Source organism: Dysidea avara, chromosome 1 (assembly GCF_963678975.1).
Source record: "Dysidea avara chromosome 1, odDysAvar1.4, whole genome shotgun sequence".
NCBI lineage: Eukaryota > Metazoa > Porifera > Demospongiae > Dictyoceratida > Dysideidae > Dysidea > Dysidea avara.
In genome coordinates this window covers 48238656-48369475 of record NC_089272.1, presented here as the reverse complement: position 1 = coordinate 48369475, position 130820 = coordinate 48238656, and the positions used below count along the sequence as shown (strand labels likewise).

At 37.6% G+C, this 130820-nt stretch overlaps 7 protein-coding genes and 3 long non-coding RNA genes across 25 annotated transcripts; 8 read left to right on the top strand and 2 right to left on the bottom strand.

Moving 5' to 3' along the window:
- Nucleotides 1-16127: 16127 nt before the first annotated feature.
- Nucleotides 16128-17967, top strand: LOC136266575 (E3 ubiquitin-protein ligase TRIM71-like). Its single transcript, XM_066061581.1, has 2 exons — nucleotides 16128-16702; nucleotides 17033-17967. The coding sequence occupies exons 1-2, from the start codon at nucleotides 16299-16301 to the stop codon at nucleotides 17880-17882; spliced, it is 1254 nt and encodes a 417-aa protein (XP_065917653.1). The 5' UTR covers nucleotides 16128-16298; the 3' UTR covers nucleotides 17883-17967.
- Nucleotides 17968-21820: 3853 nt separating this feature from the next.
- Nucleotides 21821-29541, top strand: LOC136266438 (uncharacterized). Of its 3 annotated transcripts, none has more exons than XM_066061459.1 (6): nucleotides 21821-22600; nucleotides 25410-25479; nucleotides 25559-25855; nucleotides 25985-26190; nucleotides 26844-26920; nucleotides 27892-28433. In XM_066061459.1, the coding sequence occupies exons 2-4, from the start codon at nucleotides 25413-25415 to the stop codon at nucleotides 26116-26118; spliced, it is 498 nt and encodes a 165-aa protein (XP_065917531.1). In that variant the 5' UTR covers nucleotides 21821-22600; nucleotides 25410-25412; the 3' UTR covers nucleotides 26119-26190; nucleotides 26844-26920; nucleotides 27892-28433. The 3 variants fall into 3 exon arrangements, 2 of the variants coding, with proteins under 2 accessions (XP_065917531.1, XP_065917538.1); XM_066061466.1 differs by lacking the exon at nucleotides 21821-22600 and adding an exon at nucleotides 23713-24054; XR_010706133.1 differs by lacking the exons at nucleotides 21821-22600; nucleotides 25410-25479; nucleotides 25559-25855; nucleotides 25985-26190; nucleotides 26844-26920 and adding exons at nucleotides 26946-27642; nucleotides 29083-29541 and having other exon boundaries at nucleotides 27892-28584.
- Nucleotides 29542-29687: 146 nt separating this feature from the next.
- On the top strand, nucleotides 29688-41102 carry LOC136266475 (uncharacterized). Of its 6 annotated transcripts, none has more exons than XR_010706136.1 (9): nucleotides 29688-29883; nucleotides 34200-34238; nucleotides 34302-34331; nucleotides 35121-35159; nucleotides 35303-35341; nucleotides 36540-36581; nucleotides 38397-38513; nucleotides 39668-39780; nucleotides 40888-41102. XR_010706136.1 is itself a non-coding variant. In XM_066061499.1 (9 exons), the coding sequence occupies exons 3-8, from the start codon at nucleotides 34200-34202 to the stop codon at nucleotides 38511-38513; spliced, it is 306 nt and encodes a 101-aa protein (XP_065917571.1). In that variant the 5' UTR covers nucleotides 29688-29883; nucleotides 33426-33522; the 3' UTR covers nucleotides 39668-40143. The 6 variants fall into 6 exon arrangements, 4 of the variants coding, with proteins under 4 accessions (XP_065917571.1, XP_065917582.1, XP_065917565.1 ...); XR_010706134.1 differs by lacking the exon at nucleotides 40888-41102 and adding an exon at nucleotides 39826-40143; XM_066061499.1 differs by lacking the exon at nucleotides 40888-41102 and adding an exon at nucleotides 33426-33522 and having other exon boundaries at nucleotides 39668-40143.
- A 23108-nt stretch (nucleotides 41103-64210) lies between these two features.
- On the top strand, nucleotides 64211-68414 carry LOC136266388 (tripartite motif-containing protein 2-like). Its single transcript, XM_066061402.1, has 5 exons — nucleotides 64211-64842; nucleotides 65442-65986; nucleotides 66317-67366; nucleotides 67416-67646; nucleotides 67697-68414. Exons 1-3 carry the CDS (start codon nucleotides 64330-64332, stop codon nucleotides 67170-67172), a joined length of 1914 nt encoding a protein of 637 aa, XP_065917474.1. The 5' UTR covers nucleotides 64211-64329; the 3' UTR covers nucleotides 67173-67366; nucleotides 67416-67646; nucleotides 67697-68414.
- A 3772-nt stretch (nucleotides 68415-72186) lies between these two features.
- On the top strand, nucleotides 72187-79176 carry LOC136266275 (uncharacterized). 6 transcript variants are annotated; one of them, XR_010706023.1, is made up of 6 exons: nucleotides 72187-72242; nucleotides 72306-72365; nucleotides 76896-76991; nucleotides 77936-77996; nucleotides 78904-78960; nucleotides 79013-79176. It is a non-coding gene; the product is annotated as an uncharacterized lncRNA (long non-coding RNA). The 6 variants fall into 6 exon arrangements; XR_010706021.1 differs by adding an exon at nucleotides 73598-73645 and having other exon boundaries at nucleotides 72227-72365; XR_010706026.1 differs by lacking the exon at nucleotides 76896-76991 and having other exon boundaries at nucleotides 72194-72242.
- A 1884-nt stretch (nucleotides 79177-81060) lies between these two features.
- Nucleotides 81061-89962, bottom strand: LOC136266263 (uncharacterized). Of its 3 annotated transcripts, XR_010706011.1 has the most exons (6): nucleotides 89711-89962; nucleotides 88730-88823; nucleotides 88124-88172; nucleotides 87644-87686; nucleotides 81271-81340; nucleotides 81061-81214 (listed from the first exon to the last, which is right to left on the bottom strand). It is a non-coding gene; the product is annotated as an uncharacterized lncRNA (long non-coding RNA). The 3 variants fall into 3 exon arrangements; XR_010706014.1 differs by lacking the exon at nucleotides 88730-88823; XR_010706009.1 differs by lacking the exons at nucleotides 87644-87686; nucleotides 88124-88172; nucleotides 88730-88823.
- A 69-nt stretch (nucleotides 89963-90031) lies between these two features.
- On the top strand, nucleotides 90032-98459 carry LOC136266422 (uncharacterized). The gene is made up of 7 exons (XM_066061444.1): nucleotides 90032-90611; nucleotides 95206-95275; nucleotides 95355-95651; nucleotides 95785-96066; nucleotides 96657-96733; nucleotides 97128-97371; nucleotides 97869-98459. Exons 2-7 carry the CDS (start codon nucleotides 95209-95211, stop codon nucleotides 97901-97903), a joined length of 1002 nt encoding a protein of 333 aa, XP_065917516.1. The 5' UTR covers nucleotides 90032-90611; nucleotides 95206-95208; the 3' UTR covers nucleotides 97904-98459.
- On the top strand, nucleotides 98343-109735 carry LOC136266459 (uncharacterized). Of its 2 annotated transcripts, XM_066061483.1 has the most exons (11): nucleotides 98343-98470; nucleotides 102136-102232; nucleotides 102905-102944; nucleotides 103008-103038; nucleotides 103191-103229; nucleotides 103366-103523; nucleotides 104159-104209; nucleotides 105572-105613; nucleotides 108015-108131; nucleotides 109314-109426; nucleotides 109479-109735. In XM_066061483.1, the coding sequence occupies exons 6-9, from the start codon at nucleotides 103398-103400 to the stop codon at nucleotides 108129-108131; spliced, it is 336 nt and encodes a 111-aa protein (XP_065917555.1). In that variant the 5' UTR covers nucleotides 98343-98470; nucleotides 102136-102232; nucleotides 102905-102944; nucleotides 103008-103038; nucleotides 103191-103229; nucleotides 103366-103397; the 3' UTR covers nucleotides 109314-109426; nucleotides 109479-109735. The 2 variants fall into 2 exon arrangements, with proteins under 2 accessions (XP_065917555.1, XP_065917549.1); XM_066061477.1 differs by having other exon boundaries at nucleotides 103008-103229.
- Nucleotides 109736-111982: 2247 nt separating this feature from the next.
- LOC136266570 (uncharacterized) lies at nucleotides 111983-121204 on the bottom strand. Its single transcript, XR_010706171.1, has 4 exons — nucleotides 120892-121204; nucleotides 120523-120635; nucleotides 116663-116923; nucleotides 111983-112156 (listed from the first exon to the last, which is right to left on the bottom strand). It is a non-coding gene; the product is annotated as an uncharacterized lncRNA (long non-coding RNA).
- Nucleotides 121205-123483: 2279 nt separating this feature from the next.
- On the top strand, nucleotides 123484-128827 carry LOC136247167 (tripartite motif-containing protein 2-like). The gene is made up of 3 exons (XM_066038808.1): nucleotides 123484-124005; nucleotides 127112-127656; nucleotides 127978-128827. Exons 1-3 carry the CDS (start codon nucleotides 123484-123486, stop codon nucleotides 128825-128827), a joined length of 1917 nt encoding a protein of 638 aa, XP_065894880.1.
- The last annotated feature ends 1993 nt before the right edge of the window (nucleotides 128828-130820 follow it).

Sequence of the window (130820 nt, the reverse complement as noted above, 5' to 3'; positions counted from 1 at the left end):
GTTTTAGACTCTATAGTGATGTCATACCCATCTACTCGCGATTATTGAAGGAGACAGAAGTTAGTAAAGGAGACAAGAGTTCATGGAAAATTGCTCAGGTGAATAATTGTTGGTTGATTTAAGCACTTGTTAATAGAGACTTGTTTACCGTTTAGATATAGTGCAACCGGGCATGTACTTCCAAAGTTAAATTTCATATTTTTGGTTATAACTTGAGACATACACCACACATCTTAATTCTGTTGTTTGCACATGGTTATACTCATGTATCTGTACATATTTGTACAAAAGTCACCATGGCAACAACCACAATTATCTCGCAAATGGTATATTTATGGTTTTTGGTTTTTCGTATCTAGTTTTATATACTTTTGAGTTTTTCAATAATTTTCTAGTAGATGAAAGGTCTCATCAAGCCCTACAGTTTGTAGAGCCAGATTTGTAAAAAAAATGTTTTAAAAGTAAGTTATGGTGATTTTTGTGATTTTCATAGGGTTTCGAAAAAATGTATCTAGTTTCACATACTTCAAAATTTTTACATATACTCATTATTTTCTGAAAGGAGATAGACATGCCTAAAATTCGTAGTTGGGGTTTTATAAATTTCTTTTTAGTTTTTGTTTTATGACATCAAGAAGTCAGATTACTGATTTTTCTGTGAAATTTGTTGAAAACCACAATTTATAAAAGTACGCTCTGAGACACTGCAAATATGCATAACCACATAAAAGCAAAAAAATATGAAATATTAATGAGCAAAGTAACACATGAAAGGATAAAAACATTACAGAATGTATCTAGTGGCATATAGAAATAAATGTGTGGGCGATGAAGTAAAATAAGTTTGGAGGTTTATGCCCGGTAGCACTATAAGGATTTCGCAGAATGAGTGGAGTTACACCATATTTGGTAAGCGTACCCACAAAGCATGGTATATCAGTTATATACCACAGTTTGCTGTGGTATATACCACAGCACGGCGCTTTTGATCTCAACCACAGGTGTGATATATTTGGCTATAAATTATGTTCCATTGTCATGTTAAGAAGCACAGAGGGTCATGGTGTATGAAGCCATGTATGTGCAATACATTATTTCTATTGGGTGATACCTGTACTTTTAACATTGAAATATTGGTTCATTTGAAGTGTTTAAAACAGGTTATTTTACCACATTTTGAAAGATTTTTTGATTTCACCTGTAAATTTGAGGTACATTTATGCTATTTAAGCAAAAACAAAAGATTTTGGATGCACTTGTATGGTTTCCCGAGTAGCCAGAAATGGGCTTATAACCTAGTTTAAAAGTTTCAAAACATGCCCTAAGGCAATGATTTTGATGTGGCACCATATCTCAAATGATTTAGTATACTTTACTTGATTTCCACATAAAATTTGGTACTTTTATCACAAAGTGAATGATTTCATCAAAATTTGTTGCTAGCTGCTCTACTAAAACAAATGCATATATCATACAGTTCTAACCATCATACAGTATGGTAGTATTATACAGTATATAGGAGATATAGGTTTGCCACAAAATGTTAACAAGAAACTAGCCTTGTAATACTTCTATGAGAGTATTACTGATCCCAAATGAACCTCATTGTTGGCTGGTTTTGTACTGTGATTATTGAAACTCATAAGATAATAATACGTAAATTATTCAATGAATCAAGTGGTGTACAGTTCATGTCCTACCTCCTCTGGGAGCAATGACCCACAATGTACTACACCACCAAATCACATACGTATAAGACAACGTTGAAACCGGGTCACTACTGCTGACCCGGATGACCCACTGACCCGGATGTGACCCGGATTAATTAAAGCTGAGACGTGTTTCGGCTAGTCTCGGGCGAACGAATGAGTCTACATTTTGAGCATTTGATTCGTGTTGAGTAAATATTGCAACTTCAGCCTAGCTGTAGGTGGAAGACCAAAAAAAAAAAAAAAAAGGGTCTTCACCTACTGACAATAGCTACCCCTCACCATAGATACCCTCAATTTCGTGCTACATACTGCACTTACTAACAAATAGGCGTGGCTGAGTATATGTTGGTAATGCGATAAGTGGGCGTGGCTCACGAAAGAGCTACGCGATAGCGTTTATAAGTTCCACGTCGTCAAATGAACAATTTCGTTTCTCACGTGATCCAATCCGGGTCAGACCCGGATAAATTGTAAACCAGGTCAGACCCGGATGACCCGGAGAAAATGTGACCCGGATGACCCGACCCGGTTTCAACGCTGGTATAAGACAGCCAGTTGTTTTGATTAACAATGTGTTGAATAGCAGGACGCAGAGCAGATCAGTGATAATCGGCAATGTGGAAAATGATTGTGGGTTCACATTTTGTGCAAGATGATGACACGATGACGTTGTACTCAACCCACGATCAATCTATCTACTAGTAGGGACCCGCCGATTATGCTGGCATAATTTTGAGCATAATAGGTACCTAAAAGCATTGAGCATAATGCCAGCATAATAGGTTAAATATTTGTACGATAGTGTAAATTCTTGCTGGAAAAATGACAATTGCAAAAAAATCGATATACTCTAATAGAGCAGTCAGTAACTCTAATAGAATAATCATCAAACTGACTGTTCTATTAGAGTATATCGATCTTTTCTCTTACATGCTGGCATGCAGCAAGAATTTATTATTTGCGTTCCAGCCACTCATTTTTTTCTTTCTATACAGTGTTAAACTAGTAGCAAAGCATATGAACTAAGGCATGAACATAGAGCATAATCGAGCATAATAGGTAAATATTGAGCATTAATTTAAGCATAATAGGTGAATTTTTGAGCAGTGCAGCATAGCATAAGAGATAAAATTATGAGCATAATCGGCGGGTCCCTATCTACTAGTCCCACACCATTTTCTAAGTCATTTAGAGGCTGCCCACTCAGAAAAATACCTTGGCTTCACCTTGGATTTTTAAAATCACAAAGATCCTCATGGTAGGTCTCTAACTGTTACATATGGTCCAGTGACTTGAATAGTACACAATCTCTACACACCAATAAGCTGAACACTGTATAGCCATGAACTTTAAAGAACAAAGGTTCTGCTTTACAAGCACACCCTCCCAAGGTATAAACAATATTTAGAACGTAGAGCTGCGTAATTAAAGCCAGCCAATAGTGTCCTGATGATCAAATTAAATTTATGCAGTTCATGATCATGTGATCTTAACATAGTGCCTCGGTTACGCAAATGTCCAATCTTTAAAATCTCCCACATAAGTTCCTTACACTATATTATAGTTAAAGCACTGTTGCACGTGTGTATGGAAAATACAGCATGAAGGGACGTGTCGAGAGTCTAATACAGCAAGATGCGAAGCCAAGTGCTGCATTTACCTCAAGGCACCCCCGAGTGCTGTATTTTCATATACACAGTATTTTCATACACACAGTATTTTCATACACACAGTATTTTCATACACACAGTATTTTCATACACACAAACATACGCGGTGCTTTAACTGTCATAGCTATTGTACTTCCTGGTCATCTGGCTCAGACCAATTTTCTCTAGTACTCAAACCGTGGCGATTTTCGGTGATCAGGATATCAATAAGTGTTGAACTAATCTATTTCTAGTCGTAGAACGAACTAATAGGATTGGTTTGGCTAGTTTTAGCGATTTACAATGTCACACACATGATCAATCATGCTGTCTTAGTAAAGTCATGTTTAAAAAGCTTCGTGATCAGACGATCAGTAAGTGTTTATACAATCTATTCCTAGCTGTAGAACAAACTCATAGGATTAGTATGGCTGGTTTTAGCGATTTTCAGTGTGTTGGTTACTTAAATAAATTCTCCGCATAACTGTGCTGTATTTGCCCAATTAGCTGCATAACTGTACTGTATGACTCATACAGTACAGTTATGCAGTTGATTAGTACTGTATGGACAATACAATACGCGGCATTGCTTTGATACTCCCACACAAAGTACAATATACACCAATAAGTGATATACACAACTACATACAGTAGGTCCTATATAAACACTGTATTCTATGACCTTATATGTACTTACTTCTACACAACTACCACTTCAGAGAGTATAGGGTTTCCTACCTCATCCTATTAAAATACCATCCTCAACCACAGCTTACACAACTACATCACATATTACCTTATGATAATATTATTATTATTATTATTATAGGGGTTTTTTTGTTACGCTTTTGTTCTGCAGTTTCATTTTATTAGGCAGCACAGTAGCCAATCATCTCAAGTTACATGATCACTTAAAAGCATTAAGAAGGAAGACGGAGGATGGTATGAACAGAATTAATTGCTTCTAGCAAGTACTGCAGTAGTGACATCAACTAGTGTAACTGACTATAGAAACTGAACAAAATAAATAGTCGGGGGGGACATGATGTCATAGCGCAAACAATTTTTGCATAATGTAATTGAATTTCAATGATAACTGCATGATGAAAACTAATGTACTAGCTACTTGCATCATTGTAGACACCGAAGTCGACTGCATTTACTACTAGTGACTAAGAACACATGGAACAATAACACAGGTACCTGAAAATAAGATCAGATTATATTCTAAATAATGCTCTATTGTAAAGTTCATCATAAAATTGCTAGAGCTCAATGAAGCTCAAAAGGGTTTGGATAATCAAAAGTTTGGGTAATTAAGGTCTCACTGTCCACAGCTGATGTCTTTCTAAACAAACTCTCTGAATTAAGGACACAAGAAAAAAGTCCATAAGGAAGACAACAAATTTGGTCTGGTCAATACACTTCCTGCATCTGAAAGAAGAAAACAGCGAAAAGTGGTAAAAACCCAAAAGGCACATCCCACTGGTGAGTTTATTATTGTGACGTAAAATGGTGGCCATGCACTGCTTCATTTGGCCTCTAGGCTTGCGACTGTGGTGAGTGAGTGAGTGAGTGAGTGGGTGGGTGGGTGAGTGAGTGAGCGAGCGAGTGAGGGAGTGAGTGAGTGAGTGAGTGAGTGAGTGAGTGAGTGAGTGAGTGAGTGAGTGAGTGAGTGAGTGAGTGAGTGAGTGAGTGAGTGAGTGAGTGAGTGAGTGAAACAAAATTTCAAATTTGGGCGATTTAAAAAAAAAATTCTATATCCAGTCACTGTTAGGTGTTTTCTTGTATTTAATACTGTATTTCATGTTAGACCAATGAAACTTGATTAGCAATTTCGCATCATCGCCCGCATGCTTTTGATACACCTGCATGGAATTTCATTATTGGTATTTCAGATCGAAATACTATTATAGAGCAGTCACTTTTACTCTAATAGAGCAATCAGCTATACTCTAATGGGAAAATCACTTGTTATACTTTAGCTATTTAATGCAAGAGTAATCAATGTAGATCTCACTGTTTTTTTTTTGGCAAAAATCTTCATGTTTGGATGTGTGTTGTGCTTTTGGAAAATAATGAATAATAACCACCTGCCTGCATCAAATTTTCAAAAATCTGAGCAAGAAACAGGTAATCAAGTTTCATTGGCCTTAGATGGACTAATATTACTCCGTAAAGGTGACTTTCGTGGCATAAGATGTCTCTTGAAAACGGCATTTTAGGCACACGCATCATTTTTGGGGGATCTCTACTTACAGGAATATCCTCCCACAGACCACAAAATGACCTCATAATAATAGTGCATGACTTTAACCTTTTATTGTGGTTTTGTTTGTTAATTTGTTGTAGTGATACTTTAATTAATGCATTGCCCAACCACAGCCACAACAGCCATAATAGTTATGGCAAAATCAATTATAAATACCTGTAGCATAACTTTATAAGAGCTCTGTATAGCGTCTGTCAAAAGTGTTAGTAGATCTGTAATGATCACGCCCTAAAGTGAAGGGGAACAGGGATAACTGGTCCCTCACTCATGATTGTGGGAAAGATGACATCACACACTTTTTGATGGTCGATAATAACATTGTAGCAAAATATTCCAAGTGATATTGGTACTATTAACAAGAGAAACAGTAAGGAGACAGATCATAAAGGTTAGAGTGGCGTACTGCTACTTTTGTACAGCACATATGTACATGTGCACTTGCTCAAACATCTAAAAACCACACTTGAAGATAATTTCTTCAAATGTCAACAGGTAAGCAATGTTTATTGTGCTTAAACTCACAGAAGTCGACAAAGCCATTCTTCACTACTGGTACACATAAACACTACTAGACTGATAAGTTTACTGTAAAATTTTACATGTGGGTTTTCCTAGGCTGATATTGTACTTCAAAGTTATACAATGGCTTTGTGGTTGTCATTGTGTAAACAATTACTAGATAATAGAATCCCTTGTTTATAGTGAGTAATTTGATATTTGATTGTTCATGGGGCTCACATAATGTGGCATGTGTAACTGTTGTATAATGCCCTACACAACACAAGACATTATTGTCATGGTATTATCACAACTCGACTAACACACATCCACTAACCTGAAGGAGTTAAGGTGGTTACATTAGTAGTAACAACAGTTGCTGGTCCAGCATTGTTAATAGCCAACACTGTCACTTCATATTGAGTATCATTATCAAGATCAATGAAACTGATAGTATTACTAGTAGTGGTTCTCTCCTCCACCAGTTCTGTTGTCCCATCAGATAAGGTCACATTGTATGTCACATCACCACATGAGGTATGGCTGAATGTGTCCCATGATATTACCAGTGAGGTCAGTCTCCTTTCTAACTAGTAAATTGAGGGACCTGTGAGGAGTGATACAGTATGTGAATTAGTTCAGAACGGACAAGAAGCACAACAAAGCCACACTGTCTACAATTGTGCCACTCTGCAAAAAGCTAATACCACCTTTTTTTGCATAGCTATCATATATGAACTTTTCATCTATAGCTAGAGGTGTCAAGTTTCAGTGCCTGCAAAAAAACACTTGTTTTTTATAGGTGGTTAACAGTGATTACAAGTGCACAAAATGAGCAATTGGAATCAGTGGAAACGGAAACCGTAAACAGAAAATGGTAATAATCAAGTTATTATAACTAAAGTACAACCCTTACTTAGTGGCCACCTCTTAAAGACCACCTTTTTATATAGAGCTGAGCGACAGCACAACTATTATAATTGTTGTGTGAGTATTACAGTTGTTATCTTTGTTGTTCATGCTCATGCTACTGGTCTTTTACAGTTTACTGAACTTCAACATTATCATCTTTGCTTTTGTTATCCATATACGTATTTGCCCAAGCACAGACATGGATAAGCAATCGTGATAGCACGATAGTGTACCATTAAGATCACGATTGTTACTATATATACCTATCACAATAATCCACTATCACTCAACTCTAATTATATAGACCATTTCTGTACAAAGACCACTTTGTCATAAAGTAGTAAACTTCACTTTGCATGGACAAACTTTCTCACTATTTTGCATGGCACCTTTTGGATGTCACAAGTGTATCACATGATAAAACATTGTCATGAATTTTAATTGACAATGCTTTTACAAAAAGTACCACCCAAATCAATCGCATAGCACCAAAACTTTTTTTTTTTGGGGGGGGGGGGGGGGGGGGGGCTAAAAGGAGCATGCTGAGTGCACCAAAGCACACTGTTGTAATCACTATAACCATTAACAAGACTCCAGCTTCCATACAAGGGTCTGCTCAAATATTTTGAGCCCTCAACTTTTTCACCTTCCTCTACTTGTGTATTATATACACACTACATGGTCCAGTAACTTGAATAGTACACAAACTGTACACAACAATAGTACACAAACTGTACACAACAATAGTACACAAACTGTACACAACAATAGTACACAAACTCTATACAACAATAGTACACAAACTCTACACAACAATAGTACACAAACTCTACACAACAATAGTACACAAACTCTACACAACAATAGTACACAAACTCTACACAACAACAGGTTCTACTTTAAGGACATACTCTCCCAAGGCACAAGCACTATCTACAAAGTAGATCTGAAGTCAATTATCAATAGTGACCTTATCATGTCCATGAAATCTTAACACAGTGTTTCAATGTGTTCAATCTTCAAAATCTCACACATTTAACAAGTTCCATACACTACACACCAATAAGTGATACAACTACATACAGTATAAACACTATTATTCTATGACCTTATATGTACATGCCAATAAGTGATACAACTACATACAGTATAAACACTATTATTCTATGACCTTATATGTACATAACTACCACTTCAGAGAGTATAGGGTTTCTTACATCATCCCATTAACATACCATCCTCAACCACAACTAATCACACATTATCTTATAATATTATTATGGGGTTTGTTCAACCTTTATCATGTGGTTTTGTTACCCCTTTTAATAGGCGAGTTAGTATTGGTACAATATACCAATTATCTCAAGTCACACGATTATTTAAATGTACAAAAGAAGGAAGGTGGATGGTGCTATAGAGCGGTAACACTTGACATCACAGTCGTTACATAATCACTTCTGCAGGGCAGAAAAAGTATGCATGCCATTGGGGCACGAGTTTACTTTGCCTGAGGTTTGTTGAGACTGTCTTTCTAAATAAAACCACGGTGTCAGGAACAAGGAAGAGAGTAGTATAACAGATATTTAAGTAGTGCAAGTTAGTTTGATCCGTGCTGGGCGAGTTATGGCTGATAACTGACAAAAAATGCGTAGGCACAAGGATTTTGACACTTCTGAAAAGTGCGATAGAAGAGTCCCACAATGTTTATATCGACACATTGACATACAATGGTTCATAGTTGTTTATTCTTTCTTACTGAAGTGTTGTTTAGTGACAATGGCTTTTTCGAGTTGAGCCCAAAACAGCCGTTTTATCCTTTGAACCCAGGTAAAACCAACCCGATGCCCAAGTGATGGTTTTCATCATGCTTCCCAACTTTTGTTCTATGTCCTGAGTAAGTTTCATGCCGAATGAAGCACCAGAAACCGAGTTGTAGCCTCTTGAAGGTGCCCCCCCATTGAATTTGCCCCACTTCTTACCCCGTGGAAGTTACGATTACGCATTTTAACGTAATTTTGAGTTATCACTCTATGCTACAGTAGTGACATCAACTAGTGTAACTGACTACAGAAACTGAACAAAATAAACAGTTGTTAAAGCTTAGGATCAGTTGATGTCATTTGTACCTGTAAGAGTAGTTGAGTGGCTGATGTTAATGCCAGAACAAATTGTGTGTAGACTAGTTTTGATGATATAATGAGTTGTACTAAGCATTTTTACAAAACAAGCATATTATATAATTCCCTTGTAGCCCAGCTATATGTGAAGTACAATCTGAATATCTAACAAATACCCACTTAACCCCTAGGGTTTGTATTGTGTCTATTGGGGCTTAGTAGAAACCTACCTCAAGTCAACCTTCACATCTGAATAAGTCACTTCTGGTACTGGTCTGTAAGTGTCTTGTCATCAAAACCTGCCAACTCCACATAGTTGTTGTTGTGGTGTTTCTGTGAGTGAAATACAAGAACAATATATCAAAGTTCTCTAGTAGAACAGTCAGTGATTGTTCTATTGTTGTAACAGTGATCTAGATACTCAAATAGAAAGTCTCTCTATTAACTTGTGCTATAAAATGCAATTTTACAAAAAGCCATACAAATACATGTGTATAAGTGCTGCTGTTATGGTTAAACATTCTTACCCAGGTCTTCTAAAAACAGTAGCTGTTACACTTTAGGTATGAAGAGCTGCATGTGGTAGCTAATTGTCTGGGTGGTGTAATAGAGGCAGGTATCCAGGTAGAGATGTGCTTTTTAACAGTAACTCTGTTGTCCGTACTAAAAATCATATCAGAACACACTAGCTTTTTGTCACATCAGTAGTTTATCAGCATCACCGAATAAAGAAATTTAAAATATATACACAGTGAATGTAGAATCAGTGTCGGCTCTTTAAGGTACAGATAAATTGGATATTGTTACAACTATTAGCTAATATGCCAGTTATAACTAGCCATGACCATTTCATTATAGTATCATGATACAGTATCGTATCGAACAGTTTATTGATGGTGATATGTGATACACAAAATGCACTATATCACAGAACACTGATATCTTTAGCTGGAGAAATAACCTTGAAAGACTTCTACACAGTTACTATAGGTTTCTTGTGCAGCTTATCACTACAAAACATGTTCTCAATACTATATTGATGTCTATATGAAGATGAGCATGTGTATTATGTGTTTTGTCCAGTGTCTAAACATGACAGCTATTCCACCTGTCATCTCTGCCTACAATAATGTACAGATACAGTTCTACACATCAAGACCAAGTCTCAAGGTTTATCTGTTTCCTAAGTAGTCCACCCCTTCAAATAGAGTAAGGGTCTGGTGACCATAGTATATGGTACTTGTGTGACCAGAATGTAAATGTGTGCACAAAGCAATGGCGGATCCAGGATGGGGAATGTGGGACAAACGCCCCCCTCTCACTTTGTGGAGGAGCCATACATGTACTTCTGATTAAAATACTAAACTTTATGTCAGGGCAAGAATGATCAATTTATAATTAATGAAAATATGTAGTATTTATTACAAATTTAACTGAAACCGAAGTGAACCAAAGTCAAACTAGTTGTGAAATTGTCCCTCAGCACCTACATGCGTACCAAGTGCCTCTAAAATAACTATCACGTTGCTGCTGTTTAAGAGATTCATAGCCTTTTACACAGCTTTTAAGACCTCGCAATCATCTGCAAAAGCTAAAATGTCAAAAATCAACAGTGAGACACTATTAGAGGTGATTATTTGCTGCTTCAGAAAATGCAGCAACTAACAAGAGAATCTGGCTCTCCCTGCAATCACCTACAACTTAGCCTGTTTGTGCCCTCCCCTTGCCAGCTCCTGGATCCGCCTCTGCAAAGTAATAATAGTATTACTTGTTTAGTTTGTAACTTGGCAAAGAAAGCACAAAAGTTTATACTTCTTAACAAAAGTCTTTACTGTGTGTGCATCTCAGAGTCTCACTTGGGGATTATCCACTGCTTTCTAATTTGGTCATCATGGTTATTGTGTTATTAATGGCACAACTACATGGTTTATGTCACATGATTATTTAAACTGGATAATGTGATTTGATTGGCTCTGATAGTAGCACAAGTACCATATACTATGGTCACCAGACCCTTCCGCTATAATACAAAGAGGTGGGTGTTACCAGACTATTTCCTAGGTTGGTAGGCTGTAAATGACTGCCATAAGTGTACTACATTATGGTGGTGTATAGGGTCAGGGTTGTACAAAGGACAGGTTTAATCATACTGTAAGTAAACAAAACAAACACAGTCTCACATACAGTAGCAATGAGCACAGATACTAGTCTCGCATGGCCAGACCGTTTTTTCTCTGCACAGCATTTATCGATTGGAATTACAAGCACCTACTCCGAAAAAGGGTCTGGAATGGCAAGGGGGTGTCACTCAGGCTCTTGCTGTGTAGGTTGATCTGCGACCACGGTCAAACTCTAAGTCAATGGTCGAGGCCACAAAATAGCTCTTACAGTGGGTCAAGGGTCAAGACGATACAGAAGGTTCAAAACCCACAATCAAAAGTATACATAGCTATTATCAAGCTAAACATGTCACTCACAGTATAATAAAACCATGCAAAAGAATAATACATATTTTAATGTAGTATTATATACACACCCATAAAGTAAATAGCTTCATGTGCCAAGTTATTTTACAACAAAAATAAAAATAGCTAAATCTTTTCTTGCAATAACCAAATTCGCTCCGCGCTTTACTGATACGGAAGGCCAGCAATACATCGACACCATTTCCTTCCACTCATGTGGCCAAACTCATGATTTTAAAAGTTAACATATACATTGTTCCAAGAAATTAAACGAGTCGGTCGGGCCGAGAAACATGAAATTAAGTTGAAGTGGCCTAAGCTATAGTATCTATGTATTTACTGAGATTTTTGCACAACACACAACAAATAAATAAATACCAAAGGTGTAGCCGGGTGTGGTGGATTCACTAAGTGGTTTTGCACAGCATATAATATACACAAATAAAATAAATAAATACCATACAGTCTCGCAATGAGTACAGATACACATTAAAAACTTACACACAAACTGTCATTCCGTTATCAGTACTCCATTAAACACGACCTGGTGACCAACAACAGTTGCTGCGACCATAGATGACCGGACTTCTTTAACTTCAATTTTTCTTATGCGCGCCTAGTAGCTGCTTATTCAAAGGGTGTGCCGTGCGTTTCGTCAAAATGGCTTCTGCTCTCCTTCCTTCCGTGTCTTCTGTGGCTAAGTGTCAAGTGTTGATGGAACATTTTGATAATCCAGACCAACTTCAAGATGCTATTAACTGTAGCGAAGAATGCGCCGCTTTATTGCAGTATCCCTCCACCACGCCCGTTTCTAAATATTGTCCTGATCATCCACGAAGAAAACTTGACGTGTTCTGCAGACAATGTGGAACTGAGTTATGTAGAGATTGTGTCTCCCATGGTCACTCAACACACCAGCGTACTAGCATTACAAGTGTGACTGATGAAGAAACCAGGAGACTGGGAGAAGCTATGGGTCACATGACAGATTTACTGGAAGAGACGAAACGAGCAGTGTCCGTTGTGAAGGAAATGAGACAACGTGTTAGGAGCAGAAAGGAGCACAACATGGAGAGGACAAGGGAGGTGTTTAATGCTCTTAGAAAAATCATCGATGAACGAGAAGAACAAGTCATAACAGATATTACCAAAGGAGCAGACAAGAGGGAGAACACACTAAAGGTATTATTTTGTAGTTAATCTGCCACACAAAGTTAGTATCAGTAACATAATACAGCAGTTCTAATAGATATTGTGTGACAACAAATACCAGCAAAATCACGTGCACAAGATTTCGACCAATCAAATCAATTCATTTTTATGTTTAAACTATAATATCAAGATACAAGGTAGTGTGTCGTGTGGCCCAAGAAGTCGGCGCACCGCACCATGAATATATTAACAGGAAGAAAAAAAATGCAATTTTCACACCTATGTAGCTCTGTGATCCCTTATCCGATTGGAACCAAATTTGCTAGAGATGTGCCGCCCAGTTAGGGGAGTCTACATACCAAATTTGAAGAAAATTGCTCCAGCCATTTCCGAGATACGAGCGAACAAAATTTCGTTTTAATTTCTTCGTTATCTTCATTTTGCAAAATTCGCCATAAAACACGAATGCGTGCTCGGATTGGGCTGACATTTGGCACACTTAAAGGGCTCATTAAGGCGGATCTCCATACCAACTTTGGTAGGAATCCGATGCACATTCACGGAGTTATGACCGATTATTTGCGTAAAATGAGGTCGAAGGTCTGTCACACCTACAGGGTAAACCCCTTGGAGGAATCAGTTGAAAATTGATATGTAGATGGAGCAACCATCGTAGGAGTGCCTTTTTGTGGTTTGAAAGGAATCGGGATAAAGACCATGGAGATATGACACAAAACCCAACCTGTGTCAAAATTACGCGATCGATTTTTATGAATAAAAAAACTATTAGTTTTCGTGTCTACCAGGCAAACCGCTTAGAGCAACAAGCTGAAAATCAGTATGTAACTGGAATAATCATCATAGAAAGTTGTTGCAGTAGTACAGAAGAATCGAAGTACAAATCACTGAGTTATGATTCGAAAGGCAACTACGTGCAGCAAATGCGAGATCGAGATACTCTAATAGAACAGTCACCCTAATAAAGCATTCAGCTGCATTTATAATTTACTCAGTTATATTACATTGCAAGTTATTCTGTAGGGAATTCAGCTACAAACAAATTGCCCTGTAGAGAGATCAGCTAGAAAGTTACCTTGTAGAGAGTTCAGTTACAAAGAAACAATCATGCAAAGAGTTTAGCTGCAAACAAATCACCCAGTAGAAAGTTCCGCTATGAACAGATCACACTGTAGAGAGTTCAGTTAGAAACAAGTCATCCTGTAGAGAGATCAGCTAGAAGAAGTTACCTTGTAGAGAGTTCAGTTACAAAGAAACAGTCATGCAAAGAGTTTAGCTGCAAACAAATCACCCAGTAGAAAGTTCCGCTATGAACAGATCACACTGTAGAGAGTTCAATTAGAAACAAGTCATCCTGTAGATAGATCAGCTAGAAGAAGTCACCTTGTAGAGAGTTCAGCTACTAAGAAACCACCATGTAAGAGAGCTCAGCTGCAAACAAATCACCTGTAGGGAGTTCAGCTAGGAACAAGCCACACTGTACAGAGATCAGCTAGAAACAAATCATCCTGTAGAGAGTTCAGCTAGAAGAAGTTACATTGTAGAGAGTTCAGCTACAAAGAAACTACCATGTAGAGAGTTTAGCTGCAAACAAATCGCCCTGTAGAGAATTCAGCTACAAACAAATTACCCTGTAGAAAGATCAGCTAGAAGAAGTTACCTTGTAGAGAGTTCAGCTACAAACTAATCACCCTGTAGAGAGTTCAGCTAGAAACAAGTCACCCTGTAGAGAGATCAGCTAGAAACAAGCCACCCGTAGAGAGTTCAGCTAGAAGAAGTTACATTGTAGAGAGTTCAGCTACAAAGAAACTACCATGTAGAGAGTTCAGCTACAAACTAATCACCCTGTAGAGAGTTCAGCTAGAAACAAGTCACCCTGTAGAGAGATCAGCTAGAAACAAGCCACCCGTAGAGAGTTCAGCTAGAAGAAGTTACATTGTAGAGAGTTCAGCTACAAAGAAACTACCATGTAGAGAGTTCAGCTACAAACAAATCAACCTGTAGCAAGATCAGTTAGAAGAAGTTACCTTGTAGAGAGTTCAGCTACAAACAAATAACCCTGTAGAGAGTTCAGCTACAAACAAGTCACCCTGTAGAGAGATCAGCTAGAAACAAGCCACCCGTAGAGAGTTCAGCTAGAAGAAGTTACATTGTAGATAGTTCAGCTACAAAGAAACTACTATGTAGAGAGTTCAGCTGCAAACAAATTGCCCTGTAGAGAATTCAGCTACAAACAAATCACCCTGTAGAAAGATCAGCTAGAAGAAGTTACCTTGTAGAGAGTTCAGCTACAAACAAATCACCCTGTAGAGAGTTCAGCTAGAAACAAGCCACCCGTAGAGAGTTCAGCTAGAAGAAGTTACATTGTAGAGAGTTCAGCAGTTCAGCTGCAAACAAATCACCCTGTAGAGAGTTCAGCTAGAAACAAGCCACCCGTAGAGAGTTCAGCTAGAAGAAGTTACATTGTAGAGAGTTCAGCAGTTCAGCTACAAACAAATCACCCTGTAGAGAGTTCAGCTAGAAACAAGTCATCCGGTAGAGAGATCAGCTAGAAGGATCACCTTGCAGAGGGGTCAGCTACAAAGAAATCACCCTGCTTCATCTTCTCTTCTTCCTGTAGTAAAGAATAAATGATAGGTTAAAAGCCCTAAAGCCGGCCATAGGCCGGCTTTGGTGTATACAAATACAAAAAGAAGTGAAATCTAATCCAAAACAGCCAAGCTGTAAAAAAAGTGCAGCCCTGAGAAAGGCCATGGTGAAAAAAGATGTGAAATCCAAGGTGGCGGCCAAGAAATGGCTGTGATGGTAGGTTAATGGTAAAAATTTTAATAACAACAATTCAGGTGAATTTTGTGCCAATTGACCAAGCAGCACCAAATTCACCTGAATTGTCGTTATTAAAATTTTTACCATTAACCTACCATCACAGCCATTTCTTGGCCGCCACCTTGGATTTCACATCTTTTTTCACCATAGCCTTTTTCTCAGGGCTGCACTCTTTTTTACAGCTTGGCTGTTTTGGATTAGATATTAATTACTGCAAATAACATGTGTTGTTGTCATGCAAGGTCTTTTAATTATAAGTTTATTTATAACCCCATACAGGTTTACATACCAAACCAATTCACATGATTTTGTGTAATAGGTGAGCCCCTCCCACCTACCATTTAGCATTCTCTATTAGAGAAATTAAAAGCAAACACATTATCTGTTTTACTGACTTAAAGGTTTGAAACTGGCTTGAAATTGACAGTCAAAGCTAAACCAACAATGCTAACATCAGTAATATTATGCTACAAAGTAGTTCTTCCTGGGATTGGTAGTGGTAATGATGTGTCTCGTTGTTCTTGTTTTAATATTAGCTACAGCTGGAGAGGTTGTTGTTACTATGGACACAACTACAGAATTGTCTGGAGCTATTGAAGAAGACAAGAGAGAACAAAGTGACTACCACTGAACTGGTTAGGAGGAGGAAGATACTGGAGCGACGACAAGATCACCTGATGTTAATGAAGAAGAGATCAAGACTGGAACCAGTAATGAAGGAACAAAGAGAAGTTGAGTATGAAGAAGTGGAACGTCTTTGTGAGGAGGTGACCAAGTTGGGAGGATTTCTACCTCTGGACCCCAGCAAGTGTGAAATGACCTTCCCTACAGCAATGACAATAATGACCAAAGAGACGTCACTAATGGTAACACTTAGAGATGTCAATGGTGACATTGTTGATGATAAGAATAGTGAGGTAAATGTATCCGTGACCACCAAAACTGGAGAAGCCATAGTAGTGGGACCAGTCAAGGATGTTAGTGGTGGAAACTACACAGTATCCTTCACTCCCAGGACACCTGGAGATCACATGATATCAATTGTAATTGATGGACAACACATCCCAGGCAGTCCTCACAAGTGAGGAATAGTGTGTGTTCTATTAGAGTGTTTTGTGGATAACATGTGAGGTGTGATTGTATTATACTTATTCAGTTAGTGTATACTAATGTTACACAATGACTATACATATTAACACTACTACACAGTCAGTCTATACAGTCACACTACTATACAATAGCTATACATGTATTATTTTCCCATACAATGTGTCATACATACAAAACATACAAGTGATTATCATTCAAACTTTCCACTATAATGTTATCTCATTTCCTGTACATACAGGAAGTGATGTCACCAGTATTATTAATGTACAGTAGATCATGTGATACTGTCATGTTACTGTAGGATATCAGTTGTACTGAGAGACTACAGCAAGATGAGAGAAGGACACTGCCAAGTGATGACTCATTATGGAGGGAGCAAGTTTGGTAAACTCCTTGATGTTGCTATAGGAGTTAATAATGAAGTCATCATTATTGATGATACTAACAAGTGTGTAATTGTGCTGGACTGTAACTTTGCCTTACTAGCAGTGATTGGACAAGGAAGTGGTGACAACAGATTAATCTATCCTTATGGTGTAGCAGTCAGTAAGGATGACATCATAGCTATTGGTGACTGTAGTAGTCATCAAGTGAAGAAGTATTCCCTACAAGGAGAACTCTTATCAATAATTGGTAACAATAGAGGGAAGAAGAATGGCCAGTTTAATTTTCCTAGGGGACTAGTCTTCAGTAGTAATAAAATGTTGTATGTTGTAGATGGGTGGAATCACAGGGTCCAGGTATTCCAACAAGATGATAAATTTGAATTTACATTTGGCAGTAAAGGGTCCAACCCTGGACAATTTCAGAATCCTGTTAGAATAGCAATTGATACTGACAATAGAGTATTAGTTAGTGACCTTTATGGTAATCATATTAGTCTCTTCAGTCATACTGGCAGTTTTATTAGTAGGATAACATGTGATAGACCATGGGCCATTACTGTTAGCCCTGATGGTCACATCATAGCTAGTTATGGTGATAGGAATAAAATTGGTGTATGGAGCCCCACCCATCAAATGATAGAACATTTTGGAAAGAAGGGACCTCAACAAGGAGAATTTGATACTATCAATGGTATAGCCATGAACAGTAGTGGGAGTATTTATGTTGTGGAGTGTCACAACAAGAGACTACAAGTTATCAGTTAAATTGTTATTTTGTGTGTTTGTATGATGTAATCTATTATTACCATGGTTACTAATTGTTTACACAATATGATAATATTCTACGTAACTGTACATATTAGTGTGTGTGGGGTGATGGTGTGGTTGTTTTGTGTTGTTACTATGTAGCCATGACAACCACACAACCACTGTTACCAGTAAGTGTTGGTGATGAAGAGCTGGTATATAAGTGTCTTTTCTATACAGGTGGAGAAAGTAGATGTGTACAATGAAGATCATCTGAAATGATGTCATTGGGGACTTTTAGCCAATCAGATTGTACTGTGTGTACAGAATAAAGTAATCAAAATGTGACAATGTATGAACTATAAATCACCAGTTTCCTGATCATGTGATCCACCCAGTGTAGTGACGTCTACATGAGGGATTTGTTGTGGTTGTCAAGTGATTAAATCAGACAGTTCACCTTAATAAGGTATGTGTACTACCTTATTTGGATGTGTAATTTAAATGTGTTTAATCCAGGAGGTGTTACAACATGTTCTCCTATTTACCAACGGACTACTCACACCCACACCACACCTCCACACTAGGGTATAGGGTCTGGTGATATTGGTTAGGATTTTTTGGATCATCTGTCAATTTATTAGTTCTCCATTACCACATGTAGTTGATGATGTAATCCTAAGGCATTCTGATTGGCTTAATGTATTTTAAACACATCAGTGTCCAATACTGACCAATATCACCAGATTCTACTCTCCTGTAGAGGTGGGTGTGGTCACTAATGTACTGATTGGACAAATGTATTTCTGTGTATTTGAGAATTGAATGAATCATTTTCTTTCATGTACATAGTTACTATACGGAAACAGCCTTTATGGGATTTGTGACTTATGAATAGTCTATAAACTAGTTAACTGAGGGATAGTACATTACTGATGCTGCATATGATACAACAAAAAAATTATCTAAGTTTCCTACCAAAATTTTGTACCATATATGGTAGTAATGAGGTTTACTATACAAAAATAGATTTTTCTGTCGTTACCACTTTGTAGCACTGTTAACTTCAAAATTTCTTGGCTTCCAAAGCTGAAATTTCAGTTGACCATATATTCCTTTAGGTAAAGAAAAATGTAATTTGTAAATCCACTAACATGTGGGGTTCTTGCAGATTTGGTCACATAATATTATTAACTCTTGATACTATTCTGAATGAAAATCATACTCTGAGCAGTCTGGTAAATATCAACTACTCTAATAGAACAGTCACTTAGCTGCAGTACTAGTGGAAACCTTTCAAGTGTTGTATAATTATGTACAATATTTACTTAGTCATTATTATACTTGTTAATATACATGGTGGCTACACAATCATTGCCATTATTAATGTCACACAGACAAAAATGATTTGTAACAGTTTACCCTAAACTAATGGGGACCAAGAGTCAAGTCACACTAACTTGTTATTACAATCTTTCCCAAAGTATAGTCCATTAAATACACTTCCTGTTGACATGTGACCACAAGTTTGTCTACACTGACCATGGCCTTTTTTACTGATCCAATCATCCAATTAGAGCACACCATCATTTTTAATGCTACAACAAGACAAGGATAAGTGCAACAAAAATAATAACACATTAAACAGTTGTTCAAAATTATTAATAGCTAAGCAACTGGAGGCTTCTTGTTTATATCGTAAATAAAAAAAATAAATGTAAACAAACATCCATACATGTATAGACACTGAATACACAAACAACAACAAGACACATAGTGGAGTGGACTGCTCCAAAGAAAGCTGGCACACCACATCATTGTGTTTTTAACTGGGAAAACAAATACACAATTATTTTTTCATGTGTAAGTAACTTCACGGTCACTTCTCAAAATGGGACAATTTGAGTGGAATTTCCTACCAAGTGGGCAGGCCAGGCCACATACCAAACTTATGCAAAGAAATAAGCTTAAGCAAGAGTACATAATATACCTAAATATATATATTATGTACTCTTGGCTTAAGCCATCAACAAAGTTCATTTTCTCTCAATCCTTATAATCACCATTTAATCCAAAGACCACACAAAACTGAATAATTTATTTACGTAGCTAGGTCGGCATACAAAAAAATTTACTGAAACTTGCCAAAGTTAAAAAATGGCCACTCATTTTCCCACTTTAAGTCTACAGTATACACTGTACTACTGTACTTACCTCAAGTCAACCTTCACATGTGAATAAGTCACTTCTGGTACTGGTACTGACATGACTGTAAGTGTCTTGTCATCAAAACCTTCCAACTCCACATAGTTGCCCTTGTTGTGTTTCTGTTAGTGAAATATAACAGAATGTACATAAAGAAGTAGTGTTTAACTTTGCACATGGAATTGCAAATACCTCTAATGTCTACCATAGGGTCATATAATAATTATGTGACCGGATTTTCAAAAAAGGGGATCTTTCACACACACCCAATTCCATGAACTTCAGATACCATAACTTAATACATATACCTGAACCATCCATTAAGTGATGTATATGTTGGATGTTCTCACTTGCTTTTTGTAAGTTGTAAATCCGGTAGAGCGAAACTAATTACCACTCATTAATCAATACTGAGCAGTTTTAGGAATGTACAAGTGATGCATGATTAATGGTGACAGTATAAAGGTGTCAAGAGTATACATGTGTAGTTTGGCTCCACTGGCTATAGATGGTGCATTTTTATGGCTTTACCCTTAGGTGTAATTTTGATTGGTCATAAATATTGTGTCAAAGCAAACGCTTTTTGCGCTATACCATGTAGGGGGAACTTGGCGGGGGTAAATTTTGGCCAGTAGCAAGCTAAATTGAATTTGGAAATATAAACTTTGGCAAATTCAACCTCAGTGTTTAGCTATAAAGATGCTAATCTGAGGTGCTACAAGTACTTGACAGATTAAATGTTGGTGAATTTGTAGCAAATCACTAAAGTTTCCCTCTCTGACTATACAATATACAGAAACCACAGAAGTACAAACATTAGCACCCATAATCTCTACAGCACATTATGTAAAGAAAGAAAGCCCTTGAATTGCCTTATCCACCTGTACTGTTGTTGAAACATCATTTGATTAAGGCATAGTGCGCACTCCATACAACAGTCTGTTAAAGAAATTAATTACGCAAGTGGAAAACCCCCAAAAGTACATCCCTGTTATCCTCAACCAAATCTGCTAAACTCAGTGTCATTTTATGTGTTGAAGTGTACTGATTAAGAATTCACCTGTACTGAGTCTTAACTGGCAACTTAGAGAGAAGTACACCAAAAAAACTTGTTTTCCCAACATTTATTTACACACCTAATGATGCGTAATTCACCAGAACAAGGCTCAATTCTGTTTGTCTCAGAACAAAATCTAATACACCACAGGACTCGCCTGACATCAAGGAATCTGATATACCAACTTCTGTAAACTAATTACCCCCCTCCATATAAAATAGGTGTCTATGAAGGTTCCTCTTACTCATAGGGGCTTGTACTAATTACATGTGCACATTGCATTTTGAGAATTTCACTTATGGTGTCACATTGAATTAAAGCTCAAGTGATAGTCATGACAGTTTTGAATAATCAGGCCATACCCCAATTTTATCATATGTTTCTTTTCCTCTAAAATAAATCAAAACATGAAGCTAAATTATTTGACTTATATGACTGCTTTATTAGAGTATTTACCAATTACTACTAGTAGTATTGCATATTACATGATCACATTAAGATTATATTAATTTGTCATGGCCTTGCGTATGTGAGTTGATTTTCTTTGGGACAAAGCTAGTCCCTTGGGTAACATCACCAGTGCTGCCTGCCCAGTATCAAATCTTACTAAAGGTCAATCTGTGTGGGCACAGATTCAAGAAAGTTAACTGCATATGCCGAAAACATAGAATATATATAATACGCGCAGGCGCTTAGAGACTTGCCTTGATGCGTAGTCTTAAGTGTCATCTTTGACTTCTAGTTACTTCAATGAATTGGTCCTCTCCCTAGGATAATATACATCGCCGTCGTTCTTCGTAGATTGGCTTGCTGATTGATAATATAAGCACTCGTGGCATTTATAAACTTAATTTCTTAATTTGAGAAGCGCCACTGGGAAAACTTGGTAAAGGATCTCAACCTCTCAAGGATCATGGACGGAGGCTCGGACAGCGGTAGAGGGTCAAACATCTAGTATGGCTGAGTAACAAAGCAGCAGTATGATGTGTACAGTACTAAATGACTGTAGTTGGTCCCACATGAGCGGAGATTACGTCTGTGCTGGGCACGTAGTGCTGACATGTGCAAAGGATTTTCTAGCGCAAACAAAAACCATGATCGCCACCACCACCACCACACCTACTGATTTAATAAGGTAAATGCGGGTATTTCCGGACAGCGCACAATTCCGGACACTTTGGCACCTTTACCAAGCTAGCCCAGGAACGAAACAACGGATTGCCTTGAAATTTCTGGTGTGAATAGCTATTCTTATAGGGATTATAAAAATCGAAAAGTGTGTTCTAGTTGATTCATTCTTGGGTGCTATACACGAAGTGTCCGGAATTGTGCGCTGTCCGGAAATACCCGCACTTACCTTAGTTCCCGCGTAACACAAGGCGCAATCTGACGAGAAGAAGAGCAGTGCAGTCTTTCGATAGAGCCAGAAACTACAAGAGCGGCGACAGGAATTCAGCCTTGAAAGAAACTAGAGGTACGCTAGTTTAAAAGAAAAGGTTTAGTAGTCGTACAAATTGGTACATTAACTTCTTTTAGTAATCGTCGCTCATGCCCTTTTGAAGCGTTGTGACTTGCTGCATTTGTCTTGAAGGATAAGCGATACGTCACATCGTATTGTACATAATGGAGTATGGTCTCGCTTAGCAGACCACCTTTTCTTCTTTTGTTATTGGGTAGGGTCTAGTGAACGCAGTATAACAGTTTTGTTGTGGCAACCCCCAGATTTTGAAATGTATTGCGCAGCTGAGAAAGGCTCATTATGCACACGATGGCTTCACAGTAGGTTTGGAAGCCAACGTGTGTGATTCTCATCAATCAACACTATACTGCATTCATCAGACCCCATTTCCCCACCTGATGACAACAGTAGAAAAGATGGTCTGAGACTGTATAAGAACAGAAAGTTGCCTACACCTGCATTTGTGGCTATGCTGGAAGTGACCACTATAATTACAATTAGGTAGTCTTGTCTAGAAGTGATTACTAAGGGTATACGTTAGTTTTCTGCTTGAGTTTGTTTCAGATCTCTGACCATGTTATTTTCCTCACCATTGCTTCATTCATGAAGGGTTGAGAAAGATTGACCATCTTTTACAGCAAGTAGGTAATTGCTTAACCATGTGTAAGCATGTGTTGCCTTTGAGGGTTCTTTCCTTGGCTTTTATTTATAAACTTTATAGCAGAGGACAGTCTGTTGTTGAAGTTCAATTGAATATAACATTGTTTCATTAGGTGCCTCCCACCCACATGTAACTAGCTGTAGTTAAGCTACGGAGACACCTGCTGCAGCATATTGATGGTGGCCATGTTCAGTAGCATGCTCATCTTACTGTGGTGTGAATTAAAAAGTCCACAGGTACAGGATGACAACAGCTGCAGTGGAGCCATGTATTTTGGACGTCTCTGTATTAGAGACACATCTTGATTCTTTATCACTGTAGTAAGCTGTGATCAGATGAATATAGCCAACCTAGAAGCTTGAGATTATTAACAAAGTGACATATTCATATTGAAAAATTCCATGTAAGAAGAGATAGAAATAACTCTCAGGCTTTACCTTACTACCCAACAAAGGTATCAGTATTTATTCATGCTTTATCATAATGTGTTGCTTTGTCTGAAGTTTACAGAAACATTACATACAGTTGTTATGGAGACTTTTTGGTAACTAAGTAACATGTGTAGGTGATAAAGGGTGTGTTTCACTTGCTTTCTGAACACAAGGGAACCAGTTTGTGTTTGATGTTGGTAGTGATGAAGGTGGTACCCTTCCACCGTGGGACTAAGGTGTTCTGATTTCAGGGATCTGAATGTGTGTACTTTAAATAATAATGGATCATGGATAAGTATTCAACTATCAAAGTGTCCTTGTTTTAGGGTAGTCCCTTTTATATCAGTCCAGTTGCTATATCTGAATTCTCAACTTTGGTATGACATCATCAGGATTATCATATATACATACCATCTGTAAACATGTTGTGAGATATATAGATGATGTTTGAAGTAACAAGTGTCTGGTGTGGTCTCAGTTTCAATTACTCTTTGTGTTGATAGATCAAAGGATGTTTGTTGCTTAAGTATGTGTGTGTGACCTTTTACATCTCACAAAAGAATTGAAAGATATTCTAACCTAAGCAATCCTAGCTGTTTGTTCTGCAAATTAACATAGACTGTCTACACACTTTACTAGAGATGGCTGAAGGTAAAGAGGTTTGATTTGTAGAGATGAACAAAATGACTACATGACACTACCTTGCAACACTAGACACTGTTTACTCAATTGTACAAAAGTTCTCTCATACCAATACAGCAGTGTTACACTACCACAATGCTTCATCGCATGCTGTCTTTAAGCTCTCTAACTCACCCACTCATACATATGTGCTTTATTCAACCTTATTACAGTGTTATTATTGTAGGTCAATCCTATAAAAAAAGTGTTTGTGGCTAATTCCATGAAAATATTTTCAGCTGGAAATATTTTCACCATATGTTATATACAGAAGTTTCATAGACTGTCTGACTCATTGTTAACCACCTCACATTAGTAAACAATAGTTTCCAGCATGTTTGCCTCATGGCTCCACTGTCATTTCTCTACCAGACAATGATATAGTCTGGTATAAATAACAGCATAGTGTATTGATAATAATATTGAACAAAAAATATATCATCTATGAATTATAAGAATTATGTGTGCTAATTATTAATGTGGTTTTTCTCTGAAACTCTTAGACAACCTCATTAAAACAACTTGTCTCAACAGGGCCTCCTGCTTGAAACGTTTTTACATATTACCTTCCCTATACATGTTTATTATAACATGTCAGTTACATGTGTGTTTGCTTTTGTTGTCCATGTTGGACTGTGAACATCAGTATAGCAGATTATTGTTGTGAGGTCCAATTTTTTGTGAAGCTGTTAAAATAGCCTCCAGCATAAATTTCTGTAATTATGAAATCTATGAGACATGAACAATTTCTCTGTAACTACAGATCTCTTGGACACTATAACATGGTAAAGCTATGAAAACTTAAGAATCTATAGATGGTTCTGCTCATTATTTTTTTTAGAAATTCAGTTTGCTAGCAGTAATTTTTGTAAGTTAAAACTTTGATTCACAAAAATAATAATAATAATTGGACCTGCTGTACACATGCATGTTGACGTTGATAGCTTGTACTTGTAGTATATTCACATTTTGAGCAGTCTCAAAGAGGAAGACCTCTAGTAAAAGGCCTAATACTCCTAAAGTGTCTTATTGTGTGTTTTATCATTTTCAGAAAATGGAGACACATTATCTACTTGTTTTGTTGTTATTGTTGATCACACTACACAACTCTGAACGACAAGGTGAATAATACACATTGTATTTTGTTATTAGAGGGTTTCACTCTAATTCATTCACTGTACTCCAATACATGTATTACAGGTCTTATTATCCACCCACCTCAAGATGTTACAATATGTGCTAGAGATGATGTTAATATCACTTGTGGACATAACTATACTGCATCGTTGACTCCTCTGTGGAGAATAAATGGACAAGCAATTTCTGGTAGTAAAATTGGGACTAACAACACATTTGAGATGCCAGTGGTAGCTGATAATATTGATACAGTATTGACAGTGTATTCTGCAAATGAAATATTGAATCAAACTAAATTTCAGTGTGAATTTACATTCCTACCTCCTGTACAGAGTTTAGTTGGCATTCTAACAGTCATGGGTAAGTTAGTAACTGAATACAATTCAACAAACAATGATTTCTCATTTTATTATGTTGTTGTTCACATGCCTGGTTTAAAGTCTATCTGAACATTTTGTTTATACACTTTAACTGCTTCACTCCTCACAGGTCCCCCAACCCTACCAGTTATCAACGTATTAGAAAGGAGACTGACCTCACTGATAATATCATGGGACACATTCAGCCATACCTCATGTGGTGATGTGCCACTGATCTTGATAATGATACTCAATATGAAGTGACAGTGTTGGCTATTAACAATGCTGGACCAGCAACTGTTGTTACTACTAATGTAACCACCTTAACTCTTTCAGGTTAGTGGAGTGCTTGTATATGTAGAGGTGTTTGTTGGGAAATGAAAGCACAACTGAGTGGCTCATTTATCGGTGTTGGGATTGTTTTGGACTTCTGAAACTTCTCATTTAATATCCTTTCTCCATAAGACATAGTGCAGTCCTCGTGGAGGTTACTACGCTGTAGTCCGTCAGGAGGGGATGACTTGCTTGCATTAGTTGGCCCTAGTATCTGAGTTGTGTACAGGTACCCCAGTACTGGGTAGCAGTAGCAGTGCTTCACACAGCTGCTGGAAGGTTTGCTATGCTTATGTAGACTATTGCGTAATCTTTGAAACAAGAAACACTTTGAAAATTTGTTGCATTTTGTAACAGGATTACATATTTGGGGAATTTTACATTGAAATGATCTTCATAATCCTCTGTTGACTGTGATGTGTCAATGCTATGAAATATGGTATTGAAGCCTCCACAAACAATGATTAGAAGGAGGCTACATGTTGTAACTGTCATATTACCAACAGATGCATACAGGATGTTTCTGCTAGCCACAATAATTGTTTGGCTGGCTATCAGTCCTCTGTATGTATCATTTATGTGTAGACTTCATTTTTCACTTAACTTTACATATAATGTATGGTATTGTTGTGTGTTATGTGTTTGTTAATCTTTAGTACCTTCTCCTCCGAGTGATTTGGCAGTCAGCTTGAAGTTTGTTGATTACAGGCCTATTGTTACCATATCTTGGAATGTGAGTGCGTGCGTGTGTCTGTGTGTACATGTGTGTGTAGTTATAGATCACTGGTCTGGTAACAAGGCCACTCTGCTAAGTGAAGTTGCTGAACATGAAACTTTACTCAAATTGTTTACATGTGGACCAAGCCAACCTGTTATATATTAGAAACAGTTTATCCAGCTGTACTAATAAACACCTGTTAACTGTAACTGTCAGCTGTCCATGTTTTTGGTGTGCATGCATGTTTAGGAGATGTGCAATATTTCGAGCTGGGATAGCATAGTGAGGATAGAGTTGATAGTGTTTTATCCTTAACCCTTAAACGCGCAAAGGCCATTATAGTGGCCCTCACGCATGGCAGTAAACAAAGCGCTGTAACTTCCGAACCATTGTCCCTATGGCTACGCAACTGCCATCATTTAATTTGTGATGTAATAGCAAATGAAATCATATGTAGGGTTTTACCCTACACTGAAACACAGGGCCAAAACTCGCCATGAAACTAACTTTTTACGAAATGAACACGTAAAACTGTTTACATACCTTTGGAAAAAGACTAGTATCTCCTTCCCAGTTCATTCTATTGTTCTGCAATAAACGCCGATCGATTCGCCATTCAATTATGCCTCAGGCCATATATGGGTCACGTGACTCAGCCAATTACAAATATGGCTGCCACCAGAAGGAATACGAAATCGCGAAAAGTCAAGACGCTGTTCTTCATCGCTTCATAACAAGTGAGCGCCTATTGTTACAGTGGTTATTTAAACTTCCCCTGATAGCCTATTGAATAAACTTTCTGTTTATATAAGGTGTTAGGCTAATTCAGTTTAGCAAACTCTCACCACTTTCAATATAAAACCTATTTTGGTAAACACGCATTTCTCAAAACCTGCGTGCGCGTTTAAGGGTTAACCTTTTTCTTGTTGTACATTTTGAACACCGAATACAATGTGTGTACATTACTGAATCTTATATGTCTATAGGCATCATCATTGTCACATAACATGACTGAGGTGGAGGCTTTAAATGTCTCTTTGACTGGTGAAGATGATATAACAACAACCTTTACATTGACTGAACGTCGCCGTTTTCATACGGCTATTCAGATTTTTAAATCTTTACATCGAATTTCTCCTCCTTATTTACATGATATATTTCAGTTTTCGAAGGATGTTACTGGTCATCTTAGTCGTAATGTTAAACGTTTATTTGTTCCTAGAGTGTTTACCAACTATGGCAAACGAACTTTTTTCTACCAAGGAACTGTTTTATGGAACAACCTTAAGTCCACTGTTACTGGGGCTGCCACTTTGTCGTCATTTCGTAATTATTATCTTAATTCTTAATTCCTGTGTAATTTTGTCTATGTATCCTTAGTTGTGTACGTATGTTTGTTTGTTTTTTTTTTGTATATTATTAGTTATTGTATGTGTCTATTGTATGTTTGTTCAGGGCTCCACTGAAAATCAGTTTTACTGAGTGGACTCCCTGTTTAAAAATTACAATTACAATTACAACCTTTGAAGTATCACCTAATACTACTACCTTCCAAATGTCACATAATATGACATCAGATGATAATGTTTCCAGACATCTTGATGTTGGAACAGATTACATCATTTCTGTTTGTAGTGTGAACAGTGTGGGATGTAGTGAGACAGTTAGTACTTCATTAGGTATGTACTGTACAGGGGGTTGACTGGTGAATTACAGTGGAACCTGTCTTAGTGGCCACTTGTACATCTAAAATGGTTCATTTAAATTCCCCAAGTGAGAAGTTTATACTGTCTAACGCTACTGTACCTTAGGCCATAAAAAAATTGGCCTGCAGCTTCAACAGGTTCCACTGCTATATTCCAGACACCTTAAGATGGTGTCCTTGTGTCAGGAGGTGTAAATGTGTACATCAATGCATGAATATGTGTCAAAGTCTCTTTATGAGGTGTACAGATATAAGGGGTCTGTTTACTCTAATACGACTGAAACCTACACCCTTAGGACTAATGTCCTGGTTGTCAAGGTGTCCCTGTTTCAGGCCCTTGTACAAAAAACCATTTTACAGTAATTGCACACTTTCAGAGGTACCAGCTTTTTATAATCAGGTGGTCCCCTGGACAGCTAAGGTTCCAACATTGCATAGCATTTCATTCACTGTTATGTTTTATAAATTGTAGCTGTACGATGGCTCCAGTCAGCAATAGTCCAGTGACATCCAGATGACCAGTCCATCTATGTATCGTGTGATGTGGCTGAGTCAACTCCTAGAGTTAAATGTTTAGCAAGACTGAACTGTTCTACATGTGATGAGGTCACTTCTGAAGTGTTCACCAGACATACTGAAATATCAGTCATGGCTGGTACTGACTATCACATTTCTGTGCTGGTTGTTGAATCACAAAACAGTATGCCACTGGAGAATTACAGTATAGCAGAAACCATCTCGGTACCAAAACTTACACCAGAGCCGAATCCCACACACCTACCACAGCCGAGCTCAACACAACAGCCAAGCTCAACACAACAGCCAAGCTCAACACAACAGCCAAGCTCAACACAACAGCCAAGCTCAACACAACAGCCAAGCTCAACACAACAGCCAAGCTCAACACAACAGCCAAGCTCAACACAACAGCCAAGCTCAACACAACAGCCAAGCTCAACACAACAGCCAAGCTCAACACAACAGCCAAGCTCAACACAACAGCCAAGCTCAACACAACAGCCAAGCTCAACACAACAGCCAAGCTCAACACAACAGCCAAGCTCAACACAACAGCCAAGCTCAACACAACAGCCAAGCTCAACACAACAGCCAAGCTCAACACAACAGCCAAGCTCAACACAACAGCCAAGCTCAACACAACAGCCAAGCTCAACACAACAGCCAAGCTCAACACAACAGCCAAGCTCAACACAACAGCCAAGCTTGACACAACAGTTGGAACCAACACAACAGCCAGAACCTGGAACATCCTGTAAGTTTTTAACTAGCTTGAACTGGTTAGAAGCTGCACAGTTACACTGTACTGTATGTAGCTAACTGAATGGTTTCGCTTATAAACTTACCATATTAAATACTGCTGCAATTTTTAATAGTAATTGTGGGGTCTACATCATGGTCTTAAATTTACAGGTGGTGTGTGTTGTGCAATTCTTTATTGAATTCATGTAGTGATGGTAAATTAGCTACAGTGGCACTATGCTTAACCCTTTGTTACCATGGACGCATGTCTATTGAAATCCATTCGTAGTGCCTTCGGTCCAGGGATTACAGGGCTGATTCCATTGTCATTTTATTCAGGAGGGGGGGGGGGGGCATTTTGAATTGTGTATCATGTGTAGCCAAGAAAACCAGCCAGGGAACCAACATCGTTTAGAATAAACGCAAGAAGTATATAACACACATAATGTTTACATACCTATGAAAAAAAGGCCATAACTTTCATCTCGGTGGTGGTACACTATTCTAATATAGATTAATTGATTCCTCGCGTGATGGCGATTCGATTGGTATATAGTATGATGTCATCACACTTAGCAACAAAATGGTGGGACAACTTTTATTTCGTGTGACGAAGAAGAAGCAGCCCTATTCCATTTGCTTCACAGCGTGTGAGTTCTGTGTGTTACTGTGAAACTTTTTAGATGTACAGCTATATAAATAGGGTAAAGAGGTACTTTTTTGTCCCACAAAATGAAGATAAAATCCTTCGAATAGTGCCTCACTGCGGTATTATTCGAGGGTGCACTACTAACATTTTAAACCACTACTATAGCTAGTTTTATAAAACAATCACAACACGTTGCTACTTACTTCTATACAAGACCTTTCTTTCACTCAAGTCCTTGTAGCACAACCATGTCACGCCTCGTGCTACGTGGTCAATTTACTAAAGGGAATTTCGATTATGTGACAGCCGTTTAAGTTTTACCAGGACAATGCCTTTCTTATATTGAGATGGAGATTAATACTAAAGTTATGAGAGCACTAGTAAAGAGTAAATACAAAAGTATGGTGTGGTACTATTCGAGGGTGTGGTACAATTAAAATTATTTTCACAAGCAACAATAAAAACCTTCAAATAGTACCCCACTGTGGTACTATTCAAGGGCGCGGCACAACAAATCAAGTGATTATGGTATATTGCTATTATTTATTCAGCTAGTTAAATATACTGTGATTTAGTGTATTTCATGATTCATAAATAATTTTGTAATTCGCTAATTACGTTGCTATGCACTGCTAAGGAAGCATAATACAAACCATTTAAAACCGCAAATTATGCACAGAAGTATCTCAATTGAAGGGGTCAGCTGCAAAATGGGACAAGCACCATTTGAAATTTTAGGTGACCATGGTGGTGGGCATTAAACAAAATTTTGGTACATAATTGAATTATAATATTTACTTAAAATTATTTTGCTACTGCCATGAACTTTTAAGTTTTATTGTTTACTTAGTGACAACATTATTCACATAGCTAAATCAAGTCATTCCAATTTTTAAGAAATTAAAAATCTAAAGTGGCACATGTGTCCCTTATTTCCATGACCCCTTCAACTGTTTTATAGTGTGTCTATCATGTTTTCTCATGCAAATTGTTTAGAAAGGTCTCAAGGCTGTCCTTCATTTTTGTTCACATAAGCACGAGTAATGCCCCCCTTTCAACTAGAAGGATACGGTATCTCTGGTAGCCTAAGAGGCCTTCAGTGTTGTTTTAAGAACTGTTAAACCTCTAAAACCAAAAGGGAAGACCATTCACAAAGTATATTAAGAGTCACCATACCTGTATTTCAGACCGCTGAAAAGAAACCATCTCAGAGCAAAATTTATGAGTGTGGAAGTTTAATACAGACTTAATTATGAAATTAATTTCAGTAAACCAGGCACACGCCCACAGCCAGCTGAAACAAGAGGCGAATAGAATTATATAAAACATCATTTCATTTTAATGCACGTCACAATGGGAATGCCTCACATGTCCAGTATTGCCAACTAGTGTCCAATGGGATTTGAATACCTGGGATTACTAACATTAAAAGACTATTTAAATAACGATTTATAATTTCAATGAATATACTGAATGGTCATTACATTTTAAAGTTACAGTGGGTTCCCCATTATCTGAACACCTTGTGCCGGTTCAATTACAAACGTGTTCAGATAAGTGAATTTGTCTGGATTTAAGTGAATCTCATTCATTTTTATGTACAGTTTTGTTTAACTACTCTAATAGAACATACAGTAACTGTCAAAATACTCTAATAGAACATACGGTAAATGTTAAAATACTCTAATAGAACAGTTATTCATACTGTTTTGATGATCGAGAGTCTGGATATTTGAGTGTCTGAATAATTGAATACTTACTGTAATTTGCTCATAGCAGCCCTGTGTTACAGGCTGTAACCTTCTTGTGGTTCTGTAATGATATAGTACCAACATAGCCTGTTTGCTGGGGAAAAATCAGTGTGTTTTAAAATGTGGTTGAATTGCTAGAGTAAGTTTCATACTAAAAGGATAGAATATGTGACCATCTCCGCAATAACCCGTCTAGTTCGCATAACTTCCAAATTTCTTTTTATTTTCTCAGCATTATCTGCATTGTTCAAGGAATGGTCCACCGAAGTTTCAGTCGATTATGTTGAGTAGTTTTGGAATTACATCGCTAGACAGTAGGAAGAGCAAGGAAATCAATTTGTACAGTAATTATACTAAAACTAAACTACAGATGCTTACATTCACAGTCATAACTTCCGTTTGGATTAGTCTACAGGTTTGGGATTTGGCTTACAATGTTCACCATGGCTTGGCAGATCAACCAAGGTTTAGTTTTTTCCCAGCAGTTACTTCCGCATAGGCATATGAAGGTGGTTTTATTGAAGAAACGGCAACGGTTTCGCTTACGTCTACCACATCATAAACGAACGCATGTGACACGCAAACCATTGGAGTTACAGAAATTTAACGAAGATTTTCAAACTCCCCAGGAGTAGGCGAATAAGATGGTATAATAGGTTTAATTGATTTGAGTCTTCCTTCACTGAGTAATTGTTCAATTAAAACTTGCATAAAAGTTTCTTTGTAACACGCATAATTTCACCAATTTTTTTAAAAATTTCATTTTTCTCAAAATGCATGCTTGTGTGAACTAGACAGGTTTTTGCTGAGATGGTCACATATATTTGCAAAGAAAGTTATGGGGTTTAACTCTTCAACCCAGGAAACTGGATTTAAAAATAAATACGCATGCCTTTCACAAAGCGCTGTAACTTTTGAAAGTCCATCCTATGGCTACGCAATTTACATCATTCTACTTGTGATGTAACAATAATTAAACAGTACCTAGGGGTTTACCCTAACACTAAATGGTGAGGCCAAAACTGGCCATGAAAATAACTTTTCGCTAAGGAAACACACAAACCCTTTACATACCTTTATAAAATGGTCAATAACTCAATGGCCTATCACCTTGCAACAACTTTTCATTTGATTCACTGATAAATTTTCTATTAGGCCATATACAGCTCACATGAGTAAACAGAATTATACATGTGGCAAGAATTTTAAAACACGGAGATGCAACTCACAGTTGTTCATTGCTTCATAACAAGTAAGTTACAGTGTTCATTTAACCTTCTCTAAGTAGTCCAGTGAACATACCTTTAATAAATGTGTAGTTGTAGGCTGTAAGAATTCAGTTCCCCCAACTAGTGTCACCATGTGTTCCCATATTGTGTAAACATGCATTCCCCAAAAGTTCTCTGCAGGTTTAAGGGTTAAAGTGAGCCGTTTTTTTTTTTGGTTTTTTTTCCCCTTTTCTTTTATTGTGCATATAACTTCCTTGAGGATTGGTACCATCCTAGTTCCTTCAATCACTTATTTGAGTTCATTGTAATGAAGTTTCACAATAGTTGGTTACAAATTCTGTCATTATAACAATTTGTTTCTCGTTGATACAAGCGTAGCAAGTGCAACCAGTATGCTTGTGATGTAATACAATGTACATGAATTCCAATAGAAATGTGCATATTTAGTGACATCACATTATTACATTTCTTATCCCTCTTATGTACTCTATTATCTATGCCGAAACGTACAGCTCTTGGCAAACCTCAGTTTAATTAGGGTCAGCAGGTCATGCAGTGACCTGGTTTCAATTACACCATACATAAATATGCAGTAAAGTGATGATGAGCATAAGTGTACACTGTATATCATGATATACAATTCTATATTGTGACATCACTAAATTACACACTTCTTTAAATGATTCATTCACTATTGTAGATGCCAACATATACTGAAATTTGTAGACTTGAAAAACCAGTAAGTAATTTTGATCTATGTAACCATACATTGTAGAATTGACTACTGGTGTTTTGGTTATAGAAAAGAAAATCTTCTAAAAGCACATACGAGGTACGTGTATATATGTGACTGGATCTACGAAAACCGTTCTTATCGCCCAAGACAGGAAGTTTGATTTTTTTACACAAACACAAAGCTTAATGAATGCACTATCAAGTTTCACTGCCACAGTCGACCAGAGTAAAGTGGTCTGCTTTTGCTGGCTGCTTTTCTAGAGCACAGTGGCGAGCCGTACGAGTGGTCTGGGGTCTTGATGGAGCCCTGGCCGACCAGGAGATGGCTGTGTGTGGTTGTACAGCTCTGTGGTGTTGGACAATGACCTGTGCTGTAAATTTCCTTTCATTTTAGCCAGTTCTGAGCCCTGAATGGCCTATAACTTGGCCTAATTCATCCTAGCACGTCTCTTTTCAATTTTTGAACACCATCTTGCCCGCCTTCCAGGGCCCCCGCCTCCCACCCCTTCTGGAGCTCGCCTGATACAGACAACCTCGGTTTAAAAACTATCTAAAATGGCGGGAAACTTAGCTGTTGACTGCTTCTTCAGTGGATGATCAGGAAGGTAAGAAATTGTTGTGAAACGTGTGAAAATTTGGTATGCGTAGCTACCACCATTGGCCAGCTACAACACACAGAATATTTAAAACCGACGTTTCTCGATACTTTTAAATGGGCGATAAGACCGGTTTTCCCAGAGACAGTCACATATGTGCATAGTGTACATTTAAATACGTACGTTAGAGATGGCATAAAGTTTGCCTCCTTTTTTCAAACTCATAACTGTATGGAATTGTGCACTTCAGAAAGATATTGATATTTTGTTGTCCAACTATTTTTCTGTAGATACCAACATACAATGAAATTTCAGAGTTCAGAAGCCCGGTAAGTAATTGATTGGCACATATTGACTCAGTGCATGCACTGTTCTCTTGGAATTTTAATTTTTAAATATAGATCTTGATTTGTTAAAATAGTACGCTATATCAAATATTTAACTCACAATGTATTTTTTTATGTGTGTTTAGTTGTCGACGTACAGTGAAGTTGCAGACTTCAAAAAGCCGGTATGTATTTGATGATATTTATATTTGTGACCGTCTCAGCAAAAACCTGCCCACCTACCATGCTTTTTGAAAAAACCAAATTCTCATGCTACAAAGAAAACAATGTACAAGTTTTAGACTCAGGGAAGGTAAATCTCAAATCAATTACACCTATACACCATTTTATATTCACATGTTCATGGAGATAGTTTCATTTCTTTAACCTTAATCATATTATGCATTTCACATGTGATGCAGTAGACATATGCAAAATAGTTGTCATTTCTTTATTTAAAATGCCTTCATACATCTACATATGTCCATAGCTAAAAACTTATCTTAATTGATTTGCCAGTTCATGGTGATCATTTTTAAGCCAAATTCCAACTCTGTAGACCAATGCAAATGATGTGAATTTAATTTATTTGTAAGTGTAGTCATCATACAAATTAATTTCTTTGTTGTTCATACTGACTAATATAATTCCTAAACTGCTCACCACAATAGGCTCACCCATTGCTTCTACACTGAGAACTGAGAAAAAAATTGGTTATGCGAACTTGCTGAGATGGTCACATTTGTTGTAGTTGTAATGTATGTTGTTATAGTTAAAATCAGTAGCTGAATTTATAATATCTTTTAGTGTGTGATAAAACATATCCTATGATACACTGGTTAAAAGCCTAAACCTTTATTGTACATACTACATCAAGCCTTGCAGGGTTTCTTGTGTTGTATTGTACAGTTTCCTTTCATTGAATATACACTGTATAGGGAGAAAAATCACCGACAAGAACTTTTAGTTAATCAACAGAACCACAAAATGTACTTGTGTTCAGTGTGTTGTATTGTTACACGAACACTACACACATGTACACCACACACACACATACACACACCAGAAGAGGTAGGATAAGGGGAGGGGCTTAGTGGATATTTAGTTAGCACTTTACATAAACATCAAGGCCATCTACTTTGTTTTGTAAGGGCCTCTGAATTTATTAGTGAAATAGAGTAAAATCACTGTTTCATGTGCCTACACCATGCACACAAGCACATGCACACGCACACTACACACGCTACATTCCTGTGGTTTAAGAGGACAGGTTTACAATTCTTATTACTCCAACATCATGACATATGCAGCAATAGTTAGTACATAAATTGGTATTGTATGCATGTATTATTCACTAACTTATTTTCACTTTATTTTATACAGCCAGCAATACCAGACACTTATGCAGTAGTTGACATGACAAAGGTCAGTGATACAGTTAGATACCGATATGGGTTTTTGGCATGTACCGATATCCGGTATAGATACCACCAAAAGAAGCCGATGACCGATAGTCGATCCAATATTTGCATTACAAACAAAAGTCATAGTCAATCTATGCAAAAGTGTACATTTACCTACTGTAAAACAACATGTGGATATATTCATTGCTCACTCCATGCCTGTGGTAATAGTGGCTTGGGTTTCTATTGTGCACTAGGCACCCACAGACATTTTTATGCATACTCCCACAGAGCCTTAAATGGATATTTCTGCATTACTCCGCATTTTATTGGCTTGTGTGAAGGCTGGTACAGTAGGTTTTCTTGGTTATCTTGTGACTGTTCTTTTATATTACAAAGGTACTATATACAAATATATAACTGCTTCTTTTATTTAAGACTGATAAGCTTTCCAGCAACGAACACTAGAATTGTGTGTATTTGTATGGCTTCTCATAGCATAGCACTTGCTGTAGAGTGAACAGTAAGCCACTGCCACTAAACAGCCACATGGATAACATAGAAAACCAATATTATAATCCATTTATGTACAAACTATTGCTGTATAAAAATCAGTAGTGATATCGGTCCTCCTACTGTTCTGTACTGATACCAATGTTGGTAAAAAATGCCATATCGGTGGCCAATATTTTGGCCGATCCGATTATCGGTACACCTCTAGATACAGTTACTACAATTACATGTACAGGCTGTAATGTGAAGTAGTTTTTGCTTATTGTGTAATTTTATTGTGACTGGTCGTGTGTACACAATCACAATAAGTTGTAAATCAAAACTTATAGTGATGGACTAACTAGAATCATTCATTTGTAGTTGATAGAACTCGACTTGTGCCATTTATCACCACAATGAATTTATATTGTCATCTGCATATCTTCCTGTCACATTTTCCTATCTTCAGCAATAAACTCCTCTTAACCCTTAAACCCACACAGGCCAGAAAACTGGTCCTAATACGCATGCCTAAGACAAAGTGCTGTAATTTTCCTATTGCCATGCAATTTATGCTATTCTACTTGTTCTGTAATAATCAGTAAAATGGTACCCAGGGTTTTACCCCAACATGAAACTGTAAGGCCAAAACCTGCCATGTAAGCAGCTTTAAACACAAAACATTACATACCTTTACAAATTTATTTATAACTTAACAATGGTTGCTCCTATCAACTTGCAGTTTGTGTCATTGAATTCTCCATCAGGGAATCTATTACTCACGTGATTAAACCCACAATCAAAACTATACATGTGGCAAGAACACGCAATGATGGACTAGTGCATTGGAATCCTTCAACGCTTTTCATAGTAAATAAGCCTTTGTAGTTGCAGTGTTCATTCTCCAAGTAGCCCAGTTAACAGAGTTTTAACCAATGTTAAGTTTTAACCACAAAGAGTTAAGTATCACCTTTTTAAGTCACCAAGTTTGCCAGTAATATGTAAACACACATTCTGCTAAAGTTCTTTGCAAGTTTAAGGGTTAAAACTTTCATTTAGTGCAACTGGTTTACAGCCTTATCACCTAGAACAATGTTTGGTTGCATAATTTTACCTCGTAGGTTTATGACGCGCGACCATCCTCCTCTGGGTTAATCCACAAATTGCTTAGTTGGAGCCATTTGAGTGCAAAAAAGGTCCATGGCCCCAAATTTGACCTCTAGCCTTAACTCGTCATCTGACTCCATTTTGTGTTTCAATATAAAACCCACCAATCTCACTACCTGCATAAAATAGTTGTCAAATTCATTGGCATGTTTGTTTATCTTTTATAATTCACTCACAGAAACACAACAAGACCAACTATGTGGAGTTGGAACGTTTTGATGACCAGAGACTCACAGTCATGCCTGTACCAGTACCAGAAGTGACTTATTCAGATGTGAAGGTTGACTTGAGGTAGGTACACTGTAGGGTTCTAAATAAGGGTGGGAACATAATGGCTATGTTTAGAACATTGGCTAGTCACTCACTGAATGCTAGTATAGTAAATGTACATGACTACCTTATATCAGTGTCATGTGTCAGAAGGTATCATGGAGCCCCATGTGTATTCTGGACATGTTGGGACCACTCACATACAGTACACAATGATTATCCAGCATTTAAAATCAAAAATGACTGTTCAGTTAGACAGTGCTATAAATTGCCTAAAATTTTGGCGTCTCACTCATCCCTAGCAATTAATGTAAACAATGAATTTACTAAAATAATTGGTGAATTATGAAATACATTAAATTTTAATAACTTACCAGTAATTTACATGTATTATTTCAAAGATTTGAATGCAATATTCGAAGGATTGATGAATATTTAGCTACTATTATGTAGGTGGAATAATTTTGAGTGTATTGTAGCTAAATCCACTTTTTGTTTTGGCTCCCTTTGGCAAGTGGAATTTCTCACGTTGACACTACTACTTATCTGTTTAACAGGATATAGCAGCTGGAGAAAACACAATGTATAGCTGCTGCTAAAAGACCTTACAGTAGTACACAACTCACCAATATTCTTCCTCTACAGCTTGTCCCAACTGCACTTTGCGATTAGTGGTGGGTGTGGCCACTTGTGGTGTGAGCTAATTAACTTGTCAGACACCTAGCACAGCTACCTTCTATTACTTTCTAGCGTCTCAAACGTAACTGCCCACGGTGAAATTATTCATGACGTGTTGAGCAGTTGGATTCTTACGTTCTTCTGCTTGCTAATATGGCCAGGTTGCGTTTGTGCAAAATTCGAACTTCACTTTTGTCATTTGAATGATGCACCCTTCGAACCATTGAACGAATGCAGTAGATTCGTTTATGCACTAATTATTATAACAATAATTAATATTATGCTATACTTTTCAAATGTCCAGAACGGCAATTATTGGTACATACTGTAATGTAAGAACCTGGTATTGTGTTTGTGGTTAGCCCATAATTATATGGATGAGCTTATTGTGGTAAGGTGGTATAATATAGCAGGGAGACTTGTAATGTTGTGTGTCATAGTATGGCTCTGTAGCTTTAGAAAGAGTTGGTGCCCAGTTAACACCTAGTTTATTATAGGTAGCACAGCATCAAAGGTGTCTTGATCATGTGATCCACCCAGTGTAGTGACATCTACTGAAGTAAAAGATTTGTTGTGGTTGTCAAGTGATCACATCAAGGACTTCCTCTGATAAGGTACGTGTATTACCTAATATGGATCTGTCATTTAATTTTATTTAGGAGGCATTGCAACATTATCTCCACAGACTACTCACACCCACACCACACCTCCACACTAGGGTATAGGGTCTGGTGACATTGGTTAGGATCATCTGTCTATAATCCAGTACCACATGTCTAAGACATGCTTAATGTATTTTAAACACATCCAAGAATACTGACTAATATCACCAGATCCTACTCTCCTATAGTGGATGTGGTCACTACTGTACTAATGTATTATAATTTCTGTGTAAATTAAAACAACAATCATATAACACAACTTAACATGTAAATGACAGGGAACCCTTTGTGGTATTATGACCTTATTAACATACCTTCATACAGTAGGACTGAGGTTTTGTATAGTGAACAACACTTCACTTGAGTGAATCCAGGGTTTGGCAAGGTGGGTAGTAGACATTAGGAAGTTTGGGGGTGCAAAGCTTTCAGATTTCAATCAGCCTTATTTGGAACACCACAAATCTGATCCACAGGCCACCTGTTGGTGGTTTCGTTACATAAGCAATTAGTAAGAAGCATTTGCAATGCAACAGTTCTTATAGGATGGGAGACACCAATGGACTTATATTAATTTTATAGCATGTGAGACAGCAACAAGAGAAGTGTTGCTAACCAGCCTGCAGCTTAGCAAATAGGCTAAAACTGTTGATCCACAACTGATACTGCTCATTTCATGCTGCACAGCACTAGTGAATGTGTTCGTAATGACAGAGCAGGTGTGTAGGGTGGCCTGTGTGGTTGGTGAGGTTTCAACACTATTAGTGGTGTTCCATATAAGGTAACTTTGGATTTCAGCACTGTTACCACACAACCTCATTGAATTGAAGTTTCACACTCCTTAGCACCTTTGGCGCTTATAAGCTCCTGGTGACTATCATGAGTAGTTTAGCTAGCTTTATACATGTAGCTATATATGGCATATGCAAGACCACGTGCTTAGTAGGATAAGTGTGCCCATGCATGATCGATGAGGTACACTTAGACACTACATGTGTAGATTCTAACTCAGTAACTATGGAGTATTCTCAATAGTGTTATGTAAGGTGACTGTTCTATTAGAGTATTTGACTGACTGCTCTATTAGAGTACCTGGATGTTGTATCTTTTTCTTTGGAGGGAGAGGGGATGGACACACGCTCGTACTGTGCCAGATTTGCCATACCACTGTCACCCACATGGACAAAGCAAAGCTCCATATAACCACTATACATTTTCTGTTATCAACTATGAATATGTACATAATGTGGCCTGTTAACCTTATTATTGATGTCATGAAGCAGGTATGGATGTTGAGGTGTTCTGAGGTTTCCAGAAACTGTTAAGTAAATTTTTAAGATCTGAAATTTTTCCTGGGGGCTTAGATTATCAATTGACATGGGGCCCAGAATGACAGTAAGTCTGTTGTACACTTCAAACTTTACATGTATAGCTCCACCCTTAGCCAAACTATGCCAAGCATAAGTAGCCTAATCAATTCCTAACATGTTTAAATATCAGCTTGAAAGATTATCTTAGTGAAATTTGTTACCAGATTCAATTTGAGTACACATAATTTTCAGGAGGAGCATGACTCCAGACCCACTAGATATTCAGTGTGTATATAACAGAAAATAAATGTGGAAACCTGTCACTAAAATTCCTGGAGCTGCTCTTGATGAAGTGATGTAGGACCTCATTACACTTGACAGACATGTAGTCAGGTGTTCTTAATAGACCACACTAGTTTTACTGAAGTTGTGTCATTTCCATCGTCTCCAATTACACCAGTCACTGTATTTTGGTGGTCTTAAATAAAAGATTAACATCAAGTCAAGTATTGTACCTGTCTATTCTGTTTTTCCATATTAGTGACACATACATGTAGTACACTTATAACCAATAAATACCATAGAGTACATTGATCACTGTCATACAACCATGACCGAGGAAGCTTTGCGAAGCAAGTAGTTTAACACATCATGTGGTTACAGTCTCTGCAAAATGTTTATTACACATGGTAGTAGTAGTAGTAGTACTTGTAATAGTGTTCATGTGGTAGTGGTTAATACTCTATGAGGAGTTTTCTTGTTTACTGTAAACGAAGAAAACCACAAATAAACAAACATACCCATACATATAACAATTATATACATCAACAATATCAAAACACAATGTTGTGGATAATAAACCTGACATGTTGCACTAATGAGTTATCAATAGGTAGAATAAACACACCAATATCCACGTAACACATCAGTGGTTTCTACCACTTTATGACATAGTGTCATTGAAATACTCTAATAGAACATACACCTACACTGATGGCCGTGATGGGTTGGTTAATCATTGAAGACTAGGGCTAAGGTATGTACATCAATATTATAAAGGATACTTGTAATAGTGGTAGGTGATTTGGGAGAGACAAGGCTGAATTTACCAACATAGCAAATAATGTATTTGTTATTTATTTCAACACTTCAGACCTAAAGACTTCAAGTTAAAACTTGGTGCACCTAGCATCAAATTCAGCATTACATTCTATTTTTTATAATTTTAAAAATCACCATAACATGATTATCATAATTATGTAAAAATTTTCAATGCACATAATGTTCATGGTTGCTCAGCTTTCTGCAAACTTTTCATCCTCGAAAATTAACAATTATCAAGATAAGCTTTATGTTTTCTAATAGATAACCTCAGTGAAAAACAAGTGATCTTTGAAAATAAAACCGGTGAAATTCACCGATCCACAAAAATTACATACCTCAAAAATTTATACATACATGGCATAGGACTGCCTACTTGCCTGCCTCACTAACTACACTCACAACGCTAGGGGTAAAATGTACAGCTACAATTTTAGGCTACAGTACTTAACTCAGATCAGTTGAGGTTTCAAAGAGTGTTTGCCCTCTGTGCCTTACCTTTCACAGTACCTTCAATCATACTGGTCATCTTCCTCTTTATGCAAGGAAACAATACCAAGGTGTTAATTTCCTTTATAAACACTTTCCTTAGAGAAGCATGTTTAGACCGAACTACGTACATATTTGGAACACATTGTAAGAGGGAGTAGATACCTGTAGTTGTACTTTCTGTATAAAACAATTGCATACTGTAGCAACCCTCCCTTTAACAATCAAAAGTTCAGAACACACTACAACACTCTACATACATAACATATGCTACAGGGCATGATGAGACCATGCCATATTGCATGTGTCAATAAGACTCTTTTAAGCATACAAAAGAACTGATCAATTTTTAAGTTGCTGAAGCATATGTAACGAGTAACCTACTGAGCAAAAATTTGACTAGTTTGTATAATTCTGTTTTGAAGAAAAAAAATTATTGAAATATATTTGGAAAAAGATGAATAATAATACACACATTTTAACTGCTTTAATAAACAGTGAAAGAATGCTTGAATTGATACATTTTATAAAACAATGGATTTGCCTATTCATGGACAGTACATGTCTTGTTTCTTTTCTGTGTCATAAAGTAAAGATGTGTTATGTGCGTTTGTTTTTGTTGTGTTATGTGCGTTTGTTTTTGTTGTGTTATGTGCGTTTGTTTTTGTTGTTGTGAGTGGATACAGTCCAAAAGCTGTACCTTGATGAATTCCCATACATAATGAGAAAAGTCCCAACTCCATAGCTTGTTACACTTGTGACTTATGATCAATTTAATGAACACCTGAAAATTATTGTCCATATGATTTCCCCTCTAAAAAGCTATAAACAAAGTATACGCTGTACAACTGGTCAGGTTTTAATTTTAATTTTTGTTTATAAAGGCTTTACAGTACAAGTGCTGAAGGCCTGCAGGACACCTGGCCACACAACCTGTTTAACCTGTAAAGGCACATAAAACTTTTGGGGAATGCATTGTGATATTTACATAATACAGACATACAAGGTGGGATGACTTAATTCAATTAGCCTAAAACTACACATTGACCAAAAATCTATTCACTGGGCCACTTAGGAAAGATTAAATACTTGTTATGAAGCATTAAACAACAGCGATTTGCATTTTCTGTGATTTAACTTCTCACTACGCATTTTACTTTGATTGTGGGTTTAATCATGTGAGTTGCATCATGTAGCCCGATTCAAAATTAATTTTAATGTGGAACCTACATGTACTGGAAGTGGATAGGAGCAACCACGTAAAGCATTTACATGTTTATTTGCTGAAAAGTTGCTTGTAAGGTGAGTTTTGGTTAGCACAAGGGTAAACCCCTTGGTATATCATTTTTAAAGGTTATTACATCACGAGTAGAATGATGTAAATTGCTTAACCATAGGATGTAAGTTGTAGTGCTTTGTTTACAGCCATGTGTATAGAGGCTTATGTGCCTTAAAGGGTTACACATGTCACAGTAGTATGTTTTTGCTTAGTGGGTCTCATACATATAGTATGTGACTTAGTGCTGTATTGGCATACATGATTCACTGCTCTATCAAAGTAGATGATTAGTTTGTTAATTTTTTGCTACAGCCAGTATACACTTTATTAGAGTATCTAAAATTCCCTACTCATGTCAAGTGAACTACACAATAGATTAAGGGGCGTGGTTACCATAATATTATCTTGTTTTCTACAGTAAAAACTGTAGCTGGGAATATGGTTTCCATGATCTGATTGTTTAAGCAATAGTCTATACAGACTGTTCCTGATGCCTATAAATACTTTATCATTGTATTGATTGTTGTTCTTTTCAAGTGTGGTTTATAAAAATCTAGACCATCTATAACATCCCACATGTGCAGTTGCTATGTGAATGCACAAATATAGTTATCGACACCTTGCATTAGTGGGTACTAATGAAGGTACCATATTTTGTGCATGTATGAGATAGTACTCCAGAAGAATTTACCTCCACACACTGACTGGTTGATGACTCTAAGTTGCAACTGCGCACACATGCACTACTACTGCACACATGACTGCACATGTGTATCAGTTAGAAATAGAGATGGGGTGTATAGAATATCCTGTTTGTAAACAATTAATTACTGTGAGTAATCTGATTGAAACTTGGATTTCCGAAATGGTCAGAAATTATCACACTATGACTAAAAAATAAACACTTAGGAGATCAATGAACAAATACATCAAAACAATTGCTACATATATGGTAAACTTCATGTGAATTAAGTGTGCTTTAATGCATGTCTGCTGAACTTTCCCTGTTTAATGGAGACCATGCTACTGGTACATATAAAACATTAGGAATTTTAAATTAGAGACAGACTCAAATCACAGAAATAAAACAAAGGAGATCTCCTACACATGTAGCTACTACTGGATACTAGTGGAATTTTTATTCCTAATTCAATTGTCAATAGTATAGCCATGACTGAAGTAGATATTAAATTTCCACTAGTTGTAATTCTGTCACATGACACTGACTATAGGTAGCCATACACATCTACTGTACTACTGTATAGTGGGAAATTTTCGAAAAATTAAATTTTCAAAAAAGAACACTTGATTGGAAACTTGAAAAAAATATTTTCAAAACAATGTCTCTTTACCGTGCCGCACCGTAGAAAATTAATTCACAGAGAAAGCTAACAGTTATGTTGATCACATACATAGCTATAATTTGCTGCTTTGATAGTTCAGTATAGCTAGATAAACGCCCAATCTGGCTTCGATAGAATCTCGTCTAGCTATCCTAGGGTCTTTCTTCGTAGGTTGAACCATGTTATTTGGCAGATTTTGCCTCAGTAGCCTGCGGATCGAGCTGCGGATCGAGCTGCGGATTGAGCCATAGCTAAGTACATGTTCAGCCCATATAGATGTTTGTAGGGGTGTGTGATGTCAAGATTTTGATTTCGATACTATAATTAGTATATCGATTCGATTTCGATAATTGGATTAATTGCGTGGGTGGCCGATATTTATAGATGTGCTTTAAATGCAATATATCCACTAAACCATCATGTAGTACTACTAACAAGCCTAGGAAACTGGTAGGTAAGTTTTTAAAATGGTTAAATTGCACATAACTGACCTTTATTTCTAGCATGATTGCAAAATCACACACCAAAATACTGTAACTTTGTCTAAATTGTCTCGATATATCGATTAATCGATAAAAGACCAAGATCAGTATTTGCAATATCGAATTCGATACAATAATAATACTAGAAAATTATCGCGATATTGATAAACTTTCGATATATCGCACACCTCTAGATGTTTGCTGATATTATTATAGTCTTTCCTAATAATTTCTGGTCTCTCAAGCTCTTATGGGCTTCAGGACTCGTGGTGTCATTCGTGCTCACTCATATACACACACATGGTAGCTATAGCTATATGGCTAGCTACTTGTGTGTGGCCCAGTACCTAGCTATAATACATTAGGCTTATAGCTAACTGATATTAGTAGAAACTATGTGTGCACTCACAAAACTCATTTATATATACCAAGTTATACTTTCTTTCTTTGATTGTCTCTTCAGAGCCAGGATGTAGCTACTAGCTAGCTATTTTTTGAAAAAAATATTTTCAAAAACACATTATTTCGAATTTTTCGAAAATGTAACCTTTCGAAAATTTCCCGCAATACGGTACTATACCTACCTCAAGTCAACATCTAATAAGTCACTTCTGGTACTGGTATAGACATGACTGTCATCAAAACCCACACCTTTGTTATGGCAACTAGTGTCTGGTATTGTCGGCTACATAAAATAAAGAAAGTGACACATAAAATTATTTTACAGCCAAACAAATGTTCAAGTACACACACATATATCGTACAGTTCTAACCATCATACAGTATGGTACTGTACAGTATATAGGAGATATAGGTTTGCCACAAAATGTTAAACAGAAACTAGCCTTGTAATTGCATAGTTTGAAAGAGCACCTGTTAGCACAATAGCATTGAAACCGGGTCGGGTCATCCGAGTCATCCAGGTCCAGCCCGGTTTACAAATTATCCAGATCTGACCCGGATTGGATCACATGAGAAACGAAATTGTTCGTTTTACGACATGGAAACTTATAACTGATGCGTACAAATTTTCTTTTTCCCATCAACCATCAAATTATGGAACCAACTCCCTGCTGATGTACTCTACCCCTAATGAGTTTTGTAATAACTTAAGTAACTTTTATGATCACACCTGTGCGTTATAATCTTTTGATTGCTGCACAGTAATAAATATAATATAATAATAATAAACGCTAGTCGCGTAGCTCTTTCATGAGCCACACCCACTTATCGCATTACAAACATACACTCAGCTATGCCCATTTATTAATAAGTGCAGTCTGTAGTATGAAACTGTGTCAGTTGCTGTCTGCAAGCTTGCTTGGAGTCACGCCCACTAACTGATTATTGTACAAGTTGTATATAGTCTAGTCTTGCAGCAGGATAAGTACTTTGTGAGCCACACCCACTTCAATATATCGGGAAATTGTAATACTTTGTATGCATGAAGCCACACCCAATTGCTGTCTGTAAACTCACAGTAGCAACGTGGAACCAAACCCACTGACTGATTTTAATACCGGCTTAGTTATCACATAACTACTCGTTTACTCAACACAAATCAAAATTAATGTTGAAAACGTAGTTTCGTTTGCTCGAGACTACCCGAAACATAGCTCTTATCTCACGCCTTGGCTTTAATTAATCCGGGTCACATTGGGGTCAGACCCGGATAGCAGTGGGTCATCCAGGTCAGCAGTGGTGACCCAGTTTCAATTCTGTAGCACAAAGCAGTAATTTTCCAAGAAATCCAAGGGCTAGCAAGCCTTGAAGTTTATGTGAAGTGCTATATCTACTGATCCCAAGTGAACTACATTGCTGGCTGCTTTTGTACTGTGATTATTGAAACTCACAAGATGGTAACACGTAAATTTATTCAATTGAATCAAGTGGTGTGCAGCTCATGTCCTACCTCTTCTGGGTTGAAGGAAGGTAACTGAGCAATGACACACAATGTACTACAGTGTTACCAAATCACATATAAGACAGCCAGATGTTTTGATCACCATTGTGCTGAACAGCAGGAGGCAGAGCAGATCAGTGAGTTCTATTTTATGTGGAAAGTGATTGTGGGTTTACATTTTGTGCAGGATGATGACATGATGATGTTGCACTCAACCCACAATCAATCTATATTAGCCCCACACCATTTTCTAAGTCAGTTAGAGGCTGCCCACTCAAATCTTTGTGATTTTAAAATACCTCAGCTTCACCTAGGGTTTTTAAAACCACGAAGATCCTCTCTAACTGTTACATATAGTCCGGTAACTACAAACTCTACACACAAATAAACTTAGCACTGTATAGCCATGAACTTTAAAGAACAAAGGTTCTACTTTAGAAGCACACACTCCCAAGGTACAAACATTATTTAGAAAGTAGAGCTGCGTAATTAAAGCTAGCCAATAGTGTCCTGATTACCAAAATTAAACTTATGCAGTTCATGATCATGTGATCTTAACATAATGCCTCAATTAAGTGAATGTCCATCTTTAAACTCTCCCACACTTAAACAGTTCCATACACTACACACCAATAAGTGATATATACAACTACATACCATATAGAGGGAAACTTGGTGAATAGCAAATAAACTTTGGCAAATTCAAGCTCAATCTATAGCTACTTTCAGGCACTACGAGTAATTGGTGGGTTAACTTTGGCGAATCTGTAGCGAATCGCCAAATTCACCAAAGTTTCCCTCCATAGGTACAATAGGTCCTACATAAACACTGTATTCTATGACCTTATATGTACTTACTTCTACATAACTACCACTTCAGAGAGTATAGGGTTTCTTACATCATCCCATTAACATACCATCCTCAACCACAGCTTATACAACTACATCACATATTACCTTATAATAATTTTGTTATGTGTTTGTGTTATACTTTTGTTCTGTAGTTTCATTTTATTAGGCAGCACAGTAGCCAATTATCTCAAGTTACATGATCATTAAAAGCATAAAGAAGGAAGAGGAGGATGGTATGAACAGAATTAATTGCTATTAGCAAGTACTGTAGTAGTGACATCAACTAGTGTAACTGACTACAGTAGTGACATCACTGACTACAGTAGTGACATCAACTAGTGTAACTGACTACAGTAGAGACATCAACTAGTATAACTGACTACAGTAGTGACATCAACTAGTGTAACTGACTACAGTAGAGACATCAACTAGTATAACTGACTACAGTAGTGACATCAACTAGTGTAACTGACTACAGTAGTGACATCAACTAGTGTAACTGACTACAGTAGTGACATCACTGACTACAGTAGTGACATCAACTAGTGTAACTGACTACAGTAGTGACATCAACTAGTGTAACTGACTACAGTAGTGACTAGGGCTGAGCGATACTGCCATTTTAGTATCACGATCGATATTGAAACTACTGTTCACGATACTGAATAGTTCACGATACTTATGAATAAGTCAATCATAGCTGCTACTACATACTGTATTGTTCAGCATTCCTGCAGGAAGTCCTTATAGGTGATAGTAAACTAACCACTATCATTCTTGTTTACGTAACTGTTATTGTAACACATGCTTTGAGGTTATGTTGTGGTGTTCACACCTCTCTGCAGGGGAAACCAGGTTGGTGGACTTTATCACTTACAAGGATTCTTAGCCTAGTACTGCATAACAAATGGATTTTTAATGACAGTAATGTACAGGCATGGTATCACGATAGTTAATAACAAAATATCGCGATATCGATATTTTCAAAATATCGCAATATATCGCCAAAACGGTAGTATCGCTCAGCCCTACGACATCAACTAGTGTAACTGACTACAGTAGTGACATCAACTAGTGTAACTGACTATAGAAACTGAACAAAATAAACAGTTGTTAAAGCTCAGAATCAGTTGTTGTCATTTGTACCTGTAAGAAGAATGGTTAGGTGGCTGATATTAATGCCAGAACAAATTGTGTGTAATCTAGTTTTGATCAGCATAATGAGTTGTAAAACTTAAGCAGTTTTACAAAGTAAACACATTCCCTTAAAGCCTTATATGTGAAGTACAATCTGAATATCTAACAAATACCCACTTAACCCCTAGGGTTTGCATTGTGTCTATTGGGGATCAGTAGAATAATACCAAACACTATACAAATACAGAAATATATGGAAATGACTAAAACACGGAACGGACTGGGAAAACGGACTCACAAACGGACTGGAAGGAACTCCCCTGAAAACGTTTTTTTTGCCATAGAAACTCACTAAATCACTGCTACAAAGAATATAACACGTAACAACAGCCTTAAATAAACCTCTAAACGTGTGCTCGAGCCACCATTACTACCCTGAGATAATTTACAAAGTGCCAGTCTGCCAGTTTGAGCGCCTGTGACAGCGAAGTTGTCGGTTAGCTACAGTTTAAGCAAACAAAGTAACACAGACTGTATTTGTAGTAGCCAGTTTCTTGCCAGCTGATTAAATACAACGTGGCCGCCACGAAGCCTACCTGTCACGAGCTGTCACCTGTAAAACTGAAGATCAGCCGTCAAACTAATTGCAGCAATTAACCAGACCATGAATTCCAAGTAACATAGTGTCTTAACACTTGTGTCTTGTCTTGTTTACACATGCGAAACGAAAGTGCGCTTTTAATTAAACACAAAATGAATTTAATTTCAGACTATCTTTAAGCGCAGGGCTTAATATCGGCTTGAGCAAACTTCGACATCGTGTTCAGAGCAGTTCAGAGGTTTGTTTCAGGTCATTGTTGCGTGTTATATTCTTTCTAGCACCTATACAGTGAATTTCTATGGCCAAAAAACGTTTTCAGGCAAGTTCTTTCCAGTCCGTTTGCTAGTCCGTTCCGTGTTTTAGTCATGTCCGAAATATATTTAGGTGGGGCCTACTTTATTCCACGGACTGGACTGGACTGCATGGACTCGCGGACTGAGCTGGACACAGTTTTTAAACAAACAATCCAGGAATTATCCATCTCTTGCAACACTGGAGACACCACTATCGAGCTATAACTGCTGGTACTGCTCTTCCTTACAAGTCAGATGACATTAGCGCATGCACTAATCAATTAGAATACAGTTACGATACACGTGTACTCGCAGTGATAAAGCGTGACAGAGGCTATTGTTGTAGCGTACATATTTTCCTTTGTTGCTTCAGTACTTAACAATAGCGTTGGGGTTGTAGTGATGAGCCAGATTATTTGCGTAGCCCCATCACCTTGTCTGGTGGTGCCACCTAGCTACCTGCTAAGAATAAGTACTGGCTCATCTCTACAGCTGTAACACTAGTGCTAAAGCAACAAAGGAAAACATCTATGGTACAAGAATAACCTCTATCACGCTGTATCACTGCTATTACACATGTATCGTAAGTGTATTCTAATTAATTAGTACATGCGCTAGTGTCATGACTTGTAAGGAAGAGCCAGCAGCAGCACAGTTGTAGCTCGATAGTGGTGTCTCCAGTGTTGCAAGAGATGGATAATTCCTGGATTATTGTTTAAAGGCTGTTTCCAGCTTAGTCCGCGAGTCCAGTCCAGTCCAGTCCGTGGAATAAAGTAGGCCTTGTTACGATCACGACTGATTCATCATAATAATGTTAAACACATATACTACAGTCATACAGTATAGTTACATCATCATAGAATACATCACTATGTTACACCCTCCTTTCCAGATATACAAAACTAAATAACTAACAGGTGTATACAACCAAAACCTATACAATCAACTTTAAAATCAAAACTACAACTAAGTCAAAATAAACACAACAACTTACTCTACATGTATGCATAAAGTCAGTCAGTAGCAGTCATCACAAAATCTAGCAGGAGGTCGTACTATTCGGCCACTTCTTGTACGTTTCTCATTACATGTTGGAACTCTAGCTGATGGTTGCTCTGGATGTGGCATCTGATTATTGACTGCTGGGGCTGAGTCTTCAATGGTAAATGAGTCATCCAGATTGGTAGTTACATCTGGGGGATTCTCAATAGTTTTCTTTAAGTGTCGCCTGTTACGTCTCAGCAATGTTCCATCAGCAGTCTTGATATTGTACGACCTGGGAGCAGGATGGTGACTGAGTACCACGGCAGGCTCCCATGATTGTTTGCCTTGGTACCGAACTACATCATCAGGCTGCAATGTAGGTAAGTTCTTGGCTGTCTTATCGTAGTGCTTCTTCTGGGTGTTTTGTCTAAGTTTAAGTTTGCTCTTAGTATTTGCACTAACATGTGGCTGTAGCATCGGAACAGTCATTGGAAGAGTCGAACGCAGCCTTCGACTCATTAGTAACTGTGCGGGGGATTCTTGCAGCCGAGTAATTGGAGTGTTTCTGAATTCTAACAAGGCTAATTGTTCATCTTTCATCCCCTCTTTAGCCTTTTTCAGTAATGTCTTTATGGTTTGGACATTTCTTTCTGCAAGACCATTTGACTGTGCATAGTTGGGACTGGAGGTGACAACTGAAAAATCCCATTCTTTCGCAAATTGCCTGAATGCTTTGCTGTTAAATGGCATGTTATCAGCTACAAGAGTGTTGGGAATGCCATGTCGGGAGAATATCTGCTTCATCTTGTTTATGGTTGCTTCAGCTGTCTTACTGTTCATACGAACTACTTCTGGATATTTTGAGAAATAGTCAACAACTAACAGATAATCGTTTCCGGCAAAAGAGAAATAATCAGCACCAAGTTTCTCCCATGGACGATTCGGAATGTCATGTGGTATCATTGGCTCTTTCTGGTTTCCCTTGCCGTACTTGTTGCATACTGGGCATTTCCTCACTTCATTCTCAATGGCTTCATACATTGCAGGCCAGTACACACATACTCTAGCTCTAGCTTTGCATTTTTCTATGCCCATGTGTCCCTCATGGATACACTTCAAGATTTCTTGTCTCATGGTAGATGGTATCACAATTCGGTTGTTCATGAAAATGAGGTTTTCAGCACAGCATAGATTGTGTCTTATTTTCCAGTACTCACGAAGTGATATGGGTACACTAGAAACATCCTCTGGCCATCCACTTCTCATCAGTGCCAGTAACTGCTGTAGCTGGTGGTCTGTAGCTGTTGCTACCTGGAGTTGGGACCTTTTCTCTTCAGATACAGGAAGATTCTCTATCATGGCATGTATTGCAAACTCTAAGTCTTTGCTCTGAGTTGAGTCATCAAGGTTGGTTAGATATGCTCGTGACAGTGTGTCTGCTATATGCAGGTCTTTTCCTTTTACATACCTGATAGATAGGTCATAATTTTGGAGTTTAAGTAGCATTCTCTGAAGTCTTGGTGAAACTTTGTACAGTGGTTTGTGTACAATGGATTCTAGTGGCTTGTGGTCACTCTGTACTTTGGTTTCGAAGCCATAAATGTATTGGTGGAATTTCTGACAAGCGAATACTATGGCCAACAGTTCCTTTTCAATTTGAGCATAGTTACACTCTGCAGGATTAAGGCTTCTGGAGGCATAAGCAATAGGTTTGCCTTTCTGTAGTAAACATGCTCCAAGGCCATGTTGACTTGCATCAGCTTGTATGGTGCTGGTGACGGTTAGATCGAAATAGCTTAATACAGGAGCTGTGGAGAGGACTTCTTTGATGTTTGTGAGGGCTTTTGCTTGCTCTGGACCCCAGGTGAAAAGTATGTCAGATTTAAGCAAGCTTCTTAGGGGTGCTGTGATGGTGGAAACATTTGGGATGTGAGCTGCTAAGAAGTTGATCATACCTAGTAGGCGTCTGATACCTGCTTTGTCAGTGGGACTAGCCATCTCGACAATTGCACTGACTTTCATTGGGTCTGGTTTAATCCCTTCTGGGGTGACCATGGTTCCTAGGTATCTAACTTCACTCACACATAATTGAAGTTTGTCAAAGTTAAATTTGATGTTTTTCTCTTTGGCTCTCTCAAGGACTTGTTTGAGAATTTGGTCATGCTCTTCAATATTCACAGCTGCTATGATTATGTCATCAGCCACAATATGGATTCCATTGATGCCTGAGAAGGCTTCTTCATTCTTTTTTTGAAACACTTCACTGGCTGATTTAATACCAAAGGGCATTCTAGTGAATCTGTACCTTCCAAATGGTGTGTTGAAGGTGCATAGCAGTGAGCTTTTCTCATCTAATTGCACTTGCCAATAACCATCTTTTAGGTCTAGGGTTGAGAAAACAGTTTTGCCTGCAAACTCACTAGCAATTTCTTGCATTGTTGGGATCTTGTAATGCTCACGCTTTATTGCTTTGTTCAGGTCTCTTGGGTCAAGGCAAAGTCTTAATGAGCCATTCTTCTTTTCTACTATGACCAGGTTGTTGACCCAGTCTGTTGGTTGGTCAACCTTTACCAAAACACCTGACTTCACATTTTTGTCTAGGGCATGATGCAACCTTTGCTTTAGTGAGTGTGGGACTCGCCTAGGTGGGTTGACAACAGGTGTGCAATTAGCTACCATGGTGATGTGGTACCTCCCAAGGTTGCCAAGTCCTCTAAAACAGCTAGGATAATTGTCTCTGATGGCATCCTTAGTCAGCAACTCAGATTGCAGGGCATTCACTCTTGACTAAGCCAAGTTGTACACAATCAGTTAGACCCAGTATTGCTTGTGCATTTACTGGTGCGACATAAAACTTAACGTCACACACCTTACTGTTACCAGTACAGGTAAGTTTGCATGTACCAGTAGGTTTAATGGAAGTACCACCATAGGCACTCAGCTTCATGCTTGTGGTTTTGAGTGGGGGTTTTATTTGTAACTTATTGTACAAATGCAATGGTAACACACTCACTTCTGCTCCAGTGTCCAGCTTTACTGTCAGCTTATCACGATTGCCATTGGCTAGAATGTCAGTGAGCCATGCAGAAGATTTCTTGATACCTTCAATCTGTAGTGGGCTTAGAGCAAATTCATCAGATGATTGATAAGAATCACTCTCGTTGTCTGAGTTCAGATCACTTTGTGTGCTGTGGTCAGTCTCTTGTATTTCATGGAGTTTTCGTCTCAGTTTGGTGCCAGTTCTTGAGTCGCGATCACTTTTGAATGAGGTTCTCTGTGGTTTTGTACTATATTTGTGTCTTGGTAGGGACGTCTTGTTGCGGCACACTTTAGCAAAATGATGCAATTTGTGGCATATTGAGCATTTTTGTCCATATGCTGGGCAATCTTTCGGTTTGTGTGTCTGTCCGCATTGTCCACAGTAGGTAGGTTTTGAGCCACTCCGTCCTTTCATAGTGTGTACATTCGGACTGTGCGAAGACCGAGTCATGTCTTTGATTTGCTGTTTCGACGATTCTGAACGCTGAGCTATCTCTATCGCTTTGCTGAGAGTCAAGGATGCTTTGCGAAGAAGTCTCTCTTTCAGGGAATCATCGGTCAGCCCGAAGACGAACTTGTCGCGAATTAGTTCCTGTCGCACAGCTGCAGGCCAGCCTTCTTTGTTGTACTCGCACGTGTCTATCTTGACTTTCAGTCGCGTTAGGTACGCGTCAATGGATTCACCCTCTTCTTGTCGAAGGCTCCAGAATGTATATCTCTCGTAGATAATGTTCTTGCGCGGCGAGCAATAGTTCTGAAAGGCTTCTAGCACTTTATCAAATTTGTTTGCATCTCCTTCGGAGGTCCACGGCAACGTCTTGTAAATTTCTCGTGCTTCTTTGCCTGCATAAGACAGCATTATGCCAATTTTGACTTTGTCACCCTTTTCGGTTGATTCAGTTCCTGCAAGGAACCATTGCAGCTGCTCTGCAAACTCTCGCCAGTTTTGTGCGACATTTCCTGTGAAGGACAAAGGCTCTGGTGGCTTGCAAAGAATGGACATCTTTACAACAGCACTTCTGACACCATGTTACGATCACGACTGATTCATCATAATAATGTTAAACACATATACTACAGTCATACAGTATAGTTACATCATCATAGAATACATCACTATGTTACAGGCCTTTAGGTGGTGCTTAAAGCATCTTCAACATGCTCAGGCAGAGTTGACACTAAGTACTGATAAGTGGGACAAAGTCAGTTCTATTGCTTCTTGTCCACAACTTTTAGCAGCAGTAACAACAACAACATAGCAATAGAAGATATTTGCACAGCCCAAATGCAGCATGTTCACTTGACCACACAATACTTTGATGAGTTTTATAGTTGGTCAGTTTTCGTAACAATTAGTAGCTGGTGGAAATTTTATTATCATTTCCACTAACAATCAAACAAAACTGACAACTAAAGTAAAGTCACCACTCACTTCCCCACCATATTTTGAAGTCTACAGTATACACTGTACTACTATACTTACCTCAAGTCAACCTTCACATGTGAATAAGTCACTTCTGGTACTGGTACTGACATGACTGTAAGTGTCTTGTCATCAAAACCTGCCAACTCCACATAGTTGTTGTGTTTCTGTGAGTGAAATAACAGAACATGTATAAACATTAGTAGTACGTGCTAACTTTCGGTCAAGTAATTATAAGCACCACAAGATGTACCGCATAGCCTAAATATTTTGAGGGCGAAATTTTTCGCTGATTTCGCAGTTTTGGGGGTTGTCAGCGAAAATTTTATTCTTGAAATATTTAGACCTTCATATAGTATAATACATTTTGGGAGTGTTTGCAAATCTGCAAAAAAAAAAAAAATTTTAGCACCTTGAAATATTTGCCCCTCAAAATATTTAGGCTATACAGTATACCATTGGGTCACATTGCTGGAGCTTAGCATAATAAACGAGACTCATTTAATACTGTAGTGACCAGTTTTAGGGATATACAAGTGATCCATTTAAACTGGGTCATGTGAGCACAAAAACCACAACAGAATTACACAATTACAGGTCCACAAAGTGACAATGACTTGTTCATTTCTGTTTTGCTATAACTGAACAAGTTATTTACGATGGTCTACTTTCAACAGCTGATTTTATCTGCCTAACCAGTAACCTACATAATCAGTTTAGTTGTCTCTAATGTGGTGGCTATCAAGCAGTCTTGTGCACTTCTGGCGTGTAAATCATTTTATTTATTACCTTATCTTTAACATAAAGTTATGGACCAATTTCCCATCCCACAAACATGCCTGATATCAGCTTCTACTAAAGACTATAATTATAGCTCAAACAGAGTGTACAATCTAATCAAAAACAGCCAAGCTGTAAAAAAAGGTGTGGCACAAAATTCACCTGAATTGTTCTTATTAAAATTTTTACAATTAACCTACCATCACAGCCATTTCTTGGACGCCACCTTGGATTTCACATCTTTTTTCACCATGGCCTTTTTGGGGGCCGCACCTTTTTTTTAGAGCTTGGCTGTTTTTTGATTAGATATCACTTCTTTTTGTATTTGTAGACTACAAAGCCGGCCAATGGCTGGCTTTGGGACTTTTTCAACCCATGTATTTTTTTCTTTACCACAGGAAGAAGAAAAGAACTTAAAGAAGATTTTTAATACTTCAATTATTTTTGATTTTATTAGTAATTATATACATATATTTATTACATGCCCATTATTCCCCACAGGATATTACGTATTTTGCAGCTGATCTCTCTACTGGGTGACTTGAAATGTAGCTGAGCTATCTACAAGGTGACCTCTTCTAGCTGATCTCTCTACAGGGTGATTTGTTTCTAGCTGAACTCTCTACAGGTTATTTGTTTGCAGCTAAACTCTCTACATGGTGGTTTCGTTGTAGCTGAACTCTCTACATGATGGTTTTTTTGTAGCTGAACTCTCTACAAGGTGACTTCTTCTAGCTGAACTCTCTACAGGGTGATCTTTTTGTAGCTGAAGTCTCTACAGGGTGATTTGTTTGCAGCTAAACTCTCTACATGGTGGTTTCTTTGTAGCTGAACTCTCTACACGATGGTTTCTTTGTAGCTGAACTCTCTACAAGGTGACTTCTAGCTGAACTCTCTACAGAGTGATTTGTTTGCAGCTTAACTCTCAGAGTCTACATGATGGTTTCTTTGTAGCTGAACTCTCTACAAGGTGACTTCTTCTAGCTGAACTCTCTACAGGGTGATCTTTTTGTAGCTGAACTCTATATGATGGTTTCTTTGTAGCTGAACTCTCTACAAGGTGACTTCTTCTAGCTGAACTCCCTACAGGGTCTTTTTGTAGCTGAACTCTCTACATGATGGTTTCTTTGTAGCTGAACTCTCTACAAGGTAACTTCTTCTAGCTGAACCCTCAACAGGGCGATTTGTTATAGTTGAATTCTCTACAGGGTGATTTGTTGTAGGCTGAACTCTCTACATAGCGGTTTCTTTGTAGCTGAACTCTCTACAAGGTGACTTCTTCTAGCTGAACTCCCTACAGGGTCTTTTTGTAGCTGAACTCTCTACATGATGGTTTCTTTGTAGCTGAACTCTCTACAAGGTAACTTCTTCTAGCTGAACCCTCAACAGGGCGATTTGTTATAGTTGAATTCTCTACAGGGTGATTTGTTGTAGGCTGAACTCTCTACATGATGGTTTCTTTGTAGCTGAACTCTCTACAAGGTAACTTCTTCTAGCTGAACCCTCAACAGGGCGATTTGTTATAGTTGAATTCTCTACAGGGTGATTTGTTGTAGGCTGAACTCTCTACATAGCGGTTTCTTTGTAACTGAACACTCTACAAGGTGACTTCTTGTAGCTGATCTTTCTACAGGGTGAATTGTTTGTAGCTGAACTATCTACAAGGTGACCTCTTCTAGCTGATCTCTCTACAGGATGATTTGTTTCTAGCTGAACTCTCTACAGGTGACTTGTTTACAGCTAAACTCTCTACATGATGGTTTCTTTGTAGCTGAACTCTCTACAAGGTCACTTCTTCTAGCTGATCCCTCTGCAGGGCGATTTGTTTGTAGTTGAATTCTCTACACGGTGATTTGTTTGAGTCTGAACTCTCTACAGAGTGATTTGTTTGCAGCTGAACTCTCTACGTGATGGTTTCTTTGTAGCTGAACTCTCTACAAGGTGACCTCTTCTAGCTGATCTCTCTACATGGTGATTTGTTTCTAGCTGAACTCTCTACAGGTTATTTGTTTGCAACTAAACTCTCAACATGATGGTTTCTTTGTAGCTGAACTCTCTACAGGTTATTTGTTTGCAGCTAAACTCTCAACATGATGGTTTCTTTGTAGCTGAACTCTCTACAAGGTGACTCCTTCTAGCTGAACTCCCTACAGGGTGATCTTTTCGTAGCTGAACTCTCTACAGGGTGATTTGTTTGCAGCTGAACTCTCTACAGGATGGTTTCTTTGTAGCTGAACTCTCTATAAGGTGACCTCTTCTAGCTGATCTCTCTACAGGGTGATTTGTTTCTAGCTGCATGAACTCTCTACAGGCAATATGTTTGCAGCTGAACTGTCTACATGGTGGTTTCTTTGTACCTGAACTCTCTACAAGGTGACTTGTTTCTAGCTGATCCCTCTACAAGGTGACTTCCTCAAGCTGATCTCTCTACAGGTTGATTTGTTTGTAGCTGAACTCTCTACAGGGTGATTTGTTTGCAGCTGAACTCTCTACAGAGTGATTTGTTTGTAGCTGAACTCTCTACAGGGTGATTTGTTTGTAGCTGAACTCTCTACAGGGTGATTTGTTTGCAGCTGAACTCTCTACAGGGTGATTTGTTTGCAGCTGAACTCTCTACAGGGTGATTTGTTTGTAGCTGAACTCTCTACAGGGTGATTTGTTTGTAGCTGAACTCTCTACAGGGTGATTTGTTTGTAGCTGAACTCTCTACAGGGTGATTTGTTTGCAGCTGAACTCTCTACAGGGTGATTTGTTTGCAGCTGAACTCTCTACAGGGTGATTTGTTTGTAGCTGATCTCTCTACAGGGTGATTTGTTTGTAGCTGAACTCTCTACAGGGTGATTTGTTTGTAGCTGAACTCTCTACAGGGTGATTTGTTTGTAGCTGAACTCTCTACAGGATGGTTTCTTTGTTATTGAACTCTCTACAAGGCAACTTTTTTCTAGTTAATCTCTCTACAAGGTGACTTCCTCTAGCTGATCTCTCTATAGGGTAACTTGTATCTAGCTGAACCATCTACAGGATGATCTGTTCATAGCTGAACTCTCTACAGGTTAATTTGTTTGTAGCTGAAATCTCTTGTTTCAAACTGATCTCACTGTAGCATAACTTATTTGTAGCTGAACTCTCTACAGGATGGCTTCTTTGTAGCTGAACTCTCTACAGAGTGATTTTTTTTTGTAGCTGAATTGTATATAGGGTAATTTGTTTGTACCTGAACTTTCTACAGGGTGATTTGTTTATAGCTGAACGCTCTGCAGGGTGATTTGTTTGTAGTTGATCTCTCTACAGGGTTTCTTTGCAGCTGAGTTCTCTACAGGGTGATTTCTTCTAGCTAAGCTCTCTCTTGTTTCTAGCTGATCTCTCTACAGAGTAACTTGTTTGTATAGCTGAACTCTTTACAGGGTGGTTTTTGGTTGCTGAACTCTCTACACGGTGACTTGTTTGTAGCAAAATTCTTTACAGAGTGACTTGTTTGTAGCTGAATTCTCTACGGAGTGACTTACTTGTAGCTGAACACTGTATAAACTATAAAGTAACTTGTCTGTAGCTGAACTCTCTTCAGGGTTACTTGTTTGTAGCAAAATTCTTTACAGAGTGACTTGTTTATAGCTGAATTCTCTACAGAGTGACTTACTTGTAGCTGAACACTGTATAAACTATAAAGTGACTTGTCTGTAGCTGAACTCTCTTCAGGGTTACTTGTTTGCAGGTGATCTCTATAGGGTAACTTGTTTGTATAGATGAACTCTTTACAGGGTAGTTTCTTTGTAGCTGAACTCTCTCCACAGTGAATTGTTTGTAGCTGAATTCTCTAGAGAGTGTAGCCGAACTCTCTACAAGGTGCATGACTTGTTTATAGCTGAACTCTCTTCAGTGTGACTTGTAATGTTCTGAATCACTACAGCGATATATTTGTAGCTGAACTCTCTATAGGGTGACTTGCTTCTTGCTGAACTGTCTATAAGATTAACTGTTTGCAGCTGAACTCCCTACAGAACTTGCAATGTAATAGAATTCTACAATGGAGTAAATAAATTAGCCGAATGCTCTATTAGGGTGACTGTTCTATTAGAGTATCTCGATCTCGCATTTGCTACACGGAGTTGGCTTTCGAATCATAACTCAGTGGTTTGTAATCCGATTCTTCTGTACTACTGCAAGGACTTTCATTAAGATTATTCCAGCTATACACCGATTTTCAGCTCATTGCTCTAAGTGGTTTGCCTAGTAGGTGTAAAAACTTATACTTTTTTATTCATAAAAATCGATTGCGTAATTGTGACACAGGTTGGGTTTTGTGTCATATCTCCATGGTCTTTATCTCGATTCCTTTCAAACCACCAAAAGGCACTCCTACGATGGTTACTCCATCTACATAGCAATTTTCAACTCATTCCATGAAGCGGTTTACCCTGTAGGCGTGACAACAAATCAATCTTGTTTTACGCGAATAATCGGTAATACATCCTGAACCGTTCATCGGATTTGCACCAAATTCGATACTAGGATTCGCCTTTGGACTCCCTTTCTGTGCACCAAATTTCAAGGCGATCGGAGTACGCATTTTCGTTTTATAGCAATTTTTGCAAGTGTGCCAAAACACAAAGAAAAAAAAAATTAAGAAAAATAATCAAAACTTTGGCAGCTCGTATCTCAGAAATGGCTGGAGCGATTTCCTTCAAATTTGGAATGTAGACTCCCCTAGCTGGCAGGCAACTCTGTAGCAAATTTGGTTCCAATCAGATAAGGTATCACCGAGATACAAAGGTGTGAAAATGATGTTTTCTTTCTTCCTGTCAATATACTCACGGTGTGACGCGCCGGCTTCTTGGGCCGAACGACACACTATTGTGTGTCTTGATATGTACTGTGGACGTGTCCATGAGGTCCATAAACAGCTCTACTAGCTGTGTAAGTTTCATGGACTTAGCTGTACCAATTGTGAAGTTATTATAATACACTGAACATGAGGTCTTACTATGCTTGTGTGCACATGGTCAGTTTTGTCAGGTCAAGACTTTCACAATAAAATAAACAACAACTATTCCACATTTTAGTATACTTGTATTACTCACCTTTGTCATGTCAACTACTGCATAAGTGTCTGGTATTGTCAGCTGTATAAAATAAAATTAGTGTTACATAAAATGATTATTGATATCCAAACATGTGGTACCATGTTCATAATAATGTATACAAACCAATAGTAATGTGGTCCATACTAAAATTATTAAACAACTTCAATTCCACAGTATAAAATTAATTGTTTGAAAATGAGTAAACATTTCAGTCCAGTAATGATGAAGAATGACAGTCACAGACTTCCCACAAAAGGTTACAACAATCTTTTAATGACTATATACAATTGTTCATGACTGATATATCACTGTGAGGCCGTACCAGAAACCAGAAGTACATTTCTATGAAATACTTTTTGCTAGCACTCTGGCGCTTTGGTACTTTACATTATTTGATTAGGCCATTTCAACTAAATCTTATGTTTCTTGGGCAAAATTCAGCCAAATAAAGGTCGGTAGGTCAGTAAAATTAAAATAAAATATATACAATTTTGCTAGCTGAAGAGTAGCTTTGCAAGTCAAACAGTGGCTAAGCTACATTATGGTTGCTGTATCACTTGTGAGAAGGCAATTACATGGTGAGATATTTAGTGTTACCTACTTTTTGAGAGCTTAAAGGTAAATTTGCAACTCCTTCGTGGTTATCACTCTTTGCAAGGTGATCACATGATTAACATCATTATATTTTATGCTGAAAATATAGGGTCAGTCAGGCCCAACAAACAAAAGATTTAGTTGAAGTGGCCTTAGCATTCACATGCATGCGATACCCCCTCCCCCCCGGATTGTACAGTATCTGAAGTTGAGTTTATGTGGTCAGAACTCTGATAGTTGAAGCTAGTCAACCCTGGCATGTGTGCCACAAATGACCACCTGCTTGCTGCCAGGCTTTGTGTAAGGACCTGCTGATTGTGCCTTTTGTTTTACCTATTACACTTTGACCAGTGCTCAAAAACTTTTCCTGAAAATCAGGCCACAAAAAAGTTTATTGTATGTTTCTGGTTCCCTTCCTGGTCATTTTTTTGCTGGATGAATTGCACAATCACCATACAATAATTTGTATTTTATATCTGTTGAAAGGTTTTCATGTCTTGTAAACACTCTTTTCTTATAAAGATACACTAACTTTATACATTGACTTGTAAGTGTACAGCTATATTGGTCATTTCTTGCACAAAACTTAACACTTCTCAAAATAAGTCTTTACTGAGTGTGCATCTCAGGGCTTCCCTCAGAGAGTATCAGCTGCTTTCCAACTTGGTCATCACGGTTATTGTGTTATTAATGGCACAACTACATGGTTTACTCACAAGCCTATTTAAACAAGATACTGTGATTCAATTGGGTCTACCACTATAGTGGTACAGTCGGTTTCAGATTGCAATTGAACAAATCACACAACTGATTACTTGAACTCCTTTCACTAGCACAACTACATTATTTGCTTTCAAAGATCATTAGTCAATGCCAGGGACACACTGAGGTAGTTATTCAATAGAGTTTTTCTATCTCCTTGACGACCAAAATTGGATCCATATTTTTCCGTTTATTATACCGTATTTCGGCCATATTTATGAACATCAGTATTGAGCATTCTATGGAGATATTTCCATCTGCTTTTAACAGGTTAGCATGCATTTTATATATGTTAATTCTTACCCAATACCAAGCCCAATCCACCATGGCTTGGACTGTTAATTTACGCAGATTGGCAAATTTCAACTTGTGAATACTCCCACTGCGTACAAAGTTGTTCAACAATATGACCAACAAAAGCAGTTGTCAAGGAGATGAAAAAGCTCTATACATTAAACACTACACATAACTCACACAATCATGTTCAAACATGATGTGTGCGAATTGTTTAATTGCATTCGCAAGCAACCTGAAATTGACTGTAGTAGCACAAGTACCATGTATTATGGTCACCAGATCCTTCCTCTATAATGCAAAGGGGTGGGTGCTGCCAAACTATTACTTAGGTTGGTAGCGCTGTAGCAGACTAGCCTGTCAGGATTGTACAAAGGACAAGGTTTAAACGTACCAAACAAACACAATCATACCTGTGCTTAGATAATTATCATAATCACACCTGTGCGTTATAATCACATTGATACTTGCCGAGATTTTTGCACAGTACACACAAATAAATAAATACCATTCAGTCTCGCATACAGCCAGGCCTGCATACAGCATCAGTACAGTATCGTAGTGAGCAGATACACATTAAAAACTTACACACAAACTCGGTGTCATTCCATTATCAGGACTCCAGTTAAACACAACCTGGTGACCAATAACAGCTGCTGCGAGATGACCTGCAGACGTACGGACTCCTTTAGCTTCAAAATTTTTAAGCGCGCCTAGTAGCTGTTTATTCAAAGGGTGTGCCGTGCGTTTGGTCAAAATGGCTTCTGCACTCCTTCCTTCCGTGTCGAAGTGTCAAGTGTTGATGGAACATTTTGATAATCCAGACCAACTTCAAGATGCTATTAACTGTAGCGAAGAATGCGCCGCTTTGTTGAAGTACCCCGCCACCACGCCCCTTTCTGAATATTGTCCTGATCATCCACGAAGAAAACTTGACGTGTTCTGCAGACAATGTGGAACTGAGTTATGTAGAGATTGTGTCTCCCGTGATCACTCAACACACCAGCGTACTAGCATTACAAGTGTGACTGATGAAGAAACCAGGAGGCTGGGAGAAGCTGTGGATCACATGACGGGTTTACTGGAAGAGACGAAACAAGCAGTGTCCGTTGTGAAGGAAATAAGACAACGTGTTAGGGGCAGAAAGGAGCACAACATAGAGAGGACAAGGGAGATGTTTAATGCTCTTAGAAAAGTCATTGATGAACAAGAAGAGCAAGTCATAGCAGATATTACCAAAGGAGCAGACAAGAGGGAGAACACACTAAAGGTATTATTTTGTAGTTGTAACATGGACATGAGTGGTGTGTCTGATATGTCAACCCTCAGACATATGGTCCTGAGACTTCAGGTGGCCCGGACTTTGTGGCTTTCAACAACACTACTGGCATTTTCTTTAATTTGCCACACTAAAGTGTTATTGTCTCAGTAACATGATACAGCAGTTCTAATAGATATTGTGTGACAACAAATACCAGCAAAATCACTTACACAAGATTTCAACCAATCAAATCGATTCATTTTTGAAGTTTAAACTATAATATTAATTACTGCAAATGACATGTGTTGTTGTCATGCAAGATCTATTATAACCCCTGTACAAGTTCACATACCAAACCATATCACATGGTTTTGTGTACTAGATGAGCCCCTCCCACCTACCATTTAGCATTCTTTATTAGAGAAAATTAAAAGCAAACACATTATCTGTTTTACTGACTTAAAGGCTTGAAACTGGCTTGAAATTGATAGTCAAAGCTAAACCAACAATGCTAACATCAGTAATTTTATGCTGCAAAGTAGTTGTTCCTGGGATTGGTAGTGGTAAAGATGTGTCTCCAGTTATTGTTTTTCTTGTGTTAATATTAGCTACAGCTGGAGAGGTTGTTGTTGCTATGGACACAACTACAGAATTGTCTGGAGCTATTGAAGAAGACAAGAGAGAACAAAGTGACTACCACTGAACTGGTTAGGAGGAGGAAGATACTGGAGCGACGACAAGATCACCTGATGATAATGAAGAGGAGATCAAGACTGGAACCAGTAATGAAGGAACAAAGAGAAGTTGAGTATGAAGAAATGGAACGTCTTTGTGAGGAGGTGACCAAGTTGGGAGGATTTCTACCTCTGGACCCCAGCAAGTGTGAAGTGACCTTCCCTACAGCAATGACAGTAATGAACAAAGAGACGTCACTAACGGTAACACTTAGAGATGTCAATGGTGACATTGTTGATGACAAGAGTACTGAAGTAGAAGTGTCCATGACCACCAAAACTGGAAAAGCCATAGTAGTGGGACCAGTCAAGGATGTTAGTGGTGGAAACTATACAGCATCCTTCACTCCCAGGACTTTTGGGAATCACATGATATCAATTGCAGTTGATGGACAACACATCCCAGGCAGCCCTCACAAGTAAGTAATAGTGTGTGTTCTATTAGAGTGTTTTGTGGATAACATGTGAGGTGTGATTGTATTATACTTATTCAGTTAGTGTATACTAATGTTACACAATGACTATACATATTAACACTACTACACAGTCAGTCTATACAGTCACACTACTATACAATAGCTATACATGTATTATTTTCCCATACAATGTGTCATACATACAAAACATACAAGTGATTATCATTCAAACTTTCCACTATAATGTTATCTCATTTCCTGTACATACAGGAAGTGATGTCACCAGTATTATTAATGTACAGTAGCTCATGTGATCCTGTCATGTTACTGTAGGATATCAGTTGTACTGAGAGACTACAGCAAGATGAGAGAAGGACACTGCCAAGTGATGACTCATTATGGAGGGAACAAGTTTGGTAAACTCCGTGATGTTGCTATAGGAGTTAATAATGAAGTCATCATTATTGATGATACTAACAAGTGTGTAATTGTGCTGGACTGTAACTTTGCCTTATTAGCAGTGATTGGACAAGGAAGTGGTGACAACAGATTGGTTAGGCCTAATCGTGTAGCAGTCAGTAAGGATGACATCATAGCTATTAATGACAGTAGTAGTCATCAAGTGAAGAAGTATTCCCTACAAGGAGAACTCTTATCAATAATTGGTAACAATGAAGGGAACAACAATGGCCAGTTTAATAGACCTAGGGGACTAGTCTTCAGTAGTAATAAAATGTTGTATGTTGTAGATGGGTGGAATTTCAGGGTCCAGGTATTCCAACAAGATGATAAATTTGCATTTACATTTGGCAGTAAAGGGTCCAACCCTGGACAATTTCAGAATCCTGGTAGAATAGCAATTGATACTGACAATAGAGTGTTAGTTAGTGACAACTGGGGTAATCATATTAGTCTCTTCAGTCGTACTGGCAGTTTTATTAGTAGGATAACATGTGATAGACCACGGGCCATTACTGTTAGCCCTGATGGTCACATCATAGCTGGTTGTGGTGGTGATAACAATAAAATTAGAGTATGGAGCCCCACCCATGAGTTAATAGAACAGTTTGGAAAGAAGGGATCTCAACAAGGAGAATTTAAGGGTATTGAGGGTATAGCAATAAACTATTCTACTGGTAGTGTTTATGTTGTGGAGTACTACAACGAGAGACTACAAGTTATCAGTTAAATTGTTATTTTGTGTGTTTGTATGATGTAATCTATTATTACCATGGTTACTAATTGTTTACACAAGATGATAATATTCTAACTAGAAAGGTTGATTGGTACATATTAGTGTGTGAGGGGTGATGGTGTGGTCGTTTTGTGTTGTTACTATGTAGTCATGACAACCACACAACAACAGTTACCAGAAAGTGACCAGTAAGTGTTGGTGATGAAGAGCTGGTATACAAGTGTCTTTTCTATACAGGTGGAGAAAGTAGATGTGTACAATGAAGATCATCTGATATGATGTCATTGGGGACTTTTAGCCAATCAGATTGTACTGTGTGTACAGAATAAAGTAATCAAAATGTATAACTTGACAATGTGTGAACTTTATAAATCACCAGTGTCCTGATCATGTGATCCACCCAGTGTAGTGACGTCGGGATTTGTTGTGGTTGTCAAGTGATTACATCAGTCAGTTCACCTTAATAAGGTATGTGTATTACCTTATTCGGATGTGTCATTTAAATGTGTTTAATTCAGGAGGTGTTACAACATGTTCTCCTATTTATCCACGGGCTACTCACACACCACACCACACCTCCACACTAGGGTATAGGGTCTGGTGATATAGACCGTATTCCAAATGACGTCACAGGAATTTTCTATTTGGGGAACTCTTATTATTATCACCAATGGCAATCGAGATTTCGAAGATTGATATAGAGGCCTAACAAACAAGATGTCGAGGTGAAACTACCAGGTTTGGTTATTACAGCAAAGGAACAATAGTATTTCTTCTAAACTTTGAAAACCAGCTGAAAAATTCTAACCCTGCATTAGAAAATAGATTTTACACCCCTATATTGTACCTGTTAGTGTCAGGTCAATATTTTCTTCCAGGATTGAATAGTAATTTGAATCTTATTAAGCCCCATTGGAACTCTCACTTGAAACTGTTAGAATACCCCCAAATAGCCGCAGCTGTTTTATTTCATGGAACATGGTCTATTGGTTAGGATTTTTGGCAGTTTATTAGTTCTCCATTACCACATGTAGTAGATTGATGTAATCCTAAGACATTCTAATTGGCTTAATGTATTTTAAACACATCAGTGTCCAATACTGACCAATATCACCAGATCCTACTCTCCTGTAGAGGTGGGTGTGGTCACTAATGTACTAATTGGACAATTGTATTTGAGAATTGAATGAATCATTTTATTTCGTGTACATAATTATTATACGGAAACAACCTTAATGGGATTTATGACTTATGAGTAGTCTACAGTGGAACCTCAGTTATCTGGACCCCACTTATACAGATTGTCAGTTAACCGAATTACGGAAATGACTGCTCAACTAGAGTAGTGACTGTTCTATTAGGGTAGGTAAAATACAAGTATTTTTAAAAATTGTCTTTGTGCTATTTTAAGGTTATTGAGATGCAGTTTAGGAGATACAGACTTTTCAGACTTATGGACCATTCCTGGTCCCAAGGGATTCGGATAATTGAGGTTCCACTGTATAAACTAGTTAACTAAGGGAAACATTACTGATGCTGCATGTGATAAAGCAAATTTTATCCAAGTAAAATTGATGGAGACAATGTAGTATGGAACAAGCATTAACCAAAATAATAGCATCCAACTAATTTAACCTTTAAACTATCAAACTTTCTCATCATATGGTAGTAATGAGGTTTATTTACATCACTATACAAAAGTAAATTGTAACTTCTTTATCATGGCATAAAACTGTTTGAAATTTCTGTAAGAAAAGGCACAGCATCTGATTGTAGTTTGATATAAAAATCAACTCAATTGGTGCAAGGAGTAAAAAGTTATGTTTCATTTGCTGACATGTAAAATGTAGAAAAGGTACCTTTTCGCAAATCCAGCCACAATTTTCTGTTGTTATCACTTTGTAGCACTGTAACTTCAAAATTTCTTGGTTTCTAGAACTGAAATTTCAGTTGACCATTCCTTTAGTAAGTGTAATAAAATGAAGGTCAAAAATGCACTAACATGTTGGGTTCTTGCATGTGCAGATCTAGTCACATGCATAATGTTATTATTACTATTCTGACTGAAAATCATGCTCTAACGTAGTCTGGTAAATATCAACTACTCTAATAGAACAGTCACTTAGCTGCAGTACTAGTGGAAGCCTTTCAAGTGTTGTATAATTATGTACAATATTTACTTAGTCATTATTATACTTGTTAATATACATGGTGGCTACACAATCATTGCCATTATTAATGTCACACAGACAAAAATGATTTGTAACAGTTTATCCTACAATGAACTAACGGGGACCAAGAGTCGAGTCACACTAACTTGTTATTACAATCTTTCCCAAAGTATAGTCCATTAAATACACTTCCTGTTGACATGTGACCACAAGTTTGTCTACACTGACCATGGCCTTTTTTACTGATCCAATCATCCAATTAGAGCACACCATTCTTTTTAATGCTACAACAAGACAAGGATAAGTGCAACAAAAATAACAACAGATTAAATAGTTGTTCAAAATTATTAATAGCTAAGCAACTGGAGGCTTCTTGTTTATATTGTAAATGAAAAAAAATTATGTAAACAAACATCCATACATGTATAGACACTGAATACACAAACAACAAGACACACAGTGGAGTGGAGTGGACTGCTCCAAAGAAAGCTGGCACACCACATCATTGTGTTTTTAACTGGGAAAACAAATGCACAATTATTTTTTCATGTGTAAGTAACTTCACGGTCACTTCTCAAAATGGGACCATTTGAGTGGAATTTCCTACCAAGTGGGCAGGCCAGGCCACATACCAAACTTATGCAAAGAAATAAGCTTAAGCCATCAACAAAGTTCATTTTCTCTCAATCCTTATAATCACCATTTAATCCAAAGACCACACAAAACTAAATAATTTATTTACGTAGCTAGGTCGGCATACAAAAAAATTTACTGAAACTTGCCAAAGTTAAAAAATGGCCACTCATTTTCCCACTTTAAGTCTACAGTATACACTGTACTACTGTACTTACCTCAAGTCAACCTTCACATGTGAATAAGTCACTTCTGGTACTGGTACTGACATGACTATAAGTGTCTTGTCATCAAAACCTTCCAACTCCACATGGTTGCCATGGTCATGTTTCTGTTAGTGAAATATAACAGAATGTACATAAAGAAGTAGTGTTTAACTTTGCACATGGAATTGCAAATACCTCTAATGTCTACCATAGGGTCACATAATAATTATGTGACCGGATTTTCAAAAAAGGGGATCTTTCACACACACCCAATTCCATGAACTTCAGATACCATAACTTAATACATATACCTGAACCATCCATTAAGTGATGTATATGTTGGATGTTCTCACTTGCTTTTGTAAGTTGCAATTCCGGTAGAGTGAAACTAATTACCACTCATTAATCAACACTGAGCAGTTTTAGAAATGTACAAGTGATGCATGATTAATGGTGACAGTATAAAGGTGTCAAGAGTATACATGTGTAGTTTGGCTCCACTGGCTGTAGATGGTGCATTTTTATGGCTTTACCCTTAGGTGTAATTTTGATTGGTCATAAATATTGTGTCAAAGCAAACGCTTTTTGCGCTATACCATATAGGGGGAACTTGGCGGGGGTAAATTTTGGCCAGTAGCAAGCTAAATTGAATTTGGAAATATCAACTTAGGTAAATTCAACCTCAATGTTTAGCTATAAAGATGCTAATCTGAGGTACTACAAGTACTTGGTAAATAATGGAAAATTTGTAGCAAATCACTAAAGTTTCCCTCTCTGACTATACAATATACAGAAACCACAGAAGTACAAACATTAGCACCCATAATCTCTACAGCACATTATGTAAAGAAAGAAAGCCCTTGAATTGCCTTATCCACCTGTACTGTTGTTGTAACATCATTTGATTAAGGCATAGTGCGCACTCCATACAACAGTCTGTTAAAGAAATTAATTACGCAGGTAGAAAACCCCCAAAAGTACATCCCTGTTATCCTCAACCAAATCTGCTAAACTCAGTGTCATTTTATGTGTTGAAGTGTACTGATTAAGAATTCACCTGTACTGAGTCTTAACTGGCAACTTTAGAGAGAAGTACACCAAAAAAACTTGTTTTCCCAACATTTATTTACGCACCTAATGATGCGTAATTCACCAGAACAAGGCTCAATTCTGTTTGTCTCAGAACAAAATCTAATACACCACAGGACTCGCCTGACATCAAGGAATCTGATATACCAACTTCTGTAAACTAAAGTATGTGGAAGTTATGGTGGTTTGTTTACAAGGTACTGTAATGTTTACCACAAACAGGCAAAGCCTAATGTAATCCAGAAATAATATGAAAGGATGTGTCATTCCTTATATACAAATCTATTAACAATCTTACAGGTTTGAAATTTCTCAGAAACTTCTTACAAGTATGCAACGAGGACTCACCACTAATATTAGAACAGATCACGAACATGCAGTTTTCTTCCGTAAACTATCAGAGAATTACCCCCCCCCCCCCCCCCCCAATATAAAATAGGTGTCTATGAAGGTTCCTCTTACTCATAGGGGCTTGTATACATGTGCATATTGCATTTTGAGAATTTCACTTATGGTGTCACATTGAATTAAAGCTCAAGTGATAGTCATGACAGTTTTGAATAATCAGGCCATACCCCAATTTTATCATATGTTTCTTTTCCTCTAAAATAAATCAAAACATGAGGCTAAATTATTTGACTTATATGACTGCTTTATTAGAGTATTTACCAATTACTACTAGTAGTATTGCATATTACATGATCACATTAAGATTAATTTGTCATGGCCTTGCGTATGTGAGTTGATTTTCTTTGGGACAAAGCTAGTCCCTTGGGTAACATCACCAGTGCTGCCTGCCCAGTATCAAATCTTACTAAAGGTCAATCTGTGTGGGCACAGATTCAAGAAACTCAAAGTTAGCTGCATATGCCGAAAACATAGACACCCGATTCTCGTAATATATTCAGGTAGTTATCTGAGGAAAAGTCACGTGTTATATCAGGTAATACCTGAATAGTATCACCGTGTATAGTCGCACGTTTGGGTAGCGCTGCTATTATTACCATATTGAAGGATGCGGGTGTCAGGAGTAGCGCCTTGACTGTCTCTCCGGGTGTATTGGAGTTTAGTGAGATTGGAAGTTTATTGTGAGTTTAGTGTGAATTCAAAGTGCTTGTGTGTTGTAAATGGCCTAAGGCAGTGTGTCATCTTACTCTACGCATAGATACTATCTATGCTCTACGCTGTATCCTCGACTGTATCCATACCCTGCAATATGCTTGATCATAGATAGGTGTCACACGCACGAGACTAGGTCTCATGATGTTCCCTTGGATTTTCCTGTCCCACCGTACTTGCATGAACTAGCAAACATGTTGTGATACCACAGATGCAAGGAGTGACTTGTACAGTCACCACTTAAACTCTGACCATGGGAAAGGCACTAGACGTTAACTACAGTCGCAGCTCCGCCTGCAGTCCATGCCTGTGCAACACCATGCAATGCAGCAGTCATGATTTCATTAAAACATTATGGAAACACCACATTATTATTGATGTAAATGTTCAGGCCTGTAGAAAATGTCGTGGTTCTGTCCCATCGTGATACTGTAGTAAACTATTGACTCTTGAATTGTTACTCATTTTTTATTTCAACTACTGAGTTGGGTTCGCTAGCATCTGAAGGCTGCTTGTCATTAATAATGTTTAAATCACCTTGATTGTTCAATGTTAAATCACAAGCCACATTTCCAGAACTATTTTAGTGCTTCCTCTATTGCTGTATATCATGACGTAGGCAAGAAATTCATGCATATTAATTTATCCTTTTAGCAGAGCAATTTCATGGTACTACAGGTACTATAGGCAATAGAGTGTATAGCAGATACTTTTTGATCACAAAAAAGAGATATTGTACGTGTTAGACAAAACTGACTCAACCCAATGACCACCTTTCACACTGCATGCGCCAACCACACACACACATGCACACACAAACTCAATATGCAAAGTGTTAGCCACTAGAGTTCACTTTTACAAGGACTACACCATGCATACGGTTTTGAAAGTATATATTCGTAGCTATGTAATGCAGCTATGTAACTTTCTGCTTGGTATACCACTATTTTAGGCAGAGCATCATTTATTGTCATGTGTCTGGCACACATCAAGAAAAAATGTAGCCTCTCAGTTTGCCTTGTATTGGAGAGTAACAGTAGACCCTGGCATTACCTCAATTCATTAAAATTCATTTCAGAAATTTTAAACTTTAATATGATACTTACAGAGTGCACAACTGCGTCCATGCTTACATGAATAATATATAATTTCAAGTGAGATTATAATGTGTTATTCATTGTATTTGCCACTATTGGCACAGGTTAGCCTTTGAACCCAACCTTATCTACTGACAAAGCAGATAGTACAGGTGTGTAGTGTGTCTGTGTGTCTAGTGTCCACCCAGCTGTTACATCAATGGCCACCTGGTATAAACCAGGGAGGTATACGTAAATGCCAGCTGTAAATGCCAGCTGTCCATGTATCGCAGAGTGAGTGAATGGGACTTTGGGTGTCCATACCTTCACCTGTGAGACATGATACAGTCTCCTGTGAGTAACTGGTCCTGTCTCAGGATATTTGCTGGTGTTGACTCATATCACCTGGGTAATGTACAGGTGTTCCAGTGCTGGTTCACTGCGTGCATGTGTGTGTATGTGTGTGCATTAGAGAGAGAGAGAGGCAGAACAGCCAAGTGGCTAGAACATCATCCTGTTAATCAAAAGGGTCATGCCCGGTTATGCTAAGCTGTTGTTGTTGTTGTTGTTGTTGTTGTTGTTGTTGTTGCTTTCTTAAACAAAAATCTTTACCCATATTGCTCCTGAATACTCGGCTGTAAAATGAAGACCTGGTGACCTTGTGTCAACTGGGGAAGCAGCTCTAACATTAATGGGTACCTGGTGTTTTCTGGGGAAGCTAATACCCAACTGTCGTTGTCTCTCTTAGGGGTGTAGGGGTCATTGTGGAACTTCAGGTTCTGTGACTTCTCTCTGTGAGACTTGGGCAATCCTTGTGTGGCTTACGAGTGCTGCACCAAGAGGATTTTCCTGCACCAAACTCAAGTAACTGAGGCTTCCCAGTGCTAATTCGCTGGGGAGCAACAGCTGTGTTTCACTTGGCTGCTGTGTTTTGCTTAGCTGCTGGTGACCTTCTTTTTATTTCTGTAGTGTGTGTGTGTGTGTGTGTGTGTATTTGAAGTAAGTAATTAGAATAATCAAAACAATTTGTGCATTGTATATACTCACCTAGGGATGGGAGGTATTGCATTTTTGAAGAACGGTACGGTATTAGGAGAAATACTTCGGTATCACTAAATACCTTTAAACTTGGGTAAGCTATGATTTGCACTTATACCCACATTTTTTTAAAAGAAACAAATGAAACAACAATAATATTGTGCCGCAAAGTAAGTTTTGAAGTATCCCAAAAAGTAAAAACCATTGTGAATACTTCAACATGCACTCACAGCTCTGTGCTTGTCCACAGCGTAATTATGGTTGTATGAGGCTTGACTTCATGTACGCATGGTCATCACTAAACCACCAAAAATTAATTACTACATCAAATTCGGTATTCGGTATTTTTAGAAAATCACTTTGGTATCTGAAAAATACCTTTTTAACTACTAATACCTAAAAACCTTCCAACCCTATACTCACTATCCACAAAGTACACATTATCCCCATTAGGTCCAGTCCATTGCTTGTCTGATATGCTTAACAATAGTTCTGCCATAGAATAATTATTCGTTACATTTTGAGATTTTTCTGCTATGGGTTGTTTATGTATGTAGTGGCTATATTTTTCTTTTGTGTTTGGGTAGGATTCCTAGCAATGGAGTAAGCCCAATATAATTTTCAAATCAAACCACGATAAGGTGCTCAGCTGAGGGGTACACTGGTGACCCCAATCCTCATGCATCAGCTGTTGTCACCCTACTCACTCATTCACTTGGTGTGGTGTATTTTGCTTACAAACTGGATGACAGGACACATAGACTGAGCTTTACACATAATCCATACGGTATCTACATAGTTCTTGCAATGTATATTATTGTTTCACAATTTTTGCTATTTAGTCTTCAAAAAATCATGCATGGAGTATTTGATTAGACAATACAGTAATGCTGTAGTATTCATAAATTTGTATATCTGGTTTCTTCATTACTACAGCACTTGGTATAATAGTAGATTTTTAGCTTTGGTGATGGAGCAATTAGGGGCGTAGCCAGGATATTTTTGAAGGGGTTTGGAGTTAAAGTGGAATGCCTTAAGGGGAAGGCCTGGGTGTTTCCCCTAGACCATGTTTGAACGAAAATGAAGTATAGATAAAATGTGCCCTTAAGCAGTAACATCGAAAGGTGTGGTTTGTGCATCTAACTAACTAAAAGCTACACACTGCTGTTTATGCAGCTTATGAAACTATAAACCAACTGTAAAACTAACTAATCTTCACTTCCAGACAGCATACTGACAGCCAACTTCAATTTCATAGCACATGGAAGCCCTCCACACTCGAGTCCCTTAGCAGTTGGCAATATTTCTTTCCAGGCATACATTATTCTCTGCCAGTCCTCCTGTTGATGGTCTTGGCTTGTACTCCTATATGTTTGAGACATCACGTGCCCACAACAAGTAACAAAATAAACAAACCATTCTTCAGTTAAATATGCATCAACAATTCACAGTTTGTTCTAACCTGACACATGTATAACACGACCACTCAAGTTTAGCAGCAGCTGCCTTGTAATATGTCTCAACACAGTCCTTCACTATTTCACTCACACCATTTCAACCATGCATCACGTGCGCAATTGATCACGTGCGCAATTGATCACGTGATGTAATAGATAAAATTTGCAATGGTTCAGCATTAATGTGATGTGACCCTCAAGAGTAGTACAGAGGAGCCAGTGGGGTAAGTAGCTACCAGAGAGCTCCAGGGCTGTAAGACTTGGTATGATTTTAAAAAATTCTGCCTCTGAAAGGGGGGTTCGTCTGAACTCCCCTGCCTACGCCCGTGGCAGTAGGTACTTTTAGCTACAAGTGCATTTGTTATGGTTGTAGTTTAAATCGATGGCAACTGTGTACCCTAACTAAGATTTCTAGCATCATCTTTTGAAAATATTGGTGCGTATATAGTATTCATGAAAACAGTCTCCAACATTTCCTGTTTCAAGCCCTGTCCGTCAGTGAGTCCATGGGTCTAGTCCATGAGATGCATTATGCTCATTCACTTATAAGTTAATGGTCAGCCGGTTCATTCATTGTCATTCTCATGAGTGACCGTAGCTTTCCTCTGGCCTTTATTTAAGGCCAGGTATTACCATATGTATGTATGGTGATGATAGTTTCAATCGGATGAAGATTGGGACAGCTGTGTGATTTGTGTTAGCACAAGCACAGCTAAGAACAAACTACTTTTGCAGGCATATATATATATAATAATAGTTCTATAGCCTTTATTTTGTTGAGTACATTACAATAACTGTTTTTTTTTGGTTGCCAGCAAATAAATTGTTGCTGACATGAATGCATGTAGGATATGAGTATCAATGCATAAAATTACCATAAAATATTTCCCTGTGAATGTGTGAGTGTAGTTTTTACTTTTTGTCAAAGCTGGGTCTATTGGAAGCTTTGTCATGTGATAAATAATTTCAAGTATGAAATGGAGGATAAGCAGCCACCAGAGAAGACAGCACTGCTAATAACAAAGTGAGGACTGCCAAGGGAGTCTTAATTATAATCCTTCATACTCCATTAAAACATTCTTTCCATAATTTAAAAATTCAAGAATGCAATTAGCATTAATTCTTTATGATGGTGCTGATTTCACGGGCAATTACCCTATAATCCATACTGAACTGTAATCACTTGCAAGTCCTTGTAGGTGTTTTGTCATACTTGTTTAAGTTGGGCCCTAAATAATAGTTATACGGGCACAATGTGGATTCTATGAAATTTATAAACCCGAAGTCCCGGGTTGTAGTGCACGAGCGAAGCGAGGGTGCTACTATGGGCCTGAGGGTTTATAAATTTCATAGACTCCATATTGTGCCCGTATAACTGCTTTAGGCTCTATTTCACGTTACACTCTAAATAGATTATTTTGTCACATGAGGACGCATAGTTGCCATGGTGCTAGTATTATCACAATAAAACCAGCCACTTTTGCCAAGCCTACAGCAGAAACAGCTGTGGATGAGGTAAGTAATCTGAGTAATGTTAAATGGGGTCTAAAGCAGTTACACGGGCACAATGCGGAGTCAATGAAATTTATAAACCTGAATGCCCGGGGTGTAACGCACGAGTGAAGCAAGGGCGCTACTGAGGGCCTTTTCTAACTCTATTTAGACTATTATTCATTTCACGGCTGTTTCTGTTGTAGGTTCGGCAAAAGCGTCTGGTTTTCTTGCGATAACACTGGCGCCATGGCAACTATGCATCCTCATGTGACAAAATAATCGTGCTCGTTAAATCACTGCACGTGAACAATGCATAGCGATTAGATAAACCTAGATTTTGAGCATGTTATATTGTGCCTGAAGGCGTGGTAAGCTGTTTGACATGCAGTAATCTATTTAATGGCAGTGTAGCCAGATATATATATATACACTAGTCAGTGTGTTACAGCTCATAACATGCTGTGGTTTATGTAGGTGGATTGTGGTACTTCAGTGAGTGTGAGTAAGGAAAATGAATGAAGGTATCATTCATCAGGTATGACATATATAAAATTAACAATGTGTATCAGTCCCCTGTCACTATCTGGCATTTGCCTGCAAGCTATGAAATTCGATCATTGATTTCTACAAAGCAGTTATCATAAAATTAATTCCTCTGTAAAATATTTTAAAGTTTGTTTAGTAACTCTAACCCGATGCGCTGTTAAGCTGTAGGCCAGCTGTGGGCATGAACCTGGTTTCCTGAAATTGGATATAGGAAAACCACATGTTTCTGTGTAGTATGATTGTATGTTTGCCTGTCCACATCATGCTTGTAAACAAGTGTGAAAAGTTTCAACCTTCATTCTCATTATGATAACTTGAATGAGGATGGCTGATCTCTGAGAGCAATGAATGGGGCTTTCCTTGTGTGCTGCGAAGCACTTTAACTAGAATGGTGGGTGGACACACCCATCACAAAAATACTTTGTAATGAACCGTTTACTGGCTAAAGAATTTGCTTTAGAAAACATGTCATGTAGTACACCATTGCTGTGTTTGGAAACTATTTGAGGTGGCCAGTATAGAGAAGTGGTTAAGGAGGTGGCCACTACATACAGAGAGGTTGTTAAGGAGGTGGCTGCTGAGTGAGTCATTCATGTCAATGTCTGTCAATACATCTCAGATGCAGCTGCCAAGTAAAATTAGGCAGTAGGTGCATGTGTGGTGGCTACAGCTCTTCTATGCAAACATGAGTTCACTTTTCGTTGAAATTGTTTTTTTTACTACTACAGTACTCTGCTTGTCAAAGTAATTTAACAGTAAAGGGATTTTTCATTGAAGGTTTAGATGACTTAATATTTTCAATGTTTAAAGTTTACTGTAACGGTACTGTGTATTTTGCTACATGCATATTTCACTTTGCATGTACAGTGTATAAGATCTGTTTGTTTCTACATTAGACGTAAAATTATTCTGATGGGACTGCAAAGACAAGATGCTTATACATATTGAGCTAGGTAAGCTACATACATGTTGTGGTTACAGATATACGTATATTTCTACTTATAGGAGAAACAGAAAATGGTGATTCAACGTTGCTGTATACATCTGAGAACAATTATAGTGCTACTTTGACATTTACAGTGTGAATGTTGTGTCTGTATTGTGTTATTGTAAACTGTTTACACATCATGTATACATTAAATTTTCCATTGTGATTGTTTTATTCCTCACATTAGTCATAAGTCAGTACATTATGTTTATGTGTACACAGTAAGGATCCAAAGGCAGTGTACGTGCTTACTGGAGATCCAGGCCTAAGGCTTGTTTGGAGACCTGGTATGATGAATTTCAACTGATATCACTGATGACCTTTCTACTTGTGTCAGCATAAAAGTGCCATGCATGTGTAGTCAGTGGTAGTATGTGGCATTGTTGTGACTATGGAAAGGTGGAATGATGTGATTGTTGCAAGCAATCTACTAACCACATACCAAATGTACAAATGTGACCGGATTTGCAAAAGGGGGTCTTCCTACTCTTCCACACACATCCAGTTTGCCATTTTTGGCAATTCATATCTTTAGAATGGAAAGAGCTATTGACTTGAAATTTGGTCAGAAATGAGCACCAACATAGCTGAATATATGGTGAAAGTTTCAGGATAATAATTATGTTACTTGAGCACTAAGGAATGGTCTCCCAAGTTTATGGAATTGGATGTGTGGAAGACCCTTTTTTCATAAATCCAGTCACAAATAGTAGTTCTTTGTAACTCTTTCACAAAGATTGCTGAAATAATGTTGAAGATGTCACAATTATGCACACAACTACTCTTGAAAATTACGCTATTCTTAAAATTAAATACATTATAGCTAACTATAACAGATCTAGGTATGGATAATCTCAAGGGAAGTATCATCATTTAAATACATATAAAATTATAATACAGATAATTACGTATACACTATCTGTATCCTGGCCTTTCAGTTTCAGTATAAGGCCAGTAGTTTATGTAGGAGCATGTATGGATTATTAACCAACTGGTCCAAAGCATTTTTTTAATCTTACATTTTTGGTTATTACTTTTATTTCATTAAAAGTATACAATTAACCACCTCCCCCTAGCAGCATACTCTTTGCATACTTAGGCTGAAGAGATGGATGACTCATTGTAATACATGGCTTACTGATATGATAGCTAGATAATAATATATAGACCAGTAGTATGCATGTCACCGACCTGATTGCGATAGAATAGACTCAAGCATATTAAATTTCTTCAATTGTATAATATTTAATTTAACTTTGTTTACTCTTTCTATATATGCATGTTTTGATTTACATACTTGGATAGACTCCATGAATATCATACATGAAGTGATACAAGCAATCAACAAAACGATTGTTTTATTAGAAAGTTTAAGCTAAAATACATAATGGCACAGATACCCAGACACATATGGACTCTTTCGTAATTATAACCATTGATTTCTTTAACAGATATATAATAATAATAATTGTATATAGACCATAATTATAATATTACAGTTCGTATAACAATGCATTATAGTTTGCAACTACTGTAACCATGCTTGCAACAGTACATGTAAAGAGTTATATAGGTTATAAAGCTATATAAATTATATAATTATATAGGCACATGCATATGCAGCAATAAACCCATGCATGCACGGTTACTACAATATATAATTACACACTTGTGCATGCATCAGTGTTACAATGTTGTGTTTAAGATACGTATTATTAATATGAAGTTCACCATCGATCGATAACAATATAATACAGTAAAGATCTGCCAATGATGCAATTGCAGAATGCATGTATAGTAATTATAATGTTTAATACCTTATGATAAAATAATACTATATACACTTAAGTGATTACACTAAGGTTATAACCATATGTACTATACACTAGTACTCTGCATAATTATTATGTTTTACAGTGCATGATATACTTGTACACAGTACATGCTGTTGAACTTGCAATCACTCTTATAAAACACACATGATATTATCTGCCCACACTGTTGTGCCAGTATATTACAGCATAGCAGATCTATTATATTTGAAAAAGTACAACTACGGCATGTATTGGTTTAATTTGCATCAATATAAATACACTTCTATCACATGTACACTGAATATGTATACACAGAATGTTTAAATATGCAACATCGTAACTGCTGTATTGCTGTTTGATGCAGTGCTGCAGTAAGAGTTCCTTTCCATGTCTCCTTAGAATGACCTGTTAGTTATACTTAATGGCATACTCAACTGCACTGTATATAAACTATAGCTTACCTAAGTATGTAAAACAAGCATCAATGGCCTGCATCACTAAACTGTTGAAATCTCATCATGTCACTTTAATCTATTAAATAAAATCATGTGGGTCACTAACATCCACCATCATGAATAAATTGAATATAGACATGCAGTTACTACATATGAACACAATACATGTACAGATGTACATGCACAGTACAGAACATTTTGTGTAACATTTGACTTTCAGAATAGAAACATCACGCAGGATTTTAAAATTATGAGTTGTCTATATATGCAGTCCGTTGGGATAACTAGCTACTTTTCTCTGTACTGTACCTATGTTACAACAATGGTTACATAGTATCTAGTAATCATGCATTAAAACCAAACACCTACTTGGGGAATTGGAAGCAGTGGAAATGGAAACTGGAAACAGAAAATAGAAATCGGAAAAGGTCAAATCTTCATTACATGTATACACTAGGGTAAAACTCTTGCTTAGTTACCACCTCTCAAAGACCACCTCATTACAAAGACCATCTCTGTACAAAGACCACCTCATTACAAAGACCATATTGCAATTAGGTCTAGAAGATGCCAAAGGCATACTTAATGACCTATAATGACCACCTCTTTACAAAAACCGAACGTAATAATGAATTTGTATACAATTACATATATTCATCATAATCCCAACCCATTACTATAGCCAGGTATACTCCAGGACCTATACTATAATGTGTAAAATATGTACACCCCAGAAAATTAATGGTGTATCTCCTCTTTATGACCCCATGGTAAGGTCAATATCATCCTCCATATTTTGGTCTGATCAGACCATCTGTACCATAAATCAGTTGGTTGGTTTGTAATGGATATTCTCATAAAGTGTTGTAAACTATAACTGTATCAAAGAAAATGCAGTCTCAAAAGATGACCATAAGTACCTATCATTTTCTAGGTGAGTTAGTGAATAAGTCATACATACAATACATGTTTGTAGCTTAGCTATGAAATCTTAAGAAGTGGTCTTTGTAAAGAGGTGGTTATTGTAAGGAGGTAGTCACTGTAATGTTCTTGGATATAAGTGTGCCTTTGTCATCTTATGACCTTGTACAGAAGTGGTTTTTGTAATGAGGCTGTTTTTGGGAGGTGGCCACTAAGTAAGAGTTTTACCCTAATATACATGTCATGAAGATTTGACTTTTTTCCGTTTTCCATTTCCATTGCATACATTATATTCTTCCCCTGGGTGAAATGGTAACAAACAAGGACATGAAACTAACAGTTATAACCTAATTTATAGTTAGCTAATTTTACAAAAAGTAAGTTGCATGGGATATAAAGGATTAGTTAATATTTCTACCCCTATACACAAGCTATTACTTCAATATATTTTCACAAAAGTTTCAGGTTATATGTATGCCAGCTAATTTCACTTGGTGAACAAATGGCATATGCTGGCTGATGACTGTCTTACACATCCTAAAATGGAAATAAAGTCTGTTTATATAAGAAGTGCCTCCATGCAGATAATATTATATACATCAGACTAGGTACTCCAAAAGATAGTATGTATAAAATCTTGAGTATATACATTTCTCACAGAGTTTGGGATAGCAAGATGACTAGTTTATTGTGGCCACGTGTACACAAATTACTGTGGAGTTGTGGTCTAATTCCTATATGGTGCAACTGTAGTCACACCAATTAACTACAACTCCCAACTCAGCATTTACTTTTGATATTTGTAATGATACTCAGTACTTGTCATGTAGATCTTACAACAAGCAAACATAAAGTTTATGGATGTATACCCATTCACTTGACTGGACTTTTGGATTACTGCACTAGAGTACTGGGCTGGATTACTAGAATGGACTACTGGACTCACATTAAGTTTGCTCAAGTACCTTTTCAACCATTAAGCATCATTAGCGATATACATGTACACCACATTCTCGGTCTTGCATATTAGAGGCACATACAAACTGTAGTCTTGTCTATTCAACAGTATGAGTGCATAATTAAGAGTTTAAACTCACCAAATGTGTGTAGTTTTTCACTAATATATAGAGCCTTACCTGCATGCCTGTTAAATAGAGTGAGCGAGTGTGTGTGTGTGTGTGTGTGTGTGTGTGTGTGTGTGTGTGTGTGTGTGTGTGTGTGTGTGTGTGTGTGTGTGTGTGTGTGTGTGTGTGTGTGTGTGTGTGTGTGTGTGTGCGTGCGTGTGTGTAATACCAGGCCAAGTGGCTAGAGCATCAGCCTGATAATGGAAAATTAAGGTTCTATAGGTTCGATGTCTGGTTACACCAATTGATATTTTGGTGTTTCCTTGAGCAAGAAACTTTACTTACATTACTCCAGTCTATTCAGCTGTTCAATGGGGACCTGGCAGCCTGGTGTCACTGGGGAAGTAAATGCCAACTGTCCATGTATCACATAGTGGGTGAAGGTCCATATGGGACTTCAGGTGCCCATACCTTCACCTGCGAGACATGGTACAACCTTCTACAGGTTACTAGTCCTGTGAAAGTCTTTGAGATACTTGTACGTAGTGCATTAAAACTTTTTGATGGGATATTTGGGCTTGACTGCACCTACCTATGTACCAGTAAACCATCCATACCTGATAAATTTCTGAAAAATGCTCTTTGTTTTTTAGCTTGAAATTACAACTTATTATGATTTTCATGATACCAACATTTGTATACAACTACAATATTGTGTTATTATACCGGCTATTGGTATATCAATGATTACAATTTGTGTAGAAAGATTGAAGGTATAAATATTGTAGTACGTTGTGGAAGAAAAACTGGAAAATATTTTATAACATAAACATGTTTCTTACACAACAAAAAGCTAAGCAAAAGTAAGCAATGGTGCTATATTAGTTTAACTTTCTTTTAGAATTAATATGGTGTAGTATAACATTGCAATAAAAATGGTTCAAAGCTTCCTCTTTATCATGGTCGATTTATATGCTAAGGGATACTTTGAGACCATTACAAAATGTCCAGACTCTGGATTTTACAGGTGTCCACATATGATTAAGTGTCTATTATTAACATTATTAACAGGTTCCACTGCTAGTTGATAATCAAACAACAAAATGATTTGTTACGTGGAAACCTTTTAATGTGGACATTTGGGAGGTCCCAACTTCACCCATAAAGTGATCTGGAAAATCAGTACGTTTAAGTATCAGGATATTTGTGCTATATCACTCGTGAGCTTGGGGAGAAAAGCAGCTTACAAGAAAAACCATGAGGCAGGGCTGATCAAGTGGCTCATAATAAATAAATGAACATTGCATGGGGGCTATCTAATAGATTTCTCTATAACATGTTTATGAAATTGGTTTTTAGAATTGATGATTTTACACACAATTTGCATACATCTCCTGTTTATTATGCTTATATCTGGCAACATAATTTTGTAGTAACCTGAGTTTATACCATCATGCTATTTATTAAAGACTGGTACTACTTTGACAGTGATGTATACAGCATTTGTGCATGGCAAGTTACTTAAACACCTGATTTAAACTAGCTAATGATCTGCTGTGATCTAAATTTACTGTACGTATCATTTGACATGAAAGACAGGTTCGTGTTTGTGGGTACATTCTACCTGTTTGTGTATAATACAGTATATTGATTTTAGGTGGTTTCTAAATGTTCTAAGGCAAAGAGTCTGGATGTTTCATTGTTCGGATACAGCACTTTTCTTAAAGCGAATGACCAAATAATATACCACCATATATGTACAAATTTTTGAGGTACAGTATGTAATTTTTGGGATCGATGAATTTCAGGATTTTCGCGGTTTTATTTTGAGGATCAGTCATTTCTCACTGAGGTTATCTATTAGAAAGCATAGAACTAACCTTGATAATCATTAATTTTCAAAGATGAAAATGTTGCGGAAAGCAAAGCAACTGCAAAATCCATGAAAATTATGTCCTTTGAAAATTTGTATGTGTACAGTAACCATGGAATGTACAGTTCTGCTAATTCATCCTCCAATACGCAACCCCAAATGTATAGCATATGGCACATGATCACAAATGATGACAACCAAATTAACTTCAACTGTTTAGTCATTTAGGCCAGGTGTGCAAACCTGGAGCTGTTGGAACCACAATTAATTACAACAAAAGCAAGGTGAGAAAATCCCCTCACCTTGTCTTGTCTACAAATTCACCAAAGGGAAGCCACATCACCAACAGATGTTGTGTTATCAGGCCCACAATAAGGATTTCAGCAGAATGCACACACTTACTGAAAGCAGACTTATTTTTGTTGACTAAAAAAAAACAAAAGTGTAGGAGCCGCTACTTTACACATGCAGAATCATAGCCATGTTTACCTATTTATGTTAACAATTTTGATTCATCCCACAGCTGCAGGGCATCATGTATATTTTTATATTTGCTGTTGGTAGTATTTAAAAGCATTATTGCGTGGTTGCTACTTATTGAATAACTTCTGTGCTGCTCACAATCATTGGCAGCACATAGTGTGTTTAACATCATCAGCTACTGGCTGATAGAAGTACCATGTGTGACAGGTGTCATAAGTTCAGTAACAATTATTGTTCTCACTATAATGCTTCCTTACTAGCAACATAGTGTAGACAGTTATTTATACTGATTATACAACAAATGACTAAACAGCCATAGATAATAGAGCTGAACTTTAAATTGCTTCTAGCACAGCAGGACTCAAGAACACATTTTTGACACAGTATCACTGCTCTTTAAGGTGTTTGGGCACATCTTCTATGATAAGTTACAATGTTGTGTCAGTTATATTTGAATTGGTCAGGTCATCTGACCATTACTCATGCAGGCCTCCTTTCAGGTCGCCTGGCCAAGCTGGTTTAGTATTATTTTAGACAACATCATATTCATTTAGAGGTTTACTAAATCACTTATCACTTTCACATGCCCACTTAGTCACATGCATGCCCTCAAGCAATTTTGTACATGATAAACTATTACAACACAAAGACAAACTGCTAATCTAGTAGTCCTTCAGTAGCACTGTTATACTGCACTTGGGATGCTACTGCCTCTAGTCTATGATAGTACTAAATTACTTTGTTCTCCCTAGTCTGGCAGCGCCCGCCCCTTCGCTTTTAGAGTAAGGGTCTAGTAACCGTAGTATAGGGTACTTGTGCTACTACCACTATAGTGGTAGAGCCAATCAAATTGCAATATCCAGTTTAAATAAGTATTTGTGACATAAAACGTGTAGTTTGCATCATGAATAACACAATAACCATAGTTACTGAATTTGGGATAGTTGGAAAGCAGCTGATACTCTCCGAGCGAGACTCCGAGATATACACGCTGTAGACCTACGTTGAGAAGTATTAAGTTTTGTGCTTTCTTTGCCGAGTTACAACAGCCTGAAAACAGGTAAATTATTATGTCACGCGCAATTTGAAACCACATTTGAATTCTGGTAGCACAAATACCGTATACTACGGTTACCAGACCCTTACTCTAAAAGTGAAGGGAAGGGCGCTGCCAGACTATGTTCTCCCTTGGTCTTGGTGCCTAACTACTGTATTAGTTCTATTTTTTTTACCATGTACGTATTATTAGTAACAAACTGTGCAGCCCAATGATGATATATTTTTAAGTTGTCCACTTGCATTGCGAATGCATCAATGGTCAAGGCTATAAAATAGTGGGTCAATGATCAATGAAACAGAGTTTTAGGCCCAAACTATACGTAACTGGAATCAAGTTTACAGAATTATACATAGCTCACAAGATGTAAGGATCTCCAAGAAGATGTTTCAAAGTTTAAGCATCAGCAGACATTTCATTGTGCATCTAGTATGCTAGAAATGTAGGTCACATCAATATAATATGTACAATTTTATATTACATGGCACAGTGGACTGTTAACATGTAATTTGGAAGGTGATGGATATTAATTTACATGGCACAAGTTCTCTATGTCAAGCAAGGAATACGACTCCTATTCATTACCAGGGTCTATTGCATGTATAGAAACTTTTGAAGGAAATTTCCACTTGTAGAAAATGTCAGATGTAGCGCTGGGACTGTAATACTCACAAAATTTCAATATATAATAAATTATCAACAATCCTTTTCCATGCTACAATACCACTTCAAAATCACCACCCTGGACTCCTTAAATTGAATAACATAATTGAATAACATGCTACTATATATACTTACTATGTTTTTGTACAAGTAATTTTATTTGTATATGTGACTGTACCCCAGATGCAAAAATAAGGCACGTGGGCACAAACTACACACCATCACACAACAGGTCATATCTTATTACTAGAATAGAATAATATGTATAATGTAAAGAGTGATGAAAGTACAAAAATGTAGGCCAATATACGTGCTCACATGTCCTGTTTTCACATACATCACCATCTTCAAAAGGTATATGCTACATATGGGGGATAAAATTTACTATTAATACCCACTTTGACCACACACTTTAGTCTATGCAACTTTGCAATCATAGATATAGTTGTCTATGGTTGTTTTGTTGTTTATTGATGTAACTACAGAATTACATGTAAACGACTAATTTTGAAAACGAAAATTTATAATTTCATACAAAATAATAAGGTTTTCGTAGCTTGTATCTGAATAGAAGGGTTTTAAGCTAGTAAGGTCCGAAAGTTTAGTACTAGAGAGACCCTCATCCCCACAACTAATGCATGGGGCATTTGGGACAAAATGCACCCTTCTCCTTCCCTTTGTGGAGGAGTCATATATCTTTTAATTGATTCAGAATTGCTAAACTTTCTCAGGCCAAAATCAAGTGATCACTCAAGAAGTACACTGTATGCATACCATGACCATTTATTACAAACTCACCTTAAATCAAAGTCAAATGAGGTGCTACACAGGCTTACAGTAGTGGGTCCTTAATTAGGTGGATAATATACAATAAATAAATAAAACTGTTACCTAGCATCTTACTTAGCTTGTTTGTGACCCTCTCCTTGCCACTCATGGATCCACCCCTGCCCCCCCACCTTGACAAACTATCCCCCACCCCCCCTTCAATAGTTTAAATCAAAGTGCCTTAGAATGTATCAAAAGCAATCTTAGAAAGTCTAAAATACAAAAAAATTCCTAGAGCAGCATGTACCTGAGAATGCACCTAAAATGCAAAAATCAACTGGCAAGTTATTCGCAGATACTTGAGAATGCACCAGGAGCAACAAAACACAGCGGCATGTTATTCTCAGGTACCTGAGGATGTACCAAAAGCATTCCAAGAGTCTAAAATACAAACATTTCTGGTGAGCATGTCCCCAGACCTAAATGCACACATGGATCTTTACACTACTGCCCTCCCCCACTCTCATAAAACCTTCCTTTGCCCCCCGACTAGATGAAGGCCTGCTATTGAAGATACTTGTTTGTGCACAAGGTACAGTTGATCTCATGTACAAATTTAAGAGTGCTGCAACTCACAGATGAGTGACACTACAATCTATTGTGTAGTGTGATCTTCATCCTAAGTCGAAATCAATGTCAAAAGGAATTTTTGTAGTAGCTCACAGGACAACTATAAAGTCACATGTGTGTTAGAAATACAATGTGAATGTGAGTTTTATGAGAATTTGACTAATTAAGAGTTAAGCGTCCTTTTAATGTCAAGGCCTATTTGGCACTTTGACCAAGAATGAAGATCATAGGCATAGTCATAGTACACAATACTTTGGAGTACCACCCCCTTGTATAGCAAACGGTCAGTAATTCCACAGTATCTTAAATACACAACCACATACTGATCACAGCATTGTAACACCGCAGGGAACTTACTGGTCATGGAGATAAGGTTTATGCAGACTAATCCTTGCAATTGGTGTACTGAGGATTGAATCAGTACATAGGAATAATGCACCTATCAATGCTTTGTACCACTACTATAAACACGAGTAGAGGTGGGGGAATCAGCCGCCAACCTTGCCCCAGGTAGTGGGGCATTTAACCACAGGTGATATCTTGTTGAGCTTTATCGCTCTGTCTTTACTTTCAAATACTGAGATTTATTCTCACATTAAGTTCTGTCTCTTTTGCATGCAAGGCTCACGTGCTGTCTACTAGATCATGTATGTCAAAAGATATGTTGAGTGATGTAGTTCCAAGCCGAGCATGAAGACCGAAGACCACGGGAATAGTAGGGGATAGCAAGACCACCAGGTAGTGGAGATTAGAACTTTTAATGTGATCTCCACTTATCCCCACCTCTGCCCTTGTTCATAGTAGTGGGGAAACATTGATAAGTGTATTATCTCCAAAATGAAAGCCTATTCAAGTCCTGACTCACTACTATTCAGTTATGCACAAATCTCAGAAAAACCTCAGAAAATGAGGATGTCAAGTGCATCAAAATAGGACACATCATGCACATGCACGCCGGCCACTCTGGCCGGCAATCATTTCACTCACCAGGACTCAAGCAGGAAACTTGGTAGCTACCCATCCAGGAACGTATTTATTAAGTTATTCGTGTTGACATCAGTCTCACATCCTTAAAAGATCAGTAGCCTGGGCCAAGAGCCAGCCACAATCCGTTACTAGTATGCACGTTTCAGCATCCTACGTATACTAAGTATACGAATAACCTCTACAATGAGTATACTGGGGCGCGCTACCAGTTGTCAGGTATTACCTGAATATAGCATACCTTTAAAGCCAGATAATTACCTGATGATAACGCGTGAACCGCCTGACATAGAATATATATAATACGCGCAGGCGCTTAGAGACTTGCCTTGATGCGTAGTCTTAAGTGTCATCTTTGACTTCTAGTTACTTCAATGAATTGGTCCTCTCCTTAGGATAATATACATCGCCGTGGTTCTTCGTAGATTGACTTGCTGATTGATAATATAAGCACTCGTGGCGTTTATAAACTTAATTTCTTAATTTGAGAAGCGCCACTGGGAAAACTTGGTAAAGGATCTCAACCTCTCAAGGATCATGGACGGAGGCTCGGACAGCGGTAGAGGGTCAAACATCTGGTATGGCAGAGTAACAAAGCAGCAGTATGATGTGTACAGTACTAAATGACTGTAGTTGGTCCCACATGAGCGGAGATTACGTCTGTGCTGGACACGTGGTGCTGAAAGGATTTTCTAGCGCAAACAAAAACCTAGTCTCGTGCCCTGCCGGGCTCGAGACTAACAAAAACCATGATCGCCACTACCACCACCACTACACCTACTGATTTAATAGTTCCCGCGTAACACAAGGCGCAATTTGGCGAGAAGAAGAGTAGTGCAGTCTTTCGATAGAGCCAGAAACTACGAGAGCGGCGACAGGAATTCAGCCTTGAAAGAAACTAGAGGTACGCTAGTTTAAAAGAAAAGGTTTAGTAGTCGTACAAATTGGTACATTATAACTTCTTTTAGTAATCGTCGCTCATGCCCTTTTGAAGCGTTGTGACTTGCTGCATTTGTCTTGAAGGATCGAAGCGATACGTTACATCGTATTGTACATAATGGAGTATGGTCTCGCTTAGCAGACCACCTTTTCTTCTTTTGTTATTGGGTCGGAAATAAAAGGGTCTAGTGAACGCAGTATAACAGTTTTGTTGTGGCAACCCCCAGACTTTGAAATGTATTGCGCAGCTGAGAAAGGCTCATTATGCACAGGATGGCTTCACAGTAGGTTTGGAAGCCAACGTGTGTGATTCTCATCAATCAACACTATACTGCATTCATCAGACCCCATTTCCCTACCTGATGACAACAGTAGAAAAGATGGTCTGGCTGTGTGAGACTGTATAAGAACAGAAAGTTGCCTACACCTGCATTTGTGGCTATGCTGGAAGTGACCACTATAATTACAATTAGGTAGTCTTGTCTAGAAGTGATTACTAAGGGTATACGTTACTTTTCTGCTTGAGTTTGTTTCAGATCTCTGACCATGTTATTTTCCTCACCATTGCTTCATTCATGAAGGATTGAGAAAGATTGACCATCTTTTACAGCAAGTAGTTAATTGCTTAACCATGTGTAAGCATGTGTTGCCTTTGAGGGTTCTTTCCTTGGCTTTTATTTATAAACTTTATAGCAGAGGACAGTCTGTTGTTGAAGTTCAATTGAATATAACGTTGTTTCATTAGGTGCCTCCCACCCACATGTAACTAGCTGTAGTTAAGCTACGGAGACACCTGCTGCAGCATATTGATGGTGGCCATGTTCAGTAGCATGCTCATCTTACTGTGGTGTGAATTAAAAAGTCCACAGGTACAGGATGACAACAGCTGCAGTGGAGCCATGTATTTTGGACGTCCCTGTATTAGAGACACATCTTGATTCTTTATCACTGTAGTAAGCTGTGATCAGATGAATATAGCCAACCTAGAAGCTTGAGATTATTAACAAAGTGACATATTCATATTGAAAAATTCCATGTAAGAAGAGATAGAAATAACTCTCAGGCTTTACCTTACTTCCCAACGAAGGTATCAGTATTTATTCGAATAGTAAAAAAAATGCTATTCGTTTCAGCACTAGTCTAATGTGCACACTATTACAAACAGGACAGTGGAGCAGTGACCTGATTATATCAGTGTGTCCTTATTAGTAGTGTCCCAATTTCCAGTGTTTAAATGTGTGCACATATTACAAATGGGACCATGGATAGTGGTCCTGATTATCAAGGTGTCCTTCTTAGTAAGGTGTCCTTATTTAAATTGTCTAAATGTGTCTATTATAAAACACAAATGAGCCTTATTGTGAAGTTGTCCGTGATTTAAGTAGAATGTCCCTTTTTGATATACATGTATATTACAATGAAAACTTTCCACACAATTAATATCTCCATTGTTCTTTTAATGTTTTATGGTCTGAGGTGATTACATACTTGTAATATGGTGCCAAAAAGTAACAGCCTAAAATAAATTGCTAGTGGGTAGCTGTGTTGTTATACAAACTGGTCAATAATTGTATGCAAATTGACTGATGTAAGAAACCATACAGTATATGCTTTGAAGTGGTAACTAATAGTACAATCTAACGTTTGTGCATGTATATAAATTTATCTTAGAGTTTATATAAATGGTGTGTGGAAGTAAATATGAGGTGCTGGTCACTGTAAAGCATTCATACAATACAATACAATAATCACATACTGGTGTTATCATGGTCCCACCAAAGTAAACAGCGCATACACTGACTTGGAGGAGACTGAGTGTGGCCCCGACTAGACATTGGGTGACCTGCAGTTCGATTCCTGGGGTTGGAGGGATTTTTTTCGTTACTTTGGCCCCTTTTCTGTTACACCTTTTCAGCTATAAGTCACTAAGTCTAAGTCCTTGAAATTAGGTTAGGTAATCTTAAGGCTGCAGCACATGTTGCTGCAGACCTTCAGTGCTGGTCACTGTAAAGCATTAATACAATACAAAAAAATACTTGGACATCTTGATAATCAGGACACTTTTTTGGTTCCGAAACATCCATTTTGTGCAGATTCCATTGTGGAATTCTTTCATGATTACTGTGAGCTTGTGTTGACTTAGCCATTTAACCATGTACTGTACATAGAGTATACTGTTTCATGTTACAAGAAATTGGCAGTAATCTTTACCTTGTGGTCAACATTTGTGATCCTTCTGCTGGCTTCTTCCTGTTGTTTGTCCAGGTCAGTATATCTAGGGTGATGTACAATAATAAGAGCACATGGTTTTGTCAATGGTGTTTCCATTTTGAAACGTATTTTCACCTAATCAATATTGTACTATTAGTACTGATTTGTACAACAATTGAATGCACTCAAGACAGTTATCTGTTACAATGATTAACACTGCTTTTATCATAATGTGTTGCTTTGTCTGAAGTTTACAGAAACATTACATACAGTTGTTATGGAGACTTGTTGATAACTAAGTTAGCATGTGTAGGTGATAAAGGGTATGTTTCACTTGCTTTCTGAACACAGGGGAACCAGTTTGTGTTTGATGTTGGCAGTGATGAAGGTGGTACCCTTGCACCATGCGACTAAGGTGTTCGGGATCTGAATGTGTGTACTTTAAATAATAATGGATAGTGTTCCGACTATCAAAGTGTCCTTGTTTTAGGGTAGTCCCTTTTATATCAGATTGCTATATCTGAATTCTCAACTTTGGTATGACATCATCAGGATTGGCATATATACCATCTGTAAACATGTTGTGAGATAGATGATGTTTGGAGTAACAGGTGTCTGGTGTGGTCTCAGAGAGCAGTTGTTTCTGTGTTTGTCTCACATGTTTGTACTGAAATGTGTTTGTTTCTATTGTTGATGGTTACACCTAAAGCTAATTGCACTTTCAATTACTCTTTGTGTTGAGAGATCAAAGCATGTTTGTTGCTTAAGTATGTGTGTGACCTTTTACATCTCAGAAAAGAATTGAAAGATATTCTAGCCTAAGCAATCCTAGCTGTTTGTTCTGCAACTTAACATAGACTGTCTACACACTTTACTAGAGATGGCTGAAGGTAAAGAGGTTTGATTTGCAGTGCTCAAAATAATGAAAAAGATATGTACTGCAGTGACTACAGATCAAAACCACATTTGCCCTGCAGTTGCTGGCTATTGATTTGCAGTGCTACATTATCAACTATGCATAATGAGGGATGTAGCCAGGATGGCATACACCAGTGTTATAGATGCTAAGCTAGGGGGCCTGGAGGCATGCCAAATCTGAGAGTGACTTCAGCAGAATACTGTGAATGTTTACTTTACACTATTATGACACATGAATACACTGCTAAGTTATTATTCCACATGCTAGGCAGTAACTGCCGACCATAACAAATATTGGTCGGTTGTAGGAGGGATTTGAATGGAAAACTGCAGACTGCCGACTGTTATTTTGAGCTCTGGATTTGTAGAGATGAACAAAATGACTACATGACACTACCTTGCAACACTAGACACTGTTTACTCAATTGTACAAAAGTTCTTTCATACCAATACAGCAGTGTTACACTACCACAATGCTTCATCGCATGCTGTCTTTAAGCTCTCTAACTCACCCACTCATACATATGTGCATAATTCAACCTTATTACAGTGCTATTATTGTAGGTCAATCCTATAAAAAAAGTGTTTTGTGGCTAATTCCATGAAAATATTTTCAGCTGGAAATATTTTCACCATATGTTATATACAAAAGTTTCATAGACTGTCTGACTCATTGTTAACCACCTCACATTAGTAAACAATAGTTTCCAGCATGTTTGCCTCATGGCTCCACTGTCATTTCTCTACCAGACAATGATATAGTCTGGTAGAAATAACAGCTTAGTGTATTGTTAACAATATTGAACAAAAAAAATATCATCTATGAATTTTAATAATTATGTGTACTAATTATTAATGTGGTTTTTCTCTGAAACTCTTAGACAACCTCATTAAAATAACTTGTCTCAACAGGGCCTCCTGCTTGAAACATTTTTACATGTTATCTTCCCTATACATGTTTATTATAACATGTCAGTTACATGTGTGTTTGTGCATGTTGTGCATGTTGGACTGTGAACATCAGTATAGCAGATTATTGTTGTGAGGTCCAATTTTTTGTGAAGCTGTTAAAATAGCCTCCATCATAAATTTCTGTAATTATGAAATCTGTGAGACATGAACAATTTCTCTGTAACTACAGATCTCTTGGACACTAACATGGTAAAGCTATGAAAACTTAAGAATGTATAGATGGTTCTGCTCACTATTTTTTTTAGAAATTCAGTTTGCTAGCAGAAATTTTTGTAAGTTAAAACTTTGATTCGCAAAAATAATAATAATAATAATTGGACCTGCTGTACACATGCATGTTGACGTTGATAGCTTGTACTTGTAGTATATTCACATTTTGAGCAGTCTCAAAGAGGAAGACCTCTTGTAAAGGGCCAAATACTCCTAAAGTGTCTTATTGTGTGTTTTATCATTTTCAGAAAATGGAGACACATTATCTACTTGTTTTGTTGTTATTGTTGATCACACTACACAACTCTGAACAACAAGGTGAATAATACACACTGTATTTTGTTATTAGAGGGTTTCACTCTAATTCATACACTGTACTCCAATACATGTATTACAGGTCTTATTATCCACCCACCACAAGATGTTACAATATGTGCTGGAGATGATGTTAATATCACTTGTGGACATAACTATACTGCATCGTTGACTCCTCTGTGGAGAATAAATGGACAAGCAATTTCTGGTAGTAGAATTGTGACTAACAACACATTTGAGATGACAGTGGTAGCTGATAATATTGACACAGTATTGACAGTGTATTCTGCAAGTATAATATTGAATCAAACTAAATTTCAGTGTGAATTTACATTCCTACCTCCTGTACAGAGTTCAGTTGGCATTCTAACAGTCATGGGTAAGTTAGTAGCTGAATACGTATAATTCAACAAGTAATGATTTCTCATTTTATTATGTTGTTGTTCACATGCCTGGTTTAAAGTCTATCTGAACATTTTGTTTATACACTTTAACTGCTTCACTCCTCACAGGTCCCCCAACCCTACCAGTTATCAACGTATTGGAAAGGAGACTGACCTCACTGGTAATATCATGGGACACATTCAGCCATACCACATGTGGTGATGTGACATACAATGTGACCTTATCTGATGGGACAGCAGAACTGGTGGAGGAGAGAACCACTACTAGTAATACTATCAGTTTCACTGATCTTGATAATGATACTCAATATGAAGTCACAGTGTTGGCTATTAACAATGCTGGACCAGCAACTGTTGTTACTACTAACGTAACCACCTTAACTCCTTCAGGTTAGTGGAGTGTTTGTATATGTAGAGGTGTTTGTTGGGAAATGAAAACACAACTGAGTGGCTCATTTATCGGTGTTGGGATTGTTGTGGACTTCTGAAACTTCTCATTTAATATCCTTTCTCCATAAGACATAGTGCAGTCCTCGTGGAGGTTACTACGCTGTAGTCCATCAGGAGGGGATGACTTGCTTGCATTAGTTGGCCCTAGTATCTGAGTTGTGTACAGGTATCCCAGTGTTAGGTAGCAGTAGCAGTGCTTCACACAGCTGCTGGAAGGTTTGCTATGCTTATGTAGACTATTGCGTAATCTTTGAAACAAGAAACACTTTGAAAATTTGTTGCATTTTGTAACAGGATTACATATTTGGGGAATTTTACATTGAAATGATCTTCATAATCCTCTGTTGACTGTGATGTGTCAATGATATGAAATACAGTGTTGAAGCCTCCACAAACAATGATTAGAAGGAAGCTTCATGTTGTAACTGTCATATCACCAACAGATACATACAGGATGTTTCTTCATTTTTCACTTAACTTTACATATAATGTATGGTATTGTTGTGTGTTATGTGTTTGTTAATCTTTAGTACCTTCTCCTCCGAGTGATTTGGCAGTCAGCTTGAAGTTTGTTGATTACAGGCCTATTGTTACCGTATCTTGGAATGTGCGTGCGTGCGTGCGTGCGTGCGTGCGTGCGTGCGTGTGTCTGTGTGTACATGTGTGTGTAGTTATAGATCACTGGTCTGGTAACAAGGCCACTCTGCTAAGTGAAGTTGCTGAACATGAAACTTTACTCAAATTGTTTACATGTGGACCAAGCCAACCTGTTATATATTGGAAACAGTTTATCCAGCTGTACTAATAAACACCTGTTAACTGTAACTGTCAGCTGTCCATGTTTTTGGTGTGCATGCATGTTTAGGAGATGTGCAATATTTCGAGCTGGGATAGCATAGTGAGGATAGAGTCGATAGTGTTTTATCCTTACCTTTTTCTTGTTGTACATTTTGAACACTGAATACAATGTGTATACATTACTGAATCTTATGTGTCTATAGGCATCATCATCATTATTGTCACATAACATGACTGAGATGGAGGCCTTAAATGTCTCTTTGACTGGTGAAGATGATATAACAACAATCTTTGAAGTATCACCTAATACAACTACCTTCCAAATGTCACATAATATGACATCAGATGATAATGTTTCCAGACATCTTGATGTTGGAACAGATTACATCATTTCTGTTTGTAGTGTGAACAGTGTGGGATGTAGTGAGACAGTTAGTACTTCATTAGGTATGTACTGTACAGGGGGTTGACTGGTGAATTACAGTGGAACCTGTCTTAGTGGCCACTTGTACATCTAAAATGGTTCATTTAAATTCCCCAAGTGAGAAGTTTATACTGTCTAACGCTACTGTACCTTAGGCCATAAAAAATTGGCCTGCAGCTTCAACAGGTTCCACTGCTATATTCCAGACACATTAAGATGGTGTCCTTGTGTCAGGAGGTGTAAATGTGTACATCAATGCATGAATATGTGTCAAAGTCTCTTTATGAGGTGTCCAGATATAAGGGGTCTGTTTACTCTAATACGAGTGAAACCTACACCCTTAGGACTAATGTCCTGGTTGTCAAGGTGTCCCTGTTTCAGGCCCTTGTACAAAAAACCATTTTACAGTAATTGCACACTTTCAGAGGTACCAGCTTTTTATAATCAGGTGGTCCCCTGGACAGCTAAGGTTCCAACATTGCATAGCATTTCATTCACTGTTATGTTTTATAAATTGTAGCTGTACGATGGCTCCAGTCAGCAATAGTCCAGTGACATCCAGATGACCAGTCCATCTATGTATCGTGTGATGTGGCTGAGTCAACTCCTAGAGTTAAATGTTTAGCAAGACTGAATTGTTCTACATGTGATGAGGTCACTTCTGAATTGTTCACTAGACATACCGAAATATCAGTCATGGCTGATACTGACTATCACATTTCTGTGCTGGTAGTTGAATCACAAAACAGTATGCCACTGGAGAATTACAGTATAGCAGAACCATCTCGGTACCAAAACTTACACCAGAGCCAAATCCCACACACCTACCACAGCCGAGCTCAACACAACAGCCAAGCTCAACACAACAGCCAAGCTCAACACAACAGCCAAGCTCAACACAACAGCCAAGCTCAACACAACAGCCAAGCTCAACACAACAGCCAAGTTCAACACAACAGCCAAGCTCAACACAACAGCCAGGCTCAACACAACAGCCAAGCTCAACACAACAGCCAAGCTCAACACAACAGCCAAGCTCAACACAACAGCCAAGCTCAACACAACAGCCAAGCTTGACGCAACAGTTGTAACCAACAGAACAGCCAGAACCTGGAACATCCTGTAAGTTTTTAACTAGCTTGAACTGGTTGGAAGCTGCACAGTTACACTGTACTGTATGTAGCTAACTGAATGGTTTTGCTTATAAACTTACCATATTTACATACTGCTGCAATTTTTAATAGTAATTGTGGGGTCTACATCATGGTCTTAAATTTACAGGTGGTATGTATTGTGCAATTCTTTATTGAATTCATGTAGTGATGATAAATTAGCTACAGTGGCACTATGCTTAACCCTTTGTTACCATGGACGCATGTCTATTGAAATCCATTCGTAGTGCCTTCGGTCCAGGGATTACAGGGCTGATTCCATTGTCATTTTATTCAGGAGGGGGGGGAGCATTTTGAATTGTGTATCATGTGTAGCCAGCCAGGGAACGAAAATCGTTTAGAATAAACACAAGAAGTATATAACACACATAATGTTTACATACCTATGAAAAAAAGGCCATAACTTTCATCTCGGTGGTGGTACTCTATTCTAATATAGATTAATTGATTCCTCGCGTGATGGCGATTCGATTGGTATATAGTATGATGTCATCACACTTAGCAACAAAATGGTGGGACAATTTTTATTTCGTGTGACGAAGAAGAAGCATCCCTATTCCTTCTGCTTCACAGCGTGTGAGTTCTGTGTGTTACTGTGAAACTTTTTAGATACAGCTATATAAATAGGGTAAAGAGGTACTTTTTTTGTCCCAAAAAAATGAAGATAAAATCCTTCGAATAGTGCCTCACTGCGGTATTATTCTAGGGTACACTACTAACATTTTAAACCACTACTATAGCTAGTTTTATAAAACAATAACAACACATTGCTACTTGCTTCTTCTATACAAGACCTTTCTTTCACTCAAGTCCTTGTAGCACAACCATGTCACGCCTCGTGCTACGTGGTCAATTTACTAAAGGGAATTTCGATTATGTGACAGCCGTTTAAGTTTTACCAGGACAATGCCTTTCTTATATCGAGATGGAGATTAATACTAAAGTTATGAGAGCACTAGTAAAGAGTAATTACAAAAGTATGGTGTGGTACTATTCGAGGGTGTGGTACAATTAAAATTATTTTCACAAGCAACAATAAAAACCTTCGAATAGTACCCCACTGTGGTACTATTCAAGGGCGCGGCGAATAGTAAGGGCGCGGCACAGCAAATCAAGTGATTATGGTATATTGCTATTATTTATTCAGCTAGTTAAATATACTGTGATTTAGTGTATTTCATGATTCATGAATAATTTTGTAATTCGCTAATTACGTTGCTATGCACTGCTAAGGAAGCATAATACAAACCATTTTGAACTGCAAATTATGCACAGAAGTATCTCAATTGAAGGGGTCAGCTGCAAAATGGGACAAGCACCATTTGAAAATTTAGGCGACCATGGTGGTGGGCATTAAACAAAATTTTGGTACATAATTGAATTAGAATATTTGCTTAAAATTATTTTGATACTGCCATGAACTTTTAAGTTTTATTGTTTACTTAGTGACAACATTATTCACATAGCTAAATCAAGCCATTCCAATGTTGAAGAAATTAAAAATGTAAAGTGGCACATGTGTCCCTTATTTCCGTGGCCCCTTCAACTGTTTTATAGTGTGTCTATCATGTTTTCTCATGCGAATTGTTTAGAAAAGGCCTCAAGGCTGTCCTTCATTTTTGTTCACATAAGCACGAGTAATGCCCCCCTTTCAACTTGAAGGATACGATATCTCTGGTAGCCTAAGGCCTTCAGTGTTGTTTTAAAAACTGTTAAACCTCTATAAAACCAAAAGGGAAGACCATTCACAAAGTATATTAAGAGTCACAATACCTGTACTGTATTTCAGACCGCCCAAAAGAAACCATCTCAGAGCAAAATTTATGAGTGTGGAAGTTTAATACAGACTTAATTAATTATGAAATTAATTTCAGTAAACCAGGCACACGCCCACAGCCTGCTGAAACAAGAGGCGAATAGAATTATATAAAACATCATTTCATTCTAATGCACATCACAATGGGGAATGCCTCACATGTCCAGTACTGCCAACTAGTGTCCAGTGTGATTTGAATGCCTGGGATTACTAACATTAAAAGACTATTTAACAAAAGATTTATAATTTCAATGAATATACTGAATGGTCATTACATTTTAAATTTAAGTTACTTACATTTTAAAGTTACAGTGGGTTCCCTGTTATCTGAACACCTTGTGCCGATTCAATTACAAACGTGTTCAGATAAGTGAATTTGTCTGGATTTAAGTGAATCTCATTCATTTTTATGCACAGTTTTGTTTAACTACTCTAATAGAACATACGGTAACTGTCAAAATACTCTAATAGAACATATGGTAAATGTTAGAATACTCTATTAGAACATACGGTAAATGTTAGAATACTCTAATAGAACATACGGTAAATGTTAGAATACTCTAATAGAACAGTTATTCGTACTGTTTTGGATGATTGAGAGTCTGGATATTTGAGTGTCTGAATAATTGAATACTTACTGTAATTCGCTCATAGCAGCCCTGTGTTACAGACTGTAGCCTTCTTGTGGTTCTGTAATGATATAGTACCAACATAGCCTTTTGCTGGTGAAAAATCAGTTTGTTTTAAAATGTGGTTGAATTGCTAGAGTAAGTTTCATACTAAAAGGATAGAATATGTGACCATCTCAGCAATAACCCGTCTAGTTCGCACAACTTCCAAAATTTCTTTTAATTTTCTCAGCATTATCTGCATTGTTCAAGGAATGGTCCACCAAAGTTTCAGTTGATTATGGTGAGTAGTTTTGGAATTACATCACTAGACAGTAGGAAGAGCAAGGAAATCGATTTGTACAGTAATTATACTAAAAATATACTACAGATGCTTACATTCACAGTCATAACTTCCGTTTGGATTAGTCTACAGGTTTGGTATTTGGCTTACAATGTTCACCATGGGTTGGCAGATCGACCAAGGTTTAGTTTTTGCCCAGCAGTTACTTCCGCATAGGCATATGAAGGTGATTTTATTGAAGAAATGGCAACGGTTTCGCTTACGTCTATCGCATCATAAACGAACACATGTGACACGCAAACCATTGGAGTTACAGAAATTTAACAAAGATTTTCAAACTCCCCAGGAGTAGGCGAATAAGATGGTATAATAGGTTTAATCAATTTGAGTCTTCCTTCACTGAGTAATGGCTCGATTAAAACTTACATAAAAGTTTCTTTGTAACACGCATAATTTCACCAATTTTTTTTAATTTCATTTTTCTCAAAATGCATGCTTGTGTGAACTAGAGAGGTTTTTGCTGAGATGGTCACATATATTTGCAAAGAAAGTTATGGGGTTTAACTCTTAAACCCGCATAATCCAGGAAACTGGATTTAAAAATAAATACGCACCCCTTTCACAAAGCGCTGTAACTTTTGAAACGTCCATCCTATGGCTACGTAATTTACATCATTCTACTTTTGATGTAACAATAATTAAACAGTACCTAGGGGTTTACCCTAACACTAAATGGTGAGGCCAAAACTGGCCATGAAAATAACTTTTCGTTAAGGAAACACACAAACCCTTTACATACCCTTATAAAATGGTCAATAACTCAATGGCAGTTGCTCCTATCACCTTGCAACAACTTCCATTTGATTCACTGATAAATTTTCTATTAGGCCATATACAGCTCACATGAGTAAACAGAATTATACATGTGGCAAGAATTTTGAAACACGGAGACGCAACTCGCAGTTGTTCATTGCTTCATAACAAGTAAGTTACAGTGTTCATTTAACCATCTCTAAGTAGTCCAGTGAACATACCTTTAATAAATGTGTAGTTGTAGGCTGTAAGAATTCAGTTCCCCCAACTAGTGTCACCATGTGTTCCCATATTGTGTAAACATGCATTCCCCAAAAGTTCTCTGAGTTTAAGGGTTAAAGTAAGCCATTTTTTTCTTATTTTATTGTACATGTAACTTCCTTGAGGGTTGGTACCATCCTAGTTCCTTCAATCACTTATTTGAGTTCATTGTAATGAAATTTCACAATCGTTGGTTACAAAATCCTGTCATTACAACAATTTGTTTCTTGTTGATACAAGCATAGCAAGTGCAACCAGTATGTTTGTGATGTAATACAATGTACATGAATTCCAATAGAAATGTGCATATTTAGTGACATCACATTATTACATTTCTTATCCTGTTATGTACTCTATTATCTATGCCGAAACGTACAGCTCTTGGCAAACCTCAGTTTAATTAGGGTCAGTGGGTCATTCAGTGACCGGGTTTCAATAACACCATACATAAATATGCAGTAAAGGGATGATGAGCATAAGTGTACACTGTATATCATAATTATTGTATCATGATATACAATTCTATATTGTGACATCACTAAATTACACATGTGTCTTAAAATGATTCATTCTTTATTGTAGATGCCAACGTATACTGAAGTTGTAGACTTGAAAAAAACCAGTAAGTAATTTTGATCTATGTAACCATACATTGTAGAATTAACTACTAGTGTTTTGGTTATAGAAAAAGAAATTTTTCTGAAAGCACATATGAGGTACATGTATATATGTGCATAGTGTACATTTAAATATGTACATTAGAGATGGCAGGCATAAAGTTTGCCTCCTTTTTTCAAACTCATAACTGTATGGAATTGTGCTCTTCAGAAAGATATTGATGTTTGGTTGTCCAACTATTTTTCTGTAGATACCAACATACAATGAAGTTTCAGAATTCAAAAGCCCGGTAAGTAATTGATTGGCACATATTGACTCAGTGCATGTACTGTACTCTTGCAATTTTAATTTTTAAATATATGTCTTGATTTGTTAAATAGTACGCTATACCAAATCTTTGAATGTATTTTTTTATGTGTGTTTAGTTGTTGACGTACAGTGAAGTTGCAGACTTCAAATGTATTTGATGATATTTATATTTGTGACCGTCTCAGCAAAAACCTGCCCACCTACCATGCTTTTTGAGAAAACCAAATTCTCATACTACAAAGGAAACAATGTACAAGTTTTAGACTCAGGGAAGGTAAATCTCAAATCAATTACACCTATACACCATTTTATATTCACATGTTCTTGGAGATAGTTTCGTTTCTTTAACCTCAATCATATTATGTATTTCACATGTGATGCAGTAGACATATTCAAAATAGTTGTCATTTCTTTATTTAAAATGCCTTCATACATCTACATATCTCAAAGGATAAAAACTTATCTTAATTGATTTGCCAGTTCATGGTGATCATTTTTAAGCCAAATTCCAACTCTGTAGACCAATGTAAATGATGGGAATTTGATTTATTTTTCAGTGTAGTCATCATACAAATTAATTTCTTTGATGTTCATACTGACTAATATAATTCCTAAACTGCTCACCACAATAGGCTGACCCATTGCTTCTACACTGAGAACTGAGGAAAAAAATGGTTTTGTGAACTTGCTGAGATGGTCACATTTGCTGTAGTTGTAATGTATGTTGTTATAGTTAAAACCAGTAGCTAAATTTATAATATCTTTTTGTGTGTGTGATACATAAAAGTTGTACACACATCATACACTGGTTAAAAAGCCTAAAACTTTATTGTACATACTACATCAAGCCTTGCAGTGTTTATTGTGTTGTATTGTACAGTTTTGTTTCATTGTATATACACTGTATAGGGAGAAAAATCACTGACAAGAACTTCTGGTGAATCAACAGAACCACAAAAGGTACTTGTGTTCAGTGTGTTGTATTGTTACACGAACACTACATACATGTACACTACACACATGTACACTACACACATGTACACTACACACATGTACACTACACGCATGAACACTACATACACGAACACTACATACACGAACACTACACACATGTACACTACACACATGTACACTACACACATGTACACTACAGACATGAACACTACACACATGTACACTACACACATGTACACTTCATACATGTACACTACAAACATGAACACTACACACATGTACACTACACACATGTACACTTCATACATGTACACTACAAACATGAACACTACACACATGTACACTACATACATGTACACTACACACATGTACACTACACACATGTACACTACATACATGTACACTACACACATGTACACTACACACATGTACACTACACACATGTACACTACACACATGAACACTACATACACGAACACTACATACATGTACACTACACACATGTACACTACACACATGTACACTACACACATGAACACTACACACATGTACACTACACACATGTACACTACACACATGTACACTACATACATGTACACTACACACATGTACACTACACACATGTACACTACACACATGTACACTACACACATGTACACTACACACATGAACACTACATACACGAACACTACATACATGTACACTACACACATGTACACTACACACATGTACACTACATACATGAACACTACACACATGTACACTACACACATGTACACTACACACATGAACACTACACACATGTACACTACATACATGTACACTACACACATGTACACTACACACATGTACACTACACACATGTACACTACACACATGTACACTTCATACATGTACACTACAAACATGAACACTACATACATGTACACTACACACATGAACACTACACACATGTACACTACACACACATACGCACACCAGAAGGGATAGGATATGCGTTGCATGCCACTTGATTAAATTATTTACTACCATCACGTGAGTCTCAATATTCGCAGTACAAAACAAACCAACAAGGGTGGGAGGGGCTTAGTGGATATTTAGTTAGCACTTTACATAAACATCAAGGCCATCTACTTTGTTTTGTAAGGGCCTCTGAATTTATTAGTGAAATAGAGTAAAATCACTGTTTCATGTGCCTACACCATGCACACAAGCGCATGCACACACTACACACACTACATTCCGGTGGTTTAAGAGGACAGGTTTACAATTCTTATTACATGACATATGCAGCAATAGTTGTAGTACATAAATTGGTATTGTATGCATGTATTATTCACTAACTTATTTTCACTTTATTTTATACAGCCAGCAATACCAGACACTTATGCAGCAGTTGACATGACAAAGGTCAGTGATACAGTTAGATACCGATATGGGTTTTTGGAATGTACTGATATCCGGTATAGATACCACCAAAAGAAGCCAATGACCGATAGTCGATCCAATATTTGCATTACAAACAAAAGTCATAGTTAAATCTATGCAAAAGTGTACATTTACCTACTGTAAAACAACATGTGGATATATTCATTGCTCACTCCATGCCATGGTGATATTGGCTTGGGTTTCTATTGTGCACTCCAGACAATTAGGCACCCACAGACATTTTTATGCATACTCCCACAGAGCCTTAAATGGATATTTCTGCATTACTCTGCATTTTATTGGCTTGTGTGAAGGCTGGTACAGTAGATTTTCTTGGTTATCCTGTGACTGTTCTTTTATATTACAGAGGTACTATATACAAATATATAACTGCTTCTTTTATTTAAGACTGATAAGCTTTTCAGCAATGAACACTAGAATTGTGTGTATTTGTATGGCTTCTCATAGCATAGCACTTGCTGTAGAGTGAACAGTAAGCCACTGCCACTAAACAGCCACATGGATAACATAGAAAACCAATATTATAATCTGTTTATATACAAACTATTGCTGTATAAATATCGGTAGCGATATCGGTCCTTCTACTGTTCTGTACCGATACCAATGTTGGTAAAAAATGCCATATCGGTGGCCGATATTTTGGCCTATCCGATTATTGGTACACCTCTAGATACAGTTAATACAATTACATGTACAGGCTGTAATGTGAAGTAGTTTTTGCTTATTGTGTAATTTTATTATGACTGGTCATGTGTACACAATCACAATAAGTTGTAAATCAAAACTTATAGTGATGGACTAACTAGAATTCATTTGTAGTTGATAGAACTCGACTTGTACCATTTATCACCGCAATGAATTTATATTGTCATCTGCATATCTTCCTGTCACATTTTCCTATCTTCAGCAATAAACTCCTCATAACCCTTAAACCCACACAGGCCAGAAAACTGGTCCTAATACACATGCCTAAGACAAAGTGCTGTAATTTTCCTATTGCTATGCAATTAATGCTATTCTACTTGTTCTGTAATAATCAGTAAAATGGTACCCAGGGTTTTATCCCAACATGAAACTGTAGAGCCAAAACCTGCCATGTAAGCAGCTTTTCGGTAGAGAAACACACAAACGTTACATACTGTACCTTTACAAAATTATTTATAACTTAACAATGGTTGCTCCTATCAACTTGCAATTTGTGTCATTGAATTCTCCATCAGGGCATCTATTACTCGTGTGATTAAACCCACAATCAAAACTATACATGTGGCAAGAACACGCAATGATGGACTAGTGCATTGGAATCCTTTGACACTTTTCATAGCAAATAAGCCTTTGTAGCTGCAGTGTTCATTTAAACTTCTCCAAGTAGCCCAGTTAACAGAGTTTTAACCAATGTTAAGTTTTAACCACAAAGAGTTAAGTTTCACCTTTTTAAGTCACCAAGTATGCCAGTAATATGTAAACACACATTCTGCTAAAGTTCTTTACAGGTTTAAAGGTTAAAACTTCCATTTAGTGCAACTGGTTTACAGCCACACGCTGCCTAGCTATGGCCCACAGGTTATTACATGAAATTGGAAGTATCAGAAATCTTCTTAGAGTATATGTGACCGGATCTGCGAAAACCCAACACAATTGCGCAAGCCTAAATTTACAGTATAAAGCATTGATTACAATGAGAGAAATACTTGCGTATTATTGAAAAATCCATAAATATTTGAGCGCCTCTTTCTTAGTGAAGGAAGGGACTAACAATAACAACCTGGATATCATCTTATTCGCCTGCTCAAGAGGAGTTGGAAAATATTTGTTTTGTTGCAGTAGACCCAAGGATACTCAAGTTATGAGCATTTGTTTATGTTACGTCGAAGCGATCATACACAATTGATTTTTCTTCACCAATTTCTCCTTTGTATGCAGTGCAAAAAGACAAGTAAAGGACAAACTTACCCAGTAAAGAAGAAAGTGTTGAACTAATTCAACATTCATACCTCTTAATATTCTAAAGGTCAAAATTGTATATCCATACCATAGCATCCCAGCATCCTTACAAACCTTCTCACTGCTTTCCTAGCTGCTAAACAAGCCTTAACACCTAGAACAATGCTTGGTTGCATAATTTTACCTCGTAGGCTTATAACGCATGACCATCCTCCTCTGGGTTAATCCACAAATTGCTTAGTTGGAGCCATTTGAGTGCAAAAAAGGTCCATGGGGACCCCAAATTTGACCTCTAGCCTTAACTCGTCATCTGACTCCATTTTGTGTTTCAATATATAACCCACTAATCTCACTACCTGCATAAAATAGTTGTCAAATTCATTGACATGTTTGTTTATCTTTTATAATTCACTCACAGAAACACAACAAGAGCAACTATGTGGAGTTGGAACGTTTTGATGACCAGAGACTCACAGTCATGCCTGTACCAGTACCAGAAGTGACTTATTTAGATGTGAAAATTGGCTTGAGGTAGGTACACTGTAGGGTTCTAAATAAAGGTGGAAATGTGAGTAGCCATTTTATAGAACATTGGCTAGTCACTCACTGAATGCTAGTATAGTAAATGTGTATGACTACCTTATATCAGTGTCATGTGACAGAAGATATCATGGAGCCCCATGTGTATTCTGTACATGTTGGGACCACTCACATATAGTACACAATGATTATCATCAAAAATGACTGTTCAGTTAGACAATGCTATAGATTGCCTAAAATTTTGGCGCCTCACTTGTCCCTAGCAATTAATATAAACAATGAATTTACAAAAATAATTGGTGAATTATGAAATACATTAAATTTTAATAACTTACCAGTAATTTACATGTATTATTACTAGTGCATAAATCGATGTCGATTTTATGCTTCAAAGATTTGAATGCAATATTCGAAGGATTGATGAATATTTAGCTACTATTATGTAGGTGGAATAATTTTGAGTGTATTGTAGCTAATTCCACTTTTTTGTTTTGGCTCCCTTTGGCAAGTGGAATTTCTCACGTTGACAATATTACTTGTCTGTTTAACAAGATATAGCAGCTGGAGAAAACACAAAACAAAATGTATAGCTGCTGCTAAAAGACCTTACAGTAGTACACAACTCACCAATATTCTTCCTCTACAGCTTGTCCCAACTACACTTCATGATTATCGGTGGGTGTGGCCACTTGTGGTGTGAGCTAATTAACTTGTCAAACACCTAGCACAACCACCTTCCATTGCTTTCTAGTGTCTCAAGTGTAACTGCCCATGGTGAAATTATTCATGACGTGTTGAGCAGTTGGATTCTTACGTTCTTCTGCTCACTAATATGGCCAGGTTGTGTTTGTGCAAAATTCGAACTTCACTTTTGTCATTTGAATGATGTACCCCTCGAACCATTGAACGAATACAGTAGATTCATTTATGCACTAATTATTACAATAATTAATATTATGCTATACTTTTCAAATGCCCAGAACAGCAACTATTGGTACATACTGTAATGTAAGAACCTGGTATTGTGTTTGTGGTTAGTCCATAATTATATGGATGAGCTTATTGTGGTAAGGTGGTATAATATAGCAGGGAGACTTGTAATGTTGTGTGTCATAGTATGGCTCTGTAGCTTTAGAAAGAGTTGGTGCCCGGTTAACACCTGGTTTATTATAGGTAGCACAGCATCAAAGGTGTCCTGATCATGTGATCCACCCAGTGTAGTGACATCTACTGAAGTAAAAGATTTGTTGTGGTTGTCAAGTGATCACATGAGGCACTTCCCCTGATAAGGTATGTGTATTACCTAATATGGATCTGTCACTTAAACATTTTTTTTATTTAGGAGGCATTGCAACATTATCTCCACAGACTACTCACACCCACACCACACCTCCACACTAGGGTATAGGGTCTGGTGATAATGGTTAAGTTCATCTGTCTATAATCCAGTACCACATGTCTAAGACATGCTTAATGTATTTTAAACACATCGACTAATATCACCAGATCCTACTCTCCTATAGTGGATGTGGTCACTACTGTACTAATGTATTATAATTTCTGTGTAAATTAAAACAACAATCATACAACACAACTTAACATGTAAATGACAGGGAACCCTTTGTGGTATTGTGACCTTATTAACATACCTTCATACAGTAGGACTGAGGTTTTGTATAGTGAACAACACTTCACTTGAGTGAATTCAGGGTTGGGCAAGGTGGGTAGTAGACACAGGAAGTTTGGGGGTGCAAAGCTTTCAGGTTTTAATGTAGATTGAATTGCTTTAATTATGCAAAAAAAAAATATCTACTTTGTAAGTGAGAGTTGCACAGGGATAAGTGACTACAGCAGCTTATAAGTGCCGAAGGAGCGTGAAACGAATGCATTTAACCATGTGAGACTTCTATAGTGAAATATTGCCTTATTTTGGAACACCACATCCGATCCACAGGCCACCTGTTGGTGGTTTCGTTACATAAGCAATTAGTAAGAAGCATCTGTAATGCAACAGTTCTTATAGTGATGGGAGACACCAATGGACTTGTATTAATTTTATAGCATGTGAGACAGCAACAAGAGGAGAAGTGTTGCTAACCAGCCTGCAGCCTAGCAAACAGGCTAAAACTGTTGATCCATGACTAGTACTGCTCATTTCATGCTGCACAGCACTAGTGAATGTGTTTATAATGACAGAGCAGGAGTGTAGGGTGGCCTGTGTGGTTGGTGAGGTTTCAACAATATTAATGGTCTTCCATATAAGGTAACTTTGGATTTCAGCACTGTTACCACACAACCTCATTGAAGTTTCACACTCCTTTGCACCTTTGGCGCTTATAAGCTCCTGGTGACTATCATGAGTAGTTCAGCTAGCTTATACATGTAGCTATATATGGCATATGCAAGACCACGTGTTTAGTAGGATAAGTGTATTCATGCATGAGGTACACTTAGACACTATATGTGTAGATTCTAACTCAGTAACTGTGGAGTATTCTTAATAGTTATGTAAGGTGACTGCTCTATTAGAATATTTGACTGACTGCTCTATTAGAGTATCTGGATGGTGTATCCTTTTCTTTGGGGGGGAGGAGGGGATGGGCACACGCCCCATTGTGCCAGATCCGCCATACCACTGTCACCCACATGGAAAAAGCATAGCTCAATATAACCACTATAATTTTCAGTTACCAACTATGAATGTGGTATATCTCATAAGTGTAGCCTCTTCACCTTATTATTGATGTCATGAAGCAGGGATGGATGTGTGTAGATGGATGCTGAAGTGTTTCCAGAAACTGCTAAGACCTGAAATTTTTCCTGGGGGCTTAGATTACATTTATCAATTGATGTAGGGCATCCCGACTCCCAGAATTATGTTACGGCTGTTGTACACTTCAAACTTTACATGTATAGCTCCACCCTTAGCCAAACTATGCTAGGCACCGGCCTATTATGCCCGAAAGTTTACCTATTATGCTTTTGAGCATTGCTCAAAAATTAAGCCTATTATGCTCAAAATTATGCTTTCAAAATCAAAATTATGCTCTAGAACTGACTGTTTTATTAGAGTATATCAGCCTTTCCTGACTGCCCTATTAGAGTAAGTGACTGTTCTATTAGAGTATCTCGATCTTATTTCTGCAAAGTGTGAATAACCAACAAAGAAACGGTTTAATAAGTTGCATTACGTGTTTTTGATTATAAAATGCACTAATAATACTATTGGCAGTGAATATTTGCTTTCTTTCAGGCGCGCGTATTGCGCATTTAATTAATTTTTCAAACATCGTCCCTATTATGCTGGCATTATGCTTGATGCTTTTGGCCACCTATTATGCTTTAAATTATGCCGGCATAATCGGCCGGTGCCTAAACTATGCCAAGCATAACTAGCAGCCAAATTAATTCCTAACATGCTTAAATGTCAGTTTGAAAGATTATCTTAGTGAAATTTGTTACCTGATTCAATTTGAGTGAGTACACATAATTTTCAGGAGGAGCATGACTCCAGACCCCCTAGATATTCAGTGTGTATGTAACAGAAAATAAATTTTGAACCCTGCAAATTCCTTGAGCCAATCTTGATGAAGTGATGTAGGACCTCATTACACTTGACAGACATGTAGTCAGGTGTTCTTAATAGATCACACTAGTTTTACTGAAGTTTTGATTATTTCCATAATCTCCAATTACACCAGTCACTGTATTTTGGTGGTCTCAAATAAAAAGTTGACATCAAGTAAAGTATTGTACCTGTCTATTCTATTTTTCCATATTGGTGACACATACATGTAGTACACTTATAGCCAATAACATATTTCATAGAGTCATTAATCATTGTCATTTTACTCCACACAATGATGATCAAGGAAGCTTTGTGGTACAAGAACAGAATTAGTTAAACACAACATCATGTGGTTACAGTCTTTACAAAGTGTTGCATAATGTTTATTACACATAGTAGTAGTGTTCATGGGGTAGTGGCCATGGTTAGTACTTCATAAATTTTCTTGTTTACTGTAAAGGAAGAAAACCACAAAGTATACAAACATCCATACATATAACAATTACATACAACAACAATATCAAGACACAAGGTAGTGTGTTGTGTGGACACTAATGCTGACATGTCACACCAATGAGTTATCAATAGGTAGAATAAACACACCAATATCCATGTAGCACGTCAGTGGTTCTTCCATGGGACCACTTTATGACATAGTGTCATTGAAATACTCTAATAGAATATACACCTACACTGATGGGTTGGTTAATCATAGAAGACCAGGGCTAAGGTATGTACATCAATGTTATAAAGGATACTTGTAATAGTGGTAGGTGATTTGGGAGAGACAAGGCTGAATCTACCAACATAGCAAAACATGTGTTTGTTATTTATTTCAACACTTCAGGTCTAAAAGACTTCAAGTTAAGGAACAGTCTTGGTGCAGCTAGCATCAATTTTAGCATTAAATTCTACAGAAATATATTTTTCATTTTAAAAATCACCAGAACACGATGATCGTATACATAAAAATTTTCAATGGACACAATTTTTGTAGTAACTCAACTTTCTGCTAAATTTAATGGTACACCTATGTTTTATAGATAACTTCAGTGAAAACGAGTAATCCTCAAAAATAAAACCAGTGAAATTTGTTGATCCACAAAAATTACATACCTCGAAAATTTGTATATATACAGTATTGGTCTGCCTACTTGTCTGCCTCACTAGGCTAGGGGTAAAATGTACAGCTACGATTTTATACCGTAGTACTTAACTCTGGGGTTTTCAAAGAGTGTTTGCCCTCTGTGCCTTGCCTTTCACAGTACCTTCAATCATACTGATCATCTTCCTCTTCATAACGAAACAATACCAAGCTGTTAATTTCCCTTATAACACTTTCCTTAGAGAAGCATGTTTAGACCAAACTACATACATATTTGAAACACATACACTATTGTAAGAGGGAGTAAATACCTGTAGTTGTACTTTCTGTATAAAACAATTGCATAGCAACCCTCCCTTTAACAATTAAAGTTCAGAACACACTACCACACCCTTAAACAATCAGATCATATAGTAACAACAAAAGGTACTTGTGTTTGGGGTGTTGTATTGTTACATGAACTCTACACACACACACAACACACACACACCAACTACACATGCACATACACTACACATGCACACACTACACACACACTACACACACACTACACACACACACACCACACACACACCACACACACACACACACACACACAAACCACACTACACTACATTACACACACACAAACCACACTACACTACATTACACACACACAAACCACACTACACTACACACACACTACACTACACACACACTACACTACACTATCAGTATCAGATCAGTAACATGTGTAAATAAGTAGCAGATACAGATATACATTAACATCTATTTATGGGCACTCGTGCTCTAGTAATATCCTAGCAGTGCCTGTTTATGTAATGTTGACTATTGATTGAAGTCCCACACTGTCACTTTACAGCTGAATTTTGAGTGAAAATTGTGAGAAGAAAAAGTTTATGCTACCATATCAGATTGGCTTTGTTAATCAGCTTGATAATATTATCATACAGTATAGTAGTACTGTATATTAGGGATCACGCAGTTTTGGGCTTTCTTACCCAAAAAATATCACCCTAAAACCAGCCTCAAATATCCTTCATAACAGCTTGGCAATATTGGATAGGCATAGCCAAGCTCAAAAATGCCTTCAGAGTGACCCCCAAACCCTTCCAACAAGTTTCTACGGAAGTTTAAAAATTTTCTATTTACTAGAATTTAATTCTGACTAACTAACTAACTAACTGATGCCTTTAGCCTCAACAATGGATAAGGCTACAGGCTTGATTTTTTCACTGTTTGACGTCGCTTCGTTCCAAAATGTGCTTTTTCACCAACCACAGCACGTACAATACACGTATCGTGGACTTACCTTTGTCCTCCTTTGTGTTCCAGTTCTTTTCGCTGACAATGCAAGGTGTCAATTTGTGATAGCGCAATACAGCTTCCCTCTGGCTGTGTCGTGCTTTCCGCCCGCATTTAGGAATTTTAAGCTGGATTAGGGATCAAAGAACAAAAATGCAGGGAAACAAGGGAACAGCTAAAAGTTGTGAAACAAGGGAGGTTGCCTATACCTGCAAATATTCTGGCGGACATCTAATCCCTACTCTTCAATCTGTAACCTGCTGTTTTGATTTTTGATCCATAATCCAGCTTAAAATTCCTAATTTTTCCTTCTGCTTGTTTTATATCGGTTATTGGAATATCAGCTAAATGTCATATCAGTGCACCTCAATTATTTTATAGGAACAGTGGAACCTCTATTTTTACCTGAATACCTGTGTGAATATCACAAAAAAGTGTTCAGATATTAAAGTGAATTAGTTGAGATAAAATACAGAGCCATGTTCAACTACTCTAATAGAACATACACTTGTTGACAAAATACAGTCACTGCTACCGTTTGGATAATTATAAAAGGGTTTGGATAATCAAAAGTTTGGGTAATTAAGGTCTCACTGTCCACAGCTGATGTCTTTCTAAACAAACTCTCTGAATTAAGGACACAAGAAAAAAGTCCATAAGGAAGACAACAAATTTGGTCTGGTCAATACACTTCCTGTATCTGAAAGAAGAAAACAGCGAAAAGTGGTAAAAACCCAAAAGGCACATCCCATTGGTGAGTTTATTATTGTGGCGTAAAATGGTGGCCATGCACTGCTTCATTTGGACTCTAGGCTTGCGACTGGTGAGTGAGTGAGTGAGTGAGTGAGTGAGTGAGTGAGTGAGTGAGTGAGTGAGTGAGTGAGTGAGTGAGTGAGTGAGTGAGTGAGTGAGTGAGTGAGTGAGTGAGTGAGTGAGTGAGTGAGTGAGTCTGTCAGTCAGTCAGTCAGACGAAATTTCAAGTTTTGGCGATTTTAAAAAAATTTCTATATCCAGTCACTGTTAAGTGCTTTCTGATATTTAATACTGAATGTAATATTTCAATGAACTTGATTAGCAATTTCGTGTCATCACTTGCATGCTTTTGATACACCCACATGGAATTTCATTATTGGTATTTCAGATCGAAATTTGGTTCTACTTCGGGTACTTAGAGATAATGAGTTACTCTCTAGAATTCCTATGGATATAATTACATGAAAATAACAAGGAGAAAACATCCTGACCACCTGGTAGACTCCTGTAAGCGTTCGAGCGTAAATCGGATGGCTGCAGGTTCGAGGCCACCTAGGTCCAGTCATGGATTTTTTCTCCTTTCTCCAACTTTTCAAACACACCTTAAGTAGTTAAAGTCTAAGTAGCTAAAGTCTTTGAGCGGGCTGTAGGACCAGGTGCCCTACAGACCTTCAGCACCTGTGCTGTAAAGCATTAATAAATTAAAAAAATAAAATAAAAAAATACTATTATAGAGCATCAAGTTTTCAAAAATCTGAGTGAGTAATCAAGTTTCATTGGCCTTAGATGGACTAATATTATTCCATAAAGGTGACTTTCGTGGCATAAAGTGTCTCTTGAAGATGGTATTTTAGGCGGCACGCATCATTTTTGGGGGGATCTCTACTTAAAACAGTACTACCATACTGTTTGACATAACATTTGTTGGTCATGACACAGGAATATCCTCCCACAGACCACAAAATGACCTCATAATAATAGTGTGTGACTTTAACCTTTTATTGTGGTTTTGTTTGTTAATTTGTTGTAGTGATACTTTAATTAATGCATTGCCCAACCACAGTCACAACAGCCATAATAGTTATGGCAAAATCAATTATAAATACCTGTAGCATAACTTTATAAGAGCTCTGTATAGCGTCTGTCAAAAGTGTTAGTAGATCTACTATTTTCATGCCTTAAAGTGAAGGGGAACAGGGATTATTGATCCCTCACTCATGATTGTGGGAAAGATGACATCACACACTTTTTGATGGTCGATAATAACATTGGAGCAAAATATTCACAGTGATATTGGTACTATTAACAAGAGAAACAGTAAGGAGACAGATCATAAAGGTTAGAGTGGCATACTGCTACTTTTGTACAGTGGCCTCATGCACATATGTACATGTGTACTTGTTCAAACATCTAAAAACCACACTTGAGGATAATTTCTTCAACTGTCAACAGGTAAGCAATGTTTATTGTGCTTAAACTCACAGTACTCGACAGAGCTATTCTTCACTACTGGTACACATAAACACTACTAGACTGATAAGTTTACTGTAAAATTTTACATGTGGGTTTTCCCAGGCTGATTTTGTACTTCAAAGTTATACAATGGCTTTGTGGTTGTCATTGTGTAAACAATTACTAGATAATAGAATCCCTTGTTTTATAGTGAGTAATTTGATATTTGATTGTTCATGGGCTCACATAATGTGGCATGTGTAACTGTTGTATAATGCCCTACACAACACAAGACATTATTGTCATGATATTATCACAACTCGACTAACACACATCCACTAACCTGAAGGAGTTAAGGTGGTTACATTAGTAGTAACAACAGTTGCTGGTCCAGCATTGTTAATAGCCGACACTGTCACTTCATATTGAGTATCATTATCAAGATCAGTGAAACTGATAGTATTACTAGTAGTGGTTCTCTCCTCCACCAGTTCTGTTGTCCCATCAGATAAGGTCACATTGTATGTCACATCACAACATGAGGTATGGCTGAATGTGTCCCATGATATTACCAGTGAAGTCAGTCTCTGGTAAATTGGGGGACCTGTGAGGAGTGATACAGTATGTGAATTAGTTCAGAACTCACAAGAAACACAACAAAGCCACACTGTCTACAATTGTGCCACTCTGCAAAAAGCTAATATCATCTTTTCTTGCATAGCATCACATATGAACTTTTCATCTATAGCTAGAGGGTGTCAAGTTTCAGCACCTGCCAAACACTTACTTTTTATAGGCGGTTAGCAGTAATTACACGTGCACAAAATGAGCGATTGGAAACAGTGGAAATGGAAACAGAAAATGGTAATGTTCAAATCATCATATACTTTATCCTAGAGTACAACCCTCGCTTAGTGGCCACTTCTTAAAGACCACCTGGTTAATAGACCATTTCTGTACAAAGACCACCTTGTCAATTACTACACTTAATTCACTTTGCATGGACAAACTTTCTCACTATTTTACATGACACATTCTGGACATCACTAGTGTATCACATGATTAAACATTGTCGTGGTTTCCAAATTGGCAACTCTATAGCATATAGTGGAAGAATTCATTGCACGTATGTATGTCATGGCTGAAAGATTTTAACTGACAATGTTTATGCAAAAAGTGCCACCCAATTCAATCTCATAGCATTTTTTTTTTTTGGGGGGGGGAGCTAACAGGCTGAGCACACTGTTGTAATCACTATAACCATTCACAAGACTCCAGCTTCCATTTAAGGGTCTGCTCAAATAATTTTGAGCCCCCAACTTTTTCACCTTCCTCTACTTGTGTATTATATACACACTACATGGTCCAGTAACTTGAATAGTACACAAACTCTACACAACAATAGTACACAAACTCTACACAACAATAGTACACAAACTCTACACAAACTCTACACAACAATAGTACACAAACTCAACACAACAATAGTACACAAACTCTACACAAACTCTACACAACAATAGTACACAAACTCTACACAACAATAGTACACAAACTCTACACAACAATAGCACACAAACTCTACACAACAATAGCACACAAACTCTACACAACAATAGTACACAAACTCTACACAACAATAGTACACAAACTCTACACAACAATAGCACACAAACTCTACACAACAATAGCACACAAACTCTACACGACAACAGGTTCTACTTTAAGGGCATACCCTCCCAAGACACAACACTATCTACAAAGTAGATCTGAAGTCAATTATCAATAGTGACCTTATGTAGTTCATGTCCATGAAATCTTAACACAGTGTCTCAATTATGTAAATGTGTCCAATCTTCAAAATCTCACACATTTAACAAGTTCCATACACTACACACCAATAAGTGATACAACTACATACAGTATAAACACTATTATTCTATGACCTTATATGTACATATTGCACTTTGTGTGGGAGGATCAAAGCGATGCCGCGTATCATATTGTCCATACAGTACTAATCAACTGCATAACTGTATTGTATGAGTCATACAGTACAGTTATGCAGAGAATTTAAGGAATGTTACGTAAACAACACACTGTAAATCGCTAAAACCAGTTAAACTAATCCTACGAGTTCGTTCTACAGCTAGGAATGTGGGCGTCTGGATTTAGTGGAACGGAATGGTGGAATGGACTGGAATGGTGGACTGGAATGGTACTTTGGTAATTTCAATTGGTGGTCACCTCTTCATAAAGACCGTTTTACTTTAATATTTAAAGCGCTGCTATCTTGTTGTTTTAGAGTGTATCCCCATAGAATGGTCTTATTGATCAGTTGTGCACCACATGCCTAGAAAATCAGAGTGATATCTGATTTGTAATACAGCAATATACCCCATGCAAAAACAGTTTGGCTGTATAAAGTGACGTCCCCATCAAACTAAAAGTAACTGACAACTAAAGGAGCTATTATTTGGGTGAGGCCAAGAAATACTGACAAATAACTTGCTATAATTTATAAAAATTTGGTCCATCATCGTTCACTCGTACAGACTTGCTGCATTCCTAATTAATTCCCTGTAACTCTAATTGGCTAGTAATTTATTATTATTAACACTTTACAGTGACCAGCACTGAAGGTCTGACAGCAACATGTGCTGCAGCCTTAGGATTACCTAACCTAATTCAAGGACTTAGAACTAGCTGCCTTTTTTCTCCTCTACAACACCGGACTATTGAGAAAGGTACCAATTTACTAGCCAATTAGATTTACAGGGAATTAATAAAGTCAGACTGCACAAGTCAATGATAAAGGACCAAGATTATTGTAAATTATACTTAGTTGCCAGTATATATTGACACTCATTTCTAGATATTAGCTCCTTTAGTTGCCAGTTGCTTTTAGTTTCGTGGACACATATTTTTTTGTATAGCCAAGCTGTTTTTTGTATGGGGTATATAGCTATTACTGTATTGTATCATAAATCAGATATCACTGGCTTTTCTAGGGGACATAACATGTGGCACACAATTCATCAATAAGATTGTCTTATAGGGCTCTAAAACAACAATTCAGATACTAAAATAAATGGTCTTTGTAAAGAGGTGGTCTTTGTTAGAAGGTGGTCTTTTAAAAGAGGTGACCACTAATTGAAATTACCTAAGTACCGTTCCATTCCAGTCCACCATTCCATTCCACTGAATCCAGACGCCCTAGGAATGGATTGTATAAACACTTACTGATCATCTGATCCCGAAGCTTTTAAACATGACTCCACTAAGACAGCACGATTGATCATGTGAGTTACATTGTAAATCACTAAAACTAGCCAAACTAATCCTATTAGTTTGTTCTACGACTAGAAATAGATTATATGAACACTTACTGATATCCTTATCACCGAAAATTGCAGCGGTTTGAATACTAGAGAAAATCGCTCCAAACCAGACATGACCAGGAAGTATAATATAATACTTAAAGCACCACCTTGCTTGTGTGTACGAAAAATACAGTACTCGGGGGGTGTCTCGAGGCAAATACAGCACTCAGCTTTGTCTCATGCTGTATTAGCCTCTCGGCCCACCCCCTCGTACTGTATTTTCCATACACACGCGCGGCGGTGCTTTAACTCTAATAACTACCACTTCAGAGAGTATAGGGTTTCTTATGTCATCCCATTAACATCCCATCCTCAACCACAACTAATCACACAGTACCTTATAATATTATTATGGGGTTTGTTCAACCTTTATCGTGCGATTTTATTACCATTTTTAATAGGCGAGCTAGTTTTGGTACAGTATACTTTAAAGCCAATCATCTCAAGCCACACGATCATTTAAAAGCACAAAAGAAGGAAGGTAGATGGTGCTATGATTACTTCTAGCAAGTACTGTAGTAGTGACATCAACTAGTGTAACTGACTACAGATACTGAACAAAATAAACAGTTTTTAAAGCTTAGAATCAGTTGTTGTCATTTGCACCTGTAAGAACAGTTGGGTGGCTGATATTACTGTCAGAACAAATTGTTAGTTTTTGATGATACAATGAGTTGTACTAAGCATTTTTACAAAACAAGCACATTGTATATATCCCTTGAAGCCTAGCTATGCGTGAAGTACAATCTGAATATCTAACAAATATCCACTTAACCCCTAGGGTTTGTATTGTGTCTATTAGGGCTCAGTAGAAACCTACCTCAAGCCAACCTTCACATCTGAATAAGTCACTTCTGGTACTGGTACTGACACGACTGTAAGTGTCTTGTCATCAAAACCTTCCAACTCCACATAGTTGTTGTTGTGGTGTTTCTGTGAGTGAAATACAAGAACATGTATAAACATTAGTAGTGGTTTTTGTATGAGGACAACTGAGGAGCAACAACTGAGCAACAACTATTACAGCATAGCAGTATGGTGTTCAAGTAAGGATATCTTTTTGAGATGTGTAACAGTGATCTAGATACTCAAATAGAAAGCCTCTCTATTTACCTGTGGCATGCAATGTTATGAGAAGCCATATAAATATACATGTATAAGTGCTGCTGTTATGGTTAAACATTCTTACCCAGGTCTTCTAAAAACAGTAGCTGTTACACTTTAGGTATGAAGAGCTGCATGTGGTAGCTAATTGTCTGGGTGGTGTAATAGAGGCAGGTATCCAGGTAGAGATGTGCTTTTTAACAGCAACTCTGTTGTCCGTACTAAAAATCATATCAGAACACACTAGCTATTTGTCACATCAGTAGTTTATCAGCATCACCAAATAAAGAAATTTAAAATGTATACACAGTGAATGTAGAATCAGTGTTGGCTCTTTAAGGTACAGATAAATTGGACATTGTTACAACTATTAGCTAATATGCTAGTTATAACTAGCCATGACCACTTCATTATGGTATCATGATATATCGAACAGTTTATTGATGGTGATATGTGATACACAAAATGCACTATATCACAGAACACTGATATCTTTAGCTGGAGAAATAACCTTGAAAGACTTCTACACTGTTACTATAGGTTTCTTGTGCAGCTTATCACTACAAAACATGTTCTCAATACTATACTGATGTCTATATGAAGATGAGCATGTGTATTATATGTGTTTTGTCCAGTGTCTGAACATGACAGCTATTCCACCTGTCATCTCTGCCTACAATAATGTACAGATACAGTTCTACACATCAAGACCAAGTCTCAAGGTTTATCTGTTTCCTAAGTAGTCCACCCCTTCAAATAGAGTAAGGGTCTGGTGACCATAGTATATGGTACTTGTGTGACCAGAATGTAAATGTGTGCACAAAGCAATGGCGGATCCAGGATGGGGAATGTGGGACAAACGCCCCCCTCTCACTTTGTGGAGGAGCCATACATGTACTTCTGATTAAAATACTAAACTTTATGTCAGGGCAAGAATGATCAATTTATAACTAATGAAAATATGTAGTATTTATTACAAATTTAACTGAAACCGAAGTGAACCAAAGTCAAACTAGTTGTGAAATTGTCCCTCAGCACCTACATGCGTACCAAGTGCCTCTAAAATAACTATCACGTTGCTGCTGTTTAAGAGATTCATAGCCTTTTACACAGCTTTTAAGACCTCGCAATCATCTGCAAAAGCTAAAATGTCAAAAATCAACAGTGAGACACTATTAGAGGTGATTATTTGCTGCTTCAGAAAATGCAGCAACTAACAAGAGAATCTGGCTCTCCCTGCAATCACCTACAACTTAGCCTGTTTGTGCCCTCCCCTTGCCAGCTCCTGGATCCGCCTCTGCAAAGTAATAATAGTATTACTTGTTTAGTTTGTAACTTGGCAAAGAAAGCACGAAAGTTTATACTTCTTAACAAAAGTCTTTACTGTGTGTGCATCTCAGAGTCTCACTTGGGGATTATCCACTGCTTCCTAATTTGGTCATCATGGTTATTGTGTTATTAATGGCACAACTACATGGTTTATGTCACATGATTATTTAAACTGGATAATGTGATTTGATTGGCTCTGATAGTAGCACAAGTACCATATACTATGGTCACCAGACCCTTCCGCTATAATACAAAGAGGTGGGTGTTACCAGACTATTTCCTAGGTTGGTAGGCTGTAAATGACTGCCATAAGTGTTCTACATTATGGTGGTGTATAGGGTCAGGGTTGTACAAAGGACAGGTTTAATCATACTGTAAGTAAACAAAACAAACACAGTCTCACATACAGTAGCAATGAGCACAGATACTAGTCTCGCATGGCCAGACCGTTTTTTCTCTGCACAGCATTTATCGATTGGAATTACAAGCACCTACTCCGAAAAAGGGTCTGGAATGGCAAGGGGGTGTCACTCAGGCTCTTGCTGTGTAGGTTGATCTGCGACCACGGTCAAACTCTAAGTCAATGGTCGAGGCCACAAAATAGCTCTTACAGTGGGTCAAGGGTCAAGACGATACAGAAGGTTCAAAACCCACAATCAAAAGTATACATAGCTATTATCAAGCTAAACATGTCACTCACAGTATAATAAAACCATGCAAAAGAATAATACATATTTTAATGTAGTATTATATACACACCCATAAAGTAAATAGCTTCATGTGCCAAGTTATTTTACAACAAAAATAAAAATAGCTAAATCTTTTCTTGCAATAACCAAATTCGCTCCGCGCTTTACTGATACGGAAGGCCAGCAATACATCGACACCATTTCCTTCCACTCATGTGGCCAAACTCATGATTTTAAAAGTTAACATATACATTATTCCAAGAAATTAAATGAGTCGGTCGGGCCGAGAAACATGAAATTAAGTTGAAGTGGCCTAAGCTATAGTATCTATGTATTTACTGAGATTTTTGCACAACACACAACAAATAAATAAATACCAAAGGTGTAGCCGGGTGTGGTGGATTCACTAAGTGGTTTTGCACAGCATATAATATACACAAATAAAATAAATAAATACCATACAGTCTCGCAATGAGTACAGATACACATTAAAAACTTACACACAAACTGTCATTCCGTTATCAGTACTCCATTAAACACGACCTGGTGACCAACAACAGTTGCTGCGACCATAGATGACCGGACTTCTTTAACTTCAATTTTTCTTATGCGCGCCTAGTAGCTGCTTATTCAAAGGGTGTGCCGTGCGTTTCGTCAAAATGGCTTCTGCTCTCCTTCCTTCCGTGTCTTCTGTGGCTAAGTGTCAAGTGTTGATGGAACATTTTGATAATCCAGACCAACTTCAAGATGCTATTAACTGTAGCGAAGAATGCGCCGCTTTATTGCAGTATCCCTCCACCACGCCCGTTTCTAAATATTGTCCTGATCATCCACGAAGAAAACTTGACGTGTTCTGCAGACAATGTGGAACTGAGTTATGTAGAGATTGTGTCTCCCATGGTCACTCAACACACCAGCGTACTAGCATTACAAGTGTGACTGATGAAGAAACCAGGAGACTGGGAGAAGCTATGGGTCACATGACAGATTTACTGGAAGAGACGAAACGAGCAGTGTCCGTTGTGAAGGAAATGAGACAACGTGTTAGGAGCAGAAAGGAGCACAACATGGAGAGGACAAGGGAGGTGTTTAATGCTCTTAGAAAAATCATCGATGAACGAGAAGAACAAGTCATAACAGATATTACCAAAGGAGCAGACAAGAGGGAGAACACACTAAAGGTATTATTTTGTAGTTAATCTGCCACACAAAGTTAGTATCAGTAACATAATACAGCAGTTCTAATAGATATTGTGTGACAACAAATACCAGCAAAATCACGTGCACAAGATTTCGACCAATCAAATCAATTCATTTTTATGTTTAAACTATAATATCAAGATACAAGGTAGTGTGTCGTGTGGCCCAAGAAGTCGGCGCACCGCACCATGAGTATATTAACAGGAAGAAAAAAAATGCAATTTTCACACCTATGTAGCTCTGTGATCCCTTATCCGATTGGAACCAAATTTGCTAGAGATGTGCCGCCCAGTTAGGGGAGTCTACATACCAAATTTGAAGAAAATTGCTCCAGCCATTTCCGAGATACGAGCGAACAAAATTTCGTTTTAATTTCTTCGTTATCTTCATTTCGCAAAATTCGCCATAAAACACGAATGCGTGCTTGGATTGGGCTGACATTTGGCACACTTAAAGGGCTCATTAAGGCGGATCTCCATACCAACTTTGGTAGGAATCCGATGCACATTCACGGAGTTATGACCGATTATTTGCGTAAAATGAGGTCGAAGGTCTGTCACACCTACAGGGTAAACCCCTTGGAGGAATCAGTTGAAAATTGATATGTAGATGGAGCAACCATCGTAGGAGTGCCTTTTTGTGGTTTGAAAGGAATCGGGATAAAGACCATGGAGATATGACACAAAACCCAACCTGTGTCAAAATTACGCGATCGATTTTTATGAATAAAAAAACTATTAGTTTTCGTGTCTACCAGGCAAACCGCTTAGAGCAACAAGCTGAAAATCAGTATGTAACTGGAATAATCATCATAGAAAGTTGTTGCAGTAGTACAGAAGAATCGAAGTACAAATCACTGAGTTATGATTCGAAAGGCAACTACGTGCAGCAAATGTGAGATCGAGATACTCTAATAGAACAGTCACCCTAATAAAGCATTCAGCTGCATTTATAATTTACTCAGTTATATTACATTGCAAGTTATTCTGTAGGGAATTCAGCTACAAACAAATTGCCCTGTAGAGAGATCAGCTAGAAAGTTACCTTGTAGAGAGTTCAGTTACAAAGAAACAATCATGCAAAGAGTTTAGCTGCAAACAAATCACCCAGTAGAAAGTTCCGCTATGAACAGATCACACTGTAGAGAGTTCAGTTAGAAACAAGTCATCCTGTAGAGAGATCAGCTAGAAGAAGTTACCTTGTAGAGAGTTCAGTTACAAAGAAACAATCATGCAAAGAGTTTAGCTGCAAACAAATCACCCAGTAGAAAGTTCCGCTATGAACAGATCACACTGTAGAGAGTTCAATTAGAAACAAGTCATCCTGTAGATAGATCAGCTAGAAGAAGTCACCTTGTAGAGAGTTCAGCTACTAAGAAACCACCATGTAAGAGAGCTCAGCTGCAAACAAATCACCTGTAGGGAGTTCAGCTAGGAACAAGCCACACTGTACAGAGATCAGCTAGAAACAAATCATCCTGTAGAGAGTTCAGCTAGAAGAAGTTACATTGTAGAGAGTTCAGCTACAAAGAAACTACCATGTAGAGAGTTTAGCTGCAAACAAATCGCCCTGTAGAGAATTCAGCTACAAACAAATTACCCTGTAGAAAGATCAGCTAGAAGAAGTTACCTTGTAGAGAGTTCAGCTACAAACTAATCACCCTGTAGAGAGTTCAGCTAGAAACAAGTCACCCTGTAGAGAGATCAGCTAGAAACAAGCCACCCGTAGAGAGTTCAGCTAGAAGAAGTTACATTGTAGAGAGTTCAGCTACAAAGAAACTACCATGTAGAGAGTTCAGCTACAAACAAGTCACCCTGTAGAGAGATCAGCTAGAAACAAGCCACCCGTAGAGAGTTCAGCTAGAAGAAGTTACATTGTAGATAGTTCAGCTACAAAGAAACTACTATGTAGAGAGTTCAGCTGCAAACAAATTGCCCTGTAGAGAATTCAGCTACAAACAAATCACCCTGTAGAAAGATCAGCTAGAAGAAGTTACTTTGTAGAGAGTTCAGCTACAAACAAATCACCCTGTAGAGAGTTCAGCTAGAAACAAGCCACCCGTAGAGAGTTCAGCTAGAAGAAGTTACATTGTAGAGAGTTCAGCAGTTCAGCTGCAAACAAATCACCCTGTAGAGAGTTCAGCTAGAAACAAGCCACCCGTAGAGAGTTCAGCTAGAAGAAGTTACATTGTAGAGAGTTCAGCAGTTCAGCTACAAACAAATCACCCTGTAGAGAGTTCAGCTAGAAACAAGTCATCCGGTAGAGAGATCAGCTAGAAGGATCACCTTGCAGAGGGGTCAGCTACAAAGAAATCACCCTGCTTCATCTTCTCTTCTTCCTGTAGTAAAGAATAAATGATAGGTTAAAAGCCCTAAAGCCGGCCATAGGCCGGCTTTGGTGTATACAAATACAAAAAGAAGTGAAATCTAATCCAAAACAGCCAAGCTGTAAAAAAAGTGCAGCCCTGAGAAAGGCCATGGTGAAAAAAGATGTGAAATCCAAGGTGGCGGCCAAGAAATGGCTGTGATGGTAGGTTAATGGTAAAAATTTTAATAACAACAATTCAGGTGAATTTTGGGCCAATTGACCAAGCAGCACCAAATTCACCTGAATTGTCGTTATTAAAATTTTTACCATTAACCTACCATCACAGCCATTTCTTGGCCGCCACCTTGGATTTCACATCTTTTTTCACCATAGCCTTTTTCTCAGGGCTGCACTCTTTTTTTACAGCTTGGCTGTTTTGGATTAGATATTAATTACTGCAAATAACATGTGTTGTTGTCATGCAAGGTCTTTTAATTATAAGTTTATTTATAACCCCATACAGGTTTACATACCAAACCAATTCACATGATTTTGTGTAATAGGTGAGCCCCTCCCACCTACCATTTAGCATTCTCTATTAGAGAAATTAAAAGCAAACACATTATCTGTTTTACTGACTTAAAGGTTTGAAACTGGCTTGAAATTGACAGTCAAAGCTAAACCAACAATGCTAACATCAGTAATATTATGCTACAAAGTAGTTCTTCCTGGGATTGGTAGTGGTAATGATGTGTCTCGTTGTTCTTGTTTTAATATTAGCTACAGCTGGAGAGGTTGTTGTTACTATGGACACAACTACAGAATTGTCTGGAGCTATTGAAGAAGACAAGAGAGAACAAAGTGACTACCACTGAACTGGTTAGGAGGAGGAAGATACTGGAGCGACGACAAGATCACCTGATGTTAATGAAGAAGAGATCAAGACTGGAACCAGTAATGAAGGAACAAAGAGAAGTTGAGTATGAAGAAGTGGAACGTCTTTGTGAGGAGGTGACCAAGTTGGGAGGATTTCTACCTCTGGACCCCAGCAAGTGTGAAATGACCTTCCCTACAGCAATGACAATAATGACCAAAGAGACGTCACTAATGGTAACACTTAGAGATGTCAATGGTGACATTGTTGATGATAAGAATAGTGAGGTAAATGTATCCGTGACCACCAAAACTGGAGAAGCCATAGTAGTGGGACCAGTCAAGGATGTTAGTGGTGGAAACTACACAGTATCCTTCACTCCCAGGACACCTGGAGATCACATAATATCAATTGTAATTGATGGACAACACATCCCAGGCAGTCCTCACAAGTGAGGAATAGTGTGTGTTCTATTAGAGTGTTTTGTGGATAACATGTGAGGTGTGATTGTATTATACTTATTCAGTTAGTGTATACTAATGTTACACAATGACTATACATATTAACACTACTACACAGTCAGTCTATACAGTCACACTACTATACAATAGCTATACATGTATTATTTTCCCATACAATGTGTCATACATACAAAACATACAAGTGATTATCATTCAAACTTTCCACTATAATGTTATCTCATTTCCAGGAAGTGATGTCACCAGTATTATTAATGTACAGTAGATCATGTGATCCTGTCATGTTACTGTAGGATATCAGTTGTACTGAGAGACTACAGCAAGATGAGAGAAGGACACTGCCAAGTGATCACTCATTATGGTGGGAACAAGTTTGGTAAAGTCCATGATGTTGCTATAGGAGTTAATAATGAAGTCATCGTTGGTGATGATACTAACAAGTGTGTAATTGTGCTGGACTGTAACTTTGCCTTATTAGCAGTGATTAGACAAGGAAGTGGTGACAACAGATTGGGCTATGCTAATGGTGTAGCAGTCAGTAAGGATGACATCATAGCTATTAGTGACTGTAGTAGTCATCAAGTGAAGAAGTATTCCCTACAAGGAAAACTCTTATCAATAATTGGCAACAATAGAGGGAACAACACTGGCCAGTTTAGTGCTCCTAGGGGACTAGTCTTCAGTAGTAATAAAATGTTGTATGTTGTAGATGGGTGGAATCACAGGGTCCAGGTGTTCCAACAAGATGATAAATTTGCATTTACATTTGGCAGTAAAGGGTCCAACCCTGGACAATTTCAGAATCCTGTTAGAATAGCAATTGATACTGACAATAGAGTGTTAGTTAGTGACTTTGATGGTAATCATATTAGTCTCTTCAGTCATACTGGCAGTTTTATTAGTAGGATAACATGTGATAGACCACGTGCCATTACTGTTAGCCCTGATGGTCACATCATAGCTAGTTATGGTGATAGGAATAAAATTGGTGTATGGAGCCCCACCCATCAAATGATAGAACATTTTGGAAAGAAGGGACCTCAACAAAGAGAATTTGATACTATCAATGGTATAGCCATGAACAGTAGTGGGAGTATTTATGTTGTGGAGTTTCACAACAAGAGACTACAAGTTATCAGTTAAATTGTTATTTTGTGTGTTTGTATAATGTAATCTATTATTACCATGGTTACTAATTGTTTACACAATATGATAATATTCTACGTAACTGTACATATTAGTGTGTGAGGGGTGATGGTGTGGTTGTTTTGTGTTGTTACTATGTAGCCATGACAACCACACAACCACTGTTACCAGGAAGTGACCAGTAAGTGTTGGTAATGAAGAGCTGCCATACAAGTGTCTTTTCTATACAGGTGGAGATGTGTACAATGAAGATCATCTGAAATGATGTCATTGGGGACTTAGCCAATCAGATTGTACTGTGTGTACAGAATAAAGTAATCAAAATGTGTAACTTGACAATGTGTGAACTTTATAAATCACCAGTGTCCGGATCATGTGATCCACCCAGTGTAGTGACGTCTACATGAGGGATTTGTTGTGGTTGTCAAGTGATTAAATCAGTCTTCACCTTAATAAGGTATGTGTACTACCCTATTTGGATGTGTAATTTAAATGTGTTTAATTCAGGAGGTGTTACAACATGTTCTCCTATTTACCCACAGACTACTCACACCCACACCACACCAGGGTATAGGGTCTGGTGATATTGGTTAGGATTTTTTGGATCATCTGTCAATTTATTAGTTCTCCATTACCACATGTAGTAGATGATGTATTCCTTAGACATTCTGATTGGCTTAATGTATTTTAAACACATCAGTGTCCAATACTGACCAATATCACCAGATCCTACTCTCCTGTAGAGGTGGGTGTGGTCACTAATGTACTGATTGGACAAATGTATTTCTGTGTATTTGAGAATTGAATGAATCATTTTCTTTCATGTACATAATTACTATACGGAAACAGCCTTTATGGGATTTGTGACTTATGAGTAGTCTATAAACTAGTTAACTGAGGGATAGTACATTACTGATGCTGCATATGATACAAAAAAAAAAATATCTAAGTCCTCCTACCAAAATTTTGTACCATGTGGTAGTAATGAGGTTTACTAAAATAGATTTTTGTCTTTAACACTTTGTAGGACTGTTAACTTCAAAATTTCTTGGCTTCCAAAGCTGAAATTTCAGTTGACCATTCCTTTAGGTAAAGAAAAATGGAATTAAATGTAAATACACTAACATGTGGGGTTCTTGCAGATTTGGTTACACAATACTATTCTGAATGAAAATCATACTCTAAGCAGTCTGGTAAATATCAACTACTCTAATAGAACAGTCACTTAGCTGTAGTACTAGTGGAAACCTTCTTTCAAGTGTTGTATAATTATGTACAATATTTACTTAGTCATTATTATACTTGTTACAGGTTTTTGCAATTGAATTCGTCGGTATTGCAATTGAATTCGTCCCGTTTGCAATTGAATTCGTCGCTTTTGCAGTTGAATTAGTCGGTTTTGCAATAGAATTCGTCGCGTTTGCATTACAATTCGTCATAAACAAAACGGCTCCAAGAAACCAACCCGTTCATTAAGAGATGAACTATTTATGCCTTGGAGAGTTACACTTGAGACACTAGAAGGTAATTGGAGCTGGTAGTACGCGAAGTTGATAGCTGTCTGACAAATTAATTAGCTTGCTCGCGAGTGACCACACCCATCGCGAATGGCGTAGTAGAGTTTGGAATGTTGTTGGAGAGGCTGTAGAGGAAGAATTATTGCCTTATAAAGAGTTGTTTACTACTGTTGTACTTGAACAAGTTCTTGTAGCAGCTGCTACATCATGTTTTCATGTTTGCTCCAGCTGCCATTCTTGTTATTGGACGAATTTAACTGCAAAAGCGACGAATTCAATTGCAAAAGCGACGAATTCAATTGCAAACGGGACGAATTCAATTGCAAAACCGACGAATTCAATTGCAAACGGGACGAATTCAATTGCAAAAGCGACGAACTCAATTGCAAACGGGACGAATTCAATTGCAAAGTCGCCGAATTCAATTGCAAAAACCTGTAATATACATGGTGGCTACACAATCATTGCCATTA

Bases quoted from the DNA above. Each gene is read 5' to 3' on its own strand.
- LOC136266459 (XM_066061483.1), top strand. From the start codon at position 103,398: ATGTATTTGATGATATTTATATTTGTGACCGTCTCAGCAAAAACCTGC. The intron at 104,210-105,571 runs GTACTTGTGTTC...TATTTTATACAG, and splicing joins AATCAACAGAACCACAAAAG to CCAGCAATACCAGACACTTA. The intron at 105,614-108,014 runs GTCAGTGATACA...ATTCACTCACAG, and splicing joins CAGCAGTTGACATGACAAAG to AAACACAACAAGAGCAACTA.
- LOC136266475 (XM_066061493.1), top strand. From the start codon at position 34,200: ATGCCAACATATACTGAAATTTGTAGACTTGAAAAACCA. The intron at 35,342-36,539 runs GTATGTATTTGA...TATTTTATACAG, and splicing joins TTGCAGACTTCAAAAAGCCG to CCAGCAATACCAGACACTTA. The intron at 36,582-38,396 runs GTCAGTGATACA...ATTCACTCACAG, and splicing joins CAGTAGTTGACATGACAAAG to AAACACAACAAGACCAACTA.
- LOC136266575 (XM_066061581.1), top strand. From the start codon at position 16,299: ATGTTAATGAAGAAGAGATCAAGACTGGAACCAGTAATGAAGGAACAA. The intron at 16,703-17,032 runs GTGAGGAATAGT...ATGTTACTGTAG, and splicing joins ATCCCAGGCAGTCCTCACAA to GATATCAGTTGTACTGAGAG.
- LOC136247167 (XM_066038808.1), top strand. From the start codon at position 123,484: ATGGCTTCTGCTCTCCTTCCTTCCGTGTCTTCTGTGGCTAAGTGTCAA. The intron at 124,006-127,111 runs GTATTATTTTGT...TTTTAATATTAG, and splicing joins AGAGGGAGAACACACTAAAG to CTACAGCTGGAGAGGTTGTT. The intron at 127,657-127,977 runs GTGAGGAATAGT...ATGTTACTGTAG, and splicing joins ATCCCAGGCAGTCCTCACAA to GATATCAGTTGTACTGAGAG.
- LOC136266422 (XM_066061444.1), top strand. From the start codon at position 95,209: ATGGAGACACATTATCTACTTGTTTTGTTGTTATTGTTGATCACACTA. The intron at 95,652-95,784 runs GTAAGTTAGTAG...CACTCCTCACAG, and splicing joins TGGCATTCTAACAGTCATGG to GTCCCCCAACCCTACCAGTT. The intron at 96,734-97,127 runs GTGCGTGCGTGC...ATGTGTCTATAG, and splicing joins TTGTTACCGTATCTTGGAAT to GCATCATCATCATTATTGTC.
- LOC136266388 (XM_066061402.1), top strand. From the start codon at position 64,330: ATGGCTTCTGCACTCCTTCCTTCCGTGTCGAAGTGTCAAGTGTTGATG. The intron at 64,843-65,441 runs GTATTATTTTGT...TGTTAATATTAG, and splicing joins AGAGGGAGAACACACTAAAG to CTACAGCTGGAGAGGTTGTT. The intron at 65,987-66,316 runs GTAAGTAATAGT...ATGTTACTGTAG, and splicing joins ATCCCAGGCAGCCCTCACAA to GATATCAGTTGTACTGAGAG.
- LOC136266438 (XM_066061459.1), top strand. From the start codon at position 25,413: ATGGAGACACATTATCTACTTGTTTTGTTGTTATTGTTGATCACACTA. The intron at 25,480-25,558 runs GTGAATAATACA...CATGTATTACAG, and splicing joins ACACAACTCTGAACGACAAG to GTCTTATTATCCACCCACCT. The intron at 25,856-25,984 runs GTAAGTTAGTAA...CACTCCTCACAG, and splicing joins TGGCATTCTAACAGTCATGG to GTCCCCCAACCCTACCAGTT.